Source organism: Amaranthus tricolor, chromosome 3, assembly GCF_026212465.1.
Source record: "Amaranthus tricolor cultivar Red isolate AtriRed21 chromosome 3, ASM2621246v1, whole genome shotgun sequence".
NCBI classification, from domain to species: domain Eukaryota; kingdom Viridiplantae; phylum Streptophyta; class Magnoliopsida; order Caryophyllales; family Amaranthaceae; genus Amaranthus; species Amaranthus tricolor.
The window spans coordinates 27,019,846-27,164,024 of NC_080049.1; the positions used below are offsets into that span (position 1 = coordinate 27,019,846).

The following is a 144,179-nucleotide window of genomic DNA, read 5'->3' on the forward strand; positions in this document are numbered from 1 at the left end:
AAAACCACATGGAAAATGCGAAATCACACATCAAAATGCCATAAAATGCAAGGGAAAGGAGCATAAAAATATAGTATAAAGTGCATACATCAAACTCCCCCAAGCCAAACCCTTGCTTGTCCCCAAGCAAATGGACCATCAAAGAAAAGTGGAGATCATATAGGTCAACAAAGTTCTTCCCCAAAAGTTTTCGAAATTCATTTAATAGCAACTTCAACGACTCGGCATTTAGGCGCACTCAACATCAATCCGGAATATCATAGCGCAATTCGGCTTTCACGATTCATTCAAAAGGTAACCAGTTAAGGCCATCGTAAACACATCATAAATCAAATGAGGAGGTACTCACGGGGCAACTCACCACTCCATCGTCGATGAGTTTAGGACTCATTACACACACCGAAGTAGTAAAAATGACTACTTCATTCCCCAGCAGTGTTTCCCTCCCTACTCTCACACTCATGTGTTTAGAAGGACAAAAAGATCTCTCCAATGCAAACAACATTCTATAGACTTTCACTTTAACTTTGCTATCCTTCTCCTTCGAAATAGGCTTCAATTACCAAGAGAATCAATTCAGGCTAATAATGGGAGTAACGTTGGCTAAGGTTATTGGTCGTGCTAAAAATATGAGACCTAGTAGGGATAATAGGGAGTGAAAACTCTTTTCTCGCAACTACGCACACTTCGAGCATGAACATCATACAGCCAATCGTAAATGAACTTAACCAATGAAATTTCGAGCTTCTAGAAAAATAAGATATAACCCCTTTTAATTGAATTTATAACTACAAACAAAAATCACATTCTTTTTGGGTTTTTTTTTTTGTTTTTTTTTTTGTTTTTTTTTGTTTTTTTTTTTAGTAATAATACTTGGGGGTATCTATGTACAAAGGAATTTAAAAGAAACTCGAAATTTTACAATTATGGATGGTAACCACACCAACAACCAACATCAAACTCAAATAACCAATTCACTCCTTAAGGTGTAGAGAGGGAAATTTTAGGACTGTGGAGCTTTAGTAATGCGGGTTGAAAGAAAATAGGCTCAGGCTCAAGAGGGAAAAAACCTAAAGTAAAGTAGTGCAAGGTGGCTTTTTAGTCCATGTGGTTTCAAGTAACATCTAAGCCTGAAAATCATTTTCAACAAGGTACATCTAGTCAAATTCTAAGAGGAGTAAAGCAAAGTCAAGATTAGCCTAGCCCCTAATGGGCATCCTAGCAGATAATGCACACAAATTTGATTAGGTTTACTCACCAGCTAACCTACTCATGCTCATGAGGCAATTAAATGCCACTTAACTGGTTCACAAATTAGGAGTGTCTACGGTTTGCCTCTGACATCCAGATAACAGTATCACATGCCAAAATACCAGTCAAAACATTTTGCAAAATTCATTTTAGGGGAAAGGACAGTGTTACTTGTATACAGGAGATTCCAACAGTTCTCATCAAGCCATAACACTTTTTTTTCTTTTTTTTTTTTGTATATGAGAAATAAAACCTAACTCTATATACTGAAAATAATAAAATTATACAGATGCATGAGTGAGAGAGTGAATGAGAAGTGATTATCCCCCCCAAGCCAGTCCAAGCACGATCCTCAGTGTTTGGCACAAGATCAAATAAATGATTACTGGCCTGAACCACCACCTCCAGAACCAGAAGGACCGCATCTTATGAGTGCAGAATGAGGGATTAATACCCTTGATGTCATCAATACTATACCCAATGGCCTTCTTATGAGTTTTCAGAACATCCAAAAGTTGGGAAAGTTGGGCATCATTGAGTGTAGTGCTGACGATAACAGGATGGAGCTCTTGCTCATCAAGAAAAACGTACTTAAGATGGGAAGGGAGAGGTTTTAGTTCGGGCTTCTTTACCTCAACCTTGCATATAGGCCGGACTAACCTTTGCACTCTCTTGCTCTTGCTGTGACTAAGCTCTTCATTACAAAGGGCTTGTTCAATAGCATCAATTTCAGTCTTCCAAATGCTAGCATCACCTGTAGAAGATTCAAGACAAAGAACGGCCTCCAAAGGATCTTTCATAAGAGTTAGGGGCAAGTTATCATGACAAATCACATCAATAGCATAGCATTTTTCCTCAAGCATGGGACCTTTCAAAGCATTGCTCAAGTTGAAAGTTACATTGTCATCCCCCACAGAAAGTGTAAGTCTACCATTTTTCACATCAATAACTGCTCCTGCCGTATGAAGGAAAGGTCTTCCTAAAATAATAGGAATTTGTCGATCTTCCTCCATATCAAGAACAACAAAATCAACAGGGATATAAAACTTACCTACCCTAATAGGGACGTCCTCTAAAATACCCAAAGGATATTTAACAGAACGGTCAGCCATTTGTAGAGTAATATTAGTAACTTTTAGATCACCCATTTTCAGTTTAGAACAGACAGAAAAGGGCATCACACTAACACTAGCTCCTAAATCACATAAAGCTTTATCAATAAACAGTTTTCCAATGTGACAAGGGATGGAGAAACTACCAGGATCTTTCAGTTTTGGAGGGGATTTATTTTGTAGCAAAGCACTACATTGTTCAGTAAAAGCAACCGTTTCCACCTCACTAAAAGCTCTTTTCCTAATCAATATGTCCTTCATGAATTTAGCATAAGCAGGCACTTGTGTGATTAATTCAGTAAAAGGAACTGTTACCTGCAAATTCTTAACCACCTCCAAGAACTTACCGAACTGCTTGTCAAGTTTGTTCTTCATTTGGCGGTTGGGGAAAGGAAGTGTGATGGGAGGCACTTGCAATGCCTCTTCTTTTGCTTTCTCTTTCTCGTGCACTGCCTCAAAAGGTGCTTCATTAATAACCACTTCAGGAATGCCCACATCTTTCGAATTTGACTCTTCATTGCGAGGCATGGGTGGCTCATCATAACTCAACCCGCTCCTTGTAGTGATTGCATTGGCGGTCTCCTTGCCATGTGGTTGAGTGGGTTGGCCGGGCAATGCTCCTGTTTGTCTAGAGGAGCTAGATGTAGCTAATTGAGCGACTTGAGTTTCAAGCATTTTATTGTGAGTACCGAGTTGCTCAAGCTGTTTGGCCATTTGGGCCATCATGTTTTTCAATTCCCCCAATTCGGATTGGGGTTGTTGGTTCTGAAATTGCTGCTGTTGATGGCCTTGAGGAGGCCTTTGGAAACCGGGTGGTCCTTGATTGGGCTGAAATTGCTGATGTTGCCCATATTGTTGTTGTGGTGCTTGTGGTGGAAATTGTTGCTGTTGAGGAATTAACACATTGTTGCTCCGATATGACAAGTTGGGATGATTCCGAATGCCAGGATAGTAGCTATTGTTGTTGAAAGGAGGACGAGCTTGAAAAGCATTGACTTGCTCTGGCACTCCCATAGCTCCATTGGGATTAACAGAACACTCCATTAGAGAATGACCATGCACACCGCAATAATCACAAGCAACTCCACCTTGGCTAGAGGTAGCCATAGCATTGACTGGCATAGATGTATTAGCACTCATGTGCATCCTATCAATTTTCGCATTCAAAGCTGAGATTTTTGATGATAGAAGGGAATAAGTTTCAACTTAATGCTTCCCCTTCCTTGGTGCTTGAGCTGCGCGCCTAGAAGAGCTATTCCATTGATTTTCAGCAAGAGTATCCAAGAGTGAAATAGCCTCAGAAGTTTGTTTGTTCATGAAAGAGCCGCCAGCCGCACCATCTACCATCCTCTTAGTCTCATTATAAAAAGATTGCATAAGAAATTCCTTCTCAATACCGTGATGAGGGCACATATATTGGTAATCTTTGAATCTCTCCCACGCATCATGAAAAGTCTCCCCCGCATCTTGTGAGAAACTATAGAGCTTAACTCTGTAGTCATGAGTCTTATAACCGGGATAATACTTCACAAGGAAAGCATCAGACAATTGTGCCCAAGTAGTAATGGTGTTGGGAAGAGAGTTATACCAACGTTGAGCTTTGCCTGCCAAAGAGAAACGAAAGAGATACAGGTAGAGCTCGTCGTCAGTCATCCCAGTAATCTTTTGTAAAGAACATGCTTGAAGGAATTTGCAGATGATCAACGGGTTCTTCATTGTCAAGACCATAGAACTGATTTCCCGTGATCATATTCATAACATGGGATTTGATGTCAAAGTTTCCAACATTAGTAGTCGGCATTCTAATCCCCGCGGTAACATTGCTAGCCTTGGGCTGTGTAGACTGCCTAAGAGTTCTCTCGGGAGCCTGAGCCGCCATGTCAAGAGATTGAGAGGCCTGTTTAGCTTGTTTACGAGCCTCCGCCCTCCTTTTCTTTACACTTGCGTGTCTTCTACGAGCAGTTGCCTCAACCTCAGGATCAAAAAGCAAAGGTTGCTTGTTGGTACTCCTGGTCATGCACAAAAACACTAGAACAAACGTAAATACGCTCGAGGAACAGTTGTTCCTCGAGTGGGTTAGCAAAAGCAAACGCTAAATTCAAAAAGTAAGATTGTTGCCCTTCCCCGGCAACGGCGCCAAATTTTGATATGTTGTTTTACTACCAAAAATAATTCCTATTTCACCTAACTAGTATAGTTGGGAAAGTAGGGTCGAACCACTGTGGAAGGACAAATAAAGTCACAATTTGAACCAAGTTCACTATTACTAACGATCAAAAGTTGGATTTTAGTTTATCTAAGTAGAACGCAAAAACAAGAGATGAATAGAATTCAATAATTAAAAACCTAGGGCTAAAAGGATTCACTATGCATCGATCATGATTCATGAACAACAATTGGGATAGGAATGAATATAGGCGAAGGAAGATGTTGCTCTCGCAAACAAATTCGACAATCAAACAATAAAACAAGCTATCGCGATTAAAGCTTAATTGTTAAAAGAAGGAAATCGTTCACTCAAACTCGCAACTCTCGCTTATAGATTTGAGCGAATAAAACTTGCAAATTGGCCAAACATGCAATCAATCTAAAACCCATCAATTGAATCGCCTAGACAAACCAAATTTAAATCCTAAAATCAAACAAGAATCATGACCTTTTGCATAGTTTCACCAAACCCTAGAAATAAAACTACTCACTAAGCATATTAAAACTAACAAGAGATTCAACAATTAAACTCATGGAGAAAATGAAATTCAAATTCAATGGAGAAACAAACATTCAAAGATAACAATGATAAACCAGAACAAGAGATTAGAATTGAAACTAATACCTTCAATATAATTAAAATTACAATGTCGAAGCGTTGATTAACAATCCCTCAAGGCAAGTAATATGATAAATCCCTTTCAATACCAAACCCTCAATACAGAGAAAAAGAAAAAGGAACAACGTCTCTCCTCGTCTATTACATTCCCTAATGATAAAATATAAACCGTGCGAAAAACGGTTATTAAAGCAGGACCGGACCAGGTTTCTGGAAGACCGGACCGGGTCCGTATGCTGGGAGTTTTCAGAGAGCAGAAATCGCAGGACCCGACCAGGTTTAGGCAAGACCGGACCGGGTCCGTAAGCTGAGCATTCATGCAAGTGATTATTGACAGACCCGACCGGATTTAGAGTATACCCGACCGGGTCCTGGGCTTGGAGGCTTACATTCCTATTTCTCAATTGAAATCGCTCGGTTATGAAAATACCCACCCGGGCCCATCATTATGTGCTTATTTTTCTTCATTAGAACACGACAAAAGTACAAACGAGACCCAATGGGACTAAAAGCATATCCGAATGGACCCGTGAGCTCACAAAAGTGCCGTAGTGCGGTCTCGAACTCTGCCAAATCTCGAAGCACGCATCCTAATGCTCAGAAGTGATCCGCTTCCAATATAAGAGTGGAGTAAAATGGCCTGAAATAATCAAAGACACACAAAAACTCCAACCAAGCGTAAAACCACATGGAAAATGCGAAATCACACATCAAAATGCCATAAAATGCAAGGGAAAGGAGCATAAAAATATAGTATAAAGTGCATACATCAAATGCTCAACAAAGAGTGCTTCTGATTAGCTAACAACATAATTTGTTCTAACATTTTTGTAGTAACCTAATTCATATTATCCCAACTCCCAAGCATGGCAAAAAAAAAACTCACAATACATTTCACAAACTAAAACTAAATAAGATTATGTGCCACAATATCCAACAAAGGTAATAATATTTTACATTTACCAGTTAAATAAAACAAAAATTGATGATCTTAAGAAAAATATAATTAAAATGAATAATGTGGTCCACTCTTACCCTTATCACAAGCTAATAACATAAGGGTAAAGGGAATATGAATTAAATAACGTAAACACTTATTCCTAATACGAGACAAAGGTAAAAAGAGAGGAATATAAAAAATCAAAAGTGTACATATAAAGAAGCCTCCTATAAATAAGACTACAACACCTAACCAAGGAACTAACGTGTGAACCGTTACATAAAAACCTGATATGAATGCAACCAACATCATGGCTAGAGAGAATCCAAGCAAAGGCAGCGCAAAGCGTAGCGACAAGAGCACAAGACTTAGATCATCCAAATGAGCCCAAAATAGTGAAATGACCGAGAGAATGGCACTACACATGGCGAGAATGTCAGTAACAACGAACACTTGAAAGGCAAGTCTACGAGCCAAGGTAGCCGTCCCTGAGTTGGGATTGTCATTTTTATAACCACCTGGGATGCTGAATCCACAAGCGAATGTGACGGTGGCTACGAGAGTGGCAACCAATAGGAGTGTTTTGATTCTTTCCTTGTATTTAGTCCTTTTCTTGTAGGAATTGTTATTGACTAGGGGGTGGGCTTGTTGGTCTCCGACTATGTAGAAAGCTGTGGATGTGCTGTTATTGTGGTTACTAGGGGTAGTGTTCACCATGGTCGGCTCCATTATAAGTACGTCATTAAAGTAGTGATATTGTGGGGCGTTTGGAACTCCCGCGTATCTTAAGGATATCCATGTCATTCGCTGCAAAAGTAGGTTTTGTTAGACAAAAAAAATAGGGGAAATTCTACGTGGTATCATCGAACTTTCATGAAACGCCATTAGTAGCACTTTTGTAAGATTTTTCTATATTATAGCATCCAGTTTATGCCTTAGCCTTTATCTAACTGTCGTAGTCTTATTAAGTGTTGGTTGTTGTCTTTATAATTTATCCTAAATCATTTTTTTGCTCTCAAATATTTAATTAACCATTTTGACGTTTGATTCACCATTTAATTAATCAAAGCTCTCCAATATTATAACAATTTTGTTTTCATTATTCAAATTGTTGTCTTTATAATTTACCCTAGTTAAGTACATATGTATTAGTGCTTGAAATACACCTTTTGAACTTTATAATCATAGTTAAGTACGTTAAGTGAACATTATGGCTTATGTAATAGTGCTTAAGGCACCTTTTGTCAAAAATGCCAACAATTTGAATGAAAATAAAATTGTTACAACATTTGAGAGCGTTGATGAATTAAACAGTGAATTAAACGTCAAGATGGTGAATTTAATATTTGAGAACATAAAAATGGTTTAGGATAAATTATAAAGATAACAACCCACACTTAATAAGGGTAGAAACATTAGAATGGTGAATTAAACAAAAATTGACAAGAATTTAACGAAAAATGCTACAGCAGCTAGATAAGGCATAAATTGAATGCTACCATATGGAAAAATCTTATAAAAGTGCTACCACTGGAGTTTCTGGAAAGTTCGATGCTAGTGGAATTTCAAAAAATAGTTACTCACTTAGCACTAACAACCTTTATTTTAACAAAAATTAAAGGGCAGTGAACTAACGATATTCGCAATGCAAATCATACATTGCCTCCGTCCCATTAAATTTGTATTATTTTTCATTTTGGTTCGTCTTACTAAATTTGCATCATTTTTATATTTGGACAATGATCCACACTTTCTTTTAATCTCATCCATATATTTTAACTCTTTTTTAATTCCATCTACAAAATTTATTTTCTCTTTTCATAATTACTACTTTCTTAAAAATAACTCATACATCCTTCCTGCATTTCAAAGAAGACATAATAGAATAGTATGTATTGGCCTTCATGATGAACTAAGTGACAATTATTATTATGATTACCTAAATTCAGCTCTAACAACCTTTATATATATTTGTGTTGGCAACGTACACGAAAAAGGTAAAGTTTTCATAGTCAACAATTGGAGAAGAGTAGTACAAGACTTAACTAGTGTTCTTTTTTCTTAGTCAATAGTCTATACTATGTTTAATTTTGTTCGTCAATTATTCTATACATGAAGAATCAATTAAGTAATACACCTTAATAAAAAAAGAAATATTATCTACATTTTTATTTGATTTTCTCATTTTATATTTTAAATAGTTTCATTTATTATTTTCCTAAAAAAATCTTTCTACTCATATTATATTTTTTTAATATATTTAGTCTTAATCATCTTAATTTTAATATTATTTACTGCTTATAGTTTTCATATAGTTCTCATTAGCTTTTAAAACTTTTTTTTAGTGTTTATGGTCCCTTTATTTTTCATCAAAGTGTATTATATATAATTTTTAATATTTATAGTGTCTATTTTTTCTCCATCAATTTAATTTATTTTTAATACAATAATTTCTCTATTGTCTAAAAAATTCAATTTTTTTTTTAAATTTTTATGAACATTCCTTATAAAAACATAAAGGGGTGTTTAGGTCATGACCTTTTAATTAGCTTTTTTGGTTGGCTTTTGATTTTTGGTTGTTTGGCTTGTTGGTTGGTCAAATAGTCAAAAGCAATGTTTGATAAATGACTTTTAAAAAGCTGAAAAGTGATTTTTAAGTCAAAATGAAAAGGTTATTCTAACTAGTTTTTCTGTTTGGCTTTTGGCTTGTTAGCCCATGAATAACTGACTTTTTCAGCTAGCTTAAAAACCAATAAAGCAACCAATATTTACAACTAATCAAAAAAGTTTAAAAAAAAAAAAAAACCAATAATAAAGAGCAAAAAGCCAATTGAAAAAAAAAAACCTACCTCTTTAAACGATGCATACTCCCCATAATTGTGAGCCAAGTCAAGAGCAGTTTCTCTTTTATTATTTTGAAGTCTCAACAAAACCCTATCATCCCATGTGAATGCATAAACAACACAAGGATGTTTTCCCATGGAAGCCAAATGCAAAGGAGTATTTCCATTTTTATCTTTCATGTTGATCATCGTCGCGCATTCGGGTTGTCGTAAAATAAACTTAACAATCTCTGTTCTTCCGCATGCTGCTGCAACGTGAAGAATACTTTGTCCGTTTTCGGTTAGAAGTAACCATGTCTTTTTAGGTAAGTTCGAGAAGAAAAAATACTTCACTATTTTTAGGTAGCCTCCACTACAAGCCCAATGAATTGGGTACCAACCATTAGCATCCATTTTAAGGGCTTCATTTTCATAGGTTTGGAGGATATATTTAACGCCTTCAAGAAAGCCTGTGTAAGCAGCATATGATATTGGATACCTTTTCTGTTCATCTTCTAGGTACATTATTAAATCCGAAGAAAGGTCGAGTATCTTTTTCATGATATCTGTTTATTTTAACAAAAAAAATATATGTCACTCAATTTGGTATATAATTAAATATCTTGATTTAGATTGTGTTTGCAATTGGAATGGTTGAGGGGTATGATCGAAATCGGAAAATCGGATCGAATCGTGTAATCTTTCAATTATGTGCACTAATATGCTTTGAATAACTAATTATCAAATAGTATATTTTTTTTTGTTAAGTTTTAAGTGTCAATACAAACTTATTTGACTTCATCAATTAAGTTTTAAAAAATAATCATTTTTACTTGCAAATCAAGGAAAATTTGAATTTTACAGTCGTGTTAATATAAGTATTTCATATATATATATATATATATATATATATATATATATATATATATATATATATATATATATATATATATATATATATATATATATATATATATATATATATAAAAGTGAAATTTGGATTATATGAAAATTTTTTACCATTGAAAACTATCCTTATAGGTTTAGATCTTAGATCATAGGATCAAAGAATCGTGTTATGATCCTACCATCTAGATTCATGAGTTAAGTAGGATCTCACGATTCTACCAACATTAAGATCCTACTTGCGATTCGAATCAGTCACCCATTTTTAGATCGTTGGATCGTAGAATCATAGATTAGGATCGAGATTTTAATAACTATGAATGTGCACATTTTATAGGTCATTGGAGTCTTCCTCTCATTGTCATATGATTTTGGAATGTTATCTATTTGACTTATGAAATATGTGCACCTTGTGTTTCTCCGATTGTTTGTTAGCATTCATAATAAGCAAACTTAACTTATCAAATAGAGTTCTTTCGAAGAATTTGCAAGCAAATTGCAATACCAATGTTCAATCATTACACACAAATGTTCTCGCATGCCATATTATTCTTATATTTGTTTGCTAAACAATCCATATCTATCTCAACCCATAATTTTTAAACATATCTCTAATTTCTCATTACCTTGAGACACAAAGCAACCTACACAACCCTGATTAATTCATTTTGGGTGTTTGGCAATAAGTTGTAAGATGTTGGCATTTTAGTTGACTTGTTTGACCAGTTGAAAATATTGGCTTTTAAACTAGCTAAAAAAACAAGCTGTTTATAAAGATGTTTGGTAAATTTCTGTTAGAGTATATAATATATCTTAGGGCTTTAACCATCAGCTTAAGCTTTTGGTTAAATTCGCAATGTAGGGTTTTATTTTGATTGTTGTAGTTTAAACCAGAGTCTAATATACTCACTCCATATCTCTGCGTTTTTCCGACACTAAACCTCAAGGCTTAAAACTTTTTACTTCAATCTCCAGAATCTCTTCATTTCTTTGTATTTCTTCTTCTCTTGATAACCAATCATGCAAACTTATTGTGGTGCAGGAACATCAACAACTATGGGTTCAATCCCAAACCCCAAAATTCCCCTTTTTCCTCAATTCAATCAAAAAGGGTTTAATCATTTGAGTTTTTTCGATTATTCCATCCATTTCTCCAAGCCTTCTCGTTTTTCTTTTGTTTCTAATAGTTTAGTTACTGGTAGACCACCCTCTTCTGTCTCTGTTCCTGCTCCTGGTACTGGAGATGATTCAAGCGGCTTCAAAGATAATGGTCTGAGTGATACCGATCCCGAAGTGTATAATATCATTGGCAAGGAAAAGGAAAGGCAGTTTAAAAGTTTGGAACTTATTGCCTCGGAAAATTTTACTTCTAGAGCTGTTATGGAGGCTGTTGGTTCATGTCTCACTAACAAATATTCTGAGGGGTTGCCGGGTAAACGGTATTACGGTGGAAACGAACATATTGACGAGCTCGAGATCCTCTGTCAGCAGAGGGCTTTGGAAGCATTTCACCTGGATGGGGAAAAGTGGGGTGTTAATGTTCAACCATTGTCTGGTTCGCCTGCAAATTTTGAGGTTTACACTGCACTTTTAAAGCCACATGACCATATCATGGGTTTAGATTTACCTCATGGAGGACATTTGTCTCACGGTTTCATGACTCCTAAAAGACGAGTTTCAGGAACATCGATCTATTTTGAATCGATGCCTTATCGGCTTGACGAATCTACAGGTTTGGTTGATTACGACATGCTTGAGAAAACTGCTATCCTGTTTCGACCGAAACTCATTATTGCTGGTGCCAGTGCGTATCCTCGAGATTTTGATTATCCTCGTATGAGGAAGATTGCGGATGCAGTTGGTGCTTTCCTTATGATGGATATGGCACATATAAGTGGGCTTGTTGCTGCCTCTGTCGTTGGTTACCTATTTGATTACTGTGATGTAGTCACAACTACAACTCACAAGTCTCTACGAGGACCTAGAGGAGGAATGATCTTCTACAAAAAGGATACAATTTTGGGAGTTGATCTAGAATCTTCCATCAATAATGCCGTCTTTCCTGGCTTACAGGGTGGCCCACATAACCACACCATAGGAGGACTAGCAGTTTGCCTTAAGCATGCACAATCTCAAGAGTTTAAGGCGTACCAAAACGCTGTAATCTCAAACTGTAGAGCTCTTGCGAGCCGACTGGTTGAATTGGGATACAAACTAGTATCTGGTGGGAGCGATAACCACCTTGTTCTTGTTGATCTTAGGCCATTGGGAGTTGATGGTGCTCGAGTTGAGAAAATTCTTGATATCGCTTCCATTACACTGAATAAGAATTCGGTTCCTGGTGACAAGAGTGCCTTAGTCCCTGGCGGCATACGTATTGGTTCACCCGCCATGACAACGAGAGGGTTTAAAGAAACAGAGTTTGTTGCCACCGCAGACTTTATTCATGAAGGAATCCAAATAACTCTTGAAGCAACCAAGTTACGTCCCAAAACAAAACCCCAACATATATTATATACTCTAACAATGTCAAGGAACCAATTTAACTAAAAACTTAAGCTGATGGTTAAAGCCCCAAGATATATTATATACTCTAACACGCCCCCTCACACGAGACCCCATTGGGCTAGGAGGGGTGGTTGAGATTCGAACCCGTGACCTCTCACGTTGGCTTCTGATACATGTCAAGGAACCAATTTAACCAAAAGCTTAAGCTGATGGTTAAAGCCCCAAGATATATTATATACTCTAACAATTTCGGTATTGACTGTTGGCTGTTTATTAGAGAAAAAGTAGATCAGTTAATCAAAATCCAAAAAAAACTAACTGGAGTTTTTTTTATTTTGGTTATAAAGTTAATACTTTTTGCTAGCTCAAAAGCAATTGCCAAACACCTTTTTGACTGTTTGATTAATCAACAAATTAAAACTTAAAATCCAACCAAAAACTTAAACAAAAAGCCATGAATTAAACCCCATTAAATCGAACCAATTATTGGCTCTCTTTTTAATAGAAAATTGGGTCAGTTGGAAAAAAGGAACTAAGTGGGTTCATTCGTGAAGAGCTTTCTGCTTTCATTATCTGTAAGGTCATGTGTTGAGCTAAGACGATCATAGAGCATCAACAAATTGACACTATTTTAATATTTAAGGAATAAGGACAGTATAGAAAATAATAAATGCAAGAATAATTTATAAATTAGGGTTTTTAAGTTTTAGATTTTTGAGAGTTATAATCTTAATGTTTATTTTTGTTTATTTTTAGCGAATTATAGTCTCCAAAATATTAAAGTCTACAGCGTTCAGGCCAAATTAAAGAATTACAACTACTTAACTTAAAATTTCGACCACGAAAATAGTCAGAATTTTGTGATTTGATCTCAATGTTGTAGATTTTGATAATTTGATGGTTATAATTCGCAAAAAATAAACATTAAACATATAATTCTAAAAGATTAAAATTTAAAAGTTGTAATTCCGGAATGAAATTGATATGGTGATGCATCCGTACGTCTAAATTAGTATGAGTGATATCATTTATGTCATTGTTTGTTGAATAGAAAGTAAATGTAACGAACGTGATGGTAAATAGTGGCAATATAATTGGATGGAGAAAGGTGGGGCTAAAGTTGCATAAGTGAAATGTATGCACATGATGGAGACAAAATGTAGGCATAGGTGAAAGGTGGGGCTAAAATTGTTGGAAGATAATTTGTTGAGAAAAATGTAGGCAAGATCTTAAGCGATGACATTGAATTTTAAGAATACTATTTAACGAGCACATTTAACGAGGTTTATTCAATGTGTGCTGCATACTCCATAGCCGAGATGTATTTTTATTGATGTAATATGAAGCTTTCTTGAAGTTTTAATGAAGATTTTACAATAGGGTTCAAAAAACTGGAGAAGAGAGGGTGAGAGACTAGGAATTACACTTACAAGTTGTTTGGTTAATTAATGGTACTAATTAGTGGTTATGGAGATGATTAGTAGTTTAAATTTTCATGATAATATGATATGTATCGTATCATATCATTCCCATAATAATGAAAATTTGATCATAAAAAAGTTATTTTGTACTCAATTTTTCATTACCACTTAATACCACATGTTCCCATGGTAATGAATTGCAATGAATTTTGTCAAGAGATATTCTTCCTAAAATTACACTAACTTTCCATTATTATTCCAATACTTTAGTATCGATTACGAAACGGTTCGATAAAATAAAGACTAATATTCAGATAATGATTAACCAGCCTATACTACGTAGGTATTAGAGGGTATCTATAGATTTTACCATCTAATACTCACATCAAGCAAAAACCACAAAACAGAGCAAACTAAAAACGTGCATCGGACTACAAAGCCAAGGTGGCTTTTTGATGGCCACCCAAAGTAGCCGATCATGCTTAAAATTTTGCCAAAATTCAGTTGAGACTAAACATGAAGCCAATTTGACATTTGGTTCACCCTAAGGAATTAACTGAAATCTACTTTTTCTTTTTTGAAACCAAAACCAAAGCTTTAGGTTAGATTTGTGGGTTGTTTTGTGGGTGAAACCTTGAGTTTTTGGTGGAAAATCAATATGGATGATGGTGTAAAGTTTCATATTCCATTGTTTGATGGAAAAATGAATTTGTCGGTGTGGAGGAGTACCGTAGAGGACTTGCTGGTGCAACAAGGGATTGATGATGCTCTTGAGAAGAGCAAGCCCACAACAATGGATGAAGGAAAGTGGGTGGCCATGAAGAAGAAGGCGGTGAGCACCATTAGGCTTGCCATTGCACCCGAAATCAAGTATAACTACTTGATGGAGATCGACCCCGGTATGTTGTTGGAGAAACTTCAAAAGGTGTATGCTTCAAAGTCTTTTACCAACAAGTTATGTTTGAGATGAGAGTTGTATCAACTCATGAAGGAGGATGATACAAGTATGCAAGATCACATTAACACATTCAATCAATTGGTGTGCCAATTGTTGGATGCCGATGAGAAGCTTTCCGATGAGGAGAAGGCCTACTACTCTTGGCTTCACTTCCTAAGAGCTATAAGAATATAGTTCAAACTTTGATCCTTGGAAGGGAATCTATCACACTTGATCAAGCCTTGGCGGCATTGAGGGAGAACGATAGGTTCATGGAGAGACGTGATAGGGAAGACAAGAAGGGGAATAATGAGGCTCTTTATGGTGTGGGCTCAAGAGGGAGATTAAAAGAGAAAGGTTATCAAGCAAGGGGGAAGTCTCAAGGGAGCAATGACTATAGTAACAAGGAGTGTTACTATTGTGAGAAGAAGGGGCACATTCAAATAATATGCAAGGAAATGAAAGAAGACCTCAAGAGAATGAAGGACTTGAAGGTTGGAAGAAGAGAAGGTGAGAGTAGCGAGAGTGTCGCTCTAGGCTTTGTGGAGGATGAAGACTACGATGGTGCGCTTCTTGTTGATGGGGGAGTGACCCGTAGTAAGGAATGGGTGATTGACTCTGGTTGCTCATTTCATATTTGTTGTGAGAGAGAAAGATTTGCTAAGGTTAGCTATTGTGATGGTGGCCTTGTCACCTTGCCTAATGATGAGAGGGTGAAGGTGGAAGGTATTGGTGAGGTTGATATTGTGACACATGATGGTGTCAAGAGAAAGCTAGGTGATGTGAGGTATGTTCCTAAGCTTGAGGGGAACATCATACCACTTAGTAGGTTGGAGTCTAAGGGATGCACTTTCAAGGCTAGTGATGGGTTGTTGAAGGTCATTAAGGGGAGCATGGTGCTCATGAGAGGAAGAAGGAGTTAGAGCAACTTGTATGTGCTACAAGTTGAAGGTGGTTGCCTAGGGCACATTGATGATGGTTGCAAGTCACCCAAGAAGGTTACATTTAAAGATACACTAGTGGAAAAAAAACTTATCTACTGCGTGTGATTTGCTGCGATTTTCTTTATATGCAGCAATAAATAGCAAAAAAAAAGGAAAAAAAATACTTCAAACGCTGCAGTTTTCTGTAGCCCGCGACATATAATCACACAAATGTTGCGGGTTTTTTTAGCCCGAAGCATATAAGCTAACAAATGTTGCGGTTTTTTGCAGCCCGCAACAAATAACCTATAGATTTTACTTCTGGAAAATTTAAAACCCGCATTTCAACGTCCATTTTGCTCAAAACCCTCTTATGCTGTTCTATTCTCCTTAAACCCAAGACATTTGTTGTTCTTCAAGTTCTTCAATTTCTTCAAGTTCTTTAATTTCTTCAAGTTCTTCAAAAATTTCTTCAAAAACCCACGACATTTGTTGTTCAATCTGTTCTTCGTCCTTTTCTTCCTGGTTCTTGTCTTCAATCTGTTCAACTTCTTCTGTGTTCTTCGTGTTCTTCGTCATTTTGCTTAAACTCTACTGTTACGACATTTGCTTCTTCCTGCTTTTTCTTCCTCATAAACCCACGACATAAGCTTTCTTCATTTGCTCTCTTCTTCATTTGCTCATAAACTCACGACATAATTAAACACGACATTTGAAGGCCACGAATTTGCTTCCTCATATACTCTGTTCTTCATAAACCCACGAATTTCTTATTTAAGCTTTCAAAACCCATGAATTTTTCTTCATTTACCCACGAATCTTCTCTCTTCAAGGTAATTTTCACGAATTAACGGTGTTTTTTTATGTTTATTTTTACTTATGTTTGGAAAAAATGGTTATGTGTAGTAATTTTGTTTTTTCTTATTTCATTGTAGGCGACATTGTGATTGTTCTTCATCTACATACACAAGGTAATTTCTAGTGACGCTAATTTTTATTGTTTTCCACATGTTTATTTTAAGTATGAAAGATGAAGTATACAATGTTAATTATTTTAAGTGATTTTATTTTAGAACACAATGTAGTGCGTATAATTTTAGGGTTAAATTTGTTTGGTATAAATAAGTATATATGTGTGTTAATTTTGTTTTAAATTAATTAATAACACTAATTAGGATGACAAAAGATCGTTCTTGGATGTATGGAAGCATTGAATCGTCAGAATTTATTAATGACGTATTAGAATTTTATAGTATTGCGGTTGAACATCAAGTTAGGATGGGGGGAGGTGGTTTTTATTGCCAACGTGTCACTTGTGGCAATGTATCAAAGGTAGATATTGTTCATATCCTTAGGGAGCACATACTTCGACTTGGGTTTAGGCCTCAATATCATGTTTGGGTTTACCATGGTGAGGAGGGAGTTTACAAAGAGAAAAGTCTTGTTGAGGACGTCAATAATGTGGCCGATGTCAATGAGGATGTAGTAGATCATGTTGATGGGTATGAGACAGATGAAGAGAATGTTGATGAGGATGTGGATCGTGTTGATGAGATGATGGAGGGAGTCGAGGATGAGTTAGGAAACCATCCTCGTGTTTTTGACTTGTTGACAGAGGCTTCTCAAAAGCCTTTGTACCCTGGATGTACAAAGTTCACCAAACTAACAGCAGTGTTGACAATTTTCAACATTAAGTCAAAGTTCAATTGGAGTGACGCTAGTTTTACAATGTTATTAGAAGCGTTAGGTGAGATGCTTCCTGAGGGAAATGAACTTCCAACGTCGACATATTATGCCAAAAAGCTCATGTGTCCTTTCGGCTTAGAGTACCAGAAGATTCATGCGTGTCCGAGCGATTTTGTATTGTATCGGAATGAAAACGAAAACTTAGAAGAGTGTCCTAAGTGTGGCTTATCGTGCTACAAGTGTAAAGGGGCTCGGTATGCTAAAGGGCCCCCGGCTAAGGTATTGTGGTATATTCCAATAATACCTAGATTCAAACACTTATTTTCTATGAAGAAAGATGCGCTAAATTTGAGGTGGTATGTAGATAAGGTGAAGAAAGGTCACTTGCTCATACATTCATCTGATTCTCCAGAGTGGAAGATTATTGATAGGTTGCATAAGACTTTTAGGGATGAGGTTCGTAATTTAAGGTTCGAAATGTGTGTGGATGGAATGAACCCATTCGGCAATCTTAGTTCTCAACATAGTACTTGGCCGGTACTGTTAGTGATCTATAATTTGCCACCTTGGTTGCGTATGAAGCGTAAGTACATAATGCTTTCGCTTCTTATCTCGGGTCCTAAACAACCTGGCAATGACATAGATGTATATCTTGCACCTCTCGTTAAGGATTTGAGAAAGATGTGGGATGAAGGCGTTTCCGTGTTTGATGCATATGCTAATGAGGAGTTCACCTTGCGTGCAATGCTTTTATGCACCGTTAATGATTTTTCGGCATATGACAACTTATCGGGGTATAAGAACAAAGGGAAGAAAGCATGCCCAATATGTATCAATGACATGGAATCCACGTGGATTCTTATGTGCAAACACGTATTCATGCACTATCGAAAGTTCCTCCCACGAGATCACCAATATCATAAGAAGAAGAAGATGTTCCACGGGGAGGTTGAGGACCGTGTAGCTCGTCGACCGTTGACCAGTTATGAGGTTTATGAACAACTTAAGGGAGTTTAGACTGTATTTGGTAAAATAGGGCAAGTGCAAGGGGGTGAAAACCGATTATGGAATAAAGAATCAATCTTTTAGAAGCTTCTATATTGGAGAGATTTACAGGTTAGGAATTGTCTTGACGTTATGCATATAGAGAAAAATGTATTTGATGCCATACTCGGTACTCTCATGAACATTCCAGGTAAGACAAAGGATGTTAAGGCCGTGCGAGATTGGTTTGAATGTAAGGGTCTTCATCCGGAGTTGTGGCAGTTGCACTATATGTTGCGATTTTAGGGAGGCTTGCAGCATATGGTTCACTTTTTGTTGTGGTTTAAAACCGCAGCATTTAAAATAGGCCATCTGCTGCTATCACTAATGCTTGGGGCCAAAACCGCAACAAATGAGGTTTTTTTTGCTAGTGATAGATGAGAGATTTGGGCTTGAGAGGGAGATTGTTGAGTCAAGCCACAAGACAGAAGCTGACCAGTGACCTCAGAATAGGCGCTCGATCGATCGAGCCAAACCTGCTCGGGTCGAGCACTGTGCAGCAGCCCACAGTACGCGATTCTATTTTGGCTCGATTTTATTTGGGCTTTTAAACGTTTTTTCCTAGGTTATCCTAATATGTCTTAGCACTATATAAGGGGTCTTAGGAGTGTGTTAGGGTTAAGGTGAGGGACTAATACAAGTGAGGCAAGTAGGGTTTACACCATTAGAGTTTCTTCATCTTTGTATTAGGTTGTTTGTGAGTAGAGGTGTTCATTCGGGTGATCCGGTCGGTTTCTGACGGATGTCATTCAGTTCAGTTGTAATTCGGATCGTCTATTTTTCGGATGCATGTTACGGCAGGTCACACTCGGGTCAGGTCGATTAGTCACGGTTCGGTTGAAGATCAGTTATTTGAGCTATCGGGTTAGCATCAGTTCGGTGTCGGTTGAAGTTTGTGTCGAGTAGTCAATCGGCCTCGGACTGTCATCGGTTAATAATTGGTTCGGTTTTACAGGGTACAGACCAGGTTCGGGTATTATTTTCCAGTAGAATTCGGCTACGAATTACTAATTACTAAGATTAATTCAATTTCAGATTAAGTTGTTAGACATTTTTTAATTGATGATAAAATTCCCCTTAGTTAAAGTAAAATAGTTAAAAATAATCACAATGCAAATTAGTTAGTGATTATTACTTTGTTACTTTTACTTGTTTGACTGTAAATTAAAATTAAAGTTTTTATCATTTTTCATCTAATTTGATTAAAAATAAGTAAATAAACATTGACCATTGATTATTAACTCTAAACATATGAAACCATGTATATATAAAATTTAATTTATAAAAATTTCTATTAGTTTATTAGATTAACTAATAAGATGATTGAATATGAGTCGATCATACTTCTATGTTAAAAATTGGTTCAGGTTTACATCATTTCAATTAAAAATATGTTCGGGTTAAGTCGATTTTAGCCAGATCAAGTTCGATTTTGAGCATGATTCGGGTCGAGTATGACTCGGGTAGGTCACTATTAGATTCGGGTAATCTCGATTAACGGTTATATGTCGGTTATAAAAATCAGTTGCAGTTCAGGTTCAATTTTACGATTTTTGGTCGTAAATCAGTTCGGGGCTACTTCGGTTCGGATAATGTCGATTCGATAAACCTAAAAAAAAGAAACATATTTTCAGGTCGGTTAACTTTTGATTGCGGTTCGGATTTTCGGGTCGGATCACATTTAAACAACTCTATTTGTGAGAGACCACCATTATAGGTGAGGTCTTTGGTTTGTGAGTGTGTTCTCAAAGCTTGTGTGAAGCTTCTCATTGATGTATGTTGTTATATTAATGATAGTAAGTATTGTTTAAAGAGGAAGTATCCTTAAATACCTCATATATTGTGTGTTATGCTTCTTCCATTGTTATGCTTTGTTTTTATGGTTTACTTTGCATTAGTTTGTTTATTGTTTTTTTGCCAAAGTAATAGCCCATATATATTTTTACATTATTTTACATTTCTTTTGAAGTTGGGTTACATTTTAAGGTTGGGTAAATATCGAATGATTAAGTCTATTTTAAACGGCTCTAATAGCCCGATAAATGAGTGTACAAAGGAATACATACCTATATTTTCGGCAACAATTGCAGCATGGATAACAGAGTACCCATTCATTAAATGAGTCTCAGCCTCATCAGTGTCAGCCTCAGTGTCAGTTGTACCACGATCAAGCATATCATTCACAAGATCCCAAAATTCAGCTTTAATAGCCAAATAAAGAGGAGAAATCTTGTGTGTGTTGGTGCTATAAAATGTTTTCGGGCATTTTTTAAACAAAAAGCTAGCCATATCCTGTTGCTGATTCTCTAATGCAATATGCAGAGCCGTATTCCCCTCCTCATTTTTAGCCTCCAACATCGAGCCAATCTCTTCAGAAACCCTAACCAAATTTTTAACAACCTCAAACTGGCAAGCCCTTGCTGCAACATGAATTGGAAGATCACCATTCAAGTTCGGTAACGTTAGAAGCATTCGATTATCATTGGCGAACTCATTAATGAACTCTGATCGTCCAATACTCGCTGCTAAATGAAAAATTGAGTTTTTATTAGTATCCGAACGAAGATCGGACAAGTTGATATCTTGTGACATGAACCCTTGAATATCATTTTGGAGGAGCATGGAAATATGGAGGGCATGGATGGTGATATTAGTTGGTGATTCTGGTATGTTGGTGTTAGATGATGATTGGATTTCGATACAGTAGCTGCCAGTACTGATTGGTTCATCTGTAGGTTGGGCATCTGTTTGAAGATGATGTTCTTGTTCCATGGATATGATGAGGTATTTTTGAGTAGGTTGTGAAGTCAATGATGAATGGTGGAGTCTTTTCTAAGTGGGGTTGATTTAGTTAATGGTTCAAAACAAAAATATGAGGTGGAAAGAAGGAGGTTTTTGATATTTTATAAGCATGCTTAAGTTTCCGTTTCATTCAATATATATCAAATGTTACTTTAAATTGTCTTTATTTATTTCATTTTCATATTTAACAATTGTTCAATCACTTTTTTGAATATCACACTATAATAAAATTACTTTTCGCGATATATACAGAATTTAGTGGCACTTAAGAAATGTTACTGATTTATATTATAATGTAATAATTATTGGTTTTTATTTTAAATTTCACTATAAAGTGACACTTTATTTGGACCGCAGTGACATATCTAATTGTTTCTATAGTTTATAGTGACATATATGAAAACTGTCACTAGATCTTATGTCACGAAAACGCTTTAGTATGATTTTTAATTTTGCTACTAAAGAATCTAATAAATGTCATTAAATCCACTATATATAGCATTAAAAATATAAAGTAGTAACATTTAAATTAAATATCAATAAATATATTCCACTAAAGGTAAATTATGTTGTATTGCCATTTATACTACTATATTATAATATTTTTCAATTTTTATTGAATTGACACTATTTAATATATTTTTTTATTTGTCAACAAATATTTATTTTTTTTTCCTTGAAAATAACATATTTGCACTTTGCTATTAATTTAGCGGACAAAGTAGTCTGGTTAGTTATTATGCTAAAAGAATAACATAATGATCTGCAACAAGAATGAGTTCTATGAGTCCTATATATCCATCCATGTTGTTGATGATTGCTTATGATATAATTGGAAATGGATTTAAATAAAGCTAAAAATTAGTTATATTTTGCTTGTTGAATGATTAGCACATACCACTTTTGTTATTGTGGATGTTTGAGTATTGTTGATTGATGTATGTTAGTTAATTGACTTTTTAAGTTTACTTATCTTTTTTTTTAATAAGAAAAAATTATATTAATCCTGTACAAAACACTACATATATATAGTATCTTTAACAGGAGAACAATCTTCCTTTTTGCTTCAGCATGAAAGAGGGGCACCCCTTCTAAGAACGGTTTTCAACTTTTACTCTTCATGTGCACAAGAAAACAGAACCTTAAAAGAGCAAACAAAATAATTAGCTATACAGTATACTCTATTTACTCATAGTCTAAAAGATTTCTAATCCATGGGCATTGTAAATTAATGCTTTTGATTGGGATACGCAAAAACTACTGCAAGTTTCACCTGCCTAGTAACCCTACTTACCATAGGGACTTTAAAATTCCAAACCGAATCATTCCGAGCACTCCAGATTTCATACGTAAGACTCCATAGAGCAATAGTGGACTTCCTCTTCGCTGTAGCACACTTCCACTTCTGAGATGTAAAATCAGCAAGGGAATCACTAACAATCCTGATACCCAACCATGTAAAAATGTCTCAAAGACATTGAAGGTTAAATGTACAAGCAAAAAACAGATGAGAATAAGATTCTAATATCAAACCACATAATGGACATGTGTCAATAGAGATGATGTAATATCCGTTTTTTTTAAATAATAATAATCATAAATAAGTAAATAAATAAATTTCAAAAAAAAAAAAAAACCTCCCCATTAACAAATAACTTCCCATTTCTCCCTCTAAACCTTATAACTAACTTCACTTACCTATTATAAATTAAACCAATTACCCTTAATTTCATTCACATTATTACTCACACTCCCTTCTTCTCCTACAAACTACTTCCTTCATCTCCCATTTGCTTAAAATTCAGTCAAGAAAACGCAAGATTTGATATTAAAGGTGTGAAATTTCATCTCTTTATAATATTGTTCTACCAATTCCAATCCAAATTACACATTTGGCATTTAAAAAAAAAATTATTCCTGACCTTAGTTTTCTGGCAATACGGTAGTCACTGGGATACCACCGGCGTGAGACGGCCACCGAAGCTACCGCCGGCCGGCACCTTCTCCTTCTTCCTTCTCCCTTTCTCCTTCTCTCTCCTCCTTCCCTTTCTTCTTTCTTTTTCGTGGCACCCACTCTTTTTTTTTATATAATAATAATAATAATAATAATAATAATAATAATAATAATAATTATTATTATTATTATTATTATTATTATTATTATTATTATTATTATTATTATTATTATTATTTTAACCCTTATAATTTTAAATCTTATAATAAAATGAGTTAACTATGTTATTTAAATCCTTGTTCTTCTATACTACTCTTACAATTTTAAATCACATGTTTAAAATTATTCTTTTTAAATAAAGTATACAAAATGAAAAGGAGTCTTTTAATTTATTTATTTCGATGGGTTGATCGGAGTATTAAATTGAGGTATATTATTTTCTCGTGTAGACAGCGGATTCGTAGATAGAGATTATTAGGAGCGTACGTTGTTTAGAATCGCGTGACAAGGTAATTCTCAATGTCCATCTAATTAGGACTATCCCGTTAGTATTATGTGTTAAGTGATAATTAATGTGATTAAATGGGTGCATGATTTGATGTGACATTATTTTGTATGATATTATGTTTTATATATTCTCAAATTATATTTACTATTATTTTTTTTGTCAAACTTGAATTTATAATTTTTATTTCGATAAAATTTATATTATTATTTTGATAACGAAATTAGATACGATTTAAATTGGAAGAGAAATATTTGTGATATTAATTCCTATTGCCGCCAGTTGATGTTAGAATGGTGATTTGGAAAATAAGATTTCAGTCGGATATTTTTGAGATATATATTTATTGGGAAAAATTTATGATCATGAAATAAAATGTATCATGTATGTTTGATTATATGTTTGTGTGCTCGCGACTAATTATTAAAATATATTAAATCACGTAAAGTTTAACACGAGGGAAATGAAGCTCTTATATTTGTTGTGATCCAAATATAAGGATGATGAACAGGTTGCCCTGTTTGGTTAGTATAGCTGCCAACAGGTATTATTATTATTTCTGATACTTGATATGATGTTTGGGCTTCCTTCTATTTGTTGTGATCCAAGTAGAAGGGGTGTGCACACTAGGGTTCCCTGAGACTACTCTGTTGGCCTTGAATTACTTGGGGTGACGACCTCTTGATGAAGTAGGTATAGGGGTAAAGCCTCGGCCTACTGGCGTTCTCGTTCCCTCAAATTAAAAATTGATTATGTGTTTGCCATTATTAAATATCAAATTAATAAATTGGTTCATGTGATATTATATGTATTATTTTCTCAAATTGTTTTCTTTTAAACTCAGCTACATATTATTTTCTAAAATTAATTTCAATTTAATTATATTTTATTTTCTTAAAATCATTTTCGAATTTAATCGTTTTACGGAATAGAGTTGGAATTACTCAATTTCCTGATTTTGGGAGTTTTTCCCTTGTTTTTCTTGCATTCTTATGTTGCAGGTTATTGATTGCGTGGGAATTGTGGAGTGAGGATCACTTAGAAATATAGCTTTTATTAGAGTCGTATTTCAGTTTAAATTTTTTTTAGTTGTTTAAATTTTATATGGACACAGATTACGTTTTAATCTTTTCTTATGTTGTAAGACCCTTTGTTGGATTTAAAATTATTAAGTTATTTCTTAGTCGTTAAGCCTTATATTTATTTTATCAGAAATAGATGTGGCGGTAACACTCCCATGAGTAGGTTTTGGTTCATGTTTTTCATTAAAGGTGTTTTCAAAAGTTCAACCTATTTTGAGGGTGTTACATATGAGCCCTAGTGCAGCCAACTTCTCTCTAGACTTCAACCTCTCATTCATCGCTAGCCATAGTATAAATCGAGCTATTTGATTATTAAAAAGTATTTGATTATTATTATTTTATTAGACATGTTTGACTAATTACAAGTGTTAGTTATTTTTTAAAGTAGTGTTAGCTATTTTATTAGCTTCTAAAATAAAAAAATAAGCTATTTTATTTGACCAACTAAAATTGTTCCGAATATAACAATTGATGATATTATGGTGAGTCTTCGTATTTCTTCGCTATTAATCCACCACAATAACAACAACAACAATTGTAATATTTTTTGGAGTTATCCATCACGTAGGGGCCATCCTATGCTATTGTCCACAACATGATACTCCCTTCGTTTGATTTGCTTGATTCTTTTTGCACGTTTGCTAATATACTAATTAAATCTCATATCTCTTTAATTGTGAATAATTAAAAATTATAAAAAATAAATATTAATACACCTTATATTGAGATGAATCAAACAAGATCATTTAACTATGTTTTAATTTATAGATAAAAATAAATTACAAATTAGAAATGATTGATAATTAGCACTAAAAAAGCAAATAGGACATTTAAAAAGATATGATGGGAGTGAAACAATTGATGGTCTAGTTAATTTAATTAGATACTCTTTAGTGCTTAACAACATGGAACCATATTATACTTCTTTCGTCCCTTAAAGAAGTTTATAATAGGAAATTTTTCATGTATTAAGAAAATTAATTTTTTAAATAATAATAAATTTAATGGAGAAAAATTAAAGACCATAAATATTAAAAAATATTAAAACAAAGCTAGTGGCAAAATATGAAGACAACAACTACTATAAAATATTTGGGATATTTTATATAGTAGGCACGAACTTTTGCAAAAGACTAGTGATAGCAAATTTTAAAAAAAAATTCCACAAAATAGCAAAGTACTTTTGGATTTAAGCTCCTATAACATCAATTGTAACAACCCGACTTACCGTTGACTAAGTAAAAAAGGTCATCACAGGGTTTATTTTCTCAAGAAACTTAAATCTAAATTCCAAAATTGTGCAAAGGAGTCACCAGTTTTATAACATAGTTATATCAGCTAATTCTCAATCTCAAACATCTAACTAAAACACAAACACAAAGTAATCATAAAAGTCACTATAAAAGTCCGCATAACCAATACAACCTAGTCCAATATAAATTTACCAAAGACTAATACAAAACTACCAAATTCTCATGTGCTCAGCTCAATATAGCATCCATAGAACTCTAATCATCACCGCTAACCCATTGTTCCCGATCGATTCCGATCGGTAAACTATCTAAAAGAAGAAAACAACAGGGGTCAGCTTAAATTGAATGAGAAGTAACAATCCAAAACAACAAAACACAATATTTCAAACCATAGGTTTAAAAGCAACATCAATTTCCTAGATCTATGTGCGCACAGGGAGTCTAGTTGAGAGGAAATCCATAGCTCTAAGGCTATGTCACTCTCGGGTGAGGCTAGTCAATATTTGAATGAAAATTCACCTCAAAATAGAGAGTAAGGGAGATTTTCCCTCTACTCCGTCAATGACCAGCTCGTGAGCCCAATCCATTGACCATATCAATATAAGCATATTCATTCAAAACAAATTTGTCTCAACATTATAAAATTCACAGCTTTAATAAAACAATTTTCAAAATTACAGTCTGGCCAGACCCTTTAGGGGACTGCTACTACTCACCGACAATGTCGCTTCAAGGAGTTGCGCACTATGCACAGCTATCAACTACAAAGATTCCTTGATGATATTGTCTCCAGAAGCATAATAAGATCACAACATCACCGAAGCGCGTTCGATAACTATTATACTAACGTATAACTTATTACATCTACTATGACTATAGATTAACCAAGACTCTATTCTAACATTCCAACTTTTAACATCGTTAAGTTGCTTTTAACTATACCATCAAAATCCAAAGTTACTTAAGACACAAAAGCTTACCATATCAAGATTTAATATCATGTTCTTAACTAACAACTTCAAGAAACTAACTAAATAGACCCAAATTAAGAAGGTTTCAAAAAGATATGAGTGGAAGAAACCAAATGTCAGATGGTAACCAAGGAAATTGTCAACAACCAACTTGATATATGTTTGTCAAAAGCCAAAGGATTAGGAATCATGCTTATCAATTATAGTAATCAAATTGTAAATGTTGAAGGTTAAGGATAAGCCAAGAGTAATACTTTCCAATAAAGAAAGTAACGATCTAGAGAATATAGTAATTGAACAGCCTAGAATTCATATACTACTGTTAATCGAATATACAGGGAATTGAGAACAAACCGAGGTGAAGCGATGATTGATAAATACCAAAATGTGCTTTTGATTGCTAGATTTCACAAGAAAATATTGGAAACGAAGATCCCCAAAGTAATGTTATTGATGTGTTCACTCACGGAAAAGAACGAAGAATCAAAGGCTGTAGTTGCTGAGGTTCGGAAGCCTTCAAAGATTGGTCGCCATAGTCGTATTCAAAAGAGGCAAGGGAAAATCGAAATTTGTTGGTTTTTCTTTCGACTTCCATAAAGAATCTGAGAAGAGATTTGGGAGGATTAGCACATTTTGATTTCTAATTTCTATTTCTTGCTCAACCATGAGAGAATTGGGGTTTGGGAAAAGAGGGATTTGAGGAAGAAGATGAATGTCTGATTTTTTTTCCTTTGGTTCAATCGAATGAGAGTGTAGGAGGAGTCGAGAAGTAAGAAGGGTTTTGGGTATTTTTAATCAAATTAAAAGAAAAAGAAAAGAGAAAAGAAATTAAATTCAGAATATATTTATATTATGTATATTTAAGGTTATTTTCTTATTAATAATTCTCTTAAATTTACTCGTCTTAAATTATTAATTTCTCAAATATTACATTAATATCCGAAAAACGTTAGATTATACGTTAAGTTGTAAAGTTTCGTTTTCACCCTTGTCTTTTTTCATTAAAATTCCACAAAATAACTTTGTACTTTTGGAATTTAAGTTGTCGTAACATTGATTCCCAAAAAACGTTCGATTATACGTTAAGTTGTGAAATTTTAAAAGTACAATGTTATTTTGTGGAATTTTTAAAGATTTGCCACCATAGGCCTTATGCAAAAGTTCATGTGTACCATGTAGAACATCTCAAATATTTTTATAAACTTAGTGAAAATCATGTAAACACCATAAGCAATATAAAAATGATCAAAATAAATTAGCTCGTGGAAAATATGTGGAGATCATAAATATTATTAAAATAAAATGAGGATAAATAATGTTAATTTTGTCAAAAGTTTGTGATGTAATAAAAAGATTATTTATAAAAACAATAAATAAAACAAGTTAAAAAGATAAATGAAAACAACTTAAGGAATAGAGGGAATAATATTATCGATTTTATTCATAATGTACTGTTATTTCTCTTATGATGTACCTAATTATTTTTATTTTTATATTATGTCGCCTTATTTTCAAACAAAAGGGAACTCCACAATTGAATTTATTTTTGTGATTGTGCATATTTAATCTCATTGTATATAAAAATTGACCAAAGTCTAATTTTTTGTCCAAACTAAAATGTCCACCCACCGTCCTAGAAGATAGATTAAGTTGCATCAAAACTTACACACGTACATATTTTCACCTCTACAGACAAATTCATTCAAAAAATTAAAAAGAACCGTTTAATCAAACATACATAGGCAACACAAACTGACGATGTATATGTACATAATCCAATCTCACCTCTCTTCCCAAAATCGACCAACAATAATTAACCAAAAATTTAAGTTAAATGATACGCTATATACTTCACGCCCCCTTATTTCAAGAAGACTCACTTGTGCCTTGCAAGTTTGTTTTCTAGAACTTTAATCATAAATTCAGTATCGTTTCTGCTGTTTTATGAGATGTAGGCATATTAAAAGAAATTGGCCCTTCCTATAAAGGGTCGAAAATCAACTTAAATGTACAGGTGTTTGAAAAAATAACAAAGATAAATCCTACATATTTTAATTATCATTATAAATGTAGATGTGTTACCTATTTTACCGATAATCAAAAAGAATCCTGCATAAATTTAAACTTTTAATTGATTTTTCTCTTACATAAAATGTGTTTTGTCACAATATGATATTATTTGTACAAATACTAATTTTTGGTATATAGTTCAGGCACAGCCCTCAAACTGTTGTGTAGCATCTGGCCCTTGGAAAACAACTTTTTGACTATTTATAATTGAAAAAATTGCTCTAAATAATTCAACTTATTTTTAATTATTTGTCAATAATTTTACGTTTTGAAATTTTTTTAATAATTTAATCTTTGTTTTCAATTTGTTGCCAATAGACCCTTTAAAAAATAACCTGTTATATTAGGTTACATCTCATCTTCTTCCTTCTTTATAATAATTCAATCTATTTTTCATTATCTGTCAATAATCCCACATTTAGAATTTTTTTTAATAATCCAACCTTTGCTTTCAGTTTGTTGCCAATTGACCCTTCAAGAAGCAAAATAAAATTGCTATTATTTCCCAAGCTTATGAAGTTGAATGAGCAATTTCATTTAGCTTTTTGAAGAGTCCATTTGCAACAAAATGAAAACAATGGTCAGATTACTAAACAAAAATTCAAAAGGTGGGATTATTGGCAGGTAATGGAAAATAGATTGGATTATTATAAAGAAGGAGAAGATGAGAGATAACCTGATATAGCAGGTCATTTTCTAAAGAGTCCATTGGTAACAAACTCGAAGTAAAGGTTGGATTATTAAAATATTTTCAAAAGGCAAGATTATTGACAGGTAATTAAAAATAGATTGAATTATTTAGAATAATTTTTCCTTTATAATAAATAGAATTTGTTGCTTGATCATTTTCGAAATGAAGTGAAGGTATGCTCAAAGACGAGTATTTATAACTATTAGCTTGATCTTTTAAATTAAGTTGATTTTAGACAAATTGTTTAAAATGTTTATTATTGTCAAAGTATTAAGTTAAGATGATTATTATGTTTATTGCAATGGATTATTATGGTTTGGACTAACATGTTTTATGTTGATGGGCAATTTAAGTTCAATTATATGAACTTATATTGAGACTACATGAAGTATACAATCACTATTATATATGCTTCACTTTCTTGAGGTAACCAATCTTGTTCAAGGATATATTGATATATAATTAGAATACTCTTAATATTTACTGTTGATGGCAATTTAAGGTCTTGTATCGAAGCTGTTGATGGCAGTTTTGATTATAATTTGGACCTCATTATTTCCGTTACTTATGGCCAAATCCAAAGGTGTACATCCATTTTCATCCTTCTTGTTAAGTAGGAACATACCCTCCTTAGTGGTCAACAAATAATTAACTACAATTTTCAACTTGTTACATCGTTGTTTAGCAGATAAGTGCATGACCGTTCTTCCACGTTGATCTTCATAGAGTAATGAATTTGGGCATTTTGAATAAAACATCTTTAAAATGTCAATATGGCCGCCTAGACATGCCTTGTGAATCGGGTACGATTTATCTTTGTTTTGGTATTTTATTGATTTGAGATACCTTTCAAGGATGAAGCCCACCATGTTAACCAACCCATTGGATGCAGCATAAGATAGAGGAGTTAAGTCTTCTTCATCACAATGCTTCATTAGATCTGGTCCATACTTCACTATGGTTTTAAGTATTTCTGTCATAAGGAAAACACACGGCCATATTATATAGATATTGAAATATAAACTTTATATTATTATATTAGTAGAGCCTCTTACTAATTGGTTTTGTTACAGGCGCTGAGGTGATGGAATGTTTTAAAATAAATTTGTTATTAAGATTTGTACGTCGGCCGGCCACAAGATCCATATAAGAAGAGAGTTAACCACACATACGATGAAGTTTCATCTTCAAACCAACTGGTTATAGATCAAAAAGTTTCCCATCAAGTTTATATGTTAGTCATAGTCAATCTCTCTATTATTGTTCGGTGTGAGATCACATGGCGTAGAAGTGTTCAACGGGCTAGCTCATGGCGGGTCGGGTCAAAATTTAGAGGGGTTGAAACAGGGCGGATCATGTCAAATTTAAAAATGGGTCGGGGCGAGTCAAGACCCTTTTAAACCCAACCCACTTTGACCCATTTTTTAAACGTTCATATAATAGTTTTTTTTATTCTACTTTATGACTTGTTGGCTGGGTTGACCCACCTATGTATATGATAATATCATATAAAAATTAAAAAAAAGTGGTAAATTTCTTTTCACAACCAATTTCTATAATTATCCGACCTACCCGACCTTTTACACTAAGACCTGTTAATGACTGAATCCCTAATAACATGTTAAAATATGACCCGACCTTTGATCGTTGGGTCGACCCACCCCATTAAACACCTCTCCATGTGGGTTATTTTTCTAATATTTGTAAACTTCAAATCTTATGAGAAAAATTATAACTACCTTGATTGTTGTTTTGAATGGCCTCACGAATAATTGATTTTCCTTGCTGCAAGTAACTAACTAAACCATCATCCCTACCCAACTTATGAAGCATACTCTCGATCAATTCCAAGTAATACTGCTGCGGAAAGTGCCTAACAGCCAAGTAAAGTGGAGAAATTTTAGAGTAATTTATGGTGTAAGACCCTTGCGGGTATTCCATAACCAAGTAAGAAGCAACCTCTTTATGCCCATTAATTACGGCAAGATGAAATGGTATATTTCCTGTTGAGGAGTCCATTTTCCATAGTAATTCCCTCTTTCGACAAACCGCCTCATGAGTTCTTTTAAGATTTCCGTTACTTGCTGCATTGTGGAGCTCCATGTCATTATTTTCACAACTACTCGCTCGTCGGATTATATTATTAGAACGTCGCCTTTTTGAATCGATGTGGACATCATTTGATCTGATGGGACGATAAACAAATATGTTGTTAATTATTATTCGTGAAATTAGGGTTTTGCCAGTGGATGTGATGATTTCAAAGGGAAATTGATCATGGCATTGAACAGGCATTATAGACAAGGGTGTAACAAATTTTTTTTTGTTATGGTAATTTTTATGTAGGTGATATTTCTAATTATAGGATGATTTATGGAATGGGCATGGTATATATATACGCTAAAGAGAGAAATGTAAATGCAATTGCACCAATATTGTAGGTCCTAAGAATGAAAAATTAGGGCGGTGAATGTTACGTACATAACATGTAAGCCTACGTCCTAAACACGTGTTCTACATGATAAGTTTTCAAGAAGCCGATCAAAGTAAATATTATTCATCTTATAACATGTTTTTAGGGGTCCTTTTTATATGTTGCTCTAAAGCCTAAAAATAAACGGGATGGCCCTGGCAAGCATTGTTGTTCATGGTATTTTATATGGGCCTAGGAAAATCGAAAGAACTGAATCCTCTCTATGGAGGGTTGATTATGAACTTTAACGGGTATTTGAAAAAAATAATAAAGAAAAATCCCATAATTTATAATTATCATTATAAATGTAGACATGTCATATACTTTTTATTTGTTATATTTTATTATTAGAATTTTCAGATATTAGCACCCTTTTAAATCTAGGCCCTAGACAAATATCTACCTTAGCTTGCCTATGGTCAGACCCTGGTTGTAAGTTGCAATTTGTTTTCTCTTTGCCTGTCATTGATCACATTCTTCTTGCCCTCTGATCTTATGAAGGGGTACAACCCTTACGGATATGGTTTGTATATCATCTACCCTTGAAAGTCGGATCTGGACTTTATAAGCGAGATTTAGTGCGTATAATGAGATGTATGATATGGCATGGTTACATTTGTGTGTCCATGATATTATTTGTTTTGTGTTTATCTTTATTGCATTATTTGTCTCAACAAAATAAATTATGTAGATAATTTTATAAAAATATCAAAATAAAAGAATTCGGTTATAACTTAATGGGGACGGGACTAAGTATTTAAAAGACGAGGTTGTGCAAATAAATTAAATATATACTATAAGAGATATCAATATATTGTAGTCAACTATTTCTAAAAATAGATTGTAGTAAAGGCCTAAAGCTCAATCCATAACAGATATAAAATTTTCTCAGTTTTGTGTTGTAACATTGTCCAAGTATGGAAAGAACGGAGCTTTCAGTACCTAATTTGAAGACGAATTAACCCTGATTGAACCCTAAAATGTGATTTTTGGCTAAAACAATTATCTGAGTATGTAAAGGTCTGACCTTTTACCTAGCTAGCTTGAATGTTAAATCCTAATTAAGCCCCGGAAATGACATTTTTGGGGAAAAAATGTCAAAGTTTGTAAAATTTCCAGCATTTACTTAGCTTGAAAGTTCAGTTTAATTAAACCCGGAAATGTGGTTGGGAAAAAAATCTTTTAAGTTTATCAAAGTACAAGTTTTCACTTAGTTTAAAAGTCAAACATGTCCATCTAAGTATGAAACTATCCGAGTGTAAACCTAGCTAAAACCAGGCCCATGTTAAGCCAAAAAATTCAATTTTGAAACAATTTGAAAAGCAAAAGTGGATATTTTACAAAGATCAAAATGAAGAAAAACATTTGAAATGTATAAATAAAGTCGGATAACGTCCATTAAATGAAAAAAAAAAATAAGTCGACAAATACTCGATAAATTAATGAGAAATTATTTAATAATAAATAACAGTTGTTTGATATGCTGAAAATAAACTCTCATATTGTCTATTCTTAATTAATTATACCCACCTATTAAATATATTTGCAAAAAATAAATCTACCTATTTTTATAACCATCTTCAAAGCTTATATTCATGATAAAGCAATTAGAATTTTCAGAGGTCCAAAAAGTCTAACTGTGCATACACGACAATATCATTCTTCAACAAATCACGCCTCAATTAACCCTTTTACGTATAGCTCCTATTTTATGAGATTGTCTCATCACGATAGAGATCAATATAATTAGTTAATATTTGTAATGAATTTCTTTAAGATTGTAAATGGTCAATTTAAAATTACAACTAATAAGTAATCAGATCGCTAGCTTAAAGACTATAAAAAGTGATCACTTAAAAATCGTTAGTAATCATTTTAATGTCATAAATAATCACTTTAAAACAATAAATATATATTGAGTCAATTCAATAAAAATAGTCTTACTATATTCATTTGAAAATTTGTGTTTTACATATAATAAAGGAGTAGTATAGGAGCAATGTTATGGGCTTGAACATCCAACATGTCCACCAAAACAATTTCTTCTTACAAAAAGCAATAACTCCAATTAGAGAACTTCTAAAAAACATTAGTTTTTTTGATAAAATAATTTTAAAATAAAACATTGGTCGAAGTTATTTCCCAAAACAAGTGTCTTATAATTCAAGTCGCTGGTCAGAACTTATTCATTGTTACTAACAACAAATAAGAGAAAAGTTAGTCAAAAAGTTAATTAAATAAATTTTATTTGCTGTTAGTAACAGCAAAAAATTCTTCAACAAATTTTTTTTAAAATAGTCATAATTTTAAAAAGTAAAAAAAAAAAATTAATTCTTAAAATAACGAACTATTGAATACATTTTTTTTTAATTTGTGGCTCATAACTCGTAAAGTTTGACTGATAATCCAAAATTACCCCGACCTTAGAATATTGAAAAAAAATTGGGTTAAATCTGATTGTAACCTGGACTTGACATTCTCGACAAGTTTTGTTAGTTTAGTTTCAATCTCAGGGCCTTTTGTAGTAACCTAAATTAGTTACTTCTGATTAAAAATTAAGTATGCTCGCTCCATCTCCCTGGAGCAGTCGAATGGTCAACAAAGAGTACTTCTGAATAGCTAACAACATAATTTATTCTGATTTTTTTGTAGTAACCTAATTCATATTATCCCAAGCATACCAAAAAAAACTCACAATACATTTCACAAACTAAAACTAAATAAGATTATGTGCCACAATATCTAACAAAGGTAATAATATTTTACATTTACCAGTTAAATAAAACAAAAATTGATGATCTTAAGAAAAATATAATTAAAATGACTAATGTGGTCCATTCTTAGACTTATCACAAGCTAATAACATAAGGGTAAAGGGAATATGAAACAAATAACGTAAAAACTTATTCCTAATACGAGACAAAGGTAAAATGAGAGGGATATAAAAAATCAGAAGTGTAAATATAGAGAAGCCTCCTATAGATAAGACTGCAATACCTAACCGAGGAACTAACGTGTGAACCGTTACATAAAAACCTGATATGAATGCAAACAACATCATGGCTAGAGAGAATCCAAGCAAAGGCAGCGCAAAGCGCAGCGACAAGAGCACAAGACGTAGATCATCCAAATGAGCCCAAACTAGTGAAATGACCGAGAGAATGGCACTACACATGGCGAGAATGTCGGTAACAACGAACACTTGAAAGGCACGTCTATGAGCCAAGGTAGCCATCCCTGAGTGGGGATCGTCATTTCTATAACCACCTGGGACGCTAAATCCACAAGCGAATGTGACGGTGGCTACGAGAGTGGCAACCAATAGGAGTGTGTTGATTCTTTCCTTGTATTTAGTCCTTTTCTTGTAGGAATTGGTATTGACTAGAGGGTGGGCTTGTTGGTCTCCGACTATGCAGAAAGCTGTGGATGTGTTGTTATTGTGGTTACTAGGGGTAGTGTTCACCATGGTCGGCTCCACTATAAGTACGTCGTTAAATTTAAAGTAGTGATATTGTGGGGCGTTTGGAACTCCCGCGTATCTTAAGGATAACCATGTCATTCGCTGCAAAAGTAGGTTTTGTTAGACAAAAAAATAGGGGAAATTCTACGTGGTATCATCGTCAAAACGCCAGTAGTAGTACTTTTGTAAGATTTTTCTAAATTATAGCATCTAGTTTATGCCTTAGCCCTTATCTAACTGTCGTAGCCTTATTAAGTGTTGGTTGTTGTCTTTATAATTTGTCCAAAATTATTTTTTTGCTCTCAAATATTTAATTAACCATTTTGACGTTTGATTCACCGTTTAATTAATCAAAGCTCTCAAATATTATGACAATTTTGTTTTCATTATTCAAATTGTTGTCTTTATAATTACCCTAGTTAAGTACATATGTATTAGTGCTTGAAATGCACCTTTTGAACTTTATAATCATAGTTAAGTACGTTAAGTGTACATTATGGCTTATGTAATAGTGCTTAAGGCACCTTTTGTCAAAAATGCCAACAATTTGAATAAAAATAAAATTGTTACAACATTTGAGAGTGTTGATAAATTAAACGTTAAATTAAATGTCAAGATGGTGAATTTAATATTTAAGAGTATAAAAATGGTTTAGGAAAAATTATAAAGATAACAACCCATACTTAATAAGGGTATTAAACATCAGAATGGTGAATTAAACAAAAATTGACAAGAATTTAACGAAAAATGCTACAACAGCTAGATAAGGCATAAATTGAATGCTACCATATGAAAAAATCTTATAAAAGTGCTACCACTGAAGTTTCTGGAAAGTTCGATGAGTGGAATTTCAAAAAATAGTTACTCACTTAGCGCTAACAACCTTTATTTTAACAAAAATTAAAGGGCAGTGAACTAACGAAATTCGCAATGCAAATCATACACTGCCTCCGTCCCATTAAATTTGTATTATTTTTCATTTTGGTTCGTCTTACTTAATTTGCATCATTTTTATATTTGGACAATAACCCACACTTTCTTTTAATCTCATCCATATATTTTAACTCTATCTACAAAATTTATTTTCTCTTTTCATTAATTAGTACTTTCTTAAAAATAACTCATTCATCTTTCATGCAATTCAAAGAAGACAGAATAGAATAGTATGTATTGGCCTTCATGATGAACTAAGTGACAATTATTATTATGATTACCTAATTCAGCAGTAACAACCTTTATATATATTTGTGTTGGCAACGTACACGAAAATGGTAAAGTTTTCATAGTCAACAATTGGAGAAGAGTAGTACAGGACTTAACTAGTGTTCTTTTTTCATAGTCAATAGTCTATACTATGTTTAATTTTGTGCGTCAATTATTCTATACATGAAGGAATCAATTAAGTAATACACCTTAATAAAAAAAAAATATTATCTACATTTTTATTTGATTTTCTCATTTTTTATTTTAAATAGTTTCATTTATTATTTCCTAAAAAAATCTTTCTACTCATATTATATTTTTTTAATATATTTAGTCTTAGTTATCTTAATTTTAATATTATTTAGTGCTTATAGTTTTCACATAGTTCTCATTAACTTTTAAAACTTTCTTTTAGTGTTTATGGTCCCTTTATTTTTCCATCAAAGTGTATTATATATATATTTTAATAATTATAGTATCTATTTTTTCTCTATTAATTTAATTTATTTTTAATACAATAATATCTTTACTGTCTAAAAAAATTCAATTTTTTTAAAAATTTTTATGAACATTCCTTATAAAAACATAAAGGGGTGTTTAGGTCATGACTTTTTAGTTAGCTTTTTTGGCTGGCTTTTGACTTTTGGTTGTTTGGCTTGTTGGTTGGTCAAAGAGTCAAAAGCAATATTTGGTAAATGACTTTTAAAGAAGGTGAAAATGATATTTAAGCCAAAATGAAAAGGCTATTCTAACTAGTTTTTCTGCTTGGCTTTTGGCTTGTTAGCCCATAAACAACTAACTTTTCCAGCTAGTTTAAAAACCAACAAAACAACTAATATTTACAACTAGTCAAAAAAGTCAAAAAAAAAAATCAATAGTAAAGAGCAAAAAGCCAATTGAAAATAAAATACCTACCTCTTTAAACGATGCATATTCCCCATAATTGTGAGCCAAGTCAAGAGCAGTTTCTCTTTTATTATTTTGAAGTCTCAACAAAACCCTATCATCCCATGTGAATGCATAAACAACACAAGGATGTTTTCCCATGGAAGCCAAATGCAAAGGAGTATTTCCATTTTTATCTTTCATGTTGATCATCGTCGCGCATTCGGGTTGTCGTAAAATAAACTTAACAATCTCTGTTCTTCCGCATGCTGCTGCAACGTGAAGAATACTTTGTCCGTTTTCGGTTAGAAGTAACCATGTCTTTTTAGGTAAGTTCGAGAAGAAAAAATACTTCACTATTTTTAGGTAGCCTCCACTACAAGCCCAATGAATTGGGTACCAACCATTAGCATCCATTTTAAGGGCTTCATTTTCATAGGTTTGGAGGATATATTTAACGCCTTCAAGAAAGCCTGTGTAAGCAGCATATGATATTGGATACCTTTTCTGTTCATCTTCTAGGTACATTATTAAATCCGAAGAAAGGTCGAGTATCTTTTTCATGATATCTGTTTATTTTAACAAAAAAAATATATGTCACTCAATTTGGTATATAATTAAATATCTTGATTTAGATTGTGTTTGCAATTGGAATGGTTGAGGGGTATGATCGAAATCGGAAAATCGGATCGAATCGTGTAATCTTTCAATTATGTGCACTAATATGCTTTGAATAACTAATTATCAAATAGTATATTTTTTTTTGTTAAGTTTTAAGTGTCAATACAAACTTATTTGACTTCATCGATTAAGTTTTGAAAAATAATCATTTTTACTTGCAAATTAAGGAAAATTTGAATTTTATAGTCGTATTAATATAAGTATATATATATATATATATATATATATATATATATATATATATATATATATATATATATATATATATATATATATATATATATATATATATATATATATATATATATATATATATATATATATATATATGAGTGAAATCTGGATTATATGAAAAATTTTTACCATTGAAAACTATCCTTATAGGTTTAGATCTTGGATCATAGGATCAAAGAATCGTGTTATGATCCTACCATCTAGATTCATGAGCTAAGTAGGATCTCACGATTCTACCAACATTAAGATCCTACTTGCGATTTGAATCAGCCACCCATTTTTAGATCGTTGGATCGTAGAATCATAGATCAGGATCGAGATTCTAATAACTATGAATGTGCACATTTTATAGGTCATTGGAGTCCTTCCTCTCATTGTCATATGATTTTGAGATGTTATCTCTTTGGTTTATGAAATATGTACACCTTGTGTTTTCCCGATTGTTTGTTAGCATTCATAATAAGTTAAACTTAATTTATCAAATAGAGTTCTTTTGAAGAATTTGCGAAGCAAATTGCAATACCAATGCAAAAGTGAGGTAATAATTAAACACATGTAAGAAATTAAAAAATCAATAAAACATTTTTGAATCAGTCCAATCAAAAACTTACTTTAATCATTGTACTTCTAAAATATGTTATATACTCTTCAATCCTACATTACACACAAATGTTCTCGCATGCCATATTATTCTTATATTTGTTTGCCAAACAATCCATATCTCAACCCATAATTTTTAAACATATCTCTAATTTCTAATTACCTTGAGACTCAAAGCATCGTACACAACCCTGATTAATTCATTTTGGTGTTTGGCAATAAGTTGTTAGATGTTGGCTTTTAAACTAGCTGAAAAAACAAGCTGTTTATTAAGATGTTTGGTAAATTTCGGTATTGACTGTTGGCTGTTTATTAGAGAAAAAAGTACGCCAGTTAATCAAAATCCAAAAAAAACTAACTGGAGTATTTTTTTATTTTGGTCAAAAAGTCAATATTTTTTACTAGTTCAAAAGCCAATTATCAAACACTTTTTTGACTGTTTAACTAATCAACAAATCAAAACTTAAAATCCAAACAAAAACCTAAACAAAAAGCCATGAATTAAACCCTATTAAATCGAACCAATTCTTGGCTCTCTTTTTAATAGAAAATTGGTTCAGTTGGAAAAAAGGAACTAAGTGGGTCCATTCGTGAAGAGCATTCTGCTTTCATTATCTGTAAGGTCATGTGTTGAGCTAAGACGATCATAGAGCATCAACAAATTGACACTATTTTAATATTTAAGGAATAAGGACAGTATAGAAAATAATAAATGCAAGAATAATTTATAAATTAGGGTTTTTAAGTTTTAGATTTTTGAGAGTTATAATCTTAATGTTTATTTTTGTTTATTTTTAGCGAATTATAGTCTCCAAAATATTAAAGTCTACAGTGTTCAGTCCAAATCAAAGAATTACAACTATTTAACCTAAAATTTCGACCACAAAAATAGTCGAAATTTTGTGATTTGATCTTAACGCTGTAGATTTTGATAATTTGGTAGTTATAATTCGCAAAAAATAAATATTAAAAATATAATTCCAAAAAATTAAAATTTAAAAGTTGTAATTAGTGAATGAAATTGATATGGTGATGCATCCGTACGTCTAAATTAGTATGCGTGATATCATTTATATCATTGTTTGTTGAATAGAAAGTATATGTAACGAACGTGATGGTAAATAGTGGCAATATAATTGGATGGAGAAAGGTGGGGCTAAAGTTGCATAGGTGAAATGTATGCACATGTCATGATGGAGACAAATGGAGTATGATATTTAATTTGAAAGATTTTTAAAGTGAATAAATATAAAAACCAAATTTATGGAACTTACCAAAAAAATTGCAAGTAATTTTATAAATATAAGAAAGTCTAATTAAAATATTGGTGACTTTGTTTTCATGATCTTTTTTAGTGGATGTGCGGCATAATGTAATTATGTGGATGGTTGTTATTGGTCCAAATAATTGTAATTATAAATATTTTATATTGTTGTAGTTGTTAGATATTTAAATGTCTAATTAACTGTGTAAATTAAAAAGCGGTTATGAAAATTGTTGGAAGATAATTTGTTGAGAAAAATGTAGGCAAGATCTTAAGCGATGACATTAAATTTTAAGAATACTATTTAACGAGTACATTTAACGAGGCTTATTCAATGTGTGCTGCATACTCCATAGCCTAGATGTATTTTTACTGATGTAATATGAAGCTTTCTTGAAGTTTTAATGAAGGTTTTACAATAGGGTTCAAAAAACTGGAGAAGAGAGGGTGAGAGACTAGGAATTACACTTACAAGTTGTTTGGTTAATTAATGGTACTAATTAGTGGTTATGGAGATGATTTGTAGTTTAAATTTCTTGATATGTATCGTATCATATCATTCCCATAATAATGAAAATTTGATCATAAAAAAGTTATTTGTACTTAATTTTTCATTGCAACCTAATACCACATGTTCAAATGGTAATGAATTGCAATGGATTTTGTTAAGAGATATTCTTACTAAAATTACATTAACTTTCCATTATTACTCCAATACTTTAGTATCGATTTCTAAACAGTTCGTTAAAATAAAGACTAATACTCAGATAATGATTAACCAGCCTATACTACGTAGGTATTAGAGGGTATCTATAGATTTTACCATCTAATACTCACATCAAGCAAAAACCACAAAACAGAGCAAACCAAAAACGTGCATCGGACTACAAAGCCAAGGTGGCTTTTTGATGGCCACCCAAAATAGCCGACCATGCTTAAAATTTTGCCAAAATTCAATTGAGACTAAACGTAAAGCCAATTTAACGTTTGGTTCACCCTAAGGAATTAAACTGAAATCTACTTTTTCTTTTTTGAAACCAAAAGCAAAGCTTTAGGTTAGATTTGTGGGTGAAAGTTTGAGTTTGGTGGAAAATCAATATGGATGATGGTGCAAAGTTTCATATTCTATTGTTTGATGGAAAAATGAATTTGTCGGTGTGGAGGAGCACCCTAGAGGCACTAGTGGAAAAAAACGTATTTGCTGCTCATCATTTGCTGCGGTTTTTTTGTATTCGCAGCAATAAAGAGGAAAATTAATAAGAAAAAAAAAAAAACTATAAGTGCTGCGGTTAACCACAAAACCGCAGCAAATAGCCTTCAAAACTCATTAATTGCTGCGGTTAAGGCCGAACCGCAGCAAATAGCCCTTTGGAATTTTGTTAATTGCTCCGGTTATTCATGAACCGCAGCAAATAGCCTTCAAAATTAACAAAATTGCTCCGGTTTCTTTTTAACCGCAGCAAATAATCTTTGGTTTTTTAAGAAAACCCGCCATATTCACAAAAACCCTCACAAAACCCTTTTACGTACTCTCAAAAACGATTAAACTACTGCTGCTGCTTTGTTCTTTCAAACGAACGAATACCCATTCTTTGTTCTCTCAAAACCCATACGTTAGCTACTGTACTGCTGCTTTGTTCTCGCAATCAAACTACTTCTGCTGCTTTGTTCATCTTCATTTTCATTCACAAACCCAGAGCAAACGTTTGCTTCTTGTTCTACTGTGTGCGCATTCTTCAAAACCGTTGTTTGAAACCAAAGGCATTTGCTTGTTCATCTTCAAAACTCACAAATTAAGGTATTATTTCTCTTTTTAATTTCAATAAGCATTGAAATATCTCATTGTAATTGCTTACTGTTCTTGTTGAAAAAAATATAAATGGGCATGAGAAATGAAAAGGTTGGTGTTGGTTTTTTAGCGTTTATTCACATATGCCCTTGATTATTTGTTGTTAATGATATTTCGACCGATTAAATATTGTAATTTACTTGTGAGGGTTGTTCTACTTCCAAGATGAGAACTGGTGGGGGACTGTTTGACGATGTTTCTGATGATTCGTGAAAAAAAAGATAAGAATATGTAGCTGTGTGATTTTTGCACTACTTGAAATGCTTGGCTTTAGTGGATAGGTTTCAGTTTGTGCTGATTCCTTTGGTCTTGATTTGGAGTTTCATCCAACTTTGAACTTTGGGTACGAGAGGATGGAATTTAAGTTCTCATGTTTCTCATCGAATACCTGATCTCGTACTGTTGGGATTAAACTTTTATAAACCTATTTTCATTAGTATTACTCCCTTTACTCAGGTTTGATGACTGGATTCATTGTCTTGCATTAGCATTGCTTTGTTCTTGTTGCTGGTCGCATTTAATGTCAAAACCCTTCTGTTCTTGTTGCTTTGTTCTAATGTAGATCATGATCAAAACAAAGAATGAAAATATCGTTTAGAGATAGGTATGGTCTGTATGATATGTATGATATGGGCTAAATAATCTGTATGATATGGTCATCTTATTTTAGAGATAGGATTGCATATAAAATATCATTTATCCAATCTCGATGAAAAAAATATATATATATATACATATATATATATATATATATATATATATATATATATATATATATATATATATATATATATATATATATATATATATATATATACATATATATATATATATATATATATACATATATATACATATATATATATATATATATATATATATATATATAAATATATATATATATATATATATATATATATATATATATATATATATATATATATATATATATATATATATATATATATATATATATATATATATATATATGGCATGTATTGTGAATTACGTTTAGATGATAGATACTACTTACTAGATAGACTATGGCATGTATTGTGAATTGGTTATAGTTGTGTTAGAGAACTACCCACTTGTGATCATCGTAGAATTAAAAGGGTCGAGGGAATGAACGATATATTAATAGTGCAACTTGAACTTTGTTAATGATAAGTAGACTATGAAATGTATTGTGATTTGTTTAAGGTTAAGTTAGTGAGCTTCTCACCATCTTGATTTTCACTTGGAAAAGTTAGAGTCAATATGTTTTTAGGAATGTGGTTTGTTGTTTATTATTTATATTGTGGTTTGTGGTTTGTTAATTAATTATTAGCATATTTAGTAAATATGTTTATTATAAATAAGTATATATGTTTAAAAGTTGTGTATTAATTTTGTTTTGAATCAATTAATCACACTAATTAGGATGACAAACGATCGTTCTTGGATGTATGGAAGCATTGAATCGTCGGAATTTATTGATGGCGTATTAGAATTTTGTAGTATTGCGGTTGAACATCAAGTTAGGACGGGGGGAGTTGGTTTTTATTGCCCATGTGTCAGTTGTGGCAATGTATCAAAGGTAGATAGTGTTGATATCCTTAGGGAGCACATACTTCGACGTGGGTTTAGGCCTCAATATCATGTTTGGGTTTGGCATGGTGAGGAGGGAGTTTACAAAGAGAAAAGTGTTGTTGAGGACGTCAATAATGTGGCCGATGTCAATGAGGATGTAGTAGATCATGTTGATGGGTATGAGACAGATGAAGAGAATGTCGATGAGGATGTGGATCGTGTTGATGAGATGATGGAGGGAGTCGAGGATGAGTTAGGAAAACGTCCTCGTGTTTTTGACTTGTTGACAGAGGCTTCTCAAAAGCCTTTGTACCCTGGATGTACAAAGTTCACCAAACTAACAGCAGTGTTGACAATTTTCAACATTAAGTCAAAGTTCAATTGGAGTGACGCTAGTTTCACAATGTTATTAGAAGCGTTAGGTGAGTTGCTTCCTGAGGGAAATGAACTTCCAAAGTCGACATATTATGCCAAAAAGCTCATGTGTCCTTTCGGCTTAGAGTACCAAAAGATTCATGCGTGTCCGAATGATTGTGTGTTGTATCGGAATGAAAACGAGAACTTAGAAGAGTGTCCTAGGTGTGGGTTATCGCGCTACAAGCGTAAAGGGGCTCGGGATGCTAAAGGGCCCCCGGCTAAGGTATTGTGGTATCTTCCAATAATACCTAGATTCAAGCGCTTGTTTTCTATAAAGAAAGATGCGTTAAATTTGAGGTGGCATGCAGATAGGGTGAAGAAAGGTCACTTGCTCACACATCCATCTGATTCTCCGGAGTGGAAGAGTATTGATAGGTTGCATAAGACTTTTGGGGATGAGGTTCGTAATTTAAGGCTCGGACTGTGTACGGATGGAATGAACCCGTTCGGCAATCTTAGTTCTCAACATAGTACTTGGCCGGTACTTTTAGTGATCTATAATTTGCCACCTTGGTTGTGTATGAAGCGTAAGTACATAATGCTTTCGCTTCTTATCTCGGGTCCTAAACAACCTGGCAATGACATAGATGTGTATCTTGCACCTCTCGTTGAGGATTTGAGAAAGATGTGGGATGAAGGCGTTTCAGTGTTTGATGCATATGCTAATGAGGAGTTCACCTTGCGTGCAATGCTTATATGCACCGTTAATGATTTTCCGGCATATGGCAACTTATCGGGGTATAAGAACAAAGGGAAGAAAGCATGCCCGATATGTATCGATGACATGGAATCCACGTGGATTCCTAAGTGCAAACACGTATTCATGCACCATCGAAAGTTCCTCCCACGACACCACCAATATCGTAAGAAGAAGAAGTTGTTCAATGGGGAGGTTGAGGACCGTGTAGCTCGTCGACCGTTGACCGGTTATGAGGTTTATGAACAGGTTAAGGGAGTTGAGACTGTATTTGGTAAAACGGGGCAAGTGCAAGGAGGTGAAGGCCGATTATGGAAAAAAGAATCAATCTTTTGGAAGCTTCCATATTGGAGAGATCTACAGGTTAGGCATTGTCTTGACGTTATGCATATAGAGAAAAATGTATGCGATGCCATACTCGGGACTCTCATGAACATTCCGGGTAAGACAAAAGATGTTAGAGCCGTGCGAGATTGGTTTGAATGTAAGGGTCTTCGTCCGGAGTTGTGGGCACATGTTAAGGTGAGTAAGAAAAGAAATAGAGCTGATGATGAAGTTGGTGGCAGTAAGAAGAAGATGCTTAATGACAAAGTTTATTTGCCTCCAGCTTGCTACACATTGTCCAAAGCAGAGAAGCGGACATTTTGTGAGTGTTTGTATGGCATTAAGGTTCCGTCTGGGTACTCATCCAACATGAAGAGATTTGTTAGCCTAAATGGTGAGCTGAAGTTGGGAAGCATGAAATCTCACGATTGCCATGTAATGATGCAAGTGTTCTTACCAATTGCAATCCGTGGAATACTGCCAAAACATGTGAGATATGCTATTACCGAGCTATGTTCGTTCTTCAACACAATTTGTAGTAAAGTTCTTGATCCCTTTAAACTTGATGCACTTCAACTCGACGTGATTGTAACTTTATGCAAGTTTGAGATGTATTTTCCACCTTCTTTCTTTGACATAATGGTTCATCTTATTGTCCATGTCGTTCGTGAGATCAAACTTTTGGGTCCAGTTTTTTTAAGGTGGTGTTATCCTTTTGAAAGACACATGGGTGTTTTACAAAACAAGGTGAGGAATCCAGCACAACCCGAGGGGAGTATGATTCAAGGCACTGTGAGCGATGAGATTAGTAACTTTATAGCCGAGTATTTGGCCATGGCAAAGCCTATTGGACTTCCCACCTCTAGACATGAAGGAAGACTTGAGGGAAAAGGAACAATTGGCTCCAAATCGGTCACACCTCCTCGAGAAAGCCTTCTACAAGCACACTTGTATGTGTTGCATCATATTCCGGAAGTTCATCCTTTTTTGAGTGAGCATTTTGATATATTGCGCGCAAAACATCCTTCTAAAGGGGATAGGGCATTGATGGTATTACTTTTCCCATGCGTTTCAGCGCAATGAAAAGAGTGCGCGGACAAATGGGATCTACATCCAGAGCCACATTTCCAAAATGGATAGCAAGAAAGGTACACAAATTCGATTTTATGGGTTTTGTATAGGTTTGGTCAAATGATCATGAAAAGAACAAGAAACAACCACAAACACTTAAACAAAATTCTGATCTAGCAAACTGTCGACCAGCCCTCCTTCGGCTCAGCTTCTAGGAGTCCACGGGGATTGTTAGAATGGTTTTAGGACCTTGATAGCTAGATCCAAGTACCAAGATTCCATTTCCACTTTAGCCTAGGTCCTGGATGCATAGGTTTGGTCTCCACGTGTCGTGCAAGGTGGTCTGGTCACTAGTTTGATGCTGTCAATTTCGCGTTTTTATTTGTCAATTTCGCGCGTAAAGTAGGTCAAACATGGTTTGTTATGCACGAAACTTGGCACACAACACTATTTGGCATATATAATTGTGTTGAAATGCTTAGAATTGATAATAATAGTCATATGCTAGAAATTAGAAGTTAAGTTGCGATTTTATGCGTTTTTAAGCGTTTTTGTCAATTTCGCGCGTAAAGTAGGTCAAACATGGTTTGTTATGCACGAAACTTGGCAGACAATACTATTTGGCATATATTATTGTGTTTAAATGCTTAGAATTGATAATAATAGTCATATGCTAGAAATTAGAAGTTAAGTTGCGATTTTATGCGTTTTTAAGCGTTTTTGTCAATTTCGCGCGTAAAGTAGGTCAAACATGGTTTGTTATGCACGAAACTTGGCAGACAATACTATTTGGCATATATTATTGTGTTGAAATGGTTAGAATTGATAATAATAGTCATATGCTAGAAATTAGAAGTTAAGTTGCGATTTTATGCGTTTTTAAGCGTTTTTGTCAATTTCGTGCGTAAAGTAGGTCAAACTTGGTTTGTTATGCACGAAACTTGGCACACAATACTATTTGGCATATATTATTGTGTTGAAATGGTTAGAATTGATAATAATAGTCATATGCTAGAAATTAGAAGTTAAGTTGCGATTTTATGCGTTTTTAAGCGTTTTTGTCAATTTCGCGCGTAAAGTAGGTCAAACATGGTTTGTTATGCACGAAACTTGGCAGACAATACTATTTGGCATATATTATTGTGTTGAAATGCTTAGAATTGATAATAATAGTCATATGCTAGAAATTAGAAGTTAAGTTGCGATTTTATGCGTTTTTAAGCGTTTTTGTCAATTTCGCGCGTAAAGTACTCAAACTTGGTTTGTTATGCACGAAACTTGGCACACAATACTATTTGGCATATATTATTGTGTTGAAATGGTTAGAATTGATAATAATAGTCATATGCTAGAAATTAGAAGTTAAGTTGCGATTTTATGCGTTTTTAAGCGTTTTTGTCAATTTCGCGCGTAAAGTACTCAAACTTGGTTTGTTATGCACGAAACTTTGCACACAATACTATTTGGCATATATTATTGTGTTGAAATGGTTAGAATTGATAATAATAGTCATATGCTAGAAATTAGAAGTTAAGTTGCGATTTTTAAGGGTTTTTAAGCGTTTTTTTCAATTTCGCGCGTAAAGTAGCTCAAACTTTGTTTGTTTTGCACGAAACTCGGCACACAACACTATTTGGTATATATTATTGTGTAGAAGTTGTTAGAATTGAAAATCATAGTCATATTCTAGAATTTACGTGTTAAGTTGCGATTTTATGCGTTTTTAACCGTTTTTGACACTAACATCTATTTTCTCTTAGTGCTTTCAACAACCTTCTGGGTCCGTTGATTGCGGCTACTACGCGCTGAAGTTCATGGACGATATTATTAATGCCGTGAAGGAGGTTGGAGTCGAAAATATAGATGCCGTAAGTATTTGTTACTTTCTTAATTAAATATATTATTGGTAAAATCTAATGTTTCTATATTAATCTTTTATTTTAATATTATATATAGGTTTTAAACGACATTCCGAGGGAAACACGCCCTTTGAGAAGTGAAGAGATGCGCGAATTAAAAGACAAGATTGCCGTGTATCTTGCTAATATTTGTCCTTGATAAATTGTAATTATAGTATAGATTATTTTTTATACTTTAATGTATATATATATATATATATGTACGTACATATTATATTATATATACGAGCGAGAGTTTATTATTACAAAGAGATTAATGTTGATTATCTGTGATTGTATTATTATTGCATTATTAAAAGGATAAAAAGGAAAATAAAAAAAAAATATGCTATTTGCTGCGGTTTCGCCACGACCGCAGCAATTAATGGGCCAATTTATTTGCTGCGGTTCCTCCCAATGACCGCAGCAATTAACACACACTTTTTGCTGCGGTTTTGCCCATGACCGCAGCAATTAATGCATTTTTTTGCTGCGGTTTATAACCGCAGCATTTAAAATAGGCTATTTGCTGCTATCACAATTGCTGGGGGCCAAAACCGCAGCAAATAATGGCAAAAAACCGCAGCAAATGAGGTTTTTTCCACTAGTGAGGACTTGTTGGTGCAACAAGGGATTGATGATGCTCTTGAGAAGAGCAAGCCCACAACAATGGATGAAGGGAAGTGGGTGGCCATGAAGAAGAAGGCGGTGAGCACCATTAGGCTTGCCATTGCACCCGATATCAAGTATAACTAATTGATGGAGATCGACCCCGGTATGTTGTTGGAGAAACTTCAAAAGGTGTATGCTTCGAAGTCTTTTACCAACAAGTTATGCTTGAGATGAAAGTTGTATTAACTCATGAAGGAGGATGGTACAAGTATGCAAGATCACATTAACACATTCAATCAATTGGTGTGCCAATTGTTGAATGCCGATGAGAAGCTTTCCAATGAGGAGAAGGCCCTGCTACTCTTGACTTCACTTCCTAAGAGCTATAAGAATATAGTTCAAACTTTGATCCTTGGAAGGGAATATATCACACTTGATCAAGCCTTGGCGGCGTTGAGGGAGAACGATAGGTTCATAGAGAGACATGATGGGGAAGACAAGAAAGGGAATAATGAGGCTTTTTATGGTGAGGGCTCAAGAGGGAGAGTAAAAGAGAAAGGTTATCAAGCAAGGGGGAAGTCTCAAAGGAAGAATGACTATAGTAACAAGGAGTGTTACTATTGTAAGAAGAAGGGGCACATTCAAATAATATGCAAGGAAATGAAAGAAGACCTCTAGAGAATGAAGGACTTGAAGGTTGGAAGAATAGAAGGTGAGAGTAGCGGGAGTGTCGTTCTAGGCTTTGTGGAGGATGAAGACTACGATGGTGCGCTTCTTTTTGATGAGGGAGTGACCCGTAGTAAGGAATGGGTGATTGACTCCGGTTGCTCATTTCATATTTGTTGTGAGAGAGAAAGGTTTGCTAAGCTTAGCTATTGTGATGGTGGCCTTGTCACCTTGCCTAATGATGAGAGGGTGAAGATGGAAGGTATTGGTGAGGTTGATATTGTCACACATGATGGTGTCAAGAAAAAGCTAGGTGGTATGAGGTATGTTCCTAAGCTTGAGAGGAACCTCATATCACTTAGTAGGTTGGAGTTTAAGGGATGCACTTTCAAGGCTAGTGATGGGTTGTTGAAGGTCATTAAGGGGAGCATGATGCTCATGAGAGGAAGAAGGAGTGAGAGCAACTTGTATGTGCTACAAGTTGAAGGTGGTTGCCTAGGGCACATTGATGATGGTTGCAAGTCACCCAAGAAGGTGACATTTGAAGATACACTAGTGGAAAAAAAACGTATCTACTGCGTGTCATTTGCTGCGGTTTTCTTAGATGCAGCAATAAATAGAAAAAAAAAGAGAAAAAAATATTCTTCAAACGCTGCGGTTTTCTGTAGCCCGCAGCATATAATCACACAAATGTTGCGGTTTTCTTTAGCCCGAAGCATATAAGCTAACAAATGCTACGATTTTTTGCAGCCCTCAGCAAATAACCTATAGCATTTTAGTTCTGGAAAATTTAAAACCCGCGTTTTAACGTTCATTTTGCTCAAAATCCTCATATACTGTTCTATTCTCCTTAAACCCACGACATTTGTTGTTCTTCAAGTTCTTCAATTTCTTCAAGTTCTTCAAAAATTTCTACAAAAACCCACGACATTTGCTGTTCAATCTGTTCTTCGTCCTTTTCTTCCTGCTTCTTGTCTTCAATCTTTTCAACTTCTTCTGTGTTCTTCGTGTTCTTCGTCATTTTGCTTAAAATCTACTGTTATGACATTTGCTTCTTCCTGCTTCTTCTTCCTCATAAACCCACGACATAAGCTTTCTTCGTTTGCTCTCTTCTTCATTTGCTGATAAACTCACGACATAATTAAACACGACATTTGAAGGCCACGAATTTGCTTCCTCATATACTCTGTTCTTCATAAACCCACGAATTTCTTATTTAAGCTTTCAAAACCCACGAATTTTTCTTCATATACCCACGAATATTCTCTCTTCAAGGTAATTTTCACGAATTAACGGTGTTTTTTTATGTTTATTTTTACTTATGTTTGGAAAAAATGGTTATGTGTAGTAATTTTGTTTTTCTTATTTCATTGTAGGTGACATTGTGATTGTTCTTCATCTACATACACAAGGTAATTTCTAGTGATGCTAATTTTTATTGTTTTTCATATTTTTAGGGTTTTGGGAGTTTGACATTATTATATATATTTTGTATAATGAGTTTGATATTTTTCAAAGTTATGTTATTAATTTGTTAATTATTTTGATTTATGTGTATTTTGTTAAAAATGTGGTTTGTTGTTGTACATATGTTTTTAATTTTTAGAATTAGAATATACATATTTTTAGGGTTAAATGATTTTATTTTATTATTTATATTTTGAATATGATTTTATTTATAATGTAGTGATTATATTGAGGTATGAAGTATAGAATATATGTTTGGTTATATAGAATTAGAATATGAAGTATGAAAGATGAAGTATACAATGTTAATTATTTTAAGTGATTTTATTTTAGAACACAATGTAGTGCGTATATTTTTAGGGTTAAATTTGTTTGGTATAAATAAGTATACATGTGTATTAATTTTGTTTTGAATTAATTAATCACACTAATTAGGATGACAAAAGATCGTTCTTGGATGTATGGAAGCATTGAATTGTCATAATTTATTAATGGCGTATTAGAATTTTGTAGTATTGCGGTTGAACATCAAGTTAGGATGGAGGGAGTTGGTTTTTATTGTCCATGTGTCACTTGTGGCAATGTATCAAACGTAGATAGTGTTCATATCCTTAGGGAGCACATACTTCAACGTGGGTTTAGGCCTCAATATTATGTTTGGGTTTGCCATGGTGAGGAGGGAGTTTACAAAGAGAAAAGTCTTATTAAGAACGTCAATAATGTGGCCTATGTCAATGAGGATGTAGTAAATCATGTTGATGGATATGAGACATATGATGAGAATGTCGATGAGGATGTGGATCGTGTTGATGAGATGATGGAGAGAGTCGAGGATGAGTTAGGAAAACGTCTTCGTGTTTTTTACTTGTTGACAGAGGCTTCTCAAAATCCTTTGTACCCTGGATGTACAAAGTTCATCAAACTAATAGCAGTGTTGTAACACCCCGATATTTTCCGATATATTAAATGATTTGCTAGTAATATTATTATTATTATTATTATTATTATTTAGAAGAATATATTATTTATTAAATTATATTAAATTATTTATTTTTTTAGTAGGTTAGATCATGAGACTTCAACCTTTAAGGCAATTAAAACCATTTTAAGTCCAAACCTTTTTCCTAATCTATCTTTAATTTAAAAAAAAAAATTAAAGTGGGAAGGTGATTGGATTTGGCCGGCCATATGGAGAATTAAGAAGGATTAGTAACTTCTTAGGAAGATTGAAAGATCAAGGAATTATTGCCTTCCATAAGTATTGCCTTAATTTTCCTTAATTGCCTTATTTACCTAATCTCTTAATTTTCATTACATCTTTTCATTCCAAGCCATTGCAAGTAAGAAAAACACTCCCTAAACCCTCAAATTCCCACGCCTAATCCTCCTTTTGGTTCATCAATTTTGGTGTTTTGTTCTTGAGCAATTGTGAGTAATTCTTAATCTAGTTTTTATTTTTAAGTTTTAATTTAAATTTCTATGATTTTTATGTGTGTTATTTTATAGTTTATGATTTGTTCATGATTTAAAATTCATGTGTGGAAGTATGATGTTTTTCTATCTAAATTAATGTATGGTTTTTAGGGTTTTGGATATGTTTACATGTGTGTGAAGAATTGTTTGATGAATGATTGAAAAAAAAAATATACATATATATATATACATAAAAAAAAATGGTTGCTCATATAAAAAAATGTATGTGGTGATGGAAATTTATTTTTATTTTTTTTTATTGATTAAAAGAAGAAATTTATAATGTTGGTAGAGAAATATACATGTATATATGTGATGTGTTTGTGTGTGTACATTTGTGTAAAAAGAATTATTTTTGAGAAAAAAATATATAATTAATTAAAATTTATTTTTGTATGTGATCATGAAAATTATGTAAATTTTATTGTTTAGATTTAATAGAAAATAAAGCATTGAAATTTATATTTTTGTGATAAAAAAATGAAATCCCGTAGGTTTTGAAAATGGTGAAAAAAAATGTGTTTTGGAGCATTTTTGGCTTTGAAATTAAGTTAAAAATACTTATACTATGTTATAAATTATTAAAATTGGTACCCGGGGGTTTTGACACCTTCCGGACGCAACGGTGAAGTCGGATTTTCAGTTTGACAGTTTTAAGTTGAGTTTCTGGACAGATTGTATAGGCTGTCCGGTTTTGTGTATATACCATGTTATAGTATGTGATGGATGTTCATGTTGTGTGTAGTATTCTAGGTATGGATGTGATTATATATGTGTGTTATAGATGATTTGAGGAAAATGTGTATGTGTTCTTATTTCCCGAATACGATTGAACCTTGTAGGAAGTCGATTCGTGACCGGGAATTGATTAAGATGCTTGTGAGTTGGTTATCTTGCTTAAGGTATGTACATGCAGCGTGGTTCGCATTAGTCCGATGTATCATATAATAATGGTATACAAAAGAAAAGCATGGATATATAGTACGGATAATGTTATCTTTCGAATCAATAATTTTTTATACATTGTTTTGATAAGCAGAGGTAGTATGACCTCACTAACTTTAAAGTGGACGTAGTATGACGTCAATTGGTGGAAAAGAATTACTCGCGGTATATGAGGGCATTATGAGCCACCGCGGGGGTATGCATACTTAACCATAGGCACCGAAGTAAGGCGAGTGTCTATGGTAGAGGCTTGCTTAGGGGTTAGCTCCCCCTAATGTATTGTCTCACTTATGGAGTTTGGAGTGTACCGGCAGTATGGCTGGATAGTACAGCAATATGGCTGACTAACTTTTACATGAAAATAAATATTCTTAATAAGCATGATCGAAGCGTACGGTTCTGTGAATTGTCCGCTAATAAATTAAAACTTTCTCTTGTGTTATTATTTATTTGGTATGCGACGTTTGCTGACGTGTACTTTTGGTCTTAACGACCCTGCGATGATGTTGTTCCCTATCTGGGCAATGACTAGCAGTAAGTTAAGTTGCAGGTCTGGGGAGTGAGGATTGACCCTTGAAGAAATAAATTACTAGAATATAGAAGTTTGATAAGAATTTCTAGTTAAGTTTGAAGAACATTTGGTTTTATGAGGCGATTTTCGTTCTCAAGTTGTAATAAGTAGATTTAACTTTTCGTTCTTATCCGCTGCTAAGAATTTCTTATTACCTAGTAGTTCATAATAACGCTAATAGAACTCGATCCGCACGTTTTCCTTAACTTCAAAACCGTTTTAAACTGTTTTCTAACATCCCGGTTTGACTCGGATTATAGTTGTCTCGTTTTTAAAAGGTCATTTTCTCTTTTCGTACGACCCGAGTTATTCCGAGATGTTACAAGTGTTGACAATTTTCAACATTAAGTCAAAGTTCAATTGGAGTGACGCTAGTTTCACAATGTTATTAATTAGAAGCGTTAGGTGAGATGCTTCCTGAGGGAAATGAACTTCCAAAGTCGACATATTATGCCAAAAAGCTCATGTGTCCTTTCGGCTTAGAGTACCAGAAGATTCATGCGTGTCCGAATGATTTTGTATTGTATCGAAATGAAAACGAGAACTTAGAAGAGTGTCCTAGGTGTGGCTTATTGCGCTCCAAGCGTAAAGGGGCTCGGGATGCTAAAAGGGCCCCCGGCTAAGGTATTGTGGTATCTTCCAATAATACCTAGATTCAAGCGCTTGTTTTCTATAAAGAAAGATGCGCTAAATTTGAGGTGGCATGCAGATAGGGTGAAGAAAGGTCACTTGCTCACACATCCATCTGATTCTCCTGAGTGGAAGAGTATTGATAGGTTGCATAAGACTTTTGGGGATGAAGTTCGTAATTTAAGGCTCGGACTGTGTACGGATGGAATGAACCCATTCGGCAATCTTAGTTCTCAACATAGTACTTGGTCGGTACTGTTAGTGATCTATAATTTGCCACCTTGGTTTTGTATGAAGCATAAGTAGATTATGCTTTCGCTTCTTATCTCGGGTCCTAAACAACCTGGCAATGACATAGATGTATATCTTGCACCTCTCATTGAGGATTTGAGAAAGATGTGGGATGAAGGCGTTTCCGTGTTTGATGCATATGCTAATGAGGAGTTCTCCTTGCGTGCAATGCTTTTATGCAGCGTTAATGATTTTTCGGCATATGACAACTTATCGGGGTATAAGAACAAAGGGAAGAAAGCATGCCCAATATGTATCAATGACATGGAATCCACGTGGATTCCTAAGTGCAAACACGTATTCATGTACTATCGAAAGTTCCTCCCACGAGATCACCAATATCGTAAGAAGAAGAAGATGTTCCACGGGGAGGTTGAGGACCGTGTAGCTCGTCGACTGTTGACCGGTTATGAGGTTTATGAACAAGTTAAGGGAGTTTAGACTGTATTTGGTAAAACAGGGCAAGTGCAAGGGGGTGAAGACCGATTATGGATAAAAGAATCAATCTTTTGGAAGCTTCCATATTGGAGAGATCTACAGGTTAGGAATTGTCTTGATGTTATGCATATAGAGAAAAATGTATATGATGCCATACTCGGGACTCTCACGAACATTCCGGGTAAGACAAAGGATGTTAAGGCCGTGCGAGATTGGTTTGAATGTAAGGGTCTTTGTCCGGAGTTGTGGGCACATGCTAAGGTGAGTAAGAAAAGAAATAGAGCTGATAAAGTTGGTGGCAGTAACACTATATGCTGCGGTTTTAGGGAGACCTGCAGCATATGGTTCACTTTTCTACTGCGGTTTAAAACCGAAGCATTTAAAATAGGCCATCTGCTGCTATCACTAATGCTTGGGGCCAAAACCGCAACATATTATGGCCAAAAAACCGTAGCAAATGAGGTTTTTTCCACTAGTGATAGATGAGAGATTTAGGCTTGAGAGGGAGATTGTTGAGTCAAGCCTCAAATCTCACCATGATGGAGGTGAGTTCGATCATCTCGTAGCATACTCATTGGCTTGCACATTGGAGGGCGCTAGTGTGTGCAAAGGGGTATGGAAACTTATGTGTTGGATCACTTGATGAAGTGATCAAAGTGGGAGACTTTGTGTGCCTTGATGAAGGCAAGGGAGTGCTCATGGAAGGTTTCGAAGGTGGCTCGAGTGGTCGAGCATGTAGGGCTCGATTGAGCCACTCGAGCCACAAGACAGAAGCTGACCAGCAACCTCAGGCGCTCGACCGATCGAGCCAAACCTGCTCGGGTCGAGCACCGTGCAGCAGCCCATAGTACGGGATTCTGTTTTGGCTCGATTTTGTTTGGGCTTTTAAACCTTTTGTCCTAGGTTATCCTAATATGTCTTAGCACTATATAAGGGGTCTTAGGAGTGTGTTAGGGTTAAGGTGAGAGACTAATACAAGTGAGGCAGCTAGGGTTTACACCATTAGAGTTTCTTCATCTTTGTATTAGCTTGTTTGTGAGTAGAGGTGTTCATTCAGGTGATCGGGTCGGTTTCTGACGGATGTCATTCGGTTAAGTTGTATTTCGGATCGTCTATTTTTCGGATGCATGTTACGGCGGGTCACACTCGGGTCAGGTCGATTAGTCACGGTTCGATTGAGATCAGTTATTTGAGCTATCGGGTTAGCATCAATTCGGTGTCGGTTGAAGTTTGTGTCGAGTAGTCAATCGGTCTCGGACTGTCATCGGTTAATAATTGGTTCGATTTTACCGGGTACAGACCGGGTTCGGGTATTATTTTCAAGTAGAATTCGGTTACGAATTACTAATTACTATAGATCGAGTCAATTTCAGATTAAGTTGTTAGACATTTTTTAATTGATGATAAGATTCCCCTTAGTTAAAGCAAAATAGTTAAAAATAGTTAAAATGCAAATCAGTTGGTGATTATTACTTTGTTACTTTTACTTGTTTGATTGTAAATTAAAATTAAAGTTTTTATCATTTTTCATCTAATTTGATTAAAAATAATTAAATAAATATTGACCATTGATTATTAACTCTAAACATATGAAATCATGCATGTATAAAATTTAATTTATTAAAATTTCTATTAGTTTATTAGATTAACTAATAAGATGATTGAATATGAGTCGATCATACCTCTATGTTAAAATTGGTTCAAGTTTACAGCATTTCAATTAAAAATTCGTTCGGGTTAAGTCGGTTTTAGCCGGATCAAGTTCGGTTTTGAGCATGATCCGGGTCGAATATGACTCGGGTCGGTCACTATAAGGTTTGGGTAATGTCGGTTATAAAAATCGGTTGCAGTTCGGGTTCAATTTTACGATTTTTGGTTGTACATCGGTTTGGATAATGTCGGTTCGATAAACTTAAAAATTAAACATATTTTCGGGTCAGTTAACTTTCGATTTCGGTTTGGATTTTTAGGTCGGGTCACATTTAAACAGCTCTATTTGTGAGAGACCACCATTATAGGTGAGGTCTTTGCTTTGTGAGTGTGTTCTCAAAGCTTGTGTGAGGCTTCTCATTGATGTATGTTGCTATATTAATGATAGTAAGCATTGTTTGAAGGGGAGGTATCCTTAGATACCTCATATATTGTGTGTTTTGCTTCTTCCATTGTTGTGCTCTGTTTTTGTGGTTTACTTTGCATTAGTTTGTTTATTGTTTTTTCACCAAAGTAATATCCCATTCACAACATATATATTTTTACATTATTTTACATTTCTTTTGAAGTTGGGTTACATTTTAAGGTTGGGTAAATATCGAATGATTAAGTCTATTTTAAACGGCTCTAATAGCCCGATAAATGAGTGTACAAAGGAATACATACCTATATTTTCGGCAACAATTGCAGCATGGATAACAGAGTACCCATTCATTAAATGAGTCTCAGCCTCATCAGTGTCAGCCTCAGTGTCAGTTGTACCACGATCAAGCATATCATTCACAAGATCCCAAAATTCAGCTTTAATAGCCAAATAAAGAGGAGAAATCTTGTGTGTGTTGGTGCTATAAAATGTTTTCGGGCATTTTTTAAACAAAAAGCTAGCCATATCCTGTTGCTGATTCTCTAATGCAATATGCAGAGCCGTATTCCCCTCCTCATTTTTAGTCTCCAACATCGAGCCAATCTCTTCAGAAACCCTAACCAAATTTTTAACAACCTCAAACTGGCAAGCCCTTGCTGCAACATGAATTGGAAGATCACCATTCAAGTTCGGTAACGTTAGAAGCATTCGATTATCATTGGCGAACTCATTAATGAACTCTGATCGTCCAATACTCGCTGCTAAATGAAAAATTGAGTTTTTATTAGTATCCGAACGAAGATCGGACAAGTTGATATCTTGTGACATGAACCCTTGAATATCATTTTGGAGGAGCATGGAAATATGGAGGGCATGGATGGTGATATTAGTTGGTGATTCTGGTATGTTGGTGTTAGATGATGATTGGATTTCGATACAGTAGCTGCCAGTACTGATTGGTTCATCTGTAGGTTGGGCATCTGTTTGAAGATGATGTTCTTGTTCCATGGATATGATGAGGTATTTTTGAGTAGGTTGTGAAGTCAATGATGAATGGTGGAGTCTTTTCTAAGTGGGGTTGATTTAGTTAATGGTTCAAAACAAAAATATGAGGTGGAAAGAAGGAGGTTTTTGATATTTTATAAGCATGCTTAAGTTTCCGTTTCATTCAATATATATCAAATGTTACTTTAAATTGTCTTTATTTATTTCATTTTCATATTTAACAATTGTTCAATCACTTTTTTGAATATCACACTATAATAAAATTACTTTTCGCGATATATACAGAATTTAGTGGCACTTAAGAAATGTTACTGATTTATATTATAATGTAATAATTATTGGTTTTTATTTTAAATTTCACTATAAAGTGACACTTTATTTGGACCGCAGTGACATATCTAATTGTTTCTATAGTTTATAGTGACATATATGAAAACTGTCATTAGATCTTATGTCACGAAAACGCTTTAGTATGATTTTTAATTTTGCTACTAAAGAATCTAATAAATGTCATTAAATCCACTATATATAGCATTAAAAATATAAAGTAGTAACATTTAAATTAAATATCAATAAATATATTCCACTAAAGGTAAATTATGTTGTATTGCCATTTATACTACTATATTATAATATTTTTCAATTTTTATTGAATTGACACTATTTAATATATTTTTTTATTTGTCAACAAATATTTTTTTTTTCCTTTGAAAATAACTCATCTGCACTTTGCTATTATTAATTTACGGACAAAGTAGTCTGGTTAGTTATTATGCAAAAAGAATAACACAATGATCTGCAACAAGAATGAGTTCTATGAGTCCTATATATCCATCCATGTTGTTGATGATTGCTTATGATATAATTGGAAATGGATTTAAATAAAGCTAAAAATTAGTTATATTTTGCTTGTTGAATGATTAGCACATACCACTTTTGTTCTTGCGGATGTTTGAGTATTGATGTATGTTAGTTAATTGACTTTTTTTAGTTTACTTATTTTTTTTAATAAGAAAAAATTATACTAATCCTGAACAAAATAGTACATATAGTACTTCTAACAGGAGAACAATCTCCCTTTTTGCATCAGTATAAAAGAGGGACATCCCTTCTAGGAAGGGTTTTCAACTTTCAATCTTCATGTGCACAAGGAAACAGAACCCCAAAAGAGCAGAAAAAGTAATTAGCTATACAGTATACTCTATTTACTCATAGTCTAAAAGATTTCTAATCCATGGGAGTTGTAAATTAACGCTTTTGATTGGGATATGCAAAAACTCTGCTCTTTACTGCAAGTTTCACCTGCCTAGTAACCCTACTTACCATTGGGACTTTAAAATTCCAAACCGAATCATTCCGAGCACTCCAGATTTCATACGTAAGACTGCATAGTGCAATAGTAGAAATCTTCCTCTTCGCTGTAGCACACTTCCACTTCCGAGATGTAAAATCAGCAAGGGAATCACTAACAATCCTGATACCCAACCATGTCAAAATGTCTCGAAGACATTGAAGGCTATATGTACAAGCAAAAAACAGATGAGAATAAGATTCTGATATTAAACCACATAATGGACATGTATCAGTAGGGATGAGCCCTAGTACAGCCAACTTGTCTCTAGACTTCAACCTCTCATTCATGCTTGCCATAATATAAATCGAGCTATTTGATTATTAAAAAGTATTTGATTATTATTATTTTATTAGACATGTTTGACTAATTACAAGTGTTAGTTAAATTGTAAAAAAGTGTTAGCTATTTCATTGACTTCTAAAATAAATAAATAAGTTATTTTATTTGACCAACTAAAATTATTCGGAATATAACAATTGATGATATTTTTTGTATTCCTTCGCTATTAATCCACCACAATAACAACAATAACAATTGTAATATTTTTTGGAGTTGTCCATCACGTAGGGGCCATCCTATGCTATTGTCCACAACATAATACTCCCTTCGTTTGATTCAAGCGTTTTATTTGTTTTTTCACGTTTGCTAATACACTAATTCAATCTTAAATGTCTTTAATTGTGAATAATTAAAAATTATAAAAAATAAATATTAATGCATCTTATATTGAAATGTATCAAAAAAGATCATTTGACTATGTTTTAGTTTATAGATAAAAATAAATTACAAATTAAAAGTGATTAATGATTAGCACTAAAAACCAAATAGGACGTTTGAAAAGATATGAAGGAAGTGGAACAATTGATGGTCTAGTTAATTTAATTAGATACTCTTTAGTGCTTAACAACATGGAACCATATTATACTTCTTTCATCCCTTAAAGAAGTTTATAATAGGAAATTTTACAGGTATTAAGAAAATTTAATCTTTTAAATAATAATAAATTTAATGGAAAAAAATTAAAGACCATAAATATTAAAAAATATTAAAACAAAGCTAGTGGCAAAATTTGAAGACAACTATTATAAAATATTTGGGATATTCTATATAGTAGGCACGAACTTTTGCAAAAGACCAGTGGTATCAAATCTTTAAAATAAATTCCACCAAATAGCAAAGTACTTTTGGATTTAAGCTCCTATAACCGTTGACTAAGTAAACAGGGTCATTACAGGGTTTATTTTCTCAAGAAACTTAAATCTAAATTCCAAAACTTGTGCAAAGGGGTCACCAGTTCTATAACATAGTTGTATCAGCTAATTCTCAATCCCAAACATCTAATTAAAACACAAAGTAACGATAAAAGTCACTATAAAAGTCCACATAACCAATACAACCTAGTCCAATATAAATTTACCAAAGACTAATACAAAACTACCAAATTCTCATGTGCTCGGCTCAACATAGCATCCATAGAACTCTAATCATCACCGCTAACCCATCGTTCTCGACCGGTTCCGATCTCTAAAAAAACTAAAAGAAGAAAACATCAGGGGTCAGCTTAAATTGAATGAGAAGTAACAATTCAAAACAACAAAACACAATAATTCAAACCGTAGGTTTAAAAGCAACATCAGTTTCCTAGATCTATGTGCGCACAGGGAGTCTAGTTGAGAGGAACATCCATAGCTCTAAGGCTATGTCACTCTCGGGTGAGGCTAGTCAATATTTGAATGACAATTCACCTCAAAATAGAGAGTAAGGGAGATTTTCCCTTTACTCCGTCAATGACCAGCTCGTGAGCCCAATCCATTGACCATATCAATATAAGCATATTCATTCAAAACAAATTTGTCTCAACATTATAAAATTCACAACTTTAATAAAATAATTTTCAAAATTGTAGTCTGGCCAGACCCTTTAGGGGATTGCTACTACTCACCGACAATGTCGCTTCAAGGAGTCGCGCCCGATGCACAGCTATCAACTATGAAAGGTTCCTTGATGATATTGTCTCCTGAAGCATAATAAGATCACAACATCACCAAATGGCATTCGATACTACTATACTAACATATAACTTATTACATCTACTATGACTGTAGATTAACCAAGACTCTATTCTAACATTCCAACTTTTAATGTCATTAAGTTGCCTTCAATTATACCATGAAATCCAAAGTTACTTGAGACACAAAAGCTTACCATATCAAGATTTTATTCTAATGTCCCAACATTCAATATCATGACATCTAGGTGTTCCAAAAAATCCAGAGTGAACCCAAACTTATATCATATCTATAATCTTGTATTTCTTCTTTCTATAAAATTATTCTTCTAACATCTCTAATCATCATAAACGTTTTACATATACCTACACCATTTAATCTTCCTTAGCCATCCAATTAACAAATAAAAACATTTTAACCTATCAAAACATTCGAAAAGCTACTAACACAACCAAAAACACTAGACTACTTAAAATTAAATCATCAAAATAATCTTCACTAAAATTATAATAATTATAATTCCACAATTAGGTTCTCATCATCACATCGACCCATATTTATCAATAACAAATATTTCTTAACAAAACTTTAATCTCCACATCCCTTAATCTAATATCAATCAACAAGATTTATCCACCTTTAATAGAGCATGAATGGTACTAATCCAACTACGTTATATCATGTTCTTAACTAACAACTTCAAGAAACTAACTAAATAGACCCAAATTAAGTAGGTTTCAAAAAGATATGAGTGGAAGAAACCAAATGTCAGATGGTAACCAAGGAGATTGTCAACAACCAACTTGATATATGTTTGTCAAACACCAAAGGATTAGGAATCATGCTTATCAATTATAGTAATCAAATTGTAAATGTTGAAGGTTAAGGATAAGCCAAGAGTAATACTTTCCAATAAAGAAAGTAAATATCTAGAGAATATAGTAATTGAACAGCCTAGAGTTCATCTACTACAGTTAATCGAATATACAGGGAATTGAAAACAAACCGAGGTGAAGCGATGATTGATAAATACCAAAATGTGCTTTTGATTGCTAGATTTCACAAGAAAATTTTGGAAACGAAGATCCCCAAAGTAATGTTATTGATGTGTTCACTCACGGAAAAGAACGAAGAATCAAAGGCTGTAGTTGCTGAGGTTCGGAAGCCTTCAAAGATTGGTCGCCATAGTCGTATTCAAAAGAGGCAAGGGTAAATCGAAATTTGTTGGTTTTTCTTTCGACTTCCATAAAGAATCTGAGAAGAGATTTGGGAGGATTAGCACATTTTGATTTCTAATTTCTATTTCTTGCTCAACCATGAGAGAATTAGGGTTTGGGAAAAGAGGGGTTTGAGGAAGAAGATGAATGTCTGATTTTTTTTCCTTTGGTTCAATCGAATGAGAGAGTAGGAAGGAGTCAAGGACTAAGGAGGGATTTGGGTATCTTTAATCAAATTAAAAGAAAAGGGAAAGAGGAAAGAAATTAAATTCAGAATATATTTATATTATGTATATTTAAGGTTATTTTCGTATTAATAATTCTTTTAAATTCACTCGTCTTAAATTATTAATTTCTCAAATATTACATCAATGTCCGAAAAACGTTAGATTATACGTTAAGTTGTAAAGTTTCGTTTTCATCCTTGTCTTTTTTCATTAAAATACAGTAACCTTCTTTCCTTAAAATTCCACAAAATAGCTTTGTACTTTTGGAATTTAAGTTGTCGTAACATTGATTCCAAAAAACGTTCGATTATACATTAAGTTGTGAAATTCCAAAAGTACAATGTTATTTTGTGGAATTTTTTAAGATTTGTCACCACAAGCCTTATGCAAAAGTTCATGCGTACCATATAGAACATCCCAAATATTTTTATAAAGTTAGTGAAAATCATGTAAATACCATAAGCAATATAAAAAATTCAAAATAAATTAGCTCGTGGAAAATATGTGGAGATCATAAACATTATTAAAATAAAATGAGGATAAATAACGTTAATTTTGTCAAAAATTTGTGATGTAATAGAAAGATTGTTTATAAAAACAACAAATAAAACAAGCTAAAAAGATAAACGGAAACAACTTAAGGAATAGAGGAAATAATATTATTGATTTTATTCATATCGTACTGTTATTTCTCTTATGATGTACCTAATTATTTTTATTTTTATATTATGTCGCCTTATTTTCAAACAAAAGGGAACTCCACAATTGAATTTATTTTTGTGATTTTTCATATTTGATCTCATTGTTGATAAAAATTGACCAAGTCTAATTTTTTGTCCAAACTAAAATGTCCACCCACCGTCCTAGAAGCTAGATTAAGTTGCATCAAAACTTACACACCTACATATTTTCGCCTCTACAGACAAATTCATTCAAAAAATTAAAAAAAACCGTTTAATCAAACATACATAGGCAAGACAAACTGACGATGTATATGTACATAATCCAATCTCACCTCTCTTCCCAAAATCGACCAACAATAATTAACCAAAAATTTAAGTTAAATGATACGCTATATATTTCACACCTCCTTATTTCAAGAAGACTCATTTGTGCTTTGTCAATGGACCCTTTAAAAAATAACCTGCTATATCAGGCTACCTCTCATCTTCTTCCTTCTTTATAATAATTCAATCTGTTTTTCATTATCTGCCAATAATCCCACATTTAGAAATTTTTTTTAATAATTCAACCTTTGCTTTCAGTTTGTTGCCAATTGACAGGTGGGATTATTGGCAGGTAATGGGAAATAGGTTAGATTATTATAAAGAAAAAGAAGATGAGAGATAACCTGATATAGTAGGTCATTTTCTAAAGAGTTCATTGGCAACAAACTGGAAGTAAAAGGTTGAATTATTAAAATATTTTCAAAAGACAAGATTATTGACAGGTAATTGAAAATAAATTGGATTACTTACAATAATTTTTCCTTTATAACAAATAGAATTTGTTGCTTGATCTTTTTCGAAATAAAGCGAAGGTATACTCAAAGACGAGTATTTCTAACTATTAGCTTCATCTTTTGAATTAAGTGATTTTAGACAAATTGTTTAAAATGTTTATTATTGTCAAAGTATTAAGTTAAGATGATTATTATGTTTATTGCAATGGATTATTATGGTTTGGACTAACATGTTTTATGTTGATGGGCAATTTAAGTTCAATTATATGAACTTATATTGAGACCACATGAAGTATACAATCACTATTATATATGCTTCACTTTCTTGAGGTAATCAATCTTGTTCAAGGATATATTGATATATAATTAGAATACTCTTAATATTTAAATATTAGATAATTTTTATTGTTAATTAAACTAATCAATATACTCTATACAATCAATTTTAATAATAATTTAACCAATGAAATAGAATTTCATACCATACCAAACCATCATATTCAGTAAATTACGCTTATAAAACCATGGTCTGAGACAATAAATGACAAACAAAAAATATCTAAGAAAGGGTAGGAGGAATGTGATCAATTAGACTCCCAAAAAGCTAGAGCTCTACTAATTAGAATGCGATGAAGATCACCTAATACGTATAGTAATAATTTACATTAGAAATGATTTTAGTTCTTTCTCAGTTGGAGAAAGAGATATCACTTTTTTCCAATAAGGTCTTGTATCGAGACTGTTGATGGCAGTTTTGATTATAATTTGGACCTCATTATTTCCGTTACTTATGGCCAAATCCAAAGGTGTACATCCATTTTCATCCTTCTTGTTAAGTAGGAACATACCCTCCTTAGTGGTCAACAAATAATTAACTACAATTTTCAACTTGTTACATCGTTGTTTAGCAGATAAGTGCATGACCGTTCTTCCACGTTGATCTTCATAGAGTAATGAATTTGGGCATTTTGAATAAAACATCTTTAAAATGTCAATATGGCCGCCTAGACATGCCTTGTGAATCGGGTACGATTTATCTTTGTTTTGGTATTTTATTGATTTGAGATACCTTTCAAGGATGAAGCCCACCATGTTAACCAACCCATTGGATGCAGCATAAGATAGAGGAGTTAAGTCTTCTTCATCACAATGCTTCATTAGATCTGGTCCATACTTCACTATGGTTTTAAGTATTTCTGTCATAAGGAAAACACACGGCCATATTATATAGATATTGAAATATAAACTTTATATTATTATATTAGTAGAGCCTCTTACTAATTGGTTTTGTTACAGGCGCTGAGGTGATGGAATGTTTTAAAATAAATTTGTTATTAAGATTTGTACGTCGGCCGGCCACAAGATCCATATAAAAAGAGAGTTAACCACACATACGATGAAGTTCCATCTTCAAACCAACTGGTTATAGATCAAAAAGTTTCCCATCAAGTTTATATGTTAGTCATAGTCAATCTCTCTATTATTGTTCGGTGTGAGATCACATGGCGTAGAAGTGTTCAACGGGCTAGCTCATGGCGGGTCGGGTCAAAATTTAGAGGGGTTGAAACAGGGCGGATCATGTCAAATTTAAAAATGGGTCGGGGCGAGTCAAGACCCTTTTAAACCCAACCCAATTTGACCCATTTTTTAAACGTTCATGTAATAGTTTTTTTATTCTACTTTATGACTTGTTGGCTGGGTTGACCCACCTATGTATATGATAATATCATATAAAAATTAAAAAAAAAGTGGTAAATTTCTTTTCACAACCAATTTCTATAATTATCCGACCTACCCGACCTTTTACACTAAGACCTGTTAATGACTGAATCCCTAATAACATGTTAAAATATGACCCGACCTTTGATCGTTGGGTCGACCCACCCCATTAAACACCTCTCCATGTGGGTTATTTTTCTAATATTTGTAAACTTCAAATCTTATGAGAAAAATTATAACTACCTTGATTGTTGTTTTGAATGGCCTCACGAATAATTGATTTTCCTTGCTGCAAGTAACTAACTAAACCATCATCCCTACCCAACTTATGAAGCATACTCTCGATCAATTCCAAGTAATACTGCTGCGGAAAGTGCCTAACAGCCAAGTAAAGTGGAGAAATTTTAGAGTAATTTATGGTGTAAGACCCTTGCGGGTATTCCATAACCAAGTAAGAAGCAACCTCTTTATGCCCATTAATTACGGCAAGATGTAATGGTATATTTCCTGTTGAGGAGTCCATTTTCCATAGTAATTCCCTCTTTCGACAAACCGCCTCATGAGTTCTTTTAAGATTTCCGTTACTTGCTGCATTGTGGAGCTCCATGTCATTATTTTCACAACTACTCGCTCGTCGGATTATATTATTAGAACGTCGCCTTTTTGAATCGATGTGGACATCATTTGATCTGATGGGACGATAAACAAATATGTTGTTAATTATTATTCGTGGAATTAGGGTTTTGCCCGAGGATGTGATGATTTCAAAGGGAAATTGATCATGGCATTGAACAGGCATTATAGACAAGGGTGTATAAGTTTTTTTTTTTTATGGTAATTTTTTTGTAGGTGCTATTTCTAATTATAAGATGATTTATGGAATGGGCATGGTATATATATACGCCAAAGAGAGAAATGTAAATGCAATTGCACCAATTTTGTAGGTCCTAAGAATGAAAATTAGGGCGGTAAATGTTACGTACATAACATGTAATCCTACGTCCTAAACACGTGTTCTACATGATAAGTTTTCAAGAAGTCGATCAACAACCATTTGAGTCCACACACGGTCATATTTACTATGGAGTCTCGATCCTCCTACCTACGTCTCATTAAGTACAGCATATTAATATGGAAAGAAGTAGTTTTAAAAAAATTTTATTTGTTTTTAATCTTGACTAAGTAAATATTATTCATCTTATAACGTACCTTAAAGTGGTAGTTGCATCGTAATTTCATGAAAGTGATCATTTCTCCCAAATAATCCTAACATGCATGAAACAAAGAAATTCCCTACCAAATTAAACTTGGGATCCCGGTTGATTAGCAAGGGCAAAGTGTTAATTTTAAGTGATATTAATTTTAATTAAATTTAGATATAACTTATTGTAGTAAAGGCCTAAAGCTCAATCCATAACAGATATAAAATTTTCTCAGTTTTGTGTTGTAACATTGTCCAAGTATGGAAAGAATGGAGCTTTCAGTACCTAATAATTTGAAGACGAATTAACCCTGATTGAACCCTAAAATGTGATTTTTGGCTAAAACAATTATCTGAGTATGTAAAGGTCTGACCTTTTACCTAGCTAGCTTGAAAGTTAAATCCTAATTAAGCCCCGGAAATGACATTTTTGGGGAAAAAAATCTCAAAGTTTGTAAAATTTCGACCATTTACTTAACTTGAAAGTTCAGCTTAATTAAAACCGAAAATGTGGTTGGGAAAAAAATCTTTTAAGTTTATCAAAGTACAAGCTTTTACCTAGTTTGAAAGTCAAACATGTCCATCTAAGTATGAAACTATCCGAGTGTGAACCTAGCTAGAACCCAGACCCATTTGAGCCAAAAAATTCAATATTGAAACAATTTGAAAAGCAAAAGTGGATATTTTACAAAGATCAAAATGAAGAAAAACATTTGAAATGTATAAAACGTCCATTAAATGTAAAAAAAAATAAGTCGACAAATACTCGATAAATTAATGAGAAATTATTTAATAATAAATAACAGTTGTTTGATATACTGAAAATAAACTCTCATATTGTCTATTCTTAATTAATTATACCCACCTATTAAATATATTTGCAAAAATAAATCTACCTATTTTTATAACCATCATCAAAGCTTATATTCATGATAAAGCAATTAGAAATAAAAAATAATTGAATTTATTTTCAACAATAATACCATATTTATTTTAAAAACATAGTTAAATATTCTAAATTTTCTTCTAAATTAAAAGTTATTCAAAGAGGCATCCGACCCCATGCCACATCATATTTACTAAGTTACAACTAAGATCTGTTATCATGACCTATCTTTTTTGTAGAATTTTCAGAGGTCCAAAAAGTCTAACTGTGCATACACGACAATATCATTCTTCAACAAATCACGCCTCAATTAACCCTTTTACCTCCTTGAGATTGTCTCACCATGATAGAGATCAATTTAATTAGTTTATATTTCTAATAAATCTCTTTAAGATTGTAAATAGTCAATTTAAAATTATAACTAATAAATAATCAGATCACTATAATTAAGACTAAGAAAGATATTCACTTAAAAATCGTAAGTAATCATCTTAATGTCATAAGTAATCACTTTAAAACAATAATATATATATATATATATATATATATATATATATATTGAGTCAATTTAATAAATAGTCTTACTATAATAAAGCTTCATTTGAAAATTTGTGTTTTACATATAATAAAGGAGTAGTATAGGAGCAATGTTATGGGCTTGAACATCCAACATGTCCACCAAAACAATTTCTTCTTACAAAAGGCAATAACACCAATTAGAGAACTTCTAAAAAAATTAGTTTTTTTGATAAAATAATTTTAAAATAAAACATTGGTCGAAGTTATTTCCCAAAACAAGTGTCTTATAATTCAAGTCGCTGGTCAAAACTTATTCATTGTTACTAACAATAAACAAGAGAAAAGTTAGTCAAAAAGTTAATTAAATAAATTTTATTTGCTGCTAATAACAGCAAAAAAGTCTTCAAAATTTTTTTTTGAAAATAGTCATAATTTTAAAAAGTAAATAAATATGAATTCTTAAAATAATGAACTAGTGAATACATTTTTTTTTAATTTGTGGCTCATAACTTGTAAAGTTTGACTGATAATCCAAAATTACCCCGACTTCAGAATATTGAAAAAAAATTGGGGTAAATTTGATTGTAACCTGGACATGACATTCTCGACAAGTTTTGTTAGTTTAATCAACTTTTTTAGTTTCATTTCACATCATCATTTTTAGTTGGAACTACTTTAATTTAGTCATTTTTGTGTATTGCGTGCATTTTTTTTGTTGTAACATTAAAATCGACTTATTAGTTTGATCATTTTCATAAAAATATTTTAATAAAAAATATTTAATTTATTTAAAAATATTTTATATTTTTTTAAAAAGGTAATGATAAAATATTTTTTTAAAAAAGAATTCTTCATCTGTTGGATCGATATTATTATTATTATTATTATTATTATTATTATTATTATTATTATTATTATTATTATATATATATATATATTCAATTTTAAATAGTTTCAATCTCAGGGCCAGTCTTGAGATAATAGGAGCTCAGGGCAAAAAATCATTTATGAGCCCTAACTATATCATTCCTTCGTTCCATATATATTACTTGCAAATTGCAATTGATAATGTCTTTTCTTCAAATAACATGTAGCTGTCAATTACAACTAAACGAAAGAAATAAAAATATAGGTAAAAAAATTATAAATCTACAATACTGAAAAAAAAAATTAAGTATGCACCAATACATAATATAAAATCAAATAATGATATTTTTAAGAGCAATTTTCGATTAAAAATCACTAATAACAGTGCCTTAACCAAGAGAAGTTTTCTTATACTAATTATTGCAAAATAAAAGTTTAATGAACATGCATTATATTGACAAAGTCAAGACAAAAAAACATAATTTGAAAAATGGGTGCACAACTTATAATCCACTTATTTGCAATCAATCAAATATTTTTATTAAAATATTACGATTCTATTTATCATCACATAGCGAAGAGAAAATATTAAACATTCACAAATTTAGGTCAAAACATATAAATATAAAATTAGTCAAATAAACACAAAAGCAATGTATGGAAAAAAATAAATAGAAAAAAATCATAAATTTAGGGAATTAGTCTCACACAAGAAGTAAACCCACAAGAAAATTAAAAATATTATAATTGTAAATAATATTTAATTCTGCGTGCGGAGAGCCTTGCTCTTGACTTACTACAACAATCAATATTGCGTTCATAACTTTAAACAATGAGATATAGTACTGACATTCATAGAGCTTGGTGGTAGAACGTTGCACTTCTTTATACAGGATCTTGTGTTTGAATCTTAGCAACGGAAATTAGGTAATTTTTTTGTGGGCCCTGGACCCTTGCCCAAGGCCGGCACTGTCTAATCTGTATAATTAAAAATTATTCTCTTATATTTACTATTATTGTCTTATTTAGTTTTTACATGTTTGTCAATTTATATTCTTAATTGTACATATTTCAAATTGGGTTTGACTAAAAATTATAAAATGTTAATTTAAATAAAATTTACATCGAAACGAAATAAACAAGATTTCACTTGACTATATTTGAAGTTATAAATTAAGAATAAATTACAAATTAAGAGCGATTGATACATAATATCAAAAAATTAAATAGGACAATAATAGTGAATAGGAGAAAATATTAAAACTTGCTATTACTAGCATTTACATCTAGACAAATCAAGCAAGATCTCATTTGACTATATTTCAACTTATATGTTAAAGTATGTTTCCTCTGTTCCAAATTACTTACAAGTTGCAACATTAGGATGACCTCATTAGTCATTCCAAAAGATACAATGCATTAAGAAATCTTAGTAAATAACGGTAATATGTAAAGTTGATAAATTATTTTTATGTGGTAGAATTTAAAATGATGGGAATTTTGTGATTTTAATATACCTTTTTTAATTTTATTAATTTTATTATTATTCTTTTTATCTTTTTTATGGTGATTTATAAATCACGATTATTGATTAGAAATTATTATGCATCTAAGATATAAGTAGAAAAGACTAAATAATGCTAACAACTTTATTAAGATCCAATCATTTCTCAATTTCATGATATTCGGCTTTATTTAATCCCCTCAATAAATCATTGAGACTCATCATTGAGACTCATACACACTCTCGTCTTACTGAGAAATTAAAGATGGAGATTCACTTTTTTATACTCGGTTTTAGTGACCTAGACCCGTTTGATATTTTAACACTATTCCCGATTTACTCTCAAGAGGTGTTTGGTATGAACATTTTAATATCAAGTAAGGGATTCAATTACAAACACTCTATATTTTTTGTTTGGTATAATATTTGGTTAACTCAATTCATTTCTTAAAGGTAATGAATACTCTTATTTTGTTACTACTACTCATTTAAGTCAAGTAACAAATTAACTTTTTTTAGGTAGTTGTGTTAAGTGTTTTCTCAACATATGATTATAAGTTTTATAACCCTTATCTTTGTTTGTACTCTTCTTTACTTTCCATTATATTTTATGTTCGATACTAAATAACCCCTTAATTTATATTTATTCTTAATCTATAAGTTAAAACATAGTCAAATGAAATTTTATTTGATTCGTCTCAATACAAGAATTATTAATAACAACTAATAATAATTATAAGTTATGCACCGTTAGACATATTAAGACTTTAATATATGTTTTGGCAAGCATGCCTAAATGAAATAAGACAAACACGTTGAAATGAAGGGAGTATATATTTTCGTGGCGACTGGCCGACAAATAGTCCAATGGAATATTGTGCTAGAAAGATAAAATCATGACACTAGGCCAGCTAGCTACTAAACATGTTGTTAAAAAAGAGCCAATATTCATATGAATGACGCTAACTTTAATCATATTATCGAGCATGCTTTATCGTGTACATTGGAGGAGGATGGTGAAGATATGTCGAGTTGTGTTGGATTAAGGTTTGGAACGATCAATAAGGTGCTTAACATGAAGCAAATGAGGTTTCACTAAAGTTAGGAACCATCCCTTGAACAAGACAAGGCGTGGTATGAAGGTTGCTCGCTCAAGGCAACATGAAAAAGCAAGTCAGAATGCACCAGAGGAGGGTGCTCGTTCGAGCACAGGTGAAATCAGCCAACAGAAGCTTTCTGATGAAAGTGCCTGTTCTAGCACTTTAGTGCCTTGAACGAGCACTTTGCCTAGGATGCTATTTTGGACTGTTTTATGCACGGTTTAAGGCATTGAGAGGGTGTATTGTGGGGCAATTAATCTAGGAATAATGATGGGCATTATTTCAATGTTTATTACTAGGTTTATTGTGGATGGTTTATATGCATTAAGAGGGTGTTTCATTGCTAAGATTAATGTATGTTAACTGCAGGGTGTTAATTGTGTTTTGATGTGCATTGAGTGTGGTTCTAAGAATGATGTTTTCCTCCCTCTATAAAAGGGAGCATTATTCATAGAACAAAGCACCATAAACACATATTGAGAGAGAGCGGTTACTTTGATTGAAACTTTGAGAGTGTTCATCATTGTTTTAGCATTTTGTGATTTTGAGAGAATTTTTGTCAAGATAATGAGAGGTTTATTATACTTGTAATTGTTGAATTCAATATAATAAACTACATTTGCGGGGAAGGTATCCAAGATGCCTCATAAATTCTTGTATTCATCTTTGCATTATATTTTTCATTTATTTTTCATTGTTGAACCACTTTGAGGCTTTCATTTCACTTACGCATCAATGATTTTGAGTAAAGATGGTCATGTTCAAGAGCCTATTAGATTCACCCATAACTTGATCTTAATTATTTTTAAGGTCTGTTTCTAAATTATTTTGGATTCAATAGATTTGGGTCCAGATCTGAATCTAAAAAAATTAGGTTTGGATTTGGTTCATGGACTTTAATTAGGTCCATTTCGAGTCAAGTCAAGTAATATTCAATTTCGATTAATTAGCCTCACCTGTGAGTTGTCTCACATCGAAGAAGTCACATTGGAGAAAGTGAAGTGGATATGTCACTTTTTAAACTCAAAGAGTAACTACTACTACCAATGGGTTTCAATTAAAAATGAACCTCCCATGGCCTTATAGTGGGTTAGCTCTTCTCCTTCTTGTTTGAGTTGTCTAGCTCATTGCTAATAATTTATATTAGTTAGATTATTTAACTCATATATAAGGCGTATGTCAGTGAAACCGTTTTATAAAAGAAGTTGTGTTTGTACTAAGTTTAAGATTGTTGACAATAAATTTATTCATGAATTTAGATACCAAAAAATTTTTTTAAAATCATTTTCTATTTTTTTAAAAGTTTTATATTCATTTGTCTTTTTTTATTTAGTAAAAATAAATAAAAGGCTCAAATTTTCTAGTGAAATCACCAACTGTTGACATTTTATGATTGTGGATATAGAATTACTCAACGTGGATAATGTTCATACAGAATTAATACAATACTTAATATTTTAGATATTAATACACCAATAGTCCGATGAGATATTAACACAACAATAATTTAGAGACATTAATAAAATACAACAATAATATGATATAATAAGATAATATAATAATCACAAACAATTGGACGAGGCGGTTTCATTATGAGACCGTCAATTTGGGCTGGCCAATTTGCGCGTGTAATAACATTTTAATTTTCTGGGCATTTATCAATTTTAACCTTAAAGATATTAATTTTGAAAAGTGATACATTTTAAGTCAAAATTGATACCTTTAAGATCAAAATTGAAAAATGTCTAAAAAATGAAAAATATGCCCAAATTGATACACGCGCGAATTGAATCGTCCCAAATTGACAGTGTCATTATAAAACCGTCTCGTCCTAGAACAGCCGTATAATACAATAGCATTTTTCAGAAGATGGGTTATTATTATATTAAGCAGGAAAAACCTGAATAATAGACCTCGGGCCAAGAATAGGTAAGATATTATAGTCACGAAAACCAGCATCAAGAAACAAAGATTTCCATTGTTGTTCAGTTCTTTCTTTTCCCCTTGAAGCAGACAGCATTTGCATATCTATAAGAAGTTGGGCATTTGAGTAATTTACATTGTCACTTGGGATTCCCATTACCATTTCTATTATTATTAATTTGCCTCCTTTGTTTGGTAATGCTTCTTTACATCTTTTAAGTGCCTTTATCACATTTTCATCACTCCAATTGTGGAATGCCCACTGCATAGATAAAGCACGTCATATGTCATCTTGAAATTTTATGTATATGATAATTATGTCCATCACAAACAAAGTTGCAATATTACTATCCAAATTGTTTTTTAATATCTCCTTTTAAATTATCACATATTGCTTTTGAAAAATCACTAACTAAAATTTATAAAACTTAATCTATTGCTCCAAAACATTATTTAATCCCTAATCAAAACTTTTTCCCTATAACATATACAATCATTTGGAACAAAATCGTCTTTTCTAAGGAAAACATAAACGGTCCGTTTGGTTAGTGGTACTAAACGGTGGTAATGGAAATGATTTATAGTGTAAAATTTTATCAAAAGTTCCATAACATTCTTATGGTAATGAAACTTTGATCACAAAAAAGTTTCCATAACATCCTGGGGTCTCAACCATCAGTTTAAACTTTTGGTTGAGTTGGTTCCTTAATATGGTACCAGAAGCCAACGTGACAAGAGCTCACGAGTTCGAATCTCAACCACCCCTCATTTAAAGTGGAATATTCAGCGCTTATACGCATCCGCATTTCTAGTCCAATAGGCTCTCATATGAGAGGGATTGTAAAGTATATAATATATTATGGGATCTCAACCATCAGCTTAATCTTTTGGTTTTGAGTTGGTTCCTTGATAGTTTTTTAATTTACAAATTTCTATTACCACCTCTCCCAATTGTAATACATTGAAATGAATTTTATGAAGAAAATGAGATGATTGAAGTTGGACAAACATGCCCATAAAATAGTCAAGAAATTTTTCAACCAAAATTACACTAGTTTTTCATTTTCATTATCACCGTTTATTACTACCTATCAAAGGGGCTAAAAATAATCTTTTTACTCTCATTATTATTGAGAATCATACAGCTTTAAACTACTCCACCCTCTCAATTTTTTTCTAGGGTGTGCTTTTTTCATTTTATTTGTAAACTCATTTTAATGTAGAAAATTTGAACTATCCATACTAAATATATGTTACTTTTACCGCTAATTTTATAGTGATTGAGTTTCAAAGCAAACCATCATAATTATGCAATATAAAGTATAGTTTTATGAATTATAAAATCTGAGTTGATTTTTCTTTGTAATTAAAAAAATCTGAAGGATTGATCAATTTTCACTATTATTTTTTGTTAACATGCTACTATGCTAGGTCAATCATTGGAAAACAATAGAAACACAGTGGGTCTGTATGATTCTCAATATTTTGAAATCGTCTCGGAAACCCCCACCCAACGACCAAAGTGCTGCCACAGTGCCATGCATGCATGTATCCTTTACCGACACTCACTTCTAAGCAAAAGTTCTGGTTTAATCCTTCCCATACTAATCAGTGTCGAATAAGATTTTATGAGCTCTTGATGATTTAAAAGAAATGGTTGTTCCTCTCTATGAAGAATCGATTGAAATTTAACAGGTTTTAGAAAAATAATATAGACGAATCCTATATACTCCCTCCTATTCTGCTTATGTGTCTCATTTCCTTTTATGGTCAAGTCATCTTACTTGTCCCAATTCTATTTTTGGTATGGGTTTTTGAGTTTTATGCCCTTAGTAGCTTTATCCTATTTTCAATTATACCCTCAATTATCCATACTAATTTTCCTCCCTTACATTAAAAACTCATAATACCACACTCTTTTCTACCCTTAGGGTCCCACTTTTGGCTCTTTTTAAAATCCGTAAAAAGTTAAATGGGACTCTTAAGGTAAATAGGAGAGAATATTGTATTATCATTATAAATGTAGATGTGTTATATATTTTTTAATTAATAAAGTACCTAATTATAAATTGCAAAATTTTAAGTATCTACTTTATTAACAAGAACTTTTAGGACCTATTCTAACTCTAAACTTTAGGCAAATATCTATCTTATCTATGGTCAGGAACAGACATGTTACTAATTCTATATTGAAATTGAGATTTTCATCCTAAGTATGAGCATAAATTTGATACTATAATAAGTTTCACAAAATTTTGTAACATATGTCCTTGATGAATGGAACTAAAAAATTATAGAAAATAAACCAATGCAACCTAGATGAAGGGAATAAGCCTAATTTAGAATTAGTACACAAAAAATTTGTATTGTAAACTACTCCTCGATCCTCAATCACCTATTTACTATTTCAGGCTATTTACTCTTCGGTCTGTTAATTTATGCTTTCTAACTCATACTCTTTAGATTAAAGTGGGTGTAAAGCTTACTATTTTAATGTAAACAATTTATCAATATATTGAACATACAACTAATATTGAGATATAATTTCAGCAAGTTGTAAACAATTTATATTATGCGATTTATTATTGTGTTATCGGCCATATTTTGTGATTTTTTCCCACTAATAAATCTATGGAAAATTTATATAGAATAATTTAAATTTTTATTGATTTTTCTATAATAATTCTAATTTTTGATTAATTATGAATAATCTGAATTTTAGGGTCACTTACCTAAAAACATTATTGTCCATATGGTAATCGATTTTTATAGGTTAATTACCAAAAAAAAGAAAAAAATAAAATAAAATATCAAAAATTTTAGAAATTAAAAGTTAAAATAAAAAAATACTCGATTTCTCTTTTTATTTTTTAAAAATTTATTGATTTTTTTACAATTTAATTTTGTGTTTACTTTCTTTCAATGCAAAATGACTTCTTGTATAACTAAGAGGTTAGCTTTGTGTATTGTTAGCCAGCATCCTATATAGTTGAGATTATTCAAAGTTAATTAAAATTAAGTTGAATTATTGTAGGAAAATCAGTAAAAGGTTGAATTACGTAACTTTTTCTAAATTTATTTATAAATCTAAAATTTATCAATAAAAAGTTGATGATGAGAACTCACCTTGATTAATATGACTTGAGCATGAGGAATAGCGTCAAACATACGACCACCAACATAAGTTAAGTTCCTACCATTACCTTGTAATCCATTAACAACATGTGGTAAATCAAACACAATACATTGCATCTCAGGATAAGCCTCAGCAATAGCCTTACCCATTGTCCCATCTCCACCACCAACATCCACCAACGATTCAACACCTTCAACTAAGCCTTTAAACTCACTACTGTTCACTAGAACCTTCGAGATTATTCTAGAATCACACGACATAGCTTCATTAAACAAATCATTAAATTTCAACTCACTTGAAATATGTTCATATATTTTCTTTCCTTGAATCATATGAAAAGGAGACTCATCTTCATCATTCTCATTCTTAAACCATTCATCAAGATGATGGGCTGATTCAGTTATGATTGGATCCATTTCTAGAATTGCAAATGGGGATTGATTAAATGGGTGATTTTTTAGTAGAAGTTGGGAATTTAGGGTTAGATCATATGTTTCTTCTTGATTAGGGGTTGATTTTTTTATGATGAAAAAGTTCGAATGAACGAGAAGGCGCATTAATTGATATAATGAATGGGTTTTGTTTGGATGGATTGAAAGTGAATTAGCTAGCTCTTTTAGTGTAATGGGTTTGCCATGTTTTTGAATTGCATCAGGAATTTCAAGTTGAATTGCACATTTTAAGGCCATGGAATTTAGGAAAGAAAAGGTATGGTTCCAAATATGTGTTAGTGCATCTAGTAATTCTTTTGAATTTTCATTTGAAATTGTGTTTGGATCCATTTTCTTTGCCCACTTATTAGTTATCACTATGATGCATGAATTTATACTACAATAAATGCACATTTGACAATAATTGTAGGTTTTTGATATAATTTAACTTAATTTAGTACAAATAGATAAAAAAGGTGGTCAAATCAACTAATGTTAGTATTTAGTAAATTATTTGGTTGAAAGAGTTTATTGTTATGAATTAACTAATTTACGACAAAATGCTCCCTCCAGCGTGTTTCTAGTCAAATTAACTGATAAAAACAAAAGTCAAATCAATCATCCTAATTAGCTATCAGTTATCAGTTGTTTGAGCTATAAATATCCTTATAAAGTCGCAACAGATTACAACTATTGTGCAATTATACATGTTCCTATTAGTTATAACTTACTGCAATTTTGATTATTCCATCTAGCAGAGCTCTATAAAAATGCTATGTGAAATTTTACAGTATTTTTCTTATATGATATGATTCATGTGAATAAGTTTAAATATGATATTTTTATTCATAAATGATACCACAACTAGTACAGAGAATACAAAACCAGACCTAATCTATTTATATCTAATACTAAAACAGAGACCACCTAAAAACACGTGTCATGTTCTGATGATTTTAGTTCCCGTCTAATAACTAGAGTACTGAATATGCTATTACCTCAAATGGCCTTTAATATCTGGATTATCTACTATATGAAACCCTACAATTAAGGAATTAATTACTGCAACATTAATGACTTTCTATGTCTCCTTAAACTAATCATCACATTTTTTTAAGATCATTGCAACTTGTGATGAAAGATTACTTCTATCTTTTTCTCATAAAAATTCCCTATCTTTCTTCTATACTCATATCTAAAAACTTGGATTTTTTTATTTTTAATTATTTCTCTCTATAAATTTTTTGAGTTTAGCTAATTCGAACCAAAGAGAGAAGTAAAGTATATAACCAATCTCGATGAATGGGTTATATCTCCTGCATTAGTCTATTTTATCTTTTATTTTCTTATATATTTTATTTATTGATCTTTGATATCTTTTTTTTTCTATGCATGTGAATGATTTATTTATAAATTTAAATTTTTAATTGCTTTTTATTGTTATTATTTTGATTGATCAAACCTGGATCTTTTTTTTTCCTAATTTAGCAAACTTTTATTACTTTATTCAAATTGAGGGGAAGTAAGTCGTGTTTAGAGATGGACAAAATCTATAGAGGAGTAATTAAACTTGAGAAGAATTGACAGTAACAATCGTGATATTGTTTCCTAATACTAAAATCTAAAATTTATTTTCCTGATAGGAAAATAATGAGCAAGATATAAATTAAAATTCAATCATTTGATTATTACCTAACGTAAATTTTAAATTTTTACCAATATGTATTAATGCATGATCAATTATATATAGTTGTTTCATGGGTCAAAAGTAAGCAAAAACTAAAGATTTTAATATGTGATGATTATGATAATATTTATACTTTAACATACAATATTGTATACAAAAAAGTGGTTCAATATTTATAGTTGATAAAAGTTGTTATAAATGTATCCATTTCACTAATTTTATATATCGTTTAACTTTATTTTCCGTCGTAATGTATATTATGGTACACAAACCTATATTTTAAATTGCATACCATAATTATTTTTTCATTCATCTGTTTTCTGATATTTTTATTTATTTACGTAAAAATATACGTTAAATATGATAAAATATTAAATATCCGGTGGTTAGCAGAGGCAATCACCTAGTATTGTTCTAATGCAGTAGTCACTACAAGCGCACTAAGACCAAAACTATCGGTAGGACAGCATTACTAATATTATTAATTATTAATTTTCAAAAAAGTTAACTAAAAAATTCATTTTTATTAAAAATGGTAGGGCTTAAGCCCAACTCCCTTTACCTTGGATCCGCCCATGTCCACAATAATGTCATCGTTCAGTAAATGGCTTATATATAATTTCACAAATTCTCATAGTGAAACGGTCTTATGGTGAGACTAATTTAATTGGGTTGGCTCAATGTATATTTATTTTAAAAGTGATGACTTTTTATAGTATTAAAGTTATCACTTATTACTTTAAAGTGATCACTTACAATTTCAAAGTGATCACTTAGAGAAATAGTCTTACTTATATAAACTAGTTTCATGGTGAGACGATCTCATATAAGACGAGCTGATATAATTTTAATTGAGTTAATCTTTAAATATGATATGGGAAGTTAAAAAGTAGGAATATTAATTTAGAATATTCTTTCAATTTATTAATTATAGCTCATAATATCTTATATACTAATATGTTCATTCTTTGACATTCTTCTCATTTAGAGTATTTTATTTAGGAAGAAAAAATTTTAAATAAGATTTTTGAAAGATATATAGAAAATAAAAATACTCTTCCTTCAGTTCTAGTTCAATGTAACACTTGTATTTTTTACACTATTTATCGCTTAACTTCATCTCAAATTTTCTTACTTTTTTGTAAGAAATTATAGTCAAGTTGGATCTTGTTATTCGTGTCAAAATGTAGTATTTAAATATTATTTTTTATAATTTTTACATGTACATAATTTAAAAAATTAATGATTTAAAATATAAATTAATGATTTAAAAACATATGTCTTAATGTTTAGTTTTTCATTATACACTTCATATAATATGCATTTCTCAAGCACTTTCTTTTAAGACCTTTACTCAAGACCTTTTTTTCAAGCTGAATATTGAAATAATAATGATGACTTTGTATAATATTTTATAGTATATATTTGGAGACATTAAATCTCAAAAATTACATTGAAAATAGGGAAAAACTACGCTAAATGAAATGAGAAAAAAAAACAACAAAAAGTATCACATAATCCAACTGTAAATTGTCCTCAGAATAAAATACTATATCAATAGACAATAATGTTAGACAGCACTACTGGTTAGTGTCAATACTCAATACTCGTACATTATTGGGTCAATCACAAATGCGACAAGGGTCGGACCCAAAGGGAAAAAAAATATTAATATCAATCACTTAAATGTGTTCCCATATAGGATAATTATATTAGGAGTGTTAAATAGTTATTAAAGTGAATAATTAGGTTCTATTATATAACTATCGCTATTAATAGAGCTATTTTGAATTTTTTAGGTCATAGGTAAAAATTTTACATTGTTGTCTTATAAATAAGTATATAATAATTTATATATTAACAAACTTGCTCCGACTTTTTATTTTATAATACAATCGAAAAGGTTTTTTCATATATAATAAATTAGAAATCATAATTAATAAGAGTTAAGACTAAAATGTGAATAACATTATAAAAACAAGCTAAGAAACTCAAGAACAAATTGGCTAGTAGCATGGAAGGGCAAAAAAATAGAGAAGTAGTTAGAAGAAAGTCGTAATGTATGAAGGTATGATAAGATGACATATACGGAATGATAAGGCTTAGGAGTTGTAAATATATGAATTGTCAGGATGGGTATGGTATACACTTCTTTCTCTTGATCTTTTAGAGCCAAAAATCATAAATATTAGGGTTTGGATCAACCACCACCACTAATGTTTCCTAACTAATTCTCATGAATTTTTCTAAGCTAACCATTAGGGGGTGTAAAAGCACTCCCCTCTATATTGAATTGAGGGAGTAGCATGGAAGGGCAAAGAAATGGAAAAGTGGAAATATTTAAAAACACGCGTGTAAATTCAAAATTTTGCGTTGAAGTATCATAAGATCAGGTCGAGTCACACTACGGCTTCCTTAGCTTGTAAAGTTGGCGAAGACAAAGGGCCTCGCTAGTTTGGTGTGCCCCATGAGTCCGAGTGATTGGGCTTCCTTCACAAAAGCTTTTGAAAGTCGATACCTTTGCATGACCTAAGCCAGTTTGGATCCCCTTTGCTTCTTTGATTCTTTTTTACTTTTCAACCTTAGGCTTGGCTCGAACCTTCTTTAACTCATAGTTTAGCTTCATGGCCCATTGGGTTTAGTACCTCCCCAAAATTCTTCGTTCTTTGAGGTTTGAGTCCTCGGCGGTAGTATTGGTGTTATTTTCCTTTAAAGTCTTGCAAAACACATATAAACGAGCACTACACATAAATCGTGAGATACACCGAAGATATTAGAACAATAAACTCTTTAGGACCAAAAATAGGGGAAATTTACCATTAAAATAAGACATAAAATGAGTTGTTCATCTAATTCTACCCATAATTGAATCTAAATACAAATTAAAAGTGAATGATGAATAGCGTCTAAAAACCAAATAAAAGATGCATTCGTCTAAAATGAGTTGTTCATCTTTTCTCTTCGCTTCAAAAGATGACCATGGTTGTTGTTAAAAGGCATATTTTATTATAGTATTTACAATTACAATTAAATTGGTTGGTTTCTTGAATAACCTTGCTACACTTTATGGCTTAACATATAATGTTTCCATGCTTTACTTTAATGTTACTACCTACTATTATCTATATATCTTCACCCCTTGCATGTTTCACATATTTGTAATATATTCACATTCTATATTCTAATATTTTTATACGTATTGTTGTTAGTAGAAGTAAAAAAAATAAATAAATAAAAAATAAAAAAAAAGCATTATGAAATTAGTGTAACTTTGGGGTATTTCACCCACTTTAATTTATTGGTTACACTTTAATTTATTGGTTACTCTTTGATTAAAATTGTTAGTGTTTTCGGTAAAAATATAACTAACAAACTAAAACGAAGAGTACTAGTGTGTTACTATGAACTTTAGTAATTTAAAAACTTATACTCCTTACGATCCGTTTCTTTTCAAATGTCCCATTTGATTTTTGGACGCTATTCATTATTTACTCTTAATTTTTATTTTATTTTTAATTTATAAGTTAAAACATAGTCAAATGAGATCTTGTTTGATTCATCCCAACATAAGGTTTATTAATATCTAATTTTTATAATTTTTTATTATGCACTATTAGAGATATTAAAGGTAGTATTAGTGAATTAGCAAACGTGTCCAAACCAAATAGAACGTTTAAAAAGAAACGGAGGGAGTATATTATTACTTGAACACTTTTGTACTTGTATACTCTACTATTAGTTAATACTACTCTTACTTCTTTGAATTACATCAAAGAGAAATTAGGTTATTTTTAAGAAAATATAATAAATAAAGAGAGAATGAATTATGTGGATAAAATTATAAGAGAGTTAAAATGTATGAATGAGATAAAAAGAAAGTAATGGATCATTATCCAAAAATAGAATGATGTAAATTAAATGGGACGAATCAAAATAAAAAATTGTGCAAATTCAATAAAACGAAGGGAGTATATTCTTTTGAACTCTATTGTATATGTACCTATGGTCCATATAGTTGTTTATAGTTCAAATTATTGTTCTTTTTACTCTCTTCGTTTCGTTATCTTTCTTATTCGTCTCTCTTATACTTCTTCTCATTGGGATTAGTTGTTATATTTATTGTTTTATATTATTCAATATATTATTTTGAACTTTTAATACATTAAATTATGCATTATTAAAAATTATAAAAAGTTAACATGATATAAATATGTATTTTTAAATAAGACCTCATTTGATTAAATTTGTTTAAATATATAAAGATTATAAAGTAAAAATATCAATTGATAATGTATGATTAATTTGTTTTGTTGTGAGTTATGACTTATGAGATTTGATTTGTTGGGGTTTAGATTATTAATATTAAACTTATGTTATTAAGTTTGTGCAATTAATTTTATATCGACTTCGAAGTATTTAATATATTGGTTGGATGGTTATCATTTCATCCAAATTTTGATATTTATTTAGAGGTGTGGACAATGAATAAAATATGTAATTGTTCTTTTTTTTTTTTACTTAAATTTAGGTTTTTGATAGTTTTTTTAGAGACATTGATGAGAGGTAGCTCCCAGAAATTTATGGAGTCAAAATGACCCTTGTCTCCATTCAAGAGACTTGATCATCAATCCTATAACGAAACCAAAAACTTATTATTGGAACATAGAAATATTTTATTTGTGTAATGGGCCGTTGGCTGAATCGATTACTCAGTGTTGTTGAGAGATTTTCATATTTTCCTTTTTAATTCGTCCTTTTTATTCTGCTATAATTTTCTTTTATAAAAAATTTTTCACCAATTTTTTATTATTCTTATCCTTACATTTATAGCTCATATTAACATTTATAGCTCATATGAAAAATTATTAGAGCTCTAACAATATAATGTTATAAAAGAATTGAAAATTTTCAAGTGTCAGATTATTAGAGCTATGACAAATGAAATAATCTTATTGGTTTCTTAGTGATTACATGGCATATTAGTTTAGAAAATAATAAAAATTTAATCTTGGAAAATTCCAAGTGTCAAGTTACTAGAGTTTTGAGAAATAGAATAATCTTATTGATTTTTTATTAATTACATGGCAAATTAATTTTGAAAAGAATAAAAATTTAAATAATTATAAGTTTACCATGTGTATAATTTATTAACATATTTAAAAGCTATGTTAAAAATAATAATGTGACATTCAAATACTTTATTAAAATATTATTATTTTTAAAATTTGAAAAATATTAAAAGATAATAAAAAGAAATTCCTTTTTTAAATAAATGAAAAAATTTTACACTCAAAATTTTAACATTTAATTTCTGAAAAAAAATTACAAATTATACAATTTAATAAAGAGATCGAAAAATGATAAATAACACTATTTAGAGAGTCTTGCCAAATGAATTAATGTAATAGGTTAGAATTGATTATGTGAGTCATGCGTTTAATAATAGATGATTTTTATAAAAACTAACAAGGAGACATTCAAATCAAGTTATTTATACTAGCGATTCTTAATGCAATTTATATTAGTGAACATGTAACTAACTAATATATTTTTATGTTGTAATAAGAATTGTTAATAGAGACATATAGTGCAATGCATAAATGTAGCATGCATATTGTAGTCGGTTAGTGCCATATATTGTATAATTTAGCAAAATAACATACAATGCAATACATTTAATATTACATATGTACATATTTATTGCTTAATAATGATTATTCAATATTCATACATGCATCATCAACTATATTATAATTCTTATTTTATTTCTCTATTAGTTGAGTGAATTTTTAAAAATGGAAAATATATATTCTTTTTGAAACTTGAAAATAAATACTTATAATATTTTTAAATATAAATTATATTAACCCTCAAACTAATAGAAATTCGTGCAATGCACAGACAAATATACTAGTAAAACCCTAATTATGATAATAAGCATGATGAAAATAAATAATTAAACATAATTAAATAAGTAATTAAAGAACAAGATAAAGATACTTACGAATTAGATTGTAAATAAACATGAATTGCATGCAAAAAAAAAAATGAAAGTAACAATGGAAAACATAAAAACTGTGTTTCTAGACTAAGAACTCGAAACTAGAAAATTAGGGCATAAAAAACTAATTAAGACTTGAAATATGAATTCATACTAAGCCTATATATAATGTATGATTACTTGCCTACTTGGGGAACACTCTAACCAAAAAAATAATTGAATTCTCCTATTAAAATAAAGATAAATTGATAAAATATAATATTAGTTAGTGGAGAAAACACGTGCTGCAGCTTTAGTGCCCACAACGAATTGTAGCTCAAGAGGGGCGATCGTTGCATACATCCTGCGAAAATCGACTTCAAAAACAAAGCAGCGAGTCGTAGCTTTTAGGCGACAATTCGTCGATTTTCTATTGACTAGTGAACTTCAAATAGCTGTCATTTTTTGCCCGATCGTTGGAATCAGACATATGATATACCGTTAGAAAGCTTTTAAAGTCTAGTTTCCAATGCTGCAAATCTAGCATTAATAAAATCTCTCTATCAAAAGTTATGATCAAAAGAGTGAATATGTATTAAATTTCACCTCAAAACTTTTGCATTATAAACACTCTTCTACTCTTTTGCTAATTTTCTTTGTAAACCATCTTCAACCGAGCTAAAATCTTCTTAGTAAACTCCGTCATCATTAAAACCAATCAAAACCGCTTAAAATCAACATGAATAACCAAAATGGGTAAAGTAGCATAAATCTTCAAATAAAGCACGAAATTACTAACAACTACATCATTAAGGAGTATAAAATGATATAAATAAGTAAAAATAATTGCACTTTTCACATTGTAAGCTACTTAAAGCAATGTGTCGATTGCTCTGTTTCTCTTAGTTTTCCTTCCCTTATAACTAGATTGCATTAAATTTATCTAGCTTGCATTGTATTCACGATTTTGGAATAGACATAGTTGATTACAAGTTGATTTATCGACGACTTATAGTATTAGATCAATGATGATATATCTAATATCGATTTTGTACCTTAGATTCGGTATAAGATGTTACAGCATTGGAACATCTCAAAAACGAATAGACAATCAAATGCCTAGATTGGTTTTTAATGTCATTGAATTTGAGCTAATCCTTCTGGATTGTTGGCAACTTATAATAAATGTTATCAGTGAGGGTACTGTTAATGAATGATGATATATCTAAAAACGATTTTTTTTCATAAAATCGGTAAATGCTTTGATTACGATTTTAATAAATGTGTTCAATGATGTTGAAGTGGTTTTGTACTTAAATTTGGTAAAAGATTTGATAGCATTCGTTCATCTTCTCCCTTCACTTTAAAAGATAATCATTGTTGTTGTTAAGATGTATATAACATTACTTTTTTCATTAAACAAGAAACTGATTAACAATAGTATCATAGCATTTACATATCTGAATCGGTTGATTTCTTGAACAACCTAGCTACGCTCTATGATTGAATATGTAAAGCCTTCAATACTTTTTCATCCCTTAGTTTGTTGTTGATACCAATTACTACATATACATCTTCCATCATTGCATCTTTCACACATAACATTGACATTTTATTATTTTCATTCGTATTATTGTTAATAGAAGTGTATAAAATAGCATTATGAATTTCAAACGTGTAACTTAGGGGATAAAAAACAAACTCAACAAAGTACACAAAGCTACATGACACATCAGATGACATTCATGATCAAAGACTCTTAAGTTGCCGAAGATTCATAGGAGAAATATACTTTGTATCTCCATCAACTAGTTGCTTGGCTAACAATACATTAGCCGCCTCACTTGGGTGGTAAGGATCCCAAAAAACATGTTTATCGCGGTCTTCGCACAGGCTTGAGGTCGGTCCACAAGGAATTATTCCTGCATATTGCCCTCCATTTCCACAACATGCCTTACTCGCGGTGTTAAATCCTATGCATTAAGCAAATAAATTTGAGTTATAAAGTCTTGGAAAAATAACCTAAATGTAATCTCATATTCGAAGAATTAGGGGTGTTTGACTAATATATAAGAGCTTCTCCGCCTATTACCTATTGGTTTTAGGATGGAACCTCATCGAGTTTATGTGCAGCCAACTCTCCTCTTATACGGGTCATATTTGTGTATAAGCCGTTAACAAATTTATCCGTCAAAATTGATTTTAATTGGTGCTAAAAGAAAAGTAAGAGATAATAATTTGTGACGATGAATTAATAAAAGTGTACGTAAAACTTACCATAATTTTTGTAATTAGTGATAAGTTCCATAACAAGATCGTAGACATTTGCATAGATAAAGGTAGATCCAGGAAGATTTTCTCCTAATTGTGTAAGAAGATCCTTGAGTTTGGCATTATATTGACGAGCTAGTTTATCGGCCAAATCCACACATTCATTTTCATTCAATTGATTGATTGTTTTTTGATAAGGAATGCACCCAATTGGACCAACATTTCCAACAACAAATTTTCTAGCATCCAATTCATACATCCTCTGCAACATAATTAATTATAGTTGATTATTCTCATAGTTAAGAAGCTGTTCTATTAACAATAATAAGAATAAGAATAAGAAAAAGAGAAAAACTTACAGTTAGTTGGTTACGGAGATGAGAAATCATGTCATCAGTGAAAGTATCAGGATTAGAAGTGATTCTTGCTCCGATTGATAGGAATGGAAGTAAGTAATTGTTAAGAAAATCATTAGATCCCACTGTTACTGAGAATATTGATTTTTTCTGGATGTATTCTCTTGCTTTTGATGCTCCTAATAATTTATCAAACTCTTTCCTTGTTATGTTGAAGTAATCTACTTGAATGTCCATTCCAAGTCTGTTTACCTACCAAAACACGATAATTTTCATTTATTTTATTTATATTAATTATTTATTCTTCTTTATTACTAATATTATAATTAGGAAAATATATAATAAATAATTTAAGTCTAGGATTTAATGAGCTTACAAATATTCTTCCAGTGGCATTCAAAATTCCACCACCTCCTGATGCATAATTCACTCCATAAAATATGGCTTTTCCTGTGGCATTTGGGGCCAGAAATGGAATTGCATAATTTGGTATTCCCAATTCTTCTCCTGCAAAAACCATGAAATTTTTCTACAAATTAAACTTGCAAAAAAAAGGAATATTAAAATTATATACAAATTTTGATAAGCTACTGAAATTATAAGTTAAGAAATTTACCTACAATATCTCCGATAGTTCTACCATTAGTAAAACGACCTGTTGGATTACCACCAGAAGCCTTAAAATCAATCCCATTAGGAGTCATGTCGGCTTTAGATAAAGTATTCAAATAGTTATTGTTACCCGCATCCACTAAAGAATCACCAAATATAAAAGACGCTCCCAGTAAATTATCATCCGCTGTACTCTTTCTCACCATACTAATAATTACTATTATTATTAAACTTAAAATCATATTCAACCCACGAAAATTATCACCATCACAAAATGCCATCACCAACTTAGTTTAAACTTTATTTAAAAGATTGTACTAAAAGAGAAATGACAATAGCAAGAATAGCAAAATCCTATATACTTCACTATATATTCAAAAGGAAGTTGATGAAAACTTGTAAATTTAAGCAAATTTCTAATATTGGTTTGACTTAAGTTTAAAGTATCAAAGATGGTTTGAGAATAAGAGTACATAAAAATAAGCATCATATATATTTATATGTATTTATAAGAAGGGGTTCAAGAGGTAGTTAAGCAACCAACAGTTATTGGTGCATAACAATGGAACTCTTTCTACGTGCAATATATAATTCTCTTTTCATTTCAGTGATTTTGTTTCATTTGATTTTTTGATACTATTTAAATTTTGACTCTTAATTTGAATTTTATTTTTAATTTATATGTTAAAACATAGTCAAATGGAATCTTAATTAATTCGTCTTAATGTAAGGATTATGAATATTAACTTTTTATAATTGTTAATTATACGCTATTAGAGATATTAAGACTTTATAATAATTGTTTTGGTATATGCCTAAACCAAATGAAACAAAGTCACTAAAATAGATGGAGTATATGGACAGTTCATCGGAATATATTACCTAAACTTAGATCAGTAATCAAAATGTGTGCGTCCAGATTTTCTTACAAAAATTTTTAGAGTGTTGCATGAAAGTGGAGAATTTGTTTTATTGGTGAAACTTAGGTGTTGTTAGGTTAACAGTTAGTCTTATTACACTTCAAGAGGACTTTGTATCCTGTAAAAGCTAACAACTAAAAAAATAAATTTTTTTACCACTATCTCTTAGAGTCACGTAACTCAAATCTAGCCTATTAAAAATTAATATCTATTTATTATATTCTTAATGTCTATTTATACTAATCTTAATGCTTACTTACTATATTCTTAATGTATACTTTTAATATGTTAAATGTCTACAAAATATATAATGAACTGACCTAATTAAAATTAGACTCTTAAAAAGACCGTCCCTGCCTTAGATCCGCCCATGTCCACAGTAAGATATCCTTTCCAAAGATGGCATATGTCATCGTTCAGTAAATGGCCCTATTTTTTTTGCAGCAAATCAGTCATCTTCCCCAAATTTCACTCCACCATTTTCAATACCTTTAATAACCATTTTGACTAATCAATCTTCCTCCAAGTTCCAACACTGAAATTTCACATTTATAAAACCACAAAATTATTTACATCTAAAAAACTTTTCCTTTCAAAAATTCCAAACAAAACCACAAAAATTCATTAACTTAAATAATAAATGTAACACAATTTTTGAATCTATTTCTCAAAAAATGTGTTAGATTCAGTAGCTTTTTGTTTCAAACTACACTCAACTAAATTAATTTTTCTCCAGATAACACTGAAATTTCACATCCATAAAAACCCAAAAATTATTCACATCTAATAAACTTCTCTCATACAAATTTCAAAACAAACCCACAAAAATTCAATAACTTAAATAGTAAATCCAGTAGTTTTTTTGCTCAAAAGTCAAAACAACACTTGGATAAGGTAGTGAGCCAAAAAATATAGATTTCTTCAAATTCAATAGATTTTCAACTAACTAAAGATTTAAAAAAGAAAAAAAAGTTATTGAAGAAATGAGCTTTAAAAGAAAGCAATTAGCAATAGGTTAAACACTGTTTTATAGCAAAAGGAATTGCTTGTCAATTACCCACAAACCATATAGCAAAAAAACAAAAATTTAAAGGTTTTAAAAAGATTATATTCATGGAAGGGGAAGTAGAACGAGCGAGGAAGAGTGTCATGGCTTTTTAAATAAATTCCTAAGACTTTGTAAAGAAAGTTTTTGAAAAAATGACTTCTAACAAACATTTTTTTTTTTTTTTGTTTATGGCCGGAAAATTCAAATGCTATGTTGTGAAAAAAAAATTTATAAAGATACCACTCACATTTTCACAAAATATTTTACTACCATATGAAATTTTTAAAATAATCGAAACCCAAGATTTTTCATCTAGCATAAGAATAAGATAAACCAAATTTATATATAAAGGCAACAACTTGGTAGGGAAAAATATATAGGAATTTCTTACATATGAAAACTACTTTTACATTAATCTATTCCCGAGTTCTTTATTAAGATCGCGTCACCATGAAACAATTTCAACTAAATTAGCCCAAACTATTTTAGAAAACTGCTTTCTGTATAAATATGAATTTAAATTTTATTTTTTTAAAATGTTTTTAATATTAATAAGCTACTTAGATGGGCTCGTATCATGGGTGGAACGGTTCAGAAAACTCATCTTGGTGAAATTTCTGATAAAAAAACATTACTTGTCTGAAACGTGTGAGACGTATTAAGAACTGATCCAGAAACCTAAGATGAGGAGCAACTAATAACCATAGATTAAACGAAAGGCCAAAACCAATTTGGAAGCGTTACAATCTTGGATAAGGAAATTGAAATGGAAACTACAATTCACCACTAATTTATTCATTTCCCCAACCTTCAAAGTTCATATCTTTACTTCTTCCTTTGTCTTTCTCTCAGTTTAACCCAGAAGATGCGGAACACTTCAGAAGCTAATCAACGAATTGCAAAAATTGCAGCTCATCTTAATCCTCCTAATTTGCAGGTTTTATGGGTTTTTTTTCTCTTTTTTCTTGTGATCTGTGTGATTATATGAAAAATTTAATGATAAGAATTGTTGTTGTGATTGAAATAGATGGAGGGTAATTCGAGTTTTGGGAGGATGAATTGCAGAGCAAAAGGGGCAGCACTTGGGTTCAAAGTGGCAATTCTTGGTGCAGCTGGAGGAATTGGTCAACCCCTTTCTATGTTAATGAAGATGAACCCACATGTTTCTGTTCTTCACTTATATGATGTTGTTAATACTCCTGGTGTTACTGCTGATATCAGTCATATGGATACTGGTGCTGTGGTATGTTTTTTGTTTTTGTTCATTTCTTTTTGCATTTCAATTTTCAACTTGTCTATTGAAGCATTTGATATTGATTATTAATATTTGTTAATCACCTGGTATTAGGTTTTAGGAAAGGGTTTAATTGGGGGACGAAAATCACCTTGTGGTTGAGTTTTGGAGCTGAATTCTTGATGGGTTATGTTGGGATGGTTTATTTCAATCGATGAATTAAAGATGGTGTGCACACTTTCCTTCCTCCCATTGTCATATGGTTTTGGGATGGTATCTCCTCGTGTTTTCTCGATTATTTGTCAAAATTCACGATAAGTCCAGTTCAACTTAACAGGTTACTGTTGGATTGAGTAATTAGTAGTATTACTAAAGCAAAGATTGTAGAGTTATTATACTTTTAGAGGTTATTAATGTATGTGGAGACTGTATTACTGAATTAGGTGCATTTACAGCCTTAAAGTTGGTTATTTGATTTTGAACTTTCTGCAAATTTTTACAATAGTTTGAATTGATGAGTCAGTTCATAACAAATAATAGCAGAAAGCGATAAGATCAACTATCTGGTTGATGAGTGGTGGCTAGGCAGGTATGGCATAGAGGAGTTGTGCTGCTTAGAGGAAATAGTGAATCATATGATATGTGGATTTTAGTGTTAGATTATATACCATATTCTGGGGCTCTGATACCATGTCAAGGAACCAACTCAAGCAAAAGTTTAAGCTAATAGTTGAGGCATATGATATGTTATATACTTTAACATTTAGATGAGTGGTGGATTTTAGATTCTCGTCTAAGTTTAAAATTCCTTCAAAGCTGAGACTAGTCTGGGCCATTACCCGGGTCACTTATTGAAGTGTGTAATATATAAAACTAAAGAACAGTAGCTAAGTTGCTTAGCACACGTATAGAGATGGGTGTTTGACCCACAGTATACTAGTATCTTGGATTAGCCCCTTGAGAGATTTGAACATTTATTGCTTTGCCTCCTTTTCTTGCTCTTCTTCCCTCAATCTCACTGGTTCTCTGGATCAATTATATTTGAATTGAGAAGTCTTATGGTTTTTGAAGCTGATAATTATGTTTCACTTGGCAGGTGCGTGGTTTTGTGGGCAAAGACAAGTTGGATGAGGCCTTAACAGGCATGGATCTTGTCATCATTCCAGCTGGGGTTCCAAGAAAACCAGGGATGACAAGGGATGATTTATTCAACATCAATGCTGGAATCGTCAAGACACTCTCTGAAGGAATTGCAAGGTGCTGCCCCAGAGCAATTGTCAACTTGATCAGTAATCCTGTAAATTCTACAGTTCCTATTGCTGCCGAGATTTTCAAGAAGGCTGGTACATATGATCCGAAACGCTTGTTAGGTGTTACGATGCTTGATGTTGTCAGGGCCAATACTTTTGTGGTATGCTTCTTTATCTTTTTTTATTTCCTCATATGTTTTTGCATAAATGGGTACCTTTATTTGCACTCTTGCCGATAACCAAGTTATCTTATTCTTCTTATGCTTTGCTATTGTGATATTTATATTTATTTTTGTTGTTGTTTCTCATTTTTCTTTCGCAATGCATTTGTGATATTCCATATAAGTAATTTTTAATGTGGTCGATGTATATGGACAGTTATGGCACGATCTGCTTAGTGAGGCCTCATATATGTATTTATGTTTGTTCAGGCAGAAGTTCTGGGAGTTGATCCTCGAGATGTTGATGTTCCTGTTGTAGGAGGTCATGCTGGTGTTACAATTCTTCCGCTGTTGTCCCAGGTTTGCAAATGTGAACTGTGAACGCATATTTCTTATGGGTCTGCGCGTTTACCAAGTAGTGCCAAGTCAACTTACGGTTTTTTCTCCGATGCAGGTTAAGCCTCCATGCAGTTTTACTCCTGAAGAAACCAATTATCTGACAGATCGCATCCAAAATGGTGGAACGGAAGTTGTTGAGGTTTCTCTTGTTTCTTCTATGCTACATAGTTTTGAGTATAGCTGACGAGATTTGTGCCTTAACCTTATAGTGTAACATGATTCGCTAGCTAATTCGCGATTCGCTCAAATTTGTCCAAGAATAGCCCAAAACTGACTATAATTCGCTTTTTTCGATTTGCGATTTGCGAAGAGATTAGCGAATCATGTAACATTGAACCTGATATTCTTATTGCTTGAGACATGTTTCTTGACAAGCATTTTTCAAAGTATTTGGATGCTTCATTTATCACAATGATTATTAATTACACAACGCTCATGGGCTTAACCAACTTTTTCCAAAATTTCTGACAAAAGATTGAGATCAATTGGCTCGACTATTTTAGTTAATTGTACTATCCATTTCACCCCTTGATGCTTGGATATATTCTCAACCATTAGTGGCAATTTAACTCCGCTAGGACATGAACATGTTCCCCTATGGTTGGCCTTCCCTATTTTCGATTGTTCACTAGGATTACTTGGTTATGTCGACTGCCAATCTAAGATATTTATGTATATAAACAAATGGAAGATTCCACTAAATCTTGTTTTGTGGTGGACGGAGAATTCAGTTGTTGAAATTCATCTTTGGAGCTCTGAATATATTTCTATTGTTTGCAGGCTAAAGCTGGAGCGGGATCTGCAACTCTCTCAATGGTATGTTGTAAATCTCGCTATGGTTTAAATTTTCATGTGACTAGCTGGTGTTGTTTAAGGGAAAATCTTTGTCTTTCCCTCGTTTTTTATAAAAATAAAATCTGAAGAGCGAGAAGGTTTACAATCATTTTTACAGTGCCTTACGTCGATGACTTCGAATCTTTTAACTTATAGCTACTGTCACCATTTTTTCCAGAAGCTATGTCGAAATGAAAATTAACTACTATTCTCGTAATTGCAGGCGTACGCTGCTGTTAAATTTGCGGATGCTTGCCTTAGAGGTTTAAAGGGAGATGCTGGTGTTATTGAGTGTGCATTTGTGGAATCTCAGGCATGTTTGATTTTCGTTTGCATTAACAAATAGTGCCTCCGCTTTTAAAAATATGTGACGTTTCTGTTTTAGACATTATCAATAATGTTTCATCTTTCCTTTTAGCTTTCCTAATTCGGAATGATACCCGAGAGGCCTTAATAATGAATTTTAGAATCGACAATCACCGTAATGAACTGCCTATTATTTAAGAATGATGTACCGGTCTTTTTTAAAGTTTTGTGGAAATTTACCGGCCCAAAAGAAGAACCTATGAAACTATAAAAACTTTAACCTAGAAGTTGAGGGTGATGACATTCGGGATGCTGACCTGTCGATTATCACGAAACAGTACATTAACTCGACTTGTATATGTGAAGAATAAAAACTTGTTTCCCTCTTGTAGGTGACTGAATTACCGTTCTTTGCGACAAAAGTAAGGCTTGGCCGTGGTGGAGCTGAGGAGATTTTCCCGCTAGGCCCACTAAATGAGTATGAGAGGTACATTTACATGATCAGTAATTCAACTTTTCTTATGCTTTTTCTGAACCTTTGATGAAAAAACTCTTCTTAATTCAACTATCATGCTTGTATTTTTATAGAATTGGCCTGGAAAAGGCGAAAAAAGAACTGGCAATGAGCATTGAAAAGGGTGTTTCGTTCACAAGGAAGTGAAAATCATTTCGAATGCAAAATGCAAATGATTTTATCTAACGTTTCTCCCTGTTTGTCGAATGTATTTTGGAAATAATCTGAAAAAGACTTGCAAGCTTACAGTTTCTTATTATGCAAAAGGTTAGTTCTTGTCTTAGAGTTTCTTTATCTTCCTTTCATGATATATTATATTTGTAATTGTAAACCATTTGTTGTATATATTACAGGAAGACTTGCAAGCTTTATAGTGAAAAGAGAAACTGGCAAATCACATATTTTACATTTCATTCCTCCAGATTTTCGATTCTAGTTCTGTATATTATTATCGTGCAAGCTCGAAGCATGATATGATTGTGTACGTACATTATAATGTATATATTTGTAATTGTCATCCATCTCTATTAATTCATTGTTTTGATGAAGGAGAGTTGGAGAAAAAGGGAGGAAAGGGAGAAAGCAAGATCTTGGGAGCCTTCTAACAACAAAGTTAGAGCTTTATAAGGCTAAACCTCACTTTATAATACTCTTTTATGACCTAAAATATCCATAATTGCCTTGGATGGAGGTAACCTAGTTTACCCTCCATACCTATAACACTAATTGTAACCTATTTCATTAGTAGGTTGAACATAAGTGTCGTGGTTAGCCTTATTTAATGTTGTCAAATGATAACATTGAACAAGTTATATTTCTAAATATACTGATAAGTGTACTGGTTAAGTTGCTTTAAATATTAGTGTAAGATAATATCGTCTTCGAGCCTTAACATTTTTATAAACAATACTTAATACATTAATATCATTTGATTTTATTTTGGACCCGTCTCTGGTGAGGTTGAGTTTCTTTATGGGCTTGAAGATATGAGTCTTGGAGCAATTGGTGCTAGAGAGAAAGAGAGGAGGGTGATCAAGGAGGACGAGGTAGACTCAAGTCCAAAAGAATTTGGCATGGATTCATAATTGGAAAAATGTGGTTACTCAATATTAAAAGTTTAAATGTATTTAGTAAGTTTATATGCTATTACTTTATTATTACGTGTAAAAGTGATTTCTCAACTTATATTACTTTATTATTTTGTGTAAAAGTGATTTGTCAACTTAACTGTATGTTTTTCCTTAAATTATTTCTAGCTGGTTTCCAGCTGGTATTTGACGAGATCGTCTTAATATGAGATTGATAATCCAATCAGTCTAATTATAATTTTTTTCAATATGCGTTCAGTACTTGATTTATTTAAGGTCATAATTGATACATTTAAGGTGAAAATTAAATTTTTTTTTATATAAGTTATAACTTCATCATCATGATCATCATCAAACCCAATATATCTCACTCATAAAAAAACTATAGACAGGGTCTGGGAATGAAAGGACGACGGCAACTCATACTCATGGAGGAGAGCGCGGCCAAAGCAGTCCCGCGGCTCAAGAAAGATACGAAGACGAAGCTACATGGGAGAAAAAACCTATAAAAGAAAATAGGAAAAATTACCCTGAATAATACGAACTTTCACTGATTTTTCTACAATAATACGAACTTTCAATTAACCATGAATAATACGAACTTTAATACATATTTCCCGCTAGCATACCTGACCGGTTCTTTACCTGGAGAAACGGTAAATTCCCCATTTCTTCATTATGCTAGCGGGAAATATGTATCAAAGTTCGAATTTTATTTATAGTTAATTGAAAGTTCGTATTATTGTAGGAAAATCAGTGAAAGTTCGTATTATTCAGGGTAATTTTTCTTACTTAGTTTTATCAGCCAAAAAAAAAAATTTTAAGGAATGAGTAAGTTTACCGGTATCAGGTAAAATGGTATGCCAGCGGGAAATATGTATCAAAGTTCGTATTATTCATGGTTAATTGAAAGTTCGTATTATTGTAGGAAAATCAGTGAAAGTTCGTATTATTCAGAGTAATTTTTCCAAGAAAATAAGTAGACCCACCTACAAAATAAAAGGGGATAAGAAGACTAATAAAGAATATAAGTTATAACTGATCATAATTAATCACTTTAAAATCTGAATTTATTAGCATTTTTAGATCAAAATTGACATTTTTTTATAACAAAAAAGCCCTGAACTCTTGGTCATTTCCAAAAACATTTATTGAATCAATTGGCAAATATAATTCGAAATCAAAACTTCCTCCACCTTCACATCCATGGTAAGCAAACAGTACACCTACAACTTTATTTCCAAATCTATTATGAACAAATGATGTTGAGGAAAGAGTAATATTACTATTATTAATCGATGATTAAAGAATACAAGTACTCTTATGTTCCATTAACACCATCATGTATGCATTGAATAAAAGTACTTGTATTGTGCGATGTTTTAACACTACTATTGATAGTTTTATTGACCATTTATTTGTTGTTTGAAATTCATCCGTACAATGATAGAATAATACTATTTTATTAAATTTCGTTCTGAAATTGTGAAAACAGAGCCTTATTTATGTAGAAATTGATCAGTTTAACGTCAAAACTGATCACTTATAGATCCAAATTGAAATTTTTTATTTAACTGATCTGTTTAAGTTTTACTTTACTTTGAAATTCATACTTTCAAGGTCAAAATGGATAAATGCCCAGAAAACGGAAAAAATAAGGGAAAGCGTGTAATGCTTTATATGTACGAATTGGACCGGCCTAAATAATAAGACCGTCTCATCCAAATTTTTTTGAATTATTTTTAACTTTTTTTTACGCGGTGGAGTTGAAAATATTCTTAAAACTTTGACTAAATTATAGGGTGTTACTCCAATTAAGTTAAATCCGTTCAAACCTAAAATCGACTCGCCCACTAATTCAACAATTGTTTGACATCCCTAATTTTAATAAAAGAAAATTTTCAAAGACACGAGAGTTTTATTTCCTTCAAAAATGGGCTAAATTGGGCCGATTTGAAATACACAAGAGAAAAAATTAAAAAAATTAACAAAATAAACTAAGTTTTAAACTTATTTCAAAAGTAAGCGTGAAATTTCAAAACCTGAAGTTTGGGACTGTTCGCAGTTAAGCTAGTTACTGCGAAATGTCAAAAAAGATAATAGTTGTTCGCAATTAGTAACTGCAAACAGCTATTTTGACCTGTTTTTGTGCAGCATGCTGTTCGCAGTTACTAACTGCGAACAAGGCAAAACACACAAAATAGTTGTTCGTACTTAGTAAGTACGAACAGCTATTTTGTCTATTTTGACATGTTCGTATTTAGTAAGTACGAACAGCTATTTTGTCTATTTTGACCTGTTCGTAGTTAGTAACTGCGAACAGCCCCAAACCTCGGGTTTGAAAATTTCACGTTTACTTTTAGAATAAGTTTAAAACTTAATTTATTTTGTTAATTTTTTTTATTTTTTGTCTTATGTATTTCAAATTTTAAATATATGGTGGTGAATCAGAATGGGCAAGGAAAGCCATGGACATGGTCCACATAAAAATCCAAACAAAGTAAGTAAAATGAATTTAATATCTCCAATTTTCTAATGAGACGGTTTTACATGAAACCATTTTTTTTAAGATGACCCAATATATATTTACAGTCTTAAAACATCATTTATTATCTTAAATTGACCATCATAATCTAAAATTAATCACTTATAGTTTTAAAGTGTTCACTTTTTATAATTTTAAAGTGATTACTTACAGTTTTAAAGTAAACAATTATAATCTTAAAATGATCGATTATAGTTTTAAAATGATAAATTTTTATAATCTTAAAGTGATCACTTATAGTTTTAAAGTGATAACTTTTTATAATTTTAAAGTGATCAATTAGAGAAATTAATTGATTGTATGGACCGTCTCATGGTTAGACGGTCTCAAACAAAACTTATTGATTATAATTTATAAATATAGACTTAATGCACAAGAATGTATAGGTAAAATAACGGTTATTTAAGAAAGTAGTAAATCACACTTATGTGTCCTAATTTTATAGGAGGGGTTTTGAGAATTTAATTTTTTTTTCTTAATTTGTTTATTTTAATTGTATATATTTTGTCTTTTATAGTTATTTACAAATAACCGTTATTGTTTAGGATTTTCTACTTAATGCACAATATTTATTGAAAAATTTGCATGTAACAAGCCAAACTTTAGCCAAAATAGTTATTTAAGTCAAACTTCAAGTATTATGTTTATTGTGACGAATTTTAAACTTGATTTTCATCCTTTTACCTATTGGTATGCTGAACAACGGGTTATTTGTTGGTGTGGCTGCCACATATATTGTCAAGTATTTCGTAATGTATTAAATAAATTTATACGATAAATATTGCAATGTAGCAAGTATTTTCTAGAAATACAAGTATTTTCTAAAAATAAAATATTTCTTAAATTTATGTGCATTATGGAGAGAGAAGAGTAACTGAAGAACAAAGGAAAGAAGAGGGGGGGAACAAAAACAAAGGTAGATAGATTAGATTGTGTATATAGTTTATTAATGAGTAATGAGTTGTTCCTATGATGATGAAAAGAGACACGTGGAAGAGCGATAAGAGAGAAGTTGAGACTAATAAATGATGAAGAATGAGAGTGATCCTAAATAAACAAGTAGGCCTGCCTCATAGGAGAAGGGTATTTTTGTTAATTTCATGTAAATTTATGTGCCATTTGTCCCATTTCTTTAAAGGTTTCTGATTCGCGAGGCTATACTTCTTCTTTGCCATTTTGACGTCTTGTGCGGATCATAGCTTTCTACTTTCTACCACTTCTATTTTTCATTCTCCTCAAATTACCATATTCTCCTTTTATTCTACCATTTTCCTCCTTTTCTAGAAACTAAATCTAATTAAACTTTATCTATTAAAGATCTTAAATTTAATTTAGACCTATGTCACTTCATCTATTTTAATTTTGATTGATTATTTGATTTATCATGTACTACTACTAACAATACTAATAATAATAATAGTAATAATAATAATATTATTAATAAGTACTCCTTCAAGATTTTTTGTCAATAAACATATAAACCATCGTCAAATAAATTACTCTCTTCCATTTTTGTTCGTGCTTCTCATTTGAAATATGGGAAGGAATTAAAGAGATTACCAAAAAGATGAAATGTTCTAATATTTTGTAATTATTGATTGTTAGTAGTAATAATAAAGATATTAGGTGCTTTGGAAATTAGATTTTACAATTAAAGGAGAGGGATAAGAATGAAAAATTTTTTTAACATTGAATTTAATTGGAATCATTAAGGATGGTAGGTGGTAAAAGTATACTTGTTTTGGACCACATTAGTCTTAGTCGGGTGGGTACAAATATGATTTTAGTGGATAATAGGTGGATATGACTATGAAAAGTTTTACTTGTCAGTGATACGTGGTGTATTCTTTGTTGTGTATAGAAACGCCTTGGCTTCACTCACCTATAAGCTCTTCCTCACACTCTCAATCAAGGTTTACACCCTTGATCTTGGTGAAATTGATGTGTAATTTTCCTTGCTTCACTCACAAATAACAAAAAACACAATGAGAATTGTAACTGTACTTCCCCTTTGAAAGACTCGCTTCCTGATTTACTTCTTATTAAAGGCTCGCTTGAATTGGGTGTAAATATTTACGAGTAGAAAAAAAATCAAACTAATAGAATAAAGGTAAGTAGAGGTGCAAATGAAGTAATTGAAATGATTGTGAAAGAGGTAGAATGATATTAAACTAAAAAGATGAATAAAAAAGGATGATGATTTCTCTCATTTGGAGGAATGTATTCCCTACCCTCTTCTAGGGTAAATTTATACCTAAAATGAAAGAACTAATTGTTATTTTATCCAGCTTCCCTTTCGTTTTCTCTGTTCTCTCTCTAAAAAAACCCTAATCTCTATAGTTGGTTTGGGGCTATCATCAACCTTTTGGTTGATGGTAAGCCCCTAATTTCTCCATTTTAAGCTTTTTAAATATGATTAGAATAAATATTTGTCCTCTACTTACAGAAGAATTGTTTTACCCATTCATTGGATTGATTCTACCCATATATTGGATTTTGATCTCTCCTCTGAGAGTTTGGGGTACGGTTATGAATTTTGGTCTCTAGTTGATTTGTTGGTAAAGATTAATGCGATGATGCTGCAGACACTAAAGTTGCAATTACCATCAACTATATTAAATTCAATTCTATCTCAAAACTACAACAGATCGAAAGACCCCATTGTAGAAGGTTGTATCTAAACAGCGATGTGGAAGAGGATATTTAGAATTGTCAGATCTTATACACGAGGACCGTAGTTTTGTTAATTTTGAATTATATTTGGTTAAAATTGTTATGTACTTGCTAATTTTTATCTCTCATATAGATGTCGTATGGCTCTTTATTAATGAATCAGGTATTATTTAAAAACATTGTTATTTTATCCATTTTCATTACATTCTAATCAATTCTCCCACCTCTCTGACAATCAAATTTCGTTAATTTTTTAACTAAATTTATTTTTCTACTTTAATTTTTATTTATCCCTTAAATATTTACACTCAATTCAAGCGAACCTTAAATCTAAACTGAGCTATTTAATGACAGGCATGGTCCGATTTACTCTATATTCAGCTATATGTATCCATGTCTCTAGACTCTGCACCCTTAAAGCTCAGAGGTTTTCTTTTTGTTCTGTATCAAATCTTGGTCCAACTCTATTTGAATCATATAATAGAAGTATATTTTGATAAACATTATTTTTGGTGCATAAATAGTTACATAAAATTAAATGTAGATGAGATTCAATCACATCTACAAAATTTTACAAACTTAAATGGCTAGTTTCCATTACCATTTTGAGAAATTTTGATGAGATTTGATATCCATTCAACTTTTATTTTTCAGTTTAAGTTAAAATTAAATCCCAAACACTACGTCCTTGTTTTTGCTACTCCATCCATCTCATTCAATTTACATTATTTGTTATTTTGATGCGTTTTATTTAATTTGCATTATATTTATTTTTAGACAATAATTCACCATTTTTTTGATGTTATCTATAAATTTTAATTTTCTTTTATTTTTATCTATACAATGTATTCTTTCTATTTATTACCATTAATTAGTTTTTTTACAAAAAATTCTCACTTTCTCCTTGAATCAATTTTAATAAGAAGATGAGTACATGTCATGTTTGGCTGTTTGCCCAATTTCTAAAGCATATTTGTCTACGCTTATTAGGCATTAGCTATCGTGGGGGTACTATCTGTCATATTCTCTTACCACAAGCCGTTATTCTATTACCATTCTGATTATTATAAAAAAATGTTAAAATCTTTGCAAGAAATAAAGACCAAGGAGTAAATTTTTTTTTTCATTTATTCTTGTGGTTTACTTTTTGCGTAGATTTTAATATAAATTTAAAAGTTAAATAATTTTAATAGTGAGTTTTTAAAAATTTTAAAATATTTATATTTAGAAAATATATATTGAGACGAATCTATCAAAAGCCCTCTTGAATATATTTTCCGTATAAATCGATGAGAAATCATAGTTAAAGTTTGACACTAAAATTCATAAATTCTATTTGAGAACAATATATGAAAACGGATGGAAGTAATATTTATGAAGTATTTTATTGTTATCTCATACTCAAACCCATTAATCCTATATAGTTTTCACATTTATCGAGATAATATTTTAACCCTTAATATCTCTAATTATTTTTTATTAAAAAATTGTAAAAAATTATATTAATAATCCTTGTATTGAGACAAATCAAACAAGATCCTACATGACTATATTTTAACTTATAAATTAAAAATAAAATACAAATTAAGAGTGATAAGATATTTAAAACCTTATAAAAGATGATATATACTCTAACTGAGATAAGATTAAACTCTCATTACTTTTAGGTTTAGTTATCTGCTTGCAGATTCACAATAAGTCACTTGATCGAGATTAATCCCTCGTCAAAACTCACTATTTTTATGTATTTGTAATTTGTATGTTTGTATAGTAACTAACGGTTCCACCGATTCAAATTAAATGCCACAATACTTATACTTTTTAGACTATTTTTTGGTTAATTTTACTTTAATTATTTTCACAAATTTGTAAGAAAATATATAGTCAAATAGAATCTTGTTTATTTATCACTGTCATAATATAGTTTTCATGTATCAACTTTTATAATTTATATGTCTGTAAAAATTTTAATAATTTGGATGTTATATTGAGTGGCGTGAAAATTCTGATTTTGTATTTAAATAGGACCAGAAAAAGCATTTATTCATTAATTTTGTTATGTAATCGTCACATGTATAATAAATATGGTAATTGAATAAAATATTATTTAATTAATCGTATAACACACTTGGTAATAGTAAATACTTTATAATATTAAATAAAAAATATCTAGTTTTGTATAACTAAGAATATTTGAAATCAAAATAATATGTAGAATGACTAAAATAAACGAATATTGTTCAAACTTTATTAGACCTACCTTAGAATCAAATCCAATTTAATGTTTTAATTCATTATGGAGTAGTATTTTTCACTTTGTTACTAAATTCAATTTTTTTTAAGAGGAAAAAATAACTATTAAAAATCATCAATACAAATTAAAAGAGAAGGAAAAATCATTTAAGATTGACATTTTTTCAAACCCAATTGAAAAAGAAACAAAATACAAAATCATAAAGGAATCGAGATGAATCATTTAAGATGGGCTTTCATTCAAGGCTTTACGGGATCGATTTTAACCTACCACCATTTTAAGTGAAAAAAACAAAAGAACTAAAAAAAATTCAGGTTGTCTCGATTATGCTTAGCACTACTAATTGTATATGTAAAATATTTGTTACAAGTAATTATGGTATAAAATTGTTTGGAAAGATTAAATTAGTGCTAATTTGAATAGGATTATTAAGATTAACTAGTGATCTGACAACATTCATTTAGAAGGATTGAAAAGGCATTGAACGCACATTGTAGTATTAGTGCATGAGAAGGTCCGTGCGGTTGGAAAACACTTGTCAATTATAAGAGATCATTATAAACTAATGGGACACGTATTGATAGAAGAAGGAAAAAGAACCATGAAAAAAATAAAGGAAAAATCACCAAAGTAAAGAGAAACTTGACATGTTTAAGACAATTACAGTTGCATTTAAGGAAATTTTGGAGATTGTCGAAATAATAAAGGAATGTTTTACACGCACAAAGATAGATTATAAATACACATCAAGGAGCTCATAAATGAGGTAATTTTTATTTTGGAATTAACAACTACTATTAAGAAAGAAACGAAGAACTCTAAGTAATTTATTGCGAAGGAGTTATTACATCTGATTTTCAAGGACCTACATTGATTTTCAGAGAAGCATTATAATTGCACAATCATAAATCTTAAAGAGAAATCATTATTATCATAAATAATCAAAAGGTACATTTGCTTGATATTAATCACAAAAGACCTCACGTCAAAATAAGCCTTAAGTAATAATTCACCTTGTAGCCACAGTGCTCCTGGAAAGACCTATTAGGCAATCTTTCTCAGACTGTTACGGACTTGGGCGTCGGAGTGGATCCCTGAAAAACATTTTGGGCCCTGCTAATCCTTTGTTGCATTTTACAGGAACATTTATCTTCTCAAACGATCTTACTGCATAGCTTGGCAAGATAGCAAAGATAGGCTTCCACCAACACTTAATCTTTGATTAACTACGGATCGGGGGATTAAGTTATTGATCAATTGTCCTAAAAAACAAACAGGAACACTAATGCTTGTAATTAACAAAATAAACTAAAACTAAAAGAAAGTGAAAAGTAAAACTAACAATGATGAAAATATATAAGAGTGATCTATTTTACCAACTGGAATTTTAAAAAAAATCTTAAAATCATGCATTAAATATAACTCAACTTGGTTAAAGAGATTATGTCTTCAATAATTATGAGAACAAGTTTTAGCATCAAAAATTCTCATTTTCACATCCTTTAATTATTTTAGATTCTTCTTTTTACTTAATGTAGTTCTTTTCTAACTAGATTTATATATTTAATAAAAATAGATGTCCAAACCAATATACATATAATTATATGGATTATTATTTTCTCTCCTCGTCATCTAATCTTACATATACAATATTTATTCGTTCTATATAGATTCATTCAACCACATTTTTAAAAATTTTAATCATGTTTATTCATGAAAAATCAAAAAGAACTATATGAACTCTTGTTTATTGAGTTTGCTAAATTTTTTAATTTTGTTTACCCTAATTAATTTTTACATTTTATTTTGTAAAATTGTTCTCACTAAGGGTGGGCAACAGGGGCTGTCGCTCAGGGCCCTATGTCAAAAAAAGTAAAATTAATGATTGTAGAAGAGACCATATAGATGATAAATTGCAAAGAAAAAAGACAAAAGGTCTTATTGTAATGTTTCCCCAGACCCTAAAATATCTAGGACCGGCCCTGTCTTCACTCTCCAATTCTCACTACTATTAAAAAAATTATCCACAAATTTCATGTCTTTTTTAATACGATTCTTGCAACCTAATTTTTATTGTATTCTCGGACAACCAAATTATTTTTAAATATTTATGCTAAATTCGTTAATACCAAATTCTAACATAGGAATAGAAAATTGTAAATAGCGAAGTTTATGAAACAATGAATTGATATTATAGCTGAAAAAAGACTAATTCCTTACAATTATACTGTTTTAGTTTTTATAATTATTAAAATAATAATTATTGATTTTAATGATATTACTTAGAAATCAATAAAATAGAAGTATTGAGTAAAAGTATAGTATATCACGCATTTTTATTAACAAAAGGGGATTCGTCACACATGTTGAGATGAGAAATGTGACATATCATTGATTAGTGTCTATTTGATATTGATATTGATATTTGAAGTGAATTCAAGTCCCTACAAATGTGTGGCTTTGATGATTTGAAAAGTGTACCACGTGGAAGCTTTTCAAATATTCGGCTATATCAAAGTACAATCCTCACACAAATCATGCTTAAAACAAACATTCAAATTAAATATTTTAAGTACAAATATAGTAATAAATTGATGATAAAGAAAAGTGAATAAAAATAGTAAAAGATAGAAGTATATAAAAAATGAGAGAATTGTGCGAATAAAATGAAAACACAAATAAAATAAGTGTATACAAATTAAAAAAATATATATATATGTAGTGGTTGAAAATAGAAATTAAGCAAATTTAATAGAATAACTAAAAAACTACACTAATTCTTTAAACAAGAATACAAGATAGAAGAGCAAACTTATTCTCCTCTGTCTAATCCTTTGATTTTACTCCATGTGTTGTTTTTTATCTTTCTTTTAGAACTTTGGAAAAAATTAAGAAAAATACACTTTTCTATTAAGATCCACTGTTTCATTTGATTTTTAACGTTACTTATCAATTATTATTATTAGTTTGTATTTTGATCTCAGTTTATTTATAATTTAATACATATTCAAGCGAGATTTTATTTGATCTATCTTAATGTAAATTTTATTAATATTAATTTCTTGAATTTAAGTATAATTATAGATATTTAGGATTGAAATGTTATATAGGCAAGTGTGCAAAATTTAATGGGACATTTGATTAAAATAAAAGGGAGTAATGAAGTACACATTAAATATTACTTCATTCGTTCCATTATACTTGTTACATTTTACTTTTTACGCAATCTAATATAATATTTTGATTTATTATATCTTGAATTATTCATAATCAAAAAAGTTAAAAGTTAATATTACGAAATTATGCAATTAGATTCCAACAATATACATTTGACATACTTTTTCTAACAAACTAGTATAAAAACTCGTGCAATGCACAAATTTATTAGTATAAATATTATATTATCGTAATTAAATTACTTTTTAAAAAAGATTAATTACTCATGTAATTATAAAATAATTTATCAAATACATCACCTTTTCATTTGATTAAACATATTAAATTTTAGATATGTGTATAGAATTGCTATAATTTACTCCTTCATATAATAATTATACCTAAAATAGCTCCAATTTTTAAAAAAATAAATTAATCAAGTATTATTGCCAAATAATCAACAATCAACCACTAAAATAATTACATTTGTCGAAGCTTGTGAAAGTTGACATTTGTCATAATCTAATATTTTTATTAATATGTATGATTTGCCGCTATATATAAAATAATTAAACTTGAAATTTGATAAGAACTATTAATCATACGACAACAAGTATTTTAGAGCGGAAGAAGAATCACAAATAAATAAAATAATATAAAAAACTAAGAATTTATAGATTAAAGCTAAAGTACGATAATGTCATTAAAATTATTCGATACATAAAATGTTCTTTATATACAATCAAAATAAATCACATTTGAAATTAAAATGTAAGTTATTATTTATTGATTTACGTACTCGTAAAATAATTTCATTAAATTCTATATATTCTTAAAATATAATTATTTCAAATAAGAAGAACATTATGAAATTTCCATAGAGGAATTAACTATTTTAAAGTGTTAATTTTACTTTAACTAAATTTTAGGTATTTATGTCATATTTTTAATTTGATTTTGTCAACAAAGTACAAATTTATTATTTCTCCAGTTTCTTTTTGTTTGTTCACTTTATTTTTTTCATGGTTTTCATATTAAATTTTAAACCTCTATATCTCTAAATCTGCATCACAAAAAATTAGAGAAAATGAATAATAAAAAATTGATCATTAAGAAGAATCTAACAAAATAAATTTAATTTATCTTTAATATTTACCTCAAAACACTTATTTAATTTCTCTCTCCTAAATTCAAATTTTCTAAAATGAACAACCAAAAATTATAACACGGAAAAAAGGCAAATAAAATTAGGAAATATTTTTCCATTAATATCAAGTAAGATATTTTTGATGATAAATATAAAAATTTTTCCATGATTATTATATATTTATATATGATATCGAGTTGGTTCATTTACACAAAGTTAATAATAGTAATTGATTTATTTTATGCGTTTGTACGAAGTTAAGTTAGTATGTAGATGTATATTTTTTGAGTACATGATAGGCTAAAGAAGAAAGGGGACAACACCTATCAAACTCAAGACATAATTAAAGTAAATTGATACATGCTCCAAGCTTCCAATTGAGTCAACTAATGATTTTATTTTTTCAGAAGAATGAAAAACTTAGTGATATATTTTCCATCAAGTCCAATTATTTTATTACATAGTTGTATATTCCCCGAAATCTCTTGCACATAAAAAAAAATATAACAATATCCAATAGGAGTACGTAGCAATTATATTATCTTTACACAACTCTATCTTCAATTCTTCATCACCACTTTTTATAGTACAAATATTGAGAAAATAAGGAAAGAGCAATAACTAAACCTCATATCATATTTGTAAAAAAATATATTTATTCTAACTTTGTATTATCATCACTTATAAAAAACTCTTTCTGTTCGGATAGATTTAAAACAAAGAGTAAATGTTAGATTTTTAATAATAATAAAAAAAAAAACTAGTGTAATGTTCGTATAATGCATGAGATTTTTTCAACTTCTTATATATATAATAATTTAACTATTTTGATGAATTTTCTTAGTATAATTATTAATTTTTTGATAATTAATGAACTATGGCCTTATTTCATGATAAAAATATAATATATTTGATTGATATTAAATCATTTCGTTGACTTAAAAAAATTAAATATTTTTTTCTTGAATTAAACTTTTTCATTATTTGACGTTTCTACTTAATATTTAAATATTTTATTTTATTTTTTACACAAATTCAATATTTCTAATGGTGAGAGCATTTTATTTTGATTTGAATCAAGCTTTTATCTTTTCAAAAAATATATAATTTATGTTTTCCTATAATTAATGTTATTCATAGTATTTCTAACGTGATTCTAAGTAGAATTTATATTCTATATAGATAGAAAATTTCTTTAGTATGGAAGCTAATTTTGAGAATGATTTTTCTTAGGTTTGAATCACTACTAAACTATTAAAATTAAATTATTATATAAAATATTAGATTTTAAATAATCAAGGATCACATGGTTTTTCATGGGCAAACAAATAAAAGTAAAATTTAGAAATAATAATCAATTTATTTTTTGACAAAGCTTAAACAACTACTAAATAATCAAGGATTCATATTAAGCTAACATGTGACAATTATTAGAGCTTCTCAACTCCCATCGTAGAGGCAACAGGTGGCAAAGTGGTTGTTGCATTATAATTTAAATCTTGTTAGACTTGTGAAAATGAAGAATGAAATTGATTTGGAAAAGGATAAAGCACCAAATGTACTCGACTACTCGTTTGTATCTTGTAAAATGTGTTTAATATTATGGTTCTTAATAATTAATCATGAGTAATTTAGCTTGCTAGGAAAGTTTTAAAATTTTTTGAAATGAATTATAAAGAGGCCGTGGTGCATTTATTCATTTACGGCTCTAATTCTCTAACTTCCATATGGCAAGATGGTTGTTTAATTAGAGTATGAAGTATATGATATGATGGATATTACTAAGTGATAATAAATAAAGATAGAGAATGAATTTTATAAATGAGATTAGAAAAAAATTAAAATAAATAAATTTGATTGAAAAAAAGTGGTGAACCATTATTCAAAAATAAAAATAATACAAAATAAATAAAAAGAACCAAAATAAATTGTAAATAAATTTGCATCAAACGGTCAATTTGCTCGGTTCAGATTAAAAAAACAATTTGTTAAACCAACCAACCCAGAAAAAGAAATTTTAAAACCACTTTAAAATACTACCTCATCTGATCTTGGTGGGACCCAGTTTTTGTCTTCCTATTGAGTTAGCCAATTAAATAGAAGTACTTCAGCTTAAAATAGAAAAAATCAAAGCCACTTATACTTTCATTTTTTTTATTTAAATTTTTGGATGTGGGTTTTAACTTTTAATAAGTGGATCAGGAATTCACACTTGTAAATAAGCTGCATTAATTAATGATAAGATTTATTTATTTATTTATTTATCTGAATAGGGATACAAATTCAATATTTCTGTTCTGCCTGTCAATATTCTTACCATTATGCTTAGATTTTGAAATTCAAAAGTAAAATAATATTAAAACAACAAATAAAGATAAATTAATATTGATAATATGATTTCATTTATTCGCATTTTAATAAGGATATTTCACATTTTTAACTCTTCATTATAACAAATTTTCTCTTTTTACTATGAATTCTTTGACTTTTTTATGATTTTAAATAACAATAATCATTACTTAATATAATAAATAATTATTTTCAATGGAATCTTAATATTCAAGATTCCTTCCGTACCTTTTTGTTTGTACACTTTACTTTTTCATATATTTCAACGAAAATTTTGAGTTTCGATATCTCATTGTACGCATAATAAAAAATTGTACAAATTATATATTAAAATTCTTTGCAACAAGACGAATCTAAATAGATCTCACATGAATATATTTTGTCTAGAATGTATACTTCAAAAGTTAAACTTAAATTTTTCTATCATAAAATTGAAAAAATGTAAAGTAGACAAATAAAAAGAAACAAAGTGACTATTAATTTCTTGATTAGTTCATATTTCCATTAGAAGAACAAAAGAGTCAAGAGATTGAAGGGAGTAGCTTTTGGTATTTGATAATAATTAACAAATTTTCAAACATTACTCCTATCATAATAACGAAGTATATTTCAATTCAAAAATTTGTAATCAATTAATGTGATTTGTAAATTATTATAAAAAAACAAAAAATAATAGTAAAATAAACAAAATTGAAAAAGGTAAATTTAAATTACAAAACTCTCATTTTATCAAATTTTGCTATATAAGAATAAATTGTTAACTTAACAATATTTACTAACACCTCCTCATTTCAACGATAACATTTTTTAGCTTGAGAAGCCATATATGCAAGATAAACGGAGTTATATGGTACGGTGGTAATAAAACCTCTATCTATCAGAAGGATAAGTGAAAAAACCTTTAATTACCCTTGGGGCAAAAACATATGATTATTGTTTGAGACAGAGATATTATATCAATTTATAATTTAGTCAAAATAAAAATGTAATTGGAATTTAGGTCATATCTTAATTGGAATAATTATCATTTTTAATTAATAATTATCATTTTTTAGGTAAAATTTTAAGTTTGATTTTCATCATTAGCCTAACATGTAATAAAAATAAAAGACAAAATATAATTAAATTAATTAGGAAAGGTAGAAATATAAGAGAATTGATAAATTTAATTGATTGGAGTATATACCAAAATTAGTACAATTGTACAAACAATGTTAATGAACAATAGCTGTAATTTGTCCAATTTGTTGTATTGTTGCACCACTGCAAGGAGTTAGAAGACAATTTTTTTAATAATTTAGTTGACAATTGCTACTTGCTATCATTGTTTTACTAATATATTTTAAAAAAAATTTAAAGATAAAATTAGGAGAATTCCTGTGTTGCTATTTAAAAGGTTATGAGTCTAATACTCGTTATATTAGATAACATAATAAGGTATTTAAAATGTGCGATATAAAGTCGCTTATTTTGTGCAATTTGACTTGTTTATTTTTTTAAAATATTTAAAATTTTATAGTTTAAAATTTATAATTTTTTTGAAGTGTATTAATGTATTCATATTATTAATGTTATTGATAATTTTTTGTTTGATAAGACCAAAATACATATAATTAATTATGAATTTCCGTACCTATTATAAACACAAATCTAAGTATTAATTATGCCACCTAATATAGCATAAAAAAAAAGATATATTCCATTGATATTGTTTAGAGTATATTTTTGGTAGGCTAAGGAATGAGAGAAGGCAGCGAGTATCAGAAAATAAATAAAAGATAAAATAATATAATATACTTCCTTCGTTCCTTTTTGATCTTCCACATTACTATAACGGGTAGTTTCAAAAGTTCTTCCACTTTAGAATACTTTCTATTTTTAGAAAGTTTTTATCTCACTTTTACCCCTTAAAATCCCCCTTTTCTTTTAATGTACCCATTTTCTTTTATTTATAATTATTTTCTCTCTCATACTTCCAATACAATCATTACTTCATACTACTATTTAATTAAAATAATACCCACTACAACCTCATACTTCCAATACAATCATTACTTCCCACTATTATATAATTAAAATAATACCCACTACCACCAAAGATTCTCTTTTTCTTAATCTTTGTGAAATACTCAAATAGGAAGAACAAATAGGAACGGAGGAAGTATTATATTAACGTGTATTTTTGTGATAAATTCTAAATTTTTTATGTTATATTAGCTAATATAATTAAAAGTTTAAGATATATTCTTGTTTACTATTTAAAATTGATTTAATGATTTTATCCTTGTTAACAAGATCCTTTAACAAGATCTTTTAAAATATTCTATTAAAAAAATAAAAATTAAAAAATGGTTTTTAAGAGATACTCTATATTTAAATTAATGTATATATACATGTATAATCTTGTTGATAGGTCACGAAATAGAGTTTTTTAGTATTCACTTTTTTAAAGTTAAAATGCACATCATCATATCCGGTTTATCTTACCCATAGAAAATTATGAGTAGGATTTAAAGAGGGAAAAAAAACGTCAACTCATACTCATAAGTCAAAATGTATATACAACAATACAAGTATATTTTATGATGTGTAATTATAGATATTGGAATTAAATGCTTGTAACCATGGGCGGAGCCAAGGGGCCTCACCCGCCCGCACTTGAGGGCACTCACCTACTTTTAAGAATATTGTAGTTAGCAAGGATTGATCCCATAACCTAACCTCAAAGATTGTTGACATGTGAATCTTACCAATTTTTATAATTTTTTTTTGAAGAATGCATCTTACCAACTAAATTAAACGTTATTATTGATCATCTTAGTACTAATTAATTATATCTATAATGCAAACGCATGCATGCCGGATTAATAAGACTAGTGAGACACGAATTATAGTTAATTGATATATACATACTTTGACCGATCCATATATATATATATATATATTCCAAACACAATAAATTTATTATAAAAGTATATGCCAATTTTGTAATTAATAATTTTGAATCTAAAATATTATTATTTTTGATAAATCTTCAATCTAAATATATTTGAAATACTTTAATGAATTATTACAATACTAGTTTGTGCTCTCACTAATCTTAAGGTCTGCTTGTAACACCAACACAGTCGGTGAGATCTGTCATATTAGTGATCTTCATAAGCAATCTAGGTCCTTGCAATTTAGATAAAAGTCATACTTATTTTTTAAAAATTAATTAATATTTAATTGTGTAATATTTACAGTTGGTTTTATATATGTGTAGCGATGAGTGTCCAATTCACTCGTATTAATATTTTGAATTTACCCATATTTGATATAAATTTTATTAGTATTAATAAATTTAACTAATTTTAATTATGTGATATTAAAATTTACTATATGTCATCATCTTTTTATTGTATTGCCATTCGCCATTCTTTTTACAATTTTATTTCTGAACTTTTTTTGAAAAGGATATTCCATGGAAACTTTTCTAATATGACTCAACCTAGGCTTAATTGCACTAAATGTGAGACTGCTCCTAAGTTGAATCGCACTTTCAGTCGCACATTTCTCACATTTTATGCGATTCCACCTAGAAATGTGCAACTAAACCTTGGTGGAGTAGCACATTTTAACATACTGTTCGACTTCGTTGAGTTGTAGTCACACATTTTATGTGACTTAACCTTTTTTATCCTTATTTATTTATTTATATTTAATTATTTATTTATTATTATTATTATTATTATTATTATTTAAAGCAAAACTGGAAAAAAAAATATAGCAAAATTTTAAACTTCCTCCGTCCCATTATACTTGCTATATATATATGGCAAATGTTATATGTAGCCCTAAGGGCTACATATAACCATTAATGCTAATAAGATTCTTTTATATTCCCCATATAAATCATGAGTAATTTTTTTTTTCAATATAAGAGCAATTTATTACTTTAATTTTGTGGTGAACTTGTCAAAGATTAATTATTTTACAAGGCTAATTTAATGAGTAATTTGTTGATCTATTAATAAACTTTTCAAAGATTCCATTGAAATTAGTCCATGTACATTTATTATAGGAATTTGCTAATTTTTATACATAGCCCTTAAAAATATTATGATTTTTAATTATGATATAATTATATATTGTCTTTATCAAGTTGAAATTTACACCTTAAAAATTTATAATCAATATAATGTTAGCAAATTAATTATAGTCATATTTTTTTTTTACTTTCCTTTAAAGTATACTGCTCCGTCCCATTAAATTAATGGCAAAAAACGTAGATATTGGATAATAATTGAAGAGAAAATATTGTGTAAAAAAATTAAAAGAGACTTAGCATGTATAGATAGATGAGGTAAAAAGAAAGTGATTGATCATTGTCCAAAAATATAAATAATTCAAAATGAGTGAGATTGCAAATAATGCTAAATAAGTGGAATAAAGGGAATATATATATATATATATATATATATATATATATATATATATATATATATATATATATATATATATATATATATATATTACCATTTTCCCTCCCTTTGCTTGATTTGCATAACATATATACATGAAACTAATTTTTTGGGACATGGATTAATTTATAATCCACTATTAAAGCACAAAAAATAGATAATGAAAAATATACAAATATTATTTTAAAAATACAACTCACGATTTACCTCTGTCTGACTAATATTCTTAAAAAATTTTGATATCTTATTTTTTGAGTTTTATATTTAAATGTATACACTAATTTTTAAACGAGACGGTCTCATGGTGAACCATCTCCATTGGGTTGTCCCAATATATATTTTTTGTTTTAAAATGATCACTTATAACGTCAAAGTGATCAGTTATGATATTAATATGATTACTTTTTATAGTCTTAGAGTGATTACTTATAACCTTAAAACGATTATTTATGATCTTAAAGTAATCAATTAAGAAAATGAGCTATTATATGGATCCGTCTCATAATTAGACGGTCTCATACAAGACGAACTGAAATGTATATACTAATAATCTATTATTTTTTAATGTCTTGTTTTGTTAAAATATAATACTCCATATGTAATAAAATCAATTTTTTCTTATTTAGTTCATTTAATATAACAATTAACCAATTTGATTATTATATATAGTAAATTTTTACGAGAGTGCCGCATAAAATTTTCTAATTTTTTTAGTTAATTATACGATAAGCTTCAAACATGAATAATTCTACTACTCATCTAACATAGCTAAGTATTTTAAAACGGACCATTACAATAATAAAGTAAAGAAGGTGGAGAGAATCTAGAAATGCTTGTATATATTTTTTAATTTCGAAAAAAAAAAAATCCCAAAAGTAAATTTAAAGAAAGGAGAGTTGAGAGAAGGAGATAAATAGGAAGAAGCAGAGAATAAAAAAGAAGACCGGATGTTGACAAATTATATGTCACTGTTCTTAGAAGGTCGTTTGTTTGTGTGAAGATTTCTTATCTGGGATCTCTCTAAGTCTCTCTCTAAAAAGAAAAATTTTTTTTTTCTCTCTCTCTCTGTCTTCTTAGTTTGAGATACTGGCCCAGCAGATCGAAATCTTCATCTTTTTCTCGTTGTTTGGATGATGACGATCTAATTAAGCTCTTTCTTCAATGGTTTTACAAATTCACCAACTTTCTATTTTTAATTTAATTTTATTCCCCTTTTCAAATTAATATAAAGGGTATTTTATCTTATTTTGTTTTATTTTATATTTTTTATAACTCATTTGTAAAGTTCATTCCTTTTTCAGTCTCTGAAGACTGAATTTTCATGATGGGACTTTGGGGGACTTTTATTTATCATCTATGAAGAGAGAGAAACCTTGTTGTTGAATGATTGAATCCCTTCCCAAGCCTACTGTATGTAGAGAGAGAAACAATTTTGTTTAAGAGAAAATAAACAAATTAAGAGTTTAAGGGAGTGATTGGAGGATGTGGGTCTAAAGGTAAAATCTTTTTATTCTCTTCTACTATTTGCTAATTTTTAGATTTGTGGGTTTCTGGGAATTTTTCTGATCATTTGATACTATTTTACACTTTATTTCATTCTTCCTTCTTTTTGCTATTATACTAATTTTATGTTTGATTGTTTAGATGTTTTCTGTTTGTGTAATTCAGTATTGGAAATCCCTAATTATTTTGTTTCATATGTGCTTGGATTTGAGATTGAAAATTGCATTTAATTTCAATTTGGTTTGAGTACTATATCTATTGGGGATCTGTTGTCTCATTATTTGTTTAATTGATATCCTGTTGTCAATAATAACTCATAGTTTTCTGCTTATCTTGTCAGAATTGTAGGGTTTTGACAATTCAGTCTTTTTTTTGAAATTTTCTTTTATCAAAACCTAGGAGTATATAATATTAATATGTTGCAATCGCTTTTGTCTATAAGATATTATTGGAAATTTGGGTTATGATTATTGTTTTGGTTTATGTTCTGTAATCTTCTTGACATTTTTTGGTAGTGTGATTTATCTCAATTTGGTTGATTTTAATGATTGTGATTCATGATTCATTCTTGGGTTATCTTGTAAAGCATAGATACAAGTATTATATCCATGAAAATGGTTAACTAGGGTAGATTTAGGTTAGCTTGAGCGACGTTTTGGGATTAAATCTTTGGCATTGTTGCATTGTTGTTTTGAAATTCTGGGGTTTTGACTGGTTCTTTGATGATGCTTTGGCTGTTTTCGTCATCATTTCTAGATTTTATAACTCATTGAAGGTTGCATTTTAATTCCTATCATTTTCTGTTATCCGATGATGTTTTACGGCAAATTGTCATTACGCCTTCAGAAATGGGTGGAATTGTGTTCGAGTTGTGTGGAATTCGGGTGGTGTTGGCATTTTGAATACAGTACTAGAACAAATGATAACTGATTGAATACGTGAGGCCCGTGTGGGTTATTGCCATTGGCATCCCTGATTGCAGCCGTCAAATTATGGCTTATGCTTGTGTATATGAAATGAGGAATTCTCGAAATATCCATGGCAACAGGCTGTTCTTTATTTGGGTTCAGGAACAACCACCCGATTTTGCTTTGATGGGGAAATGTGAACGTTGTGTTTGATGTGTTTTGTATGCAATTGAAACAGCATTTACGTGTTCCAAGATAATCGTGTTTGTAGCTTAATGATTGTGAGTTGAGTCTTTTTTTGGTAATTTTTTTATCAGTTAGTAAATTGCCATAAATATAGAAATATCCTAATTAAGTATATAGTGTCCATATTTATTTCTATGTAACGAAACATGTATATTGCACCGGTGAGTCTAATAAGGGGCTGGACTAGAATTCGAGGATAGATTTTGTTAACTCTTACAAATACAATGGTGTTGAACAACTTGTTAAAATAAACTAAGTATGGTTTCTTTGGTTTATGTTTGATGCTGGAAGAACGAGTAGTGCAACATATTTATAGCAATGTCTTGATAAAATGATTTGAATCACAATATGAGTTGGCTGATTTTGTTCAAATGTAGGGATACTTCAGTACATTTGTGTCATGTTCTTTGTTGTTTGGATGTATTAGATAGACTCAGTAAGCAGGAAAAATTTCCGTTTGATGTTGGATTTGAATCCTAAACGAATTAGGTTTGGGTCAAGGGGAATCTGACCTATTTATATATGACCCGAACCCGACCCAACCTTATCTTGGCCTACTGGTATACGAGTCTTATGACGAATATATATGACAACTATACTTCCTATGGCTGAATATGAATTGTACTCGTAGAATATACACCCTATAAACGGAGGACTGCTTAGAGTTCCTTTCTTTGATGGACTTGGGCATTGAGGAATAATAATACATGATTCCCATTTCTAAGCCAAGCCAGATAAGCCAAGCCATTGGTTGCGTTATGGAAGTATATAAGCAGGGCTCCATAGCTCTTGTCGTTTCTTGAAAGCTTGGGACCAAAATGATATGCAATCTGTGTCAGCGAGAAGATGCATGATATGCTTTAATCTATATAGAAATACTCCTATTTACGTGCAATGTTCTTAATCAAATCCTATATTGAGGTTACCTTGTCGAGTTATGCTGCCATGTGCAAGTTTGCATATACTGTTGGGTAACAAGCCGTTAATCTGTGTAATATTTTGTTGATTTATCAAGTTTACGTGCTGTGTCTTATGACGCGAGGGAAGTTTTTTCTGGTGGTTGTATAGGCTGTATTTTGGACAAAGATCCTACCCTCTGTTAATTGGTTTCATGATACGCCGTTTTTGCTAGACGTAGTCTTTGCGTTTTAGAAGTGTAATCTGACGAATATTTCTCGTTTGACATATTTTGTCTTGAATTAGCAGGAATGGGAACAAAAGTGCAGATTGAGAATTGCTTGCCTGCACATTACTCAATGAAGGATCTTAATCGTGATGCTAATGGTGGTAGTTGGCCTTTGTGTTTTGGTGAGAGCAATTTATCCAACGGACAATGTTATTATAGTTTTCTTCCGAGGACTGTTGCTGATTCACATCCAGGATACGACAAGGATTTCGTGAAGCAGACAATGCTTCAGCATGAAGCCATATTCAAGAATCAGGTGTGTATGCATATATATTTCACTCATCCGAACTTGATCTAATAACCTTATGCTCGTAAAAATGGAAATTGTGATTTCTTTGAGTCCTTAAGTTGCTACATCAAGATTGTTATATCTAAGACAACTATTTCGTTCAGGTTTATGAATTGCATCGGCTATATAGAGTACAAAGAGATATGATGGATGAGGTTAGGAGGAAAGAACAATTCAAAAGACGAATTCCTAACGAGACTTCTTCGTCTTCAAGCCCCGTGCCATCCCAAATGCATTACGAGGAAATGCAAAGATGGAATACTCTGAATCTTCCAATGCCAAATTCGGCTTGTGGTAGACCACCAATATCAACTCCTGATACTGTTCAGTCGTCACCGTATTCTGCCAAAGGAAAGAACGTACAAGGTCTTCCGAGTTCATTTCCGAAATGTTATAGCCCGAAGAACTCGGAGTCAGAGTCTAGACCCTCAAAACATAGAAGACGAATGCTCTATCTGCAACTTCCCGCTGATGAGTATATTGACACAGATGAAGTGACGCAGGTCAATGAAGTAAATGATTCTGATTGTATGAGTCCGTCCCCGGATAAAAACAGAAAACCGGTAGTCGGAAATGGAAAGCTATTTATGCTTCAGGGGGGTGCATCGAAATCTGAGTTGCATGTTAGTAAATCTAGGACTTTGGCAGATTTGAACGAGCCTATAATTTTGGAAGAGGCAACCTCTGTCGCCTCCGTTGAATTCATACATCCGGGTGGCAGTAACTCTGATGCTCAGTACCGGGATTTTTCTTCTAGAATTTTGAGTCTGTCTAAGGATGTTACCCAGAACCTCAAGAATGGCAGTACGAATGGCATATATGAATGCATGGAAAAGAGAGCTAATGGTCCAGACTGGCTTTGTTATGCGTTGGAATCAGGTAATTATGGAATTTATTTTGTAAAATTTGCTTTAACTTCGTTTGATGCACAATTAATACAGCTACGATCAATCTCTTATAAAAAGGAAACAATGGTGTCATTGACAATTTTTACTATAGTGCAAAAATGTGGTAACGGTCAAGGTTGTGGTAACGAGAGTGATGCAGTGATTAAAAACACTAAATATTGGCAAAAATAGGACATATCCCTCAAAACGGCCCAAAACACGAGATTTACATACTATGCGGAAAACTTCAGTTCGGTTTTTTTTGTATATTTTACAATGTGTTGCGTCCTTGTTTTTGCACTATGCTTTCCACTGTTAATATTCTCGATAGGCTCATTCTCTTAGTTTCCTGTTTGAAATATGAGGAATATATTAAGAAATTTCATGTGTTTATATTCTAGAAATCAAAGGCAGTACGAGATCCATTTATCAAGGTATCAGTCCAGAAAAGGTGCCTGCACCATCTCACCCGGTACATAGTCTGCTTGATCAATCCACTCAACGTCCAGCTTTTCTTGCCAGCGATCACGTCAAAGGAGATTCATGGAAAGCAAAATCTAGTGCCAACATAGAAAAATCTGACACGGGTTATTCTTTGTCCAATGTTCCTGGATCAGTTGCTTCTCATCTTCCAAATCAACCTGGATTTTTTCACCCCTCTGATTTCAGTAAATCATGGGATCAAAGTGCTTCCTCTTGGGGGAAACCCGGTAGTTTTTTGGGCCAGAAGCCTATACCAGTCCAACATAGTCTTTATCTAACTTCTGCTACCTTGAGCAAGAGTCCGCAATCATCCGCTCAGAGCAATGACTTTTTAGGCAATAATAAGTGGAATCTGAATAGCAGCCCGTCAGCTTTAGGGACTGAAACGCCCGTGAGAAATGGGTTTTATGAAGGTTCCTCGTCTGCATTTAAAGGCTTTGATTATGTAAATAGCAATTACGGTGATAGAAAGGGGCCTTGTTCCGGTATAAACTATTTCAAGGCTACAGGTTACACTGATGTGAAAGATATGAACTTGAACATAGCACTTCCGAATGGTTTGTCCAATGATCATATTAGCCAGCAACGTGTTGTAGTCCTCGACAAGGACTGTAAGTTGGAGAATCCTGTAGCTGGTTTGCCATGGCTTAGAGGGAAGGGAACTTGCACCAAGGAGGTAGAGAATTCAAGGAAAGATTTTAACTCATTGGAATCAGCTCTTTCTCGATGGGGTTCCTCGAATGCAACAAATTCGTGTGAGGTCAATGTTAAAGCCAAGTTGCCCGATTGCAGCCGAAAAATTCTAGGTGTACCTATATTTGAAAACCCTCCAACACCAACGAAAGAGGTTTCAAACCCTGTGATTATTCATAATTGTTCAGGAAACAAGGAAAGTGGAAGTAGTGGGAGAAAAGGTGGTTTTGATATTAATATACCTTGTGATCTCACAGAAGAGGATGTTGTAATTCTAGAAGAGAAAACTCAAATTGAGTCTGCTACTCCAAGACATCTTTTTGACCTCAATTCATGTGTAACTGACGAGGAAATTCCATGTGAAACCTCGGTTCAAGTTACCGAAAAAGAAACCTGCACAAGGGTTGGCACCGGTATAGATTTGGAAGCCCCGATAATAATTGAAAACGAGGCGGATGAAGATTTTTCAATAAAAGAACCAGAGAAGGAGACAGAGGTTCCCCAACATAATGTTGATGAAGAAACCGAAGTTGCCAAGTCAGCCGCAGCAGCGATTGTTGCCATTTCATCACTTGTTAACTTAAATCAATCCAAGGAAGCAACTTGTGTTGAAGTGGAAACTGGCTTGGATGACCCACTTCACTGGTTTGTTGATATTGCTTGTTCTAATAATGGAAAAGATGTCGGGGATTATTGGTTATCTGAAGGTTTGGATGATTTTGAATTGATGACTTTGAGACAAAAAGAGTGCAGTAAAGAGGAGTACTTTCCTCAACCGAGCTTTCCAGAAGTCCCGATTGTTGAAGAAAAGGGTGCGTGTGTCGTAACTACAACTAGAACACGAAAAGGGCATGGTCGTAGAGGACGACAAAGAAGGGATTTTCAGAGAGACATTCTCCCCGGCCTTACATCGCTTTCTAGGAACGAAGTAACCGAGGACCTTCAGATGTTTGGAGGCCTAATGAGAGCTACTGGCCATCCTTGGCATTCTGGTCCAAATCGGAGGAACGCTACTAGAAATGGATGTGCTAGAGGCAGGCGACGGTCGGTTGCAGCTGCAGCAGTAACCCCAGCCCCAGGCCCAGGCCCAGGCCCGGCAGTATGTGCCCTTTCATTGAAACAGCATCCGCAACAGCTGCAGAGTAACAATACGGAAGCGGTTTTGGAGGATAGAAGCCTGACAGGATGGGGAAAAACAACTAGGCGTCCCCGAAGACAGAGGTACCCAGCAGGTAACCCTGCACCTTCTCCAGTACCTTTGACCTAATTCATTGTTGAGAGGCTCCGATTGTATGAATTGAGAAAATCTATAGAGACAAAAAAAACCCTAATAGAGTTGTTCTTTAAGGCATTTGGAACCGAGCGTTTCCTTTTTCCTTTTAATTTTTTAGAGAAAAGGGGATTGCCTTTGTACATGTTCTGTAGCTCAAAATTCGGGTCCCCTTAATTATCGCTATCGGTTTTTGCAACCCTGTATTGTTTGATGAATAATGTTGCATGGGTTTCTTGTCCTAGCTTATTCTGCATCTGTGTCATGTGTGCTTGTGTTGGAATGTTTAGGCAGATTTATGCTGTTTATTTGACACAGTTGCATGACAAAAAGTATTATAAAACTTAATTTAAGCAGATAGGGGTATAGACTATAGATCATAGAAGGCCATAGATTCTGATTTCTTGTCTTGTTTTCTCTTTACTGTGTTTGAATGTAAGCATTTTTAAAGCAAAGCTTTGGTTTCTGGTTTGCAACATGTATGATAATCATAGAAGGCCATAGATTCAGATGTATGATAATCATGATTAAATGTTTGCAACATGTATTACAGAGGGTTTATACTACTTCCATGGAGGATTTGCCAATTGATGATTATGTTGAAATTTTTAGACCTGAATTTATTTTGGTTGGATATAGAAAGAAATTGAGAAGTTTTGATTACGTTTGTGGCACGTTTGATTGTAAACGTGCTTGTTAGTATTGAATGGTGATAATAAAGAAATTGTGATTTTTTTTAGTATTTTTCATCACCATCTAATATTACATTCTCGCTCGAGTAACGTAGATTAGAAGAAGGCCCAAGAGCTACTATATATTATTCAGTATTTTGCTAATTTTTTTTTAATTCTATGTTTTGAGTTACACCTCACCATACTTGTTTCGCTTTCAACATAATAAAGTTTCTTAAATTTTCTCAACTCCTTATAATTTTTAATGCTTTTTAATACGTTCGGTTGCAAGTTAAATCTTTTCGAAATTTCTAAGAAACATTAGTTTGTAATTGTTTTTCAAAAAAGTTCATTAAAATATAGTTCTTTGATTTTGGATTATAATGGATTATAATAAAATGATTTATTAAATTATTTAAATATCTTATCTTATTTATGTAAAGTTTCAGATGAAGTTTACAACTAAAGGTCAATAAAAATACCTTTATTATCAGTAACATATGTTCAACCGGGGGCGGATCAAAAATTGACAAATTTTTAAAGGTTCTGTGCAGTCTTAAAAATTATGATATTTTTCTAACAATTTTGTATCTTTTAACACTTAATATATATACTACGTAATTTAATATTAAGACTCCTATTTTTTCAGAGCCCTATATGATCGAATTTTTTAAACATACTCAAAACCTTCCCTATATTAAAAAACAATAAAAATAGTTATTTACGTGCATCTAACCCCTTAAATCTTATAAAGGGTGGAAACCTTAATAAATGTGACTTTATTAGCTATAGTCGTATGACTGAGTCTAATGCATTAAGCATGATTTTGAATGTGGCCATGTGCTTCAGTTCCGCATCAGCACTGCGCAGTGGGATTTCATGCCTTGGACCCTACTAACTAATCCTCCTTTAGATTTTGGTGTCTAATAAATGCGTACTCTAAACATTGATGTGGGTGGTCACCATTATTTCTCATCGGATCTCATGTGAATCTGTGTGTTCATCGTACGAATATTATTTAATTGTGAGATTACCTCTTTCAGATCGAATAATTTCTATAGCGGAAAGAGAAAGGAAACTCGTCAATTGCTACGCTAACCTATAACTTGACTTCGAGAATTGAATTTTTTCAGTTTTAATAAAGTTCACCTTTAAGGTGAGATCGATTCTCACCTAAATTTGCCTTTTCTCAACCTATTTTGTAATAAAAAAACACATGTTTAAAAGCTAAATGATAATAATAGTGAATCAATAATCAAAGTATTATTTAATTTAAAATTATTAATTACTTTTACGATAATAGTTACTCCCTCCGTTCCTAAATGTTTTTCCACTTTGGGTATTTCACGGGAATTAAGAAAATTAGAATCTTTGGTGGTAGTGGGTATTATTTTAATATGTAATAGTGGGAAGTAATGATTGTATTGGAAGTATGAGGTTGTAGTGGGTATTATTTTAATTAAATAGTAGTGTGAAGTAATGATTGTATTGGAAGTATGAGAGAGAAAATAATTATAAATAAAAGAAAATGGGTACATTAAAAGAAAAGGGGGATTTTAAGGGGTAAAAGTAAGATAAAAACTTTCTAAAAATAGAAAGTATTCTAAAGTGGAAGAACTTTTGAAACTACCCGTTATAGTAATGTGGAAGATCAAAAAGGAACGGAGGGAGTATTATTTAATTAAAAAAGAATTAGATATTCAAGATTCTTACATTTTACATTGCTTAATAAATTGAAAATATTAATATTTTTGACGATCACATTTTGTTACTTTTTCCTTATATACTATTTGATGAAAAATTTTAATCAAAAATATTAAAATTTAAAAATTTTATTTGAAAAGAACATCATCATTATTATCATCATCATCCTACCTAGTATATTCCGCTTATAGAAAACTAAGGCCAGAGTCTGGGGAGGGAAAGAGGTGGCAACTCATACCTATAAAGGAGAGCGCTGCCAAAGGAGTCCCCCGGCTCGAGGAATATTAAGAGACGTGATTACACATGATATATAACTTAAAGGCCTATAAAAAAAGTAGAACCACTAGAAAAGAAAACAAAGAACTAATAGAAAGAAAGCGATAAAATGATCATCCCATTAACCATGAAAGTCGGAGTTACGCGTAAATGATCATCCCATAAGCCTTTCAAATTCTTGAAAAAATCTTAGTTGATCTGATGGGTAAACTACCCACAACTCATAGAAAAATGAAATATATTTGTTAATTAGTGAGTTGAATTCCACTACTTGATATCTGTTAATAGATCTAGCTAATAAGCTCCAGAACCTCTATGTATGGTTAATCATCCTCTCTCTCTCTCTATCTATCTATCTATCTATCTATCTATCTTTTTACTTTTAATTTAACAGAAATTATCATGGTATCTTTAAATTTTTGCACATTATTAATGGTACCTCTAAGTTTTTTCGATCATCAATGATAACCTCGTGTTATTGAGCGTCTTACAACCGTAATCTTTTTTAATTTTTTCTGTTCAAAACCGTTAACTTTTTTTTTTTTTTTTTTTTTATGATTTAAATTGAGAAATAAAAGAAAAAGAAAAAAGTTAACGTTTTTAGACGATTTTAGACGGAAAAAATTAGAAAATGTTAATATTGTAAAATGCTCAATAATACGAGAATACCATTAATAATCAAAAAAAAGTTAGAAATACCATTGATAAAGTGTAAAAACTTAAGAGTACCATTAATAATTTTCCATAATTTAAATAGATCCTACTTGATAGTAATTTGACACTTATCATAAGATAAGCTTTTCAAGTCTCTATTCTGATTGGTTGTTAATTTTAAACTTTATTTCATTGAACTTTGAATTTTTCTTCAAAGTAATGCAAAACATTTATAAATAAATATAAGGAAATTTGATTTTATAGGTATGACTTTCATCTCTTTCTTTTTTAAAGGTTTAAATTTTAATGTATTTTTTATAAATTTTAATTTTTAATTGAACTTATCATTCTCAAGGTAAGACAATTTTTTAGGACTAAAATGGATTGCTCACAATGCAAGTAATTCCATAGAAACACATTATTAACGATTTTCTGTTATTTAAAAATACCCAATGTTTAGATGACAATTTATCATTCTCCTTCCTCTGATTTTATTAGTTTAAGTCATATATATTTACGTGAAATCACAGATGAAATAATGATTTTCGGTTTAAGAAAAATAATATTTTATGGTTTTGATAATTACACCAACGTTTAAGTGGATATATCCATCTATAAAAGGATATCTTAGATCCTTCGCGTATGTACATACAAACTTTGGTCAGGTGTATACTTTCTTATATGTTTATAATTATATTTTTATTTTAATAGTGTATACCTAGCTTGTGCTAGTTTCTACATGTTTTTTTTTTCCATTGCTTATTTTAGGGTGTCTTTGAGTACATTACTCTTACCCTTTCTCGGTGGCAGATTCAGGGTTCGGAGTCTTTAGGGATATTAACTAATGGACGAAATTTCTGCAGAATTTCATTTATAAAATTAACAACCATTTTATCCTTACTTGCTAAAATTTAAATACGACATACCATAAAAGGAAATGGAACAAGATAAATCAACTGACCTAATTAAAAAATGAGATCAAATAAATAAATAAAACTAAATTACTAAAATGAGGAAGTATTTATCATCAAAAGACTTCAGTATCAATTTTATACTTTTACTTTTACCAATAAAAAAGTCTACTTTTAATTGTTTTTAAAAAACCACCTAAAAGCACGTGACCCCGTGGGCTCCAACCTAGCTCCGCCACTGCCCTCTCTTTGAAGAGGGTATGGGTATGACATATTTGTCTTATATCCCGAATCCTGCTACTCAGCGGAATATACCAAGTATAATTATTGATTATGTTATGATAATAACGAATATTTTCACTTATCATGAAAAATATACTATTTAATCTCTATAAAAATAAATATTTGTCCATTTATTAAATACTTGATTTTTTTATTGTTATGAAAAAGGAAGGTGCTTGCAAGTATCCGTCTCTGAAAAACTCCAACCAGGTGACTTGCTCAGCCCCCTACCCTTCATCAAATTTCTTATCTCATTTTCCTTCTCCCATCTACCCTCCAAAGCATATAACTTGCACAACATCACATAGTAGCATGCTTCATTAGGATGCATATCCAACATTTTCCTTGCAGCCTTTTCTCCCAAGTCTAACCGGGAATGGAGAATACATCCATGGACAAGTGCTCCAAGTACACTCATATCCGGTTGAATAGGCATGTCCTCCATGAATTCTGCAGCTTCGTCTAGCTTCCCTGCACGAGCCAATAAGTCGACCATACATACATAATGTTTCATGGTGGGTACTAACTTATGCTCCTCACACATACTACTGAAATGCTTCCACCCTTCCTTGATGTTTCCTGAGTGACTACATGCTGATAAAACAGTTGTAAAGATTACTCCATTAGGGTCCCAATTTTCCTTCAACATGTTTTCGAACAATGCAATCGACTCCTCGCCATCACCAATCATTCCATAACTTCTAATCATTGAAACCCATGTCACTTCATTTTTGCTCCTCATCTCGTTAAAAACTTTGCGTGCAGAGATTGCATCACCACACTTGGCGTAAAAATTAAGTAGTGCCGTTGCAACATAGATGTTGTTGTGTGAGAAACCGTCCCTTATCATATAAGCGTGTAATGAAGAACCGAGTTTGATAGTACTGATGGAAGCGCAAGCAGAGATGACGCTAACAAATGTCATTGCATCCGGAGACCCAGATTCTAAAATCATTCGGTGAAATAGTTTAAGTGCTTCCAATGCATTTCCAGATTGAACATACCCTGAAATTATTGAATTCCATGTAATAACATTTTTGATGGGTAATGACTCAAAGATATACTTTGCATCTTTGAACATCATGCATTTTGCATACATGTAAATCAGAGCATGTTTGACGTCTACATCTTCTAAATCCTGCACAATCGAAAGGCAGTGAACCGACCTGCCCATATTCAAATATTTGAGTTTAGAACAAGCTGAAACTACATTAGCTATGGTCATGGAATTGGGCAGAAAACGATCTCGAATCTTATCTTTAAACAACTCTAAGGCGTCGGTTTCCTGATAGCATTGAGTGTACCCGACTATCATAGCAGTCCAAGCGACGCAATCATTACTAGTGCTCATCTCATCAAAGATAGAACGAGCATCTTTAATTCTTCTACATTTGACATACATATCTATAAGGGTGGTTGCCAAAATCGAATTCAGATTTATACCAACTTTTATTATATACCCATGAAACCACTTTCCTTGGTGCAAAGCTCTCAACTTTCCACAGCCTGTTAGTAAGCTCCCCAATGTAAAGTGATTTCCATCAACAAGATTTTCCCTCATTCTATTAAACAACATTAGAGCCTCTTGAGGACAATCATTTTGTACATATCCTATCATCAATGAAGTCCAAGAAACTATATCTCTAATCTCAATCTCCTCGAAAATATTGCGGGCAGAATCAATCTCCCTACATTTGGCATACAAATCCAATAAAGTAGTCAGAACAAAACTATCAGGAGGCCCTGATTTAACAATATGGCAATGTATTTTCTTCCCCTGATCTACATCCCTCAACTGACAACAAGCCTTCAACACAATAGAGAAGAGAACATCATCAGTTTCTTTGAGGTGTTTTCTCAAACAGTTGTAGCACAAAATAGTTTCAGAATGTAATCCGTTTTTAAAGTACCATCTAATCAAAACTTTGAAAGAATAGAAATCTGGGTTAGGAATTTTGTCAAACACCTTATGTGCAAAACTTAAAGAACCAAAAGCACCATATAAACTGACCAATTTGGTGAGGCACAGGAGATCATCAGTTAAACCGTGTACAGTGAGTAAAGCATGAAGTACTCTGAGAGAAGGGAGATTTTTACAAGCATACATAAGAAGGTAAGCTGGATTTAGTGAAGCTCGAGTCTTTAGAGCTATGGTGCGAGTCATGGATGAAGATATTGAATATGGGTTTGGGAAGGTAGACAGAGCCCTCCATTGGATTGAAGATTTGGTAAAGAACCAAGAAATTGGTTTGAATAAATGAAATGATAAGTGATTCATGATTTGGAAATGATTTGAATTTGAAGATGATCATGGCAGCTGGGCTTCCGAGAAAGGTTGTTTGTAATTTGAATATGGCACATGCTTCTGCCTGATATGTATGAAGGAAGAAAAGAGTTTGAATTAATTTAGAAGTACAAGCAAGCATAAGAGTGTAAGGCGATCTAACCATAAAATGTGTTTCATACGAGAAATAAATAGTTTATTTAATGAAAGTTATGAGAAAATAATTTTATTGTTTTAAGTAGAGTTGTTTAAAAGTGACTCCATCTGGAAATCCGATTTGAAATCGAAAGTAAACCGACTCAAAAATGTGTTCTATTTTTAGGTTTATCGAACCGATATTACCCGACTCGAAGCTATACCCGAACCGGCTGACAACCGAAAATGGAAAAACTGGACCCGAGCTGTAACCGATTTTTCTAACCGACACGTAACTGTTAACCGAGATTACCCGAATTTAATAGTGACCGACCCGAATCATGCTCAAAACCAAACTCGTTCCGGCTAAAACTGACTTAACCCGAACGAAGTTTAGATTGAACTGCTCTAAACCTGAACCGATTTTTTACATAGAAGTATGATTGACTCATATTCAATCATCTTATTAGTTATTCTAATAAAGTCATAAATATTTTAATAAAATAAATTTTATAAATACATGGTTTCATATATTTAGAGTTAATAATTAATGGTCAATGTTTATTTAACTACTTTTAATCGAATTATATAAAAATTGATAAAACTTTATAATTTTAATTTCCAGTTAAACAAATAAAAATAACAAAGTAATAATATTTTAAAAGATAATTAAAAGCGTTTATAAGGAGTTTGTACACAGTAACCTGATACATGTTGATGACAACATAACTGAACCGAACATGACTTAAATCGAATGAAAGATAGACCAAATTAATACTCCAAAACCAATGCCAACCGTTTGTTTTCTTCCCCTTTTTATCTTTAACTCTATTCACTGATTACTCTGTAGTCTGTACTAAGAAGAAGCCCAGTGTTCCAAGGAGGGTGAGAAACTCCAATGGCTTCATCTTTACATTATTCTTCCTTCCTGGGCTCTTCTCCTCAACTATTATCTCCCTCCATTTCCGTCTTTTCATTTTCAAAGAAATTCCAACCTAGGATTATTACCCTTTCTGTAAATCCTCCTCCATCAAAGCTCTCTCAGTATGGACTGCAAACATATTGTGTTCCTCTAGCTATTTCATTAGCTCTCTGCTGGTCAAATCCAGGTAACTTTCATCAATTTCATCTTTAACTGAAACTATGGTTTTACTGATTTTCTAGGTTTAATGTTTTAGTGTTTTTTGGGTGAAATTCTGTAGCTCAAGCAGGATTTTTATCAGGGTTTTCTGGAATAGAATCGGTCCCAGGTCCAGAATTGCCTTCTATAGAATTTCTAAATCGATTTAATGGTATGTTTGTATTATATAAATATGTCTTTTATTAGTATTTAATGGCTGATGCAATCTTAATGATGTATCAATCACATGGGTTTGTACCTGCAGAAGAAAACCAAAAGAAGTATGCTGAAAATGATGAGAGATTCAAATCGTCTCCTATTGTTAAAGAGCTACTTGAGCGTTCCAAGCAGAATAAGGAGAAGTATGATCCTTAACTTGTTTTTCATTTGTGATGTAAGCTGATGTTTAACTCACAATGAAAAGTCAAACTTTTAGTTGGTTGATCCATTTTTCTCTAATAAACAGTAATCAATTAATATTTAATCAATTATAACAATGATATAAATTTTTATAAAATGTATCATGTCAATTCCAATTCCATGGTCGTGAAATTATCATCATAAAAATGCTTTTTAAAATAATTTTCCATCACCAACTAAGACTATTTTAATAGCAACAATCAAAAAGACAGTGAAAATTGTGAACCAAAATAGTAGTTAATAATAAAAGTTTCATTTCCACATACAGAACAATGGATCCTTAAGTTATTGTAATTGTAATGTTTTATTAGTACAGCAATGACTAACATTGTTATGAACACATTGACAGGAATAAGCAGGAAATACAGAACAAATATTGCATTAGAGGAGCGGAGTGGGGAGTCGGAGATTGCTCAACTCAAGGGATGACAGACGAAGAAAGAGATGAATTCATTTCAATGCTCAAGGAGAAGACTGCTAAATGAAGTTTTGAAGATATTCTATTACATAACCCTTTAAAGTTTTGCTCATGTTTGATATCACATTCATATAATTTTATAGTTTTTTGTTGTTTAGAAATTAGTTTCTTGTAATACTTATGTGGGAAGCTCTGTGCTTAAGTTGCTTCATATATATAACATTGCATCATAAACACTGTAGAGTGTAGACACAAGGAAAAGTGTATGATTAGAATCACAATAGACAAGAGAACTTTGAACCCTCCAAATTCCTTGCACCAGGTAATCTTTCATTCCTACATAGCTTTTGAAAATTTTAAGGTACTAGCCAATTCAAGACCGCTTTATAGCCAATGGCGGATCTAGTCAGTTGACATCACTCAAATCCAAAATAAAATCAAATACTAAATGTAAATATACCCTAGATGAGCTGATTAGTATATTGCCTTTCACATATGTTACTAGGATCAAAACCCACTATATGCCTTTTTACTCAAAATTGATATCACTCATTTTTTTTTTCTGGATCTGTCACTGCTTACAGCATTCGAGACTACACACAATTGAAGAAAATGTGCATTGGTTGTATCATGGGACTTGTGCAATAGGAGTAAAAGTATTATATGAATTTAGTTTACATTAAAAATAATGTGTATCTTTCTATATAAAGAATATAATCAAGTGATTTTACGTAGAAAATGAGTGAATATTAGGATTGGTGCAAACAATTTTGAAGTGGATTAAGTCCGTACAAGACTTACTCGTAGAAGGAACAACCAGCTTCAACCTTTTAACCAAAGATTCTAGGTTTATCTTTGTTCTTTAACCTGTCCAAGAAGATCCTGCCACTAAACAAGTCTATGAATCCACACAAGGTTACCCCAAGGAACAGCCTGTTTATGAGTGATCTTTGAGTAAACCTCTTTTATAACCCCTTTGTTTGAATTTGAATTAACGAAGTTTTTTATTTCTTCTTTCTAGAAAAAGAACTAAGAGTATGGTTGAACGAAACAGGTAGTGACCAAACAGAGGTTTCTCTATAGAAAATACTTGTATCAAAAGGTAGGAGAACATTGAGTTTTCTGTTTATTAATGCATCATGGTCTGTTAAGTATTGTAGGTCTATTTCATGTTGAAAGAGCTTCTAGTAGATTCTCTTTTAATGCCCACTTTAATATACACTTTGAAAATCAGGACTTGTCTCAATTGGTTAAAACAAGTATCATGTTCCCTGCTTAAGGTTTTGGATTCGATGATCATCTAGTCCTTTCCTTCCCTTGACCCACCATGTACTAAAAAACACTCTTTCTACAAGATAGGCTGAGAAAACTTAGGATCTTATCCGGAAAAGTGCCACTTGCTCCAATTGAGACATGACTCAATTTTCATGACATAGATGAAAATCAAACTCATTACATTTTCTTTAAAAAAATGTTCAAATGAAACAAAATTCAATTTTCAAAACTAAAGAAGTTTTTGTAAAATTTAAATATTGATTAGTTTACTAGGTTTTTGTTAAGGCGAGTGTCATCCGTGCTTTAGTAGCCCTTTTTAAAGCTGGTTAATAATGTGATTGATTTGAGAATCATGACATAGCCTTGTAGCTGAAACCTTTCTCTTTTATTTTGTATTAGGAGTTCGATGCTCCCTATCTACGGAAATAATTAATTCTTTCTCTAGCCAATGGCGAATTTAAGCCCTCATGAAAATTTTTGAATTGTTATAAAAAACAAAATATTGCACATCTATTACAATAAGAATCATTAATTAGGAAGGAAATTAGAATTTAAATGTATCTTTAAAATTGTACAGTTGCACCCAAACTTTTTGTATTGCACGACTTATCGTTATAATAATTAAACTCACCCTAGCAAGGGTTAGTAATTATGGGTTGATTATCATTTTTCATCCTCTTAGAAAAGCCTTAATATAACCTAATTGGGGTTACACCTCAGTCATCAACATGTCACTTATAAACAAATAATTTCCTATCCATTTCAATTGTTACAAATTAATTTGAGCACTTTTTGCAACAAAATTAGTAAATTAAGAGGGAAAGAGTAACTCTTATTTTATCATCTCATTATTGCAGACTTGTAGTATTTGCTGACCAGGTTTGGATTGATAATAATATGGTTTATGGATAATATTTTTTAAAATACTTCCTCCTATTCAACTTATGTGTTTCATTTCCTTTATGGTCAAGTCATCTTAATTGTCCCATTTCTATTTTTAGTATGGGTTTTTGACTTTTATGCCCTTAGTAGCTTTATCCTATTTTCAATTATACCCTCCATTACTCATACTAATTTTCCTCCCTTACATTAAAAAACTCATAATACCACTCTCTTTCCTACCTTTAGGGTTCCACTTTTGACTCTCCTTAAAATTCATGCAAAGTCAAATGGGACTTCTAAGATGAATAAGAGAGATTACATTTTTTACTTAAGATAAGGCGGCTCGTCTATGACGATTGATGTCCGAGTAACACCACTAAATAATATCCTTCAATAAATTCTTTCAACTTACTCCTCATACTCCTCTCCTCATTTCATTTTAAGCTAAATAGATGATCAAACTCCATCCAAATTCATAATAATACAAAAAGAGTGGGACATATAATATATGATAAAATCTTTTATGGAATTGGTCCATGTCATTTTGATATGCACCAATATTAAAAGATATTAAAATAGTAAATATTTTTATTTAACAAATACAATCAAATACAATAATTAAAAATACTTGTTATTATTAGATTACACACTATTTTTACAAAATTTATTTTACCATTCAGAGCTTAAAAAAGTGCAGCGACTACCGACTAGAGATGTTTAAAATAGACTCAATAATTCAATATTTACCAGACTTTTAAACCGAATCCGACTTCAAAATGAATTTAAATATGTAAAAAATCAATGTGAACAACATACAACCCAATTTTTGAATCGACCTAAAACTCGATAACCAGAATATACCTTTTAGTAGCGACAAGTTTATATTTAATACCTGAAAAGGTGCACTTTCACCGAAATCAACCATTATTGTCAGAATATACTACAGTTCACAGATAATAATAACATACTTTTTCTGGCAAGTGAGAGCAATAAATTCAGAATCCCACAGGCAGAGATGGAAAACTATTTTCTTAATAATTTTTTTTATTATAATATCGACTTTCAAACGGATCGTAGCGTATTCTAAAAGTAACCCTACATCAAAACTAAAATCTCAATAACAAAATTACATTTAAAAAAGGAAAAGTTATAAAAAATAATCTTGCTCATTGACTCAAAATACCTCCATTTTTAACTCTGTATCCCCAAGTTTTGGGATACTTAGCCTTGAACCCTAATGCACATTATTTTCAATAGGTTGTTTTGGAATATTTTGAGTGAATATGCAAGAGTTAGGGATATACAAAAATACTTAGGAGTATACAGAGTTAAATAATAATTTAGAATATTTTGAGTCAATGAGCAATAGTTGAGACTTGAGAGTATTATTTACAAATTAATAATTTGAGTACAATCACAGATTAACCCTAATCAAACAAAAAAAAAAAAAGGAATGATTAGTTACCTGATTATGATGATGTAGAAGATTGAAGAACAGGATATGCCCCAAAGGGGTGACCTGAGAACACAAGAAATAATTAGGTTGTCTTATTATTAGTCGATCATAATCTTTGGGGATTGATGACATTATTCTTGTGTAATACTAGCTATTGATAATTGGCTAATTACTTCATGTGTTCTCAGTGACACTCCTCTGGGGTGTACCCCTGTTTTCCTACGATTTTTTGGATGTTTGTTGCATTTGATTGAAATTCATGGATTTTTATACAACTAAAGATGACACTATGTTGTCAAATGACGACATTGTTACTTTTTGGTATATCATGTTGTCATCTTTCATCTCAACCAACTCTTTCTTCTGAATTGGTTTTGCTCCGAGTTCAATTCGAGAAAAAAAAATTATGTTTCAGTTGGAGTAAGTACCAACTTTTCCGTGTAAGATTATGGGTTCAATTCTCAGTTAGGAGTTTGCCTAAATTTGCTATACACAAATGGTACTTCTTCGTAATGATATGTTATTATTCATCATCATCCTCGTATTCACTGTATCCCGCTCATTAAAAACTATGATCTAGGTTTGGAGAGAGAAGGAAGGCTGCAACTTATACCCATAAGAAAGATGCAACCAAAGAGTCCTTCGGCTCATGAAAGATCCTCAGAGAAATCCTCAAAACAGAGATTCCTGCAATGAAAAGATCGAACGATGATTTATTATTATTCATCATACAAAAAATTATTCCTCAAGTGACCGACCAAAGGTTTCGTGTTGCCTGTTGAACAAACCATTACAAACTTATTAGATGACTGAAACTCAAAATTTTAAATGAAACAATTGCTCGTAGTTCTAACTTCTAAGAATAGCAACGTAAAAAGACAAAGAATTGCAGAATTTCCATGATGGTTGTTCTTCCCTACTTTTTCGTTTGAACGGTCTGGCTCAGGTAAGCATGCAAACTTTTTGTTGCTGATTCAACACATTCAGCATCAAAGAGGGCCGAGACAACGGCAACGCCTGCCAAATTTGGAGCATCTATTGTCATAACAGAATGAGCATTTGACATCCCTATACCACCGATTGCAACGACAGGTAATTTAGATGTTAAACAAACTTCTTTCAGGCCTTCCAAACCTATGGTCTGATTATCTGCTTTAGTGTTGGTTGGAAAAATGCCGCCACTACCAATATAATCAGCCCCTTCGACCCATGCTTTGTGTGCTTGCTCTGGTGTCTTGCATGAAAGACCGATTATCTTTTCAGGTCCAAGAAGAGAACGTACAACGGATACTGGCATGTCAGACTGACCAACGTGCACGCCGTCAGCATTACAAGCCAGAGCTACGTCAACTCTGTCATTTATCAGGAAAGGAACTCCTTTTGAATGGCAAATGCTGATACACTCTTTGGCTGCTTCAATGAAGTCCCTTGTTTCCATGTTCTTTTCCCTGTTAAGAACAAAAAATTTATGTAATTTTAACCAGCTCATTCAGCACGTATTTATAATGGTTTTGCGAAGGGAACATCACCAAAACCATAAACAAGTCAAGGAAAAATTGTCACAATGCCTAATACAGTAAACAGCCCATCTTGTATGAGATCGTCTCGCGGTGAGACGACGTCAAAACTAGAATCCTATATGCTAAAAGTTTCTATTATTGGGCTATTTAACCCAAGTATGAGGCATGTCTTATGAACCGTCTCATAATAGAATTTGTGTATAGTAATAAGTTTATGATTAGATTTCCTAACAAGTCATATTGCCACTACTTAAATAACTGATGTGGGAAAATGATGACCTGCTACGTAACTATGGAAGGAACTTCTCTTAAATTATGTTGTATCCGTCATTGGGTTGAGAGTTGAGACAAAGTGAGGAGTCTATATCATTAGTACCATAAGCAACAAAATTGTTCACTAAAAGCGAGCGGCAATGCCAAATCAACAAAAGAGGGTCAGGAAAGCCCCGAAAGAGTAAGACAGGTTATAGCACAAAGAAAAAGGTCAACATTGTTTATAAAGCAGCAAACGAGCTCCAATATCAACCAATAAAGAAAGGTGTAAAAGGAATTAATAGACGGTGGAGAAAGTTTTCCGACTTAGGCCAGAGGGGTGCTGAAAATGAGAATGTATCATCCAGAGTAAGTTGAGGAACAGGAGTAGAGCAAACAAGGATTATGAAATTACTTAAACAAAAGCTTCAATAGTTGGGAAATTTTAAGGACAGATAATGACATTAAAACAAACACAAGAACCTTTCATAAGGACATATGTGCCAAGTCCCAACAAATAATTTTCACCTGAGAGGCCAGTATATATCCTAGAGAATTGAACACTCAACAGCGCAGCTAAAAAAATTTGTCTTGCCCTGGCATCTGAACTTACAAAAGATTTGAAAAACAATAGTCTCATGTTTCAGCTAGTCTATTTATAACAAAAGACAGAATTTAGCAGCATAAATAATGAACCACAAAAAGTCAAAGGTCATAAACAGAGTTCATGTTGTGCATGTCTGAAGTAACAACACATGTTCTAGAAAGTTTACACTTATATAAGGAAATTTTAATTCTACAAACACCCATGTTCAACACATTATAAGATTATCTTCTCCCAGCAACACTACCTGAAACTAGTTTCTTAGTAAATTTGCACTCCAACCGTCCAAGCCCGAGTCAGATGTTTCTAGATCATAATAAGAACAGATTCACTGAATGCATAATGAGAATTAAAAGTCTGAAAGAAACCTGAGTTGAATCATTGTTGCCCCTCCTTCTATCGCAGCTTTAACAGCATCAGTGATAGAACGGCCCCACTTCTCATTCATCCCAGAATCAGTAACAGCGTAAAGGAATAAATCTGCTGGACTGAAAGCACGAGGTGTTGTACCTTTAAGTTTCAACATGTGATCAAAGGGGCCTTGAGGTCCTCTACCAATGGTCATGTCTTTTCCATAAGTTAAGGCAGTCTCAACATAGCGTTTAGCAATCTGCATACAAATGGAAAGAAAGAATTTTGAACCCGCAACTACCAAAGGTTAAAACCATTAAAATAAACAAGGCTAGGGATTCAAATACAAACTATAATGTCTAGGATACAAGCAACCCAAGAAATGGGTCATATTTTTTTTCCGATTTCCCATTGCACTTTCCTACTAGTTGTCTCCTCCCACTGCCTACTTCATCATGACATTGTAGAAAGCCATATCAAATCACGTAGAATTTTATCAGCGAATATTTAAGCGACCTCACTGTATACACCATATACACTGCTTACATACTGTCTATTAATATAAAAAAAATAATTCAGATCAGAAAAAAAAATGCAAAAAGAATCACCTTAACAGCTGAAAGCATAGGCAGACCTTTGGCTAACTCAGCTGCTATACTTGATGCCAATGTGCAACCAGTTCCATGAGTGTTACGGGTACTAATGCGTGCAGAAGCAAACTCATACAGCCTTTCTCCTGTAAACATTCATATAAAAAATAATCAAAAACTACAACTGACAGAAAACGAAGTGAAAGTTGAAACATGAAAGTGAAAGGACTTACCATCAAAGAATACATCAACTGCGTCCACTGAATCTGGAAGATCACCACCTTTCACGAGCACATTTCTGAACCATAAAATATAGGGGAATTAAAATTGAAAATCCCAATGTTGCAATTACAATGACAATACCAAAAGCTTAATTCCATAGAAGCATTAATATCAAAATCTCACTTTTCACTCACTTTTTCCATTAAAGTGCTTAAGGTGACCAGTAACCCGCTAAGTTGTTTAGATGAGATGATGTGGCATCATTATTTCTTTAAGATGATACATGTCATATTTTTTTTAGTGCACATTTTTTATTTTATATTTTTCTAGAAAATACAGCCATCCCTTTTTCCTTTCCTCCTCTTCTTCCTCCTTTGCTCGTCTTATTCATCTTAGTCCTTCTGCCATTACAGCATGACAACTTAAACATTTTCCTTCTGCCAATTACAAATGCCTGTCACACCAATATCTTTGAAGAAGCTCCAGCTCACTCTTCCCAATACACTAATAAGGATAGATTAATGTGTAGTGATCCCATATACCCTTCTTTATTTTTCTGCAAATGTATGTGTCATCAAATAATCAAGTTCAAACCATGTCGATTTGTTTCTTGACTAGAACGAGAAATCAAATGTCACTTCAAAAAAGGCTTTGCACATTGCACAATAACATGGGCCAAGAGGGTATTTAAATTGGCAAGAGATCATATCTGCGTAAACTACCAAACTCTAGAAAAATACATCATGTGTATCATGTCTCATACTTGAAAAGGGCGAATGGGGAAACTCTAACCATAACCCAGAGATGAGCACTTAAGAAAGGAAGCACAACCTGAGGAATTTTTGTGCACAATCTTGGATGTAGTCGTAGTGATGGTCTCAAAACCACTTTTGCAAACACTTGGCAATCAATTCGGATGGTTTTGCAGTTATCACAGCTTATACTGTGACAACAATATGTAATGAACTGGAACAGTCCATTAATGATCCATGATAATCGCAATAACACTTACAATTTGGCCATGATGCGTTTGGTATGTTGTACTTAGCTGAGGATGTCTTAGGGGTTCTGTGCACTAAGATAAGCCTACCAACATGAAGTGATGATGAAATGGAGGAGGTTGCCAACTCAACCACTTGGGAAGGATTATGTCATTAACATTCAGCGGCTTTTTCCAGAGTTTCACCTTGAGGACGAGGTGAATTTAGAGGCAAAGGATTACATTATGACCTATGAAATAATCATCCTGACTACACTGAATGAAGGCCCAAAATTAAACAAAGGTATTCTAGAAGAGCTTCAGGAGCAAGGAAAGGTCAGGAGCGCGACTATTCAAGTATAAATAGAAGCAAGAGAATCTCCTCAAGGCATGATGAAAATCCATTTGTTCCATTTGCACAAGTGTTTCTCTCAACACTTTCTCTCTTTGTTATTTTCTTTTGTCATATTTTTCACTCCCCTCTTCTCTCTTTTCTTTCTATGTCTCTCATTCTCATCCACTATTACAGGAGAGCTGGGGAGATAAGGCAAACTTATGGCAAGAAGGCAGAATAGCACCGGGTACTCTACAAATTCATAATGTAAACCTATAAGCACTGTAAGAAAAGTAAAATAAAAGTACAATGTATCGAAGGTATTTCATGATCTTACCGTGGGCCCATATCATAAATTAATTTTGCAGCAGACCGCATTTCAGCAACTGTTTCCAGGTGCAGGCCCCCGAGCAATAATGAGGCTTCTTTTAAGTTTGGTGTTACTAAGTCAGCCTTAGGAAGTAACTCTTCCCTGTGACATAATTTTGAAATATTTAATGAACTATGTTAAAAGAAATAATCAAAAGATGGAGGTAGTGTGTAGAAGTATGGACAATAAAAACTCAAAAGTGTCCACAAAGCAGTTTATAAAATACTTTTTTCAAAAGAACCAAGAAAGTCTGATTAAAGTAAAAGAGGAAACTATTCTATGAATTTAGAGAAGTTGACTAACATGAGTATCTTAGCATCAACTCCACGGTTTTGATTAGAACTAGGATATACTGGAGCCAAATTTAAAGAAAGATTCACTTTAGCTTGTCAACAGTGTCAGAGAATACAGAAAACCTTTGCGCTTTTAGATAAATGTAGTAGCTTCTTTTGAATGTAAAACTAACAGATTCACTACATCAGCTTTCATGCATTTGACAGAGACATGGTTAATGGTTATAAATTATAATTCACATGTAACATTAAAAAGCATGCATTCATATTAGTTCATATTCACTTTACCTAGAATACATTATATTTTCAGTTAAACATACCTGAATACAGGTAAAATAGATGAACCAGCAAGCACATCTCCACTGGTTGCTACCATCACAGGATCCACAACCAAAGCTTCCTTCAATAACAAGATAATGTCAATTCACATTTCACAACTACAGCAAAACTAGCATCTTTAAATCCAGAGACATGTGAACACCTTGAACAGGACACTCCTTGATTGATTGGAGGAGGACTTTGACCATACCAATAGAGGGAAGCATACCCGTCTTTACCTAAGGAAACATAAATCATTGCATAAACATGGTGGTCAATGATACAGGACGTGCAACCATCCCATAAAATATAAACAGATGAACCATTGCAAAGAAAGGAAGGGTGGTGAGATCACATTAACGGTTCAAAAATGATAAACTCATTCAAGTTCCACGATCAAGATTCTAGATTTGAAAAAAAGTATCTAATCTCAAATTCTTAACCATTTGCGTTCTCCAACAAATTGAACAAATGAAATCCACCTCAGCTGTGATTCAGAATTATGCAAGCAGATATAATAATTGATGTGTACTAACAATGGAAACCAAAATGAACACAGGGCTACAAAGTAATATTCTTCAAAAAAATATCAAAGTTAGCTGGCATTGGAGCAATGGCATGTTATTGTTCTTGATATTTTAGAAGCACATACTCATCAGATACACAACATGTACATGGAAAAGACATATATCTATAGATTATCAACAAGAAAGTAGAGCATGTTGAATTAAAGTAATCAACAAACTTTGTATATGACATACGCTGAATATAATTGAACAATAAATGATTTATTTATCAAAACCGAATCAAGCCTTTAGTGATGAGTGAGAACGTCCTTTTCTTTACAAAAAGAATTCTAAAAACCAAGCTAAACTTACCACATCAACTTCCATATCTGAAAGCACAGATTTCATTTGCTCAGCCATAAAATCCTCCGGTAATATGTTAACACCCTAAATGCATGCCAAAAATTTCCCATTAAAATATTAAGATAAGATTACCATTAAATCAGAACACAAAAAGTGTTAGCACTAACACCCGCCATACTCTTAACAATTTACTTCAAGGGTCCATAAACGTTGAACTTGAAATGCATTTAATGAACTAAAAGTAAAATAAATATGAAATGAATGAATAAAAACAGAATCATGTGTCTCGAGTACTAAAATAGTCCATCGGAAACGACCTCTTTGTTATCACGAGTGTATGGTGTCATACCTACAGAAAATACCAAGGGTATTTTAGTCTATCAGAAGCGTATGAAAAGGGCTGATTTGGCAATCAACATTAAGGGGAATGAATGAGAATATTATAACAGAAATTTGTTATGGAGCTTCTAGAAGGAGTATCTTTTATAACCATATTGTAGCAACAAGCTTTTTGTACTTGTGTAGCTCTATATATATATCAGTATGTAATAATTGGATGAGCATGAAATTAAATATACACTTCTCTCTCCTGTCATTCTCTAAATTTTCTCTAATCTCTGTAATCATCTTCTTCCTTCTTCTTTTCTGATCTTTCTTTTCTTTTCTGTACTATCCTTGTCTCATCTTTTCTGCCTTTCTTATTCTGTCCAGGTACCGGTTCACCACATACGGTTGCATACATCAGCCCTCAAAACACCAATTATGGGGAGCTACTTGGCATTGGGATAATGGCATGTAGTTCCATGTTTTTGATTCTTGTAGTCCTTATTGGATCCACAACCTAAATCACAAGATAATCTCCATTCAGAATTATTGTATTTTCCAATGAAGTGGCACAATATATAGGAAAGTTACAAACTTTCTCTCCTACCCCGACCCAAAAACCAGTCAGCCACCTAGGATACTATTATCTCAATAAAAGCTCTTTTCCTCCTAGACTCTGCTAGATTGCAAAAACTACCAAGCTACAGTTCCCAAATTTCACAAAGAAATTAAAATACTTTTCCAAAGCCTCTCGACACGCTAAATTCTAGCCTGTGAGAAATATACAATCTTTCACACAAAATCACCAAATTATGACCATTTTAACTTCAAAATGGTCGAGCAAAAGCTAAATTCTACACACCACTCATGCATCCTAGAGTTTGCTATCGGCATTTCATTTCCCGTCAATTCATCGATTTATCTAAATGTTGAGCAATAAACCCCACAACAAGAACATAGCGATCAAGTAGTTAAGAACTTCAAATGGATATAAGCAGATATGCAGCAGTCAATCAAATTACTTTTGAGTGTTCTACCAACGTTATATTAAAATTTGGCATCAAAGGCACCTTTTCAAGAACTTGGAATCCTATAAAACCCACAAAGAACATAATTCCAAAATCTGCAAATCACTTTATCTTCTTCACTTCAGATTCTCTCTTAAAACATCTTTTTAAAATTTTCGGACTTTGGTGATAACACCATTTGCCCAACACCACTTAAGTTTGACTCTTACTCCCACTTCACTTTTTTGATGGAAACTCAAATTCCCACTAATTTTACATAAGGTCAATACAATTGCACATCAAAAAACAAAAAGAGTCTGTTTTAACCTTTCTCTACAGTTGCAACAAAAATCATCAACCATAGACTACTAATACAAAAACAACTGAAATTTAACAGATACAAGTTCAATGTTAATTCAATATACACTCTAACATGCTAAAATTCATATCCTTTTTTACCATCTATACATGAAAAACAGACAGTAAACAAATATTTACTTAACAAAAACAAGATACCTGAACCCCAACAGTATTTTGGGCCGTAACAGCAGTGATGACAGTAGAACAATAAACCCCAAGGGCAGCACAAGCTTTCAAGTCTGCTTGTATACCAGCACCACCACCCGAATCCGAACCCGCCACCGTCAACACATGCGGTATTTTCATTGTTGGCCCATTATTCTGTTTCAAAACCATGGAAAGTTTCGAGAAATCACTGCTCCTGGGTGAATTTAACTTGCCCTGCATAAAAATTACAAAGAATTTAAAAGCAGATACATTACACCACAAATTAGCTGTTTATTTCCAAATTTAGGAGGATGAAGATTAATTAGAGTCAATTAAAATATAACAAGAACATGCCAAAAAAAAAAAAGGAAAATGAAGA

General features: G+C 31.8%; 13 protein-coding genes, 2 long non-coding RNA genes and 1 other non-coding gene across 19 annotated transcripts in view; 5 read left to right on the forward strand and 11 right to left on the reverse strand.

Moving 5' to 3' along the window:
• The first annotated feature begins 3,756 nt into the window (after positions 1 to 3,756).
• Positions 3,757 to 3,864, forward strand: LOC130809561 (small nucleolar RNA R71). Its single transcript, XR_009040863.1, has one exon. It is a non-coding gene; the product is annotated as a small nucleolar RNA R71 (small nucleolar RNA).
• Positions 3,865 to 5,276: 1,412 nt separating this feature from the next.
• LOC130807398 (protein ACCELERATED CELL DEATH 6-like) lies at positions 5,277 to 21,378 on the reverse strand. The gene is made up of 3 exons (XM_057672591.1): positions 20,444 to 21,378; positions 8,980 to 9,518; positions 5,277 to 6,937 (listed from the first exon to the last, which is right to left on the reverse strand). The coding sequence occupies exons 1-3, from the start codon at positions 21,147 to 21,149 to the stop codon at positions 6,197 to 6,199; spliced, it is 1,986 nt and encodes a 661-aa protein (XP_057528574.1). The 5' UTR covers positions 21,150 to 21,378; the 3' UTR covers positions 5,277 to 6,196.
• Positions 10,768 to 12,423, forward strand: LOC130807399 (serine hydroxymethyltransferase 3, chloroplastic-like). Its single transcript, XM_057672592.1, has one exon. It carries the CDS (start codon positions 10,879 to 10,881, stop codon positions 12,406 to 12,408), a length of 1,530 nt encoding a protein of 509 aa, XP_057528575.1. The 5' UTR covers positions 10,768 to 10,878; the 3' UTR covers positions 12,409 to 12,423.
• Positions 21,379 to 26,016: 4,638 nt separating the features above from the next.
• On the reverse strand, positions 26,017 to 27,729 carry LOC130807402 (uncharacterized). The gene is made up of 2 exons (XR_009040578.1): positions 27,299 to 27,729; positions 26,017 to 26,281 (listed from the first exon to the last, which is right to left on the reverse strand). It is a non-coding gene; the product is annotated as an uncharacterized LOC130807402 (long non-coding RNA).
• A 2,473-nt stretch (positions 27,730 to 30,202) lies between these two features.
• LOC130808512 (protein ACCELERATED CELL DEATH 6-like) lies at positions 30,203 to 32,046 on the reverse strand. The gene is made up of 2 exons (XM_057673977.1): positions 31,445 to 32,046; positions 30,203 to 30,678 (listed from the first exon to the last, which is right to left on the reverse strand). Exons 1-2 carry the CDS (start codon positions 31,998 to 32,000, stop codon positions 30,203 to 30,205), a joined length of 1,032 nt encoding a protein of 343 aa, XP_057529960.1. The 5' UTR covers positions 32,001 to 32,046.
• A 2,858-nt stretch (positions 32,047 to 34,904) lies between these two features.
• Positions 34,905 to 58,740, reverse strand: LOC130807400 (protein ACCELERATED CELL DEATH 6-like). The gene is made up of 3 exons (XM_057672593.1): positions 57,803 to 58,740; positions 37,757 to 38,295; positions 34,905 to 35,740 (listed from the first exon to the last, which is right to left on the reverse strand). Exons 1-3 carry the CDS (start codon positions 58,506 to 58,508, stop codon positions 35,003 to 35,005), a joined length of 1,983 nt encoding a protein of 660 aa, XP_057528576.1. The 5' UTR covers positions 58,509 to 58,740; the 3' UTR covers positions 34,905 to 35,002.
• Positions 58,741 to 59,753: 1,013 nt separating this feature from the next.
• LOC130808513 (uncharacterized) lies at positions 59,754 to 60,155 on the reverse strand. Its single transcript, XM_057673978.1, has one exon. It carries the CDS (start codon positions 60,153 to 60,155, stop codon positions 59,754 to 59,756), a length of 402 nt encoding a protein of 133 aa, XP_057529961.1.
• Positions 60,156 to 60,678: 523 nt separating this feature from the next.
• Positions 60,679 to 63,315, reverse strand: LOC130807401 (uncharacterized). Of its 2 annotated transcripts, none has more exons than XR_009040576.1 (3): positions 62,875 to 63,315; positions 61,802 to 61,876; positions 60,679 to 61,392 (listed from the first exon to the last, which is right to left on the reverse strand). It is a non-coding gene; the product is annotated as an uncharacterized LOC130807401 (long non-coding RNA). The 2 variants fall into 2 exon arrangements; XR_009040577.1 differs by having other exon boundaries at positions 62,902 to 63,309.
• Positions 63,316 to 65,266: 1,951 nt separating this feature from the next.
• Positions 65,267 to 67,346, reverse strand: LOC130808635 (uncharacterized). Its single transcript, XM_057674090.1, has 2 exons — positions 66,737 to 67,346; positions 65,267 to 65,970 (listed from the first exon to the last, which is right to left on the reverse strand). Exons 1-2 carry the CDS (start codon positions 67,290 to 67,292, stop codon positions 65,435 to 65,437), a joined length of 1,092 nt encoding a protein of 363 aa, XP_057530073.1. The 5' UTR covers positions 67,293 to 67,346; the 3' UTR covers positions 65,267 to 65,434.
• Positions 67,347 to 73,953: 6,607 nt separating this feature from the next.
• On the reverse strand, positions 73,954 to 78,712 carry LOC130809014 (trans-resveratrol di-O-methyltransferase-like). Its single transcript, XM_057674611.1, has 2 exons — positions 77,620 to 78,712; positions 73,954 to 74,755 (listed from the first exon to the last, which is right to left on the reverse strand). Exons 1-2 carry the CDS (start codon positions 78,472 to 78,474, stop codon positions 74,456 to 74,458), a joined length of 1,155 nt encoding a protein of 384 aa, XP_057530594.1. The 5' UTR covers positions 78,475 to 78,712; the 3' UTR covers positions 73,954 to 74,455.
• Positions 78,713 to 87,107: 8,395 nt separating this feature from the next.
• LOC130808193 (GDSL esterase/lipase At2g23540) lies at positions 87,108 to 90,502 on the reverse strand. Its single transcript, XM_057673663.1, has 5 exons — positions 88,971 to 90,502; positions 88,731 to 88,861; positions 88,358 to 88,606; positions 88,005 to 88,260; positions 87,108 to 87,700 (listed from the first exon to the last, which is right to left on the reverse strand). The coding sequence occupies exons 1-5, from the start codon at positions 89,245 to 89,247 to the stop codon at positions 87,477 to 87,479; spliced, it is 1,137 nt and encodes a 378-aa protein (XP_057529646.1). The 5' UTR covers positions 89,248 to 90,502; the 3' UTR covers positions 87,108 to 87,476.
• Positions 90,503 to 90,845: 343 nt separating this feature from the next.
• LOC130808194 (malate dehydrogenase, glyoxysomal-like) lies at positions 90,846 to 96,153 on the forward strand. Its single transcript, XM_057673664.1, has 10 exons — positions 90,846 to 91,871; positions 91,962 to 92,177; positions 93,265 to 93,579; positions 93,850 to 93,939; positions 94,034 to 94,117; positions 94,759 to 94,794; positions 95,036 to 95,125; positions 95,511 to 95,605; positions 95,707 to 95,899; positions 95,986 to 96,153. The coding sequence occupies exons 1-9, from the start codon at positions 91,800 to 91,802 to the stop codon at positions 95,777 to 95,779; spliced, it is 1,071 nt and encodes a 356-aa protein (XP_057529647.1). The 5' UTR covers positions 90,846 to 91,799; the 3' UTR covers positions 95,780 to 95,899; positions 95,986 to 96,153.
• Positions 96,154 to 116,039: 19,886 nt separating this feature from the next.
• Positions 116,040 to 123,290, forward strand: LOC130808195 (uncharacterized). Its single transcript, XM_057673665.1, has 4 exons — positions 116,040 to 116,803; positions 119,171 to 119,406; positions 119,544 to 120,318; positions 120,728 to 123,290. Exons 2-4 carry the CDS (start codon positions 119,173 to 119,175, stop codon positions 122,767 to 122,769), a joined length of 3,051 nt encoding a protein of 1,016 aa, XP_057529648.1. The 5' UTR covers positions 116,040 to 116,803; positions 119,171 to 119,172; the 3' UTR covers positions 122,770 to 123,290.
• A 3,824-nt stretch (positions 123,291 to 127,114) lies between these two features.
• Positions 127,115 to 130,042, reverse strand: LOC130808196 (pentatricopeptide repeat-containing protein At2g03380, mitochondrial). The gene has a single exon (XM_057673666.1). It carries the CDS (start codon positions 129,546 to 129,548, stop codon positions 127,428 to 127,430), a length of 2,121 nt encoding a protein of 706 aa, XP_057529649.1. The 5' UTR covers positions 129,549 to 130,042; the 3' UTR covers positions 127,115 to 127,427.
• Positions 130,043 to 130,390: 348 nt separating this feature from the next.
• On the forward strand, positions 130,391 to 131,956 carry LOC130808199 (uncharacterized). Its single transcript, XM_057673671.1, has 4 exons — positions 130,391 to 130,798; positions 130,892 to 130,981; positions 131,075 to 131,171; positions 131,579 to 131,956. Exons 1-4 carry the CDS (start codon positions 130,588 to 130,590, stop codon positions 131,712 to 131,714), a joined length of 534 nt encoding a protein of 177 aa, XP_057529654.1. The 5' UTR covers positions 130,391 to 130,587; the 3' UTR covers positions 131,715 to 131,956.
• Positions 131,957 to 135,953: 3,997 nt separating this feature from the next.
• Positions 135,954 to 144,179, reverse strand: part of LOC130808197 (thiamine biosynthetic bifunctional enzyme TH1, chloroplastic) — an 8,889-nt gene continuing 663 nt past the window's right edge. The window contains exons 1-11 of one of the 3 annotated variants that reach the window (XM_057673668.1): positions 143,810 to 143,949; positions 142,541 to 142,803; positions 142,280 to 142,311; positions 141,972 to 142,046; positions 141,257 to 141,332; positions 141,096 to 141,171; positions 140,450 to 140,584; positions 138,811 to 138,875; positions 138,596 to 138,723; positions 138,005 to 138,246; positions 135,954 to 136,708 (exon numbers count right to left, since the gene is read on the reverse strand). In XM_057673668.1, the coding sequence (XP_057529651.1) occupies positions 136,177 to 136,708; positions 138,005 to 138,246; positions 138,596 to 138,723; positions 138,811 to 138,875; positions 140,450 to 140,584; positions 141,096 to 141,171; positions 141,257 to 141,332; positions 141,972 to 142,046; positions 142,280 to 142,311; positions 142,541 to 142,589 (1,410 nt within the window). In that variant the 5' untranslated portion in view covers positions 142,590 to 142,803; positions 143,810 to 143,949 and the 3' untranslated portion in view covers positions 135,954 to 136,176. Of the gene's footprint in view, positions 136,709 to 138,004; positions 138,247 to 138,595; positions 138,724 to 138,810; positions 138,876 to 140,449; positions 140,585 to 141,095; positions 141,172 to 141,256; positions 141,333 to 141,971; positions 142,047 to 142,279; positions 142,312 to 142,540; positions 142,804 to 143,809; positions 144,035 to 144,179 lie in introns of those variants that run through there. The other 2 variants (XM_057673669.1, XM_057673667.1) reach the window with 2 other exon arrangements.

What these genes read in the sequence shown, in the direction of transcription:
- LOC130807399 (XM_057672592.1), top strand. Translation starts at nt 10,879, where the DNA reads ATGCAAACTTATTGTGGTGCAGGAACATCAACAACTATGGGTTCAATC.
- LOC130807398 (XM_057672591.1), bottom strand. Translation starts at nt 21,149, where the DNA reads ATGGAACAAGAACATCATCTTCAAACAGATGCCCAACCTACAGATGAA. An exon ending in AATTGTTGCCGAAAATATAG is followed by an intron (nt 9,519 to 20,443) that starts GTATGTATTCCT and finishes TAAAATAAACAG; the next exon opens with ATATCATGAAAAAGATACTC. An exon ending in AGTATGCATCGTTTAAAGAG is followed by an intron (nt 6,938 to 8,979) that starts GTAGGTTTTTTT and finishes CTACTTTTGCAG; the next exon opens with CGAATGACATGGATATCCTT.
- LOC130808512 (XM_057673977.1), bottom strand. Translation starts at nt 32,000, where the DNA reads ATGCCTGTTCAATGCCATGATCAATTTCCCTTTGAAATCATCACATCC. An exon ending in CATTCAAAACAACAATCAAG is followed by an intron (nt 30,679 to 31,444) that starts GTAGTTATAATT and finishes TCCTTATGACAG; the next exon opens with AAATACTTAAAACCATAGTG.
- LOC130807400 (XM_057672593.1), bottom strand. Translation starts at nt 58,508, where the DNA reads ATGGAACAAGAACATCATCTTCAAACAGATGCCCAACCTACAGATGAA. An exon ending in AATTGTTGCCGAAAATATAG is followed by an intron (nt 38,296 to 57,802) that starts GTATGTATTCCT and finishes TAAAATAAACAG; the next exon opens with ATATCATGAAAAAGATACTC. An exon ending in AATATGCATCGTTTAAAGAG is followed by an intron (nt 35,741 to 37,756) that starts GTAGGTATTTTA and finishes CTACTTTTGCAG; the next exon opens with CGAATGACATGGTTATCCTT.
- LOC130808513 (XM_057673978.1), bottom strand. Translation starts at nt 60,155, where the DNA reads ATGGCAAGCATGAATGAGAGGTTGAAGTCTAGAGACAAGTTGGCTGTA.
- LOC130808635 (XM_057674090.1), bottom strand. Translation starts at nt 67,292, where the DNA reads ATGCCTGTTCAATGCCATGATCAATTTCCCTTTGAAATCATCACATCC. An exon ending in CATTCAAAACAACAATCAAG is followed by an intron (nt 65,971 to 66,736) that starts GTAGTTATAATT and finishes TCCTTATGACAG; the next exon opens with AAATACTTAAAACCATAGTG.
- LOC130809014 (XM_057674611.1), bottom strand. Translation starts at nt 78,474, where the DNA reads ATGTGCATTTATTGTAGTATAAATTCATGCATCATAGTGATAACTAAT. An exon ending in CTCAAGTCATATTAATCAAG is followed by an intron (nt 74,756 to 77,619) that starts GTGAGTTCTCAT and finishes TTATCTATGCAG; the next exon opens with TGGGCATTCCACAATTGGAG.
- LOC130808193 (XM_057673663.1), bottom strand. Translation starts at nt 89,247, where the DNA reads ATGGCATTTTGTGATGGTGATAATTTTCGTGGGTTGAATATGATTTTA. An exon ending in AACTATCGGAGATATTGTAG is followed by an intron (nt 88,862 to 88,970) that starts GTAAATTTCTTA and finishes TGGTTTTTGCAG; the next exon opens with GAGAAGAATTGGGAATACCA. An exon ending in ATGCCACTGGAAGAATATTT is followed by an intron (nt 88,607 to 88,730) that starts GTAAGCTCATTA and finishes GTGTTTTGGTAG; the next exon opens with GTAAACAGACTTGGAATGGA.
- LOC130808194 (XM_057673664.1), top strand. Translation starts at nt 91,800, where the DNA reads ATGCGGAACACTTCAGAAGCTAATCAACGAATTGCAAAAATTGCAGCT. An exon ending in ATATGGATACTGGTGCTGTG is followed by an intron (nt 92,178 to 93,264) that starts GTATGTTTTTTG and finishes TTCACTTGGCAG; the next exon opens with GTGCGTGGTTTTGTGGGCAA. An exon ending in TTCTTCCGCTGTTGTCCCAG is followed by an intron (nt 93,940 to 94,033) that starts GTTTGCAAATGT and finishes TCTCCGATGCAG; the next exon opens with GTTAAGCCTCCATGCAGTTT.
- LOC130808195 (XM_057673665.1), top strand. Translation starts at nt 119,173, where the DNA reads ATGGGAACAAAAGTGCAGATTGAGAATTGCTTGCCTGCACATTACTCA. An exon ending in AAGCCATATTCAAGAATCAG is followed by an intron (nt 119,407 to 119,543) that starts GTGTGTATGCAT and finishes TATTTCGTTCAG; the next exon opens with GTTTATGAATTGCATCGGCT. An exon ending in TTGTTATGCGTTGGAATCAG is followed by an intron (nt 120,319 to 120,727) that starts GTAATTATGGAA and finishes TTTATATTCTAG; the next exon opens with AAATCAAAGGCAGTACGAGA.
- LOC130808196 (XM_057673666.1), bottom strand. Translation starts at nt 129,548, where the DNA reads ATGAATCACTTATCATTTCATTTATTCAAACCAATTTCTTGGTTCTTT.
- LOC130808199 (XM_057673671.1), top strand. Translation starts at nt 130,588, where the DNA reads ATGGCTTCATCTTTACATTATTCTTCCTTCCTGGGCTCTTCTCCTCAA. An exon ending in TCTCTGCTGGTCAAATCCAG is followed by an intron (nt 130,799 to 130,891) that starts GTAACTTTCATC and finishes GAAATTCTGTAG; the next exon opens with CTCAAGCAGGATTTTTATCA. An exon ending in ATTTCTAAATCGATTTAATG is followed by an intron (nt 130,982 to 131,074) that starts GTATGTTTGTAT and finishes TTGTACCTGCAG; the next exon opens with AAGAAAACCAAAAGAAGTAT.